Below are 144,179 nucleotides of genomic sequence, written 5' to 3' on the forward strand. Positions count from 1 at the left end.
TTTAGGAGAGGCACTGTGCCAGGTTCTGACAATACAAGGAAACCCAGGTCTGCTCTTAAAGAGCTTATAACCCTGTTGGGGGTCAGGAATATAAATTCTCTTCCATTAGCTACAAATGCCTCATTAGGGTTTTTCATTTCCAGTTGTAGGATATCCTCAGATATCCCCTCCCAGTGTTAATATCTTACAGAACGATAGTATAATATCAAAACCAAGAAATTGACACTGAAATAATCTATACAACTTATTCAGATTTTACCAGGACAGAGTTACTTGTGTGTGTGTGTGTACCTCTATGTAATTTTATCACGTGTAAATCCTTGTGAAACCACCACCATAATCAAGATACTCAATTATACCATCACCACAAGACTTGCTCTTACTCATCCCTGTAGAGCCACATCCCTCCTTTCCCCATCTTTAACTCTGGCAACCACTAATATATTTTCCATCTCTGTATTATTTCATGAATGTTATATAAATGGAATCATGCAGTGGAATGGAATCAAAACATCCTTTTGAGATTGGCCTTCTTTCACTCAGCTTAATTTTCTTGAGGTTATTCCAAATTGTTGCTTGCATCAATAGTTTGTTCCTTTTCATTGCTGAGTAGTATACCATGCACGGTATGAATGTACTATAGATTAACTATTTAGTCATTGAGGGACATTTGGGTAGTTGCCAGTTTGGTGCTTTTAAAAATAAAGCTGCGGGCTTCCCTGGTGGCACAGTGGTTGAGAGTCCGCCTGCCGATGCAGGGGACACGGGTTCGTGCCCCGGTCCGGGAAGATCCCACATGCCGCGGAGCGGCTGGGCCCGTGAGCCATGGCCGCTGAGCCTGCGCGTCCGGAGCCTGTGCTCCGCAACGGGAGAGGCCACAACAGTGAGAAGCCCGCGAACCCCCCCCCAAAAAAAAAAACAAACAAAAAAACACCTGCTATGAACAATCATGCACAAGTTCCTGTGTGAAAATAAGTTTTCATTTCTCGGGGATAAGTGCTTAAGAGGGCAATTGCTGGTTATACAGTAAGTCCCTTTTAGTTTTGAAAGGAACTGCCAAACTGTGTTCTAGAGTGGCTGTACCATTTTACGTTCCCACCAGCAACATGAGTGATCCAGTTTCTCTGCATCCTTACTTGTATTTGGTGTTATCATTATATTTCATTTTAGCTGTTCTCATAGGTGTACAGTGAAATCTCACTGTAGTTTCAATTTGCAGTTCTCTAGTAATTAATGCTCTTGAACATCTTTTCATGTGTTTGCCTTTTGTATACCTTAGTGAAATGTGTGTTTTCCTAATTTCTAACTGGAGTATATGTTTTGTTTTTAATGCTGAGTTTATGAGTCCTTTATATATTCTAGATATGCCCAGCTACTATTTTTAATCAGCTGCTATAACATTTGAGGGAGAAATGATGTCATGAAGCGTCTCTATCTCACTGAAGCACATTAATACTCCTCCCTCTTTAGAAAACCCATCTATATCAATTCCAATCCAGCTGTTTTCAGAGAGGAACACTCTTTGTGGGGGCCAGTTTCCAACCTTCGGTGAACACTTTATTTGCCACTGATATGCTCCACGCTATTCTTGAAGAATTGGAGTGCCACTCTTCATCTTCCTTTCTCTAGGACTTTTGTTATCAGGGCCACAAAAGCAGCTGAGATAATGCTGACCTGAGAATTTTTGTTTGTTTTTAATTTTTTCCCTCACTTTTCCACTTTCACTAGATGTATTTCTTCTGCTCACTTGTTTCTCTGCTTTCCCACAACTTTAGCTTTCCCCTGCTGTTGTTATGACACTTGCCTCTACATCCCTGTGCAGCTCAGTTCCTCAGATTAAACAATTCTGCTTCTGTGTCCGAATTCCAAATATCAGGGAGAGAGATGGGATCACTGAATACTGGGGTCAGTCGTGCAATTCTGGTGCAGTGTGGCCTGCGGAAGTAACAGCAAGTGATATGTGACTATCCTGGGATGGTTCTCTGAGAAGGAGGTCTGAGCAAAAAATTGCTGTCATTTTTATTACAAGGACCATAGGAGTTAGAGAGATTAAGTGGTTCCCAGAGCCACATAGCTCCAGTGGTAGAGGCAGTATATAAACCCTAAGCCTACCCAGTTCCAAAGATTATACTGTATCGACTATGCCAATCACCCCACCAATACAGTTCCTGACCTTGAAAACCTGTGTCTCTTGGTGAGATCAACAAGCATCTACAATTATTGATATAATAGAGACACATACAATCCGACAGAAAAATATACCCGGAGAAAACAGCAGACAGAGGTCTATTAAATGAAATACAATTTACAACTAAAAGAAAATAGCATTCTTCTCTTTTTAAAAAAGTTTGGCAGTCGTTTAAATTTATGCTTATATTATTACCCTCATTATAAAAAAACATTAATGTATTTATGAGCCCTTGGGTGAAATGGTTCAGTAACATACAAAGTTAATTCCATACAGTGTCAGAAAAAACCAGAATGGCACAAATCCCTTTAAACAAGATACATACTTTATGCAAGACACTTTTTGTCCTTTAATCAACATTAACTGACTTTCTAATGTTAGACGAATGTTGTATTCTTGTGATTAAGTCAATGGGGTAACTAAATAGTATCTTTTTAAATACAATGTTGGATCTGGTCTACTAAAATTTTTACTTAGGAGTTTTCTTCCATGTTCATGAGTGAGACTGGTTTAAAATTTTCCTTCTTAAAACTAACCTTGTCAGGTTTCAACATCAAGGTTATGACAGCTGCTATACTAAATAATTTGTAGAAGATTGTAACTTTTACTTGACTATGATAGAACTTGACTCTTCACACCCAGAATTTTAAGTATAGACTAATTTTTAAAATTGGTTATAGACTACTCTGATTTTCTATTTCTCTGAGTCAGTTTTTTTCTTCCAGCTTTATTGAGACATAACTTATGTACAGTAGTGTATACGTTTAAGGTGTAAAACATAATGATTTGGGACTTCCCTGGTGGCGCAGTGGGTAAGAATCCGCCTGCCAATGCGGGGGACATGGATTCGAGCCCTGGTCCAGGAAGATCCCACATGCCGTGGACCAACTAAGCCCGAGAGCCACAACTACTGAGCCTGCACTCTAGAGCCTGCAAGCCACAACGCTGAGCCTGTGTGCCACAACTACTGCAGCCCGTGCACCTAGAGCCTGTGCTCTGCAACAAGAGAAGCAATCACAATGAGAAGCCTGCGCACTGCAATGAAGAGTAGCCCCCACTCACTGTAACTAGAGAAAGCTTGCGCGCAGCAACTAAGACCCAACCAGCCAAAAATAAAAATATAAATTAAAACAAAAAAAACATAATGATTTGACTTACAACACAAAGTAATTATCACAGTAAGTTCAATGGATATCCATCATCTCATACAGATAAAAAATTAAAGAAATTAAATATTTTTCTTGTGATGAGAACTCAGGATTTACTCTCTTAACTTCCATATATTGATATAACATATAGCAGTGTTAATTATATATATCATGTTGTACTTTACATCCCTAGTACTTATTTGTATCTTACAGCTAGAAGTTTGTACCTTTTGACTGTCTTCATCCAATTCCCCTCCCTTCCACCCCTGCCTCTGGTAACCACAAATCTGATCTCTTTGTCTATAAGTTTGTTTGTTTTGAAGTATGATTGACCTACAATACTTTGTTGGTTCCCATTAACACAATGTAGTGATTTGATATTTTTATACATTTCAAAATGATCACATAAATCTAGTTATGATCTATCATCAAAGATATTACATAATTATTGACAATATTCTTCACACTGTACATTTCATACCCATGACTCATTTATTTTGCAACTGGAAGTTTGTACCTTGATTCAGTTTTTTTTATAACAACCTTATAGAGACATAATTCACATACCATGTTCACCCGCTTAAAGTGTACAATTCAGTGGTTTTTAGTAAATTTAGAGTTGTGCAATCACTGCCACTATCCAATTCCGGAATATTTTTGTCACTCCAAAAAGAAACCCTGTACCGATCAGCAGTCAGCCACCCACCCTTTCCTCTTAACCTCCAGCCCAAGGCAACTACCAATCTACTTTCTGTCTCTATAGATTTGCCTAGTCTGGACATTTCATAGAAATGAAGTCATATAAAATATCATCTTTTTTGTGACTGGCTTCTTTCACTTAGCATGTTTTCATGGTTTATCCATGTTGTAACATGCATCAGTACTTCATTTCTTTTTATTAACAAATAATATTCCATTGTATGGACATACCACTTTTGTTTATCCGTTTGTCACTTGATGGACATTTGGGTTGTTTTAACTTTTTGGCTATTATAGATTAACGGTGCTCTGAACAATCATGTACAAGTTTTTGTGTGGACATGTTTTTATTACTCTTGGGTTTATACCTAGTTGTGGAAATGCTGGGTCATTTGATAACTCTGTTTAACCTTTTGAAGAACTGCCAAACCACCATTTTACATCCTACCAGTAAAGTCTGAGGGTTCCAATTTCTCCACATCCTCACTAACACTTGTTATTGTCCATCTTTTTCATTATAGCCATCCTAGTGGATGTGAAGTTGTATCTCTTTGTGATCTGACTTGCATTTTCCTGGTGGCTAAGGATACTGAGTATCTTTTCACATGCTGATTGGCCGTTTGTATATTGTCTTTTGGAGAAATGTTGATATATTTTAAGAGTTGTTGATACATTTTAGCTACAAGTTCCTTATCAGATATATGATTTCCAAAAAACTTTTCCCTTTCTGTGGCTTGTTTTTTGCACGTTCTTGATGGTGTTCTTTGAAGCACAAACATTTTTAATTTTGATGATGTTGACTTCATCTATTTTGCTTGTGCTTCTGGTGCTATACCTAAGAAACCATTACTTAGTCCAAGGTCACAAAGATTTACACCTATGTTTTCTTCTAAGACTTGTAGTTTTAGTTTACATTTATGTCTTGATACATCTGGGATTAATTTTTTTATATGGTGTGAGAGAGGGGTCCAACTTCATTCTTTTGCATGTTTCCAGTTGTCCCAGCACCGTTTGTGGAAAAAGACTATCCTTTCCCCATTTACTTGCCCTGGCACCTTGTCGAAAATCAACTGACTCTAAGTGTGAGAGTTTATTCCTGGACTCTCCATTCCATTGATCTGTAGGTCTATTCTCATGCCAGAACCACACTGTTTTGATTAATATAGCTTTGTAGTTTTTAAATTGGGAAGTATGAATCCTCTAACTTGTTCTTTTTCAATATTATTTTGGCTATTCCAAGTCCCTTGATTTTCTATATGAACATTTGGATTAGCTTGTCATTTTCTACAAAGAAGCCAGCTGGGGTTTTGATAGGATAGCATTGAATCTGTAGATCAATTTGGGGGGTATTGCCATCTTAACACTAGTAAGTCTTCTGCTCTCTAAAAACAGGATCTTTCCATTTATTTGGGTCTTCTTGTATGTCTTTCAACAATGTTTTGTAGTTCAAAGAATAAGTTTTGCACTTGTTAAATTTATTCCTAAGTATTTTAGTCTTTTTTGTAGAAACTTGTTGATTTCATTGGAATTTTCCAACTTACTGTCAGAAAGCTGTTTAAAAGTCTTGAATCAGTGTTCAACTGAAGAAACAGAACCGGTAGGAATATATATACTGACTTATTGCAAGAAATTGACTCACCTGATTATGGAGGCTGGAAGGCAGGTCTGAAATCCCAAACCATAGGGGAGACCTTCAGGAAAGGCAGGCTGAAAAATCTCAAGGCATGAGTGGAAGCTGCGATCTACAGGTGTGGTACCTTCTTCTCTTTCAGGGAAGTTATCAGTTCTGCTCTTAAGGCCTTTCAACTGATTGAGCTGGGACCACGCAGACTATCTAGGATAATCTCTTACTTAAAGACAACTGATTATGAACTTTAAAACAATCTATAAAATACCTTCACAGCAACACATAGGTTAGTGTTTGACTGAATAACATCGGTAGCCTAGCCAGTTGACACATAAAACTGACCATCATAAGCCTCTTACCTTTAAAAAATCTGTACTGTTTTTGTAGTTAATAATTTCCTTTTCATTCCTAACACTACTTATTCATGCTTTTCTCTTTGTATCATGATTAATCTTGTCAGATATTTTTCTAATTTATCAGTCTTTCAAAGAACCAACTTTTGGCTTTCTGATTCCATTATGTTTACTTTCTACTCCATACGTTTTTGCCCTTGGTGACACAGCTGCAGAGTAGGGAGAAATTGGTGTCAATTATAGGAACACTACAAGCAAAAGGCCACACTTTAAACTGCAGGCTTGAGCTGTTTTGTTTTTTCCTTTACGCCTCTACTCAGCATGAATTTGGACTGCACACCTATGTAAAAAAACAAACAAAAACCACATATACAGAAAAAAGCCTAATGACATACACTAAAATGTTAACAGTGGTTATCTCTGGATATTAGGATTAGGGATGATGTTCTTCCTCACTCTTTCCTTTATTAAAAAGTATATACTTCTAATAATTAAATACAATTCAATATTCTTTTTTAAAAAATATTTTATTTGTTTATTTATTTTTGGCTGCATTGGGTCTTCATCGTTGGGTCTTTGTTGCTGCATGCAGGCTTTCTCTAGCTGTGGTGAGCGGGGGCTACTCTTTGATGCAGTGCACGGGCTTCTCACTGCAGTGGCTTCTCTTGCTGCGGAGCACTGGCTCTAGGTGCATGGGCTTCAGTAGCTGTAGCACACGGGCTCAGTAGTTGTGGCTCACTGGCTCTAGAGTGCAGGCTCAGTAGTTGTGGTGCAAGGGCTTAGTTACTCCACGGCATGTGGATCTTCCCAGACCAGGGCTCGAACATGTGCCCTCTTCATTGGCAGGCGGATTCTTAACCACTGAACCACCAGGGAAGTCCCAATTCAACATTCTTGATTGATCCTAGATTTGGGCGGCAGGGGGAGGGCTAAAAAGGGTACTTTGGGGGAAATTTTTTTTTTAATATCTATTTATTTGGCTGCGCCAGATTTTAGTTGCAGCATGTGAACTCTTAGTTGCAGCATGTAGGATCCAGTTCCCCAACCAGGGATTGAACTCAGGCCCCCTGCATTGGGACTGTGCAGTCTTGCCCACTGGACCACCAGGGAAGTCCCAAAGATTTTTTTTTTTCTTAAAAGAAGTTTAATATTATATACAAAAGGAATAAGTATGATATTTCTTGGTTTCAAAGTTCTGATTTGTAAATTAAACCAGGTCAATACAAAAACCTTCCTTCAACCAAACAAAAGTAGGAGATTAAAAAAACCTTTTGCAGGGACTTCCCTGGTGGTCCAGTGGTTAAGACTCCACACTTCCACTCCAGGGGGTATGGGTTCGATCCCTGGTCGGGGAACTAAGATCCTGCATGCCGCACAGCGTGGTCAAAGGAACAAAAGAAAGAAAAAACCTTTTGAAAATCCTTGGTGTTATCAGGTTCCTATGGATCTGAAATATAACATCAAGGATTATATCCTTAAGTATTATACACTGTGGTAATAAGCAAGTTGAGGAAGTACAAACAAAATACATGTCTATAAACATGCTTTCCAAAGTAATATAAATAAACTTTTACTTCAGGATCTTGCAATCAAAATTAATTCATACATAATTAATTCAGAATCAAACCTAATGACAAAGCAAGATGAACCAGCCAACAGCATAGTAACAATAGCTGATATGTATATAAAACATTACTATGTGCCAGGTAAGTGCTTTTACCTCATTTAATTCTCATAACAACCCTCTAAAGTAGTTACTATTAATATACCCATTTTACAGATGAGTGGACAAAGGCTAGAACTTACCCAAGGTCATTTAGCTGGTAGTATTGCAGTGGTCCTTTGAGCCCAGGTAGTCTGGCTTTGAAACCTGTGCTCCTAACCTCTATGCTACAATGTTTCTCAATACCAGCTGCTAACTAAAAAATCAGAAATGTATTCCTTCGCAACCTTAATCATTATGAGACGAAGAATATCCTTTGGCTCCTATACATCTAAATTTTCAACATATTTTATTCCTTCCAACCTATAAAACTACCCTAGATTTTGAGTCACCTGATTTTATTTTACTACTATCCCCCTACCCAACCCCACCCCTTGTACTTTGCCCTCATTAAGTGGCTGCATTTGTATTAAGTTCTGCTTAGAATAGTAACCAAAAAATGTATGAACTACTTAATTAAATCTTGTTTGTTCAAAATAAAAGAGGAGTTAAACACTTCCCATTACTCTTCAACCACTCTCTTATCAAGGCTTCAAAGACTTGCTCAGAAAAGCACTGCTGATGCTGATAACCAGAGTAGCTTACGAGGAGCACATCATGTGCTGGGCTGCAATGCTATCAAAACAGTATCTTCAATTCTCTTCTGTGTGTATACTGTGTAATAGGATGGGGGGGGTAGAAATTACGGTAATAAATATAAAATATATTTTCTAGAAACACTTCCATTTCATGGAAATACAATGTGAAGACCGTATCAAGCTAAATATGGAAATGTGCAAGTTTTATTTTTAAAAAAAAAGGCTACACAAATAATTAAAGGTAATATATGAAGAAACTGCCAAAACAAACAAAAGGTCTCATCTACAAAATTATTTACATGTTTAGGGCCCATACTAAAAAAAAAAACCATGGTCCCCTGGGGCCAGTATAGACATAGAGAGCAGTCTATGGGAAGAGGGCTTCTGTAGTGCTTCCCAGTACATGACATGAACCAAACAAGGAAAACCCTGCAAGGTACTTCAATGTTCAGAGGTTTTAAGACCTTGGCTTTGATGATTTTTAAGGTAAGAAACAAAACCAAATCAGCTTCCAATGGGACATGACAGTGGCCTCCAGTCAGTGACCATGACCACAATGCTTCTGAATGGCCCTCCATTTGGGGGCAGAGCAATCTGAAGAGATGATAGTTTTTACAGGTGCCCTGCTACCTACACTAATATAATTACTACAGTATCTTATAAAGACAAACAGCAGTTTTTAAACTCTTTTAAAAATATATAAAGAGTTTCCTAAAGATTTTTTTTAAAAGGTCTAGATTCATCAAAGATGAGTAAAAAATCCATTACTTTCCTAAGTACACTTCCTTACTCTATTCCTGATTAAATGCAAAAGCTGACAGTTTCTGATTCGTAGAAAGATCTAAAGGTTTTTGCTTTTTAGGCAAATTCAGATTCTCCTTCGTTTTTTCTTTCTGGTTTTCAGTTTCGTGACTATCATCGACCACACGTTTTCGTTTCTTTTCTTCAGCTCCATCACTTGCAGTTCCTCCTTTGGCCTTGGCAGCCCATGCCTTTATAAAAATATTGCAGGAGAAAAGTTTTTAGGCACTAACAAAGAAATAGGAAGGACATGATTTCGTTACTTTTGCATGCAACATTCCTTTATGTAAAGCAGCATAATTAGCATTTGAATTGTTAAACTAATCATTAAGGGTTCTTTTTTTTTTTAAACAAATCTTTTATTACTTAATTGCAGGGCACGTTAAAAAATTTACATTCTACCTCTATAATATTTCAATCTAAACTCTGCTTGTATTTAAGCATATTAAGTACAAAACACTATAACTGCAGGTACTTTTTTAGAAAGAAAACCTTTTAAGATTATTATAGATTTCCATGCAGTTGTAGGAAATAATACAGAAAGCCACCGTGTTCCCTTTACTCAGTTTCCCTCAATGGTTGCATCTTGCAAAACTGTAGTGCGCTGTTACAACTAGGATATTGACATTGATAAAATCCCCTTTTTTATTTCTACTTGTTTGTGTGTGTGTGTATAATTCTATTGTAGGCTGTGTATTTACCACCACATTCAGGATACAGAACAGTAGTTCCATAAGCACGAGGATCCCACATGTTGCCCCACCCAACTCCTCTCCCAGGCCCTAACCCCTGGCAATCAGTTCTCTGTTCTTCATCCCCATCACCTTGTCATATCAGGAACGTTATATACAGTATACACTCTTTTGGGATTGGTTTCTACTCACTAAGCAAGAACCCAACAAGCTTCACTCATTTCATTTACCTCTTAAACCTCTTTTAATCTATAACAATTCCTCCTCCTCCTACTTTATTTTCCTTCCTAGTCATTCTTGTTGAAATGGGACCATTTGACCTGTAGTATTTTTCACATTAACAGACTGGATTTAAGAAATGTTTAAGGTTTACACACTAAAAATATTGATTACATTTTTAAGTATTCAAGAACATAATCACAACTTTTGCCAAATCTCTTCCTCTTTTCCTAATAAGGTCTTATTCATTCAGATGTCATTTTATCTAATTCTTTACAATTTTTATCCTTTTATAAATACTTATAAAAAATGAGAAATACAAAGATGCTAATGAGGTTCTAAAGGAGGCTAGGTGGTAAGACCAGTTTCTAGCTTCCTAATTTTGCATTAGTTTTATTCGTAAAAACCAGCTTATCAAGGTAACTATGTCACAAGGTGCCCATGCTGCATGCAGTCATTCCTAGGGAAGGGAAGTCTGAGATTTATTGATACAACACACACAATCCTTCCCCTTGCAAAAGAAAGCTGCTCTTAGCCTTCTTTCACATGGCAGAAACTGACACGAGGAGCAATAGGTACAAGCCACCTGTCCTAATTTCCACATGAAAGGCTAGAACAGAACATCAGATTTCCCCCCCAAAGCAGTATTATCATTTAGTATTCAACGTGTAAGTAAACAGCATTTTAAGAAATTCTGCTTACAAGGACTTTAGAGTAGTACTCCAAAAATGTGAATTAATTTCGTTTTTACTTATTAATCTTTTTTTGCTTTTGATAAGTAATGCACTTTTTCTTGGGGTATTCCCCTAACTTACAATATGCAGAAACTTATACAGATGTAAGCAGTACATCTGCCAAAAAATTAACCATCAGCACTAAATAATAATTATTACATATCCATAGGGTCAAAGCTGACATTTTGCTTGTTGTATTTCCTCTCCACCAAGAGTTTATCAGAATGTATTCAATTTCTAAAAACAGAAAAAGGCACTTTCTATAAGAATTTTTAAAACCTGGGAATTCACTGAAGTCCCCATCTCAGTACAATTATCCTTACAAATGGGACCTAATGAAACTTAAAAGCTTTTGTATAGCAAAGGAAACTATAAACAAGACAAAAAGACAATCCTCAGAGTGGGAGAAAATATTTGCAAATGAATCAACGGACAATCAAAGGATTAATCTCCAAAATATATAAACAGCTCATGCAACTCAATATCAAAAAAACAAACAACCCAATCAAAAAATGGGCAGAAGACCTAAATAGACATTTCTCCAAAGAAGACATACAGATTGCCAAGAAGCACATGAAAAGCTGCTCATCATCACTAATTATTAGAGAAATGCAAATCAAAACTACAATGATGTATCACCTCACACAGGTTAGAATGGGCATCATCAGAAAATCTATAAACAATAAATGCCGGAGAAGGTGTGGAGAAAAGGGAACCCTCTTGCACTGTTGGTGGGAATGTAAACTGACACAGCCACTATGGAGAACAGTATGGAGGTTCCTTAAAAAATTAAAAATAGAATTACCATATGACCCAGCAATCCCACTACTGGGCATATACCCAGAGAAAACTCTAATTCAAAAAGACACATGCACCCCAATGTTCACTACAGCACTATTTACAATAGCCAGGTCATGGAAGCAACCTAAATGTCCATCAACAGAGGAATGGATAAAGAAGATGTGGTACTTATATACAATGGAATATTACTCAACCATAAAAACGAATGAAATTGGGTTATTTATAGAGACGTGGATGGACCTAGAGATTGTCATACAGAGTGAAGTAAGTCAGAAAGAGAAGAACAAATATCGTATATTAACGCATATATGTGGAACCTGGAAAAATGGTACAGATGAACTGGTGTGCAAGGCAGAAATAGAGACACAGATGTAGAGAACAAACGTATGGACAGCAAGTGGGGAAAGTGAGGGCAGGGGGATGAACTGGGAGATTGGGATTGATATATATACACTAATATGTATAAAATAGATAACTAATAAGAATCTGCTGTATAGCACAGGGAATTCCACTTCGCTGTACAGTAGAAACTAACACAACATTGTAAAACAACTATACCCCAATTAAAAAAGAAACAAAAAAAACCCCTAGGAATTCACTAAAGTCTCATTCTCAATACAATTATCCTTACTTACCTTCCTTTCTTCAGTTGACAATACTCTAAATCGAACCATTCCTTCTTTTATTATGTCTGCTTCATCTGAAAAGTCAGGATTGTCAGACAAAATATTACATCTGTTTTCTTCCAGCCACATCTGGAACCCGGTCTTTGGCCTAAAATAGCAGTTATATAAAAAAATTTTATAATTAAGACAGTCTTAAAAGTGCTTCATGATTTTTCAGGTTAGTGATTAACCATTAGCATACCTATATATAAAGTAAGAGAGACACAGTTAATTACACTCGTTAATATTCATAATTACATATTACTTAAAACTGCCTAGAGACTGCAGGAATAATGAGCTGAAAAAATCCTTTATAAGATCAATTCAAAGGGATTACTCACATTTGTATTTTCCAAGTGCAGCAAAACTCTGAACTTTCAACTCTTTTATGAATGTTGACAGGCTCAAGGTCTCCAATCCTACTTCGCCCCTCTAGCCCAATATAACCCTTCCATGCATCTTTGGTAGCCTTTCTCCATTTCCCAAACCAGCTATTGGAAATCGTCATGACTTCTCTCAAGCTCCTCACCCCTGCCCTCACAGCTGACCTGAGAGTGTGGGTCCTTTCTTGTACCATTATTATGTAAAGCATGGACACAGCATACTTGTCAGTTTCATTAGATTTCAGTTCTGACACAAACTGTCTTTAGGTCACAAGTGAAGATTTAATGCAAACATTTAATATTTACTGAGCACTTTTTTTCTGTATAGCCTGATAGTATAAAAAATGGAATCTTCTTAAATAAAAATTTCACTGTTTAATACCTAAATCAAATTCAGAACAAAATAGGAAAAAATAAAAACCACAGCTATCCCTTCAAATTAAATTGGTTAACGTCAGATATTGGTTAAATGAGATACATAACACTAAAAATGAAACGGTGACTTTTTCAATTTAGCTGATGTATTTTAAATAAATCTAGCATACAAGAGATCAAGAAATTTGGTAACACTGAGTTGGTGGACAAACAGGATATGGACAAATAGGAACTCTCATATTGCTGGGGGTGTATAAAATAATACAACATCCATGCAGAACAATTTTGCAATATCTATCGAAATTACAATTGTACATTAGCTTGAACCATACAGGAATCCATCTTACAGCTATAGGTATATAATATTCATATAAAGTTATTCACTGTACTACTATTTGTACTAGCAAAAGACCAGCAACTACCTTTTGTCCACCAGTAGAGAACTAAATAAATTATGGTATAGCCATTCAATGGAAGTAAAAAGATTAAAGAAACTCTTCATGTAGTAATAAGAAATCATCTGCAAAAGCTATTAAATGAAAAAAATAAGGCACAGAACAATGAGTATACTACCAGTTCTGTAAAACTAACAAAAAAACAGATAAATCTAAGTGTACATGCATAGGATAATTCCAGAAGGCTATAAAGAAACTTGTGCAGTGACTATTTGTGGAGGGAAAACTGGGTGGGTAGGGAAAAGATTTACTCTTCATCACAAATCTTTTTCTATCTTTTGACTGTGTTTCTCCCATGTAACTACACTAACTATTTAAAAACAAACAAATGAAAAAGTGAACTAATTATAAAATATAGTGTCCCAGCAAAACGTATCCACAATTTAAAACATGTATGCAGTTTATCAAAGCATACTTTAATAAGTAATATAAATAGACATTAATCAATATTTGTGGCTTCCCTAAAGTTACAAGTGTTCAGAATGCCTACTACCTGTGCCAACATATTATTTACATGAATGAATAACAGGGCCACATAATTTTGTATTGCTACTTCTGTATGCCTTTTACTGGAATACTACATCTTGAGAACACTAAATTTCTCTATGTACTGACCTTTGGTTTTCAGTGTTTTGAGGACACATAGCTGGGGTTTCAGATGATGGATTTTTAGGATTTTCTTCTTTTACTTCCTCAGTCTTATCAGCTTGGGAAGTTCTTTTCCAGAAAAAGGATGCTGCAGATGCCTGTAAAAACAAACATAATGAATACCGCAACAAAATCTAGTATGATTTTATATGTTACAAGCAAATTTTGAAAAATGTGGAGAAATATAATTATTTAGAATTCTTACACCAACGTGTGAAGTCCCGAGAGGTTCTCTGTTGAAAATAAACATGTATAAACACACACACACAACCCCAAAAAACTGTACCTCAAATTTCATGTATTCTAGATGAATAAAATTATATGAAATGGAAAATACAAATGATAGGTCTATTTTACTGATGACAAATCTGTGATAAAATACCAAAACTGGGACACAATCTGGGAGGCAAAATCAGAATACAGAACAAGGGAAGATTAGGGCTAGGTACTAAACCAGCTGTCATTAAATAGGGACATGCATCAGAACCATGTGGAAAATGAAAAAAAATACAGATAGATGCATGAGTCCCTGTCCTGGGTCTACATATTTTAAAAAAGTGATTCTGATGCAAAACCAGAATTGAGAACCATTGCCCTCACTAGACAATCACTTATAAACAACTGGAGCCTCCTGTCTCATACCTGAAAGAGTGAACAAAACTAAAGTAAGACAAACAGACTATGAGTTGTGTACTGCAGATGAGGGCAGGTGAAATCATACCTGCTTAGACTTTGGTTTTGGAACCAGAGGCTTTATAACTGGAGACTTTTCATAATTTGTAGCTCGATTAAGTGCAGTAGATTTCTTGGATGATTTGTTCATATTGTCTAAAATATTAGTTGAACGTACTGAATTCACTGAAATGGATGGCTCTTTGGAATTGCCTGATACCTACAAAGCAAACTAATATTAACATTTAATGTTTAAAGAAGAAAAAAAAATGCCAAGAGATTTATTTTTCCTTTAAATTTCTGTTAAGTTTGTATTGTAGTCTCACCTTCGGAAATGAATATATTTGGTATAATCCAAATTAAGACTGATGCGCATATTCCCAAATACCACATCCCCAAGTTTTGAAAACCTTCAAAACTGTAGGTTCTCAGAAGATAAGTAGAAAATGTAACTCCTGGTCCAAGCAGGAACTAGTGCTGCTTTCATCTTTGTTTATTTTAAAATATTTACTTATTTAAATATTTTAAAATTTAATCTGTTGCAGTCTTGAATGCCTCTTAAGTCTGGGGAGGGTTGTCTGGTAGTTTGGAAATATTTCTCTGTATGGAAATGTATTTAAATAATAGAAAACATCACTGGAAAGAGTTTACCTTGAAGGGGTTTATTCGTCCTTGGTTGCTAGAGGTAACTGCACCTTTCATAAGAAAGAAACCCTCACTTAATAGTGGTAAAACTCAGAAGACTTATGACTTCTATAAGAATTATGGAATATTTTAATCTGTATTATATGAAAATAACATACTTTGCAACTTTAAAACTATTAATAACTATATATGACCTCCTTCCTATTTCTAAGACAAAATAAAAGCTATTAGATGATGGGAACTATCCCAATTTGCCACTATGAAATAGACAGATACAATATGTAGAGATCTCTTCTTTTCTCCTGTTACCAGGGAAGAATGGTGCCTTATTTTAGCTAGTTAATAATTCCTCTACAAATGCTCTAGATCCCACCCACTCCTGCTTTTCAAGAAACTTGTGTTATCAATGGCTACACGTGTCATCTTTGACTTTTCCTTCTTTATTGGCTCAAGTTCCCCAACTTAAAGAAACAAACAAAAACCAAACACGCTCTCTGCCACATCCCCTTCTCGCCCCCCATATCATTTTCCCTCACCTCCCCTAAGCAGCCAAATTTCTCAAGAGTTGTCTACACAGCTATTCCCATTTCCTCACTATTCACATGTTCCTCCATCCAATACATGGTTTCCAGCCTTACTACCCTGCAGAATCTGCTCTTGCTAAGCACTCAGTAAACCCTATGCAGCCAAAACTGGTGGATCTTTTCCAGCCATCACCTTGTTTGACCTCTCAACAGTATTCCACATAGCGGAGTGTTCCTTTCTTCTTGATACTATCTCCCCTTTGACTTCTGAGATACTGCATTCCCTGGCTTACCTCCTTCCTCACTTTCTTTTGATGGTTCGTCCTCCTCCTCTCTAGGCCTAACCTCATTTTTCTCCTCACTTTGATCCTCCCCCAGTGCTCACTCACCCATACCCATGGTTTAAACTGCTATACTTATGTCAACAATTTTCACTTTACATCTCCATCCCAGAGATACTACTTTCCTGAACAGCCAATAGTAATTCATCATCCACCTATCTAAACCTACGTTTTCCTAGTGTTTCCTGACTCAGTAAATGGCACCATCATTCATTCAAGTACTCAAGCCAGAAACTGACAGTTATTCTTCACACCCTGAACTTCCATCCTCTCTATATCATCTTCAGAAACACCTCTTCAATTCCTCCATGCTTTCTGCCAGCAATCACCACCACCCCAGTCTATTCAATCTCACTTGGGACTACCTCAGAAGTCTCCTTATATACAGTCCTCCTCTTCACAGTGTGCCATACTCTGCCCCTCATTAAAACCTACAACAGCCTCCCAGCAACCTCAGAATAAAGGTCCAAATCCTACCATGGCCTACATGGATCTGCAAGGTCTGGCTCCTGCTCATTGCTCCAAAACCATTCAGCACCACTTTCTCTTTGCTCTCTGTGCTCTTCAAGCCTCTCTTATAGTCTTCACACATGCTGTTCCTTAAGCCCACATGCATTTCTTCTGCTTCTGCTCCCACCCACCTTTGCATGGCTGACTCATTCATCCTTTAGATCTCTGCTTTAAACATTCCACATGGCAGCTTCCCTGGTGGCGCAGTGGTTAAGAATCTGCCTGCCAATGCAGGGGACACGGGTTACAGCCCTGGTCTGGGAAGATCCCCCATGCTGCAGAGCAACTAAGCCCCTGCGCCACAACTACTAAGCCCGTGTGCCACATCGACTGAAGCCCGTGGGCCTAGAGCCCGTACTCCACCGCGATAAGAAGCCCGCGCGCCACAATGAAGAGCAGCCCCCGCTCGCCGCAACTAGAGAAAGCCCACGCACAGCAATGAAGACCCAGTGCAGCCAAAAATAAATTTAAAAAATAAAATAGGGCTTCCCTGGTGGCGCAGTGGTTGAGAGTCCACCTGCCGATGCAGGGGACATGGGTTCGTGCCCCAGTCCGGGAAGATCCCACATGCCGCGGAGCGGCTGGGCCCGTGAGCCATGGCTGCTGAGCCTGCGCGTCCGGAGCCTGTGCTCCACAACGGGAGAGGCCACAACAGTGAGAGGCCCGCGTACCACAAATAAATAAATAAAATAAAATAAAATAAATAAACATTCCATGAGGCCTTCCTTGGGGTCCCAAACCATCCCCCACCACTGACTAGATTACAGCCACCTGTCATATGCTCTTTTAATAATCTGTACACATGTAAAAGTATACTAAAATCAAACATATATATGTACACTTTTAAAAGCCAGCTGGTACTATAATGTTTATGCAGGGATCAAACATACATGTCTACTTGACCACTGTAGCCCCCCACCCCAGGCAAATACTAGACACAAAATAGGCATTTAATAAGTATTTGTTAAATGACCACTGTTTCACAAACATTTCTGATTAAAAACAACAACAACAAAGCAGGCCCTGAAGAGTAAGGTGTATTTGAGTAGATGTATCACTGTAAAGACTACTTCAAAATTTTCTCGATATTACAAAATCCAAATTTTCTTACCTGACTTAATAGCTGGCATATCAGAGGAATTTACACTTTTGAAAAATGGGTTTTCTCCTACAGAATAATTAAGATAAAACAATACAATGTAAATGGGAAGATAAAGTCATCTTCTGTAATCAACAATCAGACAGGAAAGACGTCTTGAAAAAGTATGGGTATTCAATATCCCTCAGCCAAGTAAAAGGGGAGAAGTCACACACATGACACATCTCATCTTTAAACTGCCTTAAAAATGTTATCTTACCATGTTTATGTATTTCTGGTTTTTCTTCTATATCATCAGCTTCTCCAGTATCCTCTGAATCCTCTTCAACTTGATTTCTGAGCCTTGGCTGACTCCACTCTGTAGGAGTATTACTGTAACTAAAAGACAATGATATTATTCAATAAAGGGCTATAAAAAGACCAAGTCAATATTCAGGATGGTAAAACTCAAACATTTCTTACCCAGCATTCAACTTTTTTTTGAAATTCTCTTCTTCTTCTTCCTCTTCTTCAGCTTGGGTGGCTGCCGATTCTGCTGCTTTCTCTACAGCCAGTTCACTAAGTCTCTGGGCCAATATTAATCTCCGAGAACGAGAAGCATATTTAATGGCTAAATTCACAGCATTTTGAGTCATTAGATCAGCAAGTTCCACACAACGAAATTCCCGCTCCAGTTTACAAGAAAGCTAAAGGAAAAAAAGGGGGGAAAAAGTCAAATTATGTTGAGTAAAACTTTTTAAAAATAAAAGAATGATACTACTAGTAGAACTGAGAAAAGTTTTCTAGATATTGTATCCCTGATTCTAAGAGGCACATTTTTACACATTTTAACATCTCTCTCTGAAGTTGAGAACCATCTTACAATTGACGGTGAGTCAGTTTAAATGGCAGCATTTCTTTCTGTCTTAGTGACTTAAATAAGTAAAATACTGGTGCATTTTACAATCAACAATGAAATATGACATATCATTTCAAGTTATTGATTGCAAGGAGTAAGAGATTTATTTAAAAATTCAAAAATGGTTCTCCTAAATTTGTTTTCCTGCCCATTCCACCACCTGCACTCACAAAACAGGGTAGCAAATTGAAAGAAAGAATAAATTGTAAATGATTTGTTATTACTTTGCGTAGAATTGGCACACAAATGCTACTAAGTTAATGTGGGTGGGCAAACAGATTTACCCATTAGCTTTTTTTTTTTTTTTTTTTTTCCTTTTGCGGTATGCGGGCCTCTCACTGTTGTGGCCTCTCCCGTTGCAGAGCACAGGCTCAGAGGCCACGGCTCACAGGCCCAGCCGCTCCGCGGCATGTGGGATCCTCCCGGACCGGGGCACGAACCCGTGTCCCCTGCACTGGCAGGTGGACTCTCAACCACTGCACCCCCAGGGAAGCCCCCCCATTAGCTTTTTAAGTATGATTGTCTATGATCTCTAACCACCAGAAACAGTTATACAACTTCCAAATTAGCAAACAACCTACTTTTTCTTGCTCTATTTTTTATGCTTACAATATAAAACGAAAAACATTCATTTATCATGACTTTTTCTTTTGGTATGAATTTTGACGACTCAAAGTGAGGCAACTGAAGTACAATGTGAGGAAAACTAATATTTCGAAGACTACTAAAGGTCTCATAATTCACAGAAGTATTACTTTGTTACTTAGACATGTCAAGTCTGATACATCAGCATAGACGCTTTAGATATTTACCTGCATGTCCTTCTCAAGTTTTCCAGAATCACTTATCTGTAAGCAGTACTTCTCAATCAGGGTGGTACTCTGCCTCAGAGGGCATTTGGAAATCAAAGTAGTATGGTTGGGGCTTCCCTGGTGGCGCAGTGGTTGAGAGTCCGCCTGTCGATGCAGGGGACACGGGTTCGTGCCCTGGCCTGGGAGGATCCCGCGTGCCGCGGAGCGGCTGGGCCCGTGAGCCATGGCTGCTGGGCCTGCGCGTCCGGAGCCTGTGCTCCGCAACGGGAGAGGCCGCAGCAGTGAGAGGCCCGCGTACCACACAAAAAAAAAAAAAAAAAAAAAAAAAAAAGTAGTATGGTTTTCCCAGTAATTAGGTGGAACTATGGGCATTTGCCTGGGGGCAGGAATGCTAAAGAACTAACAGGATGCTACTAGCACCCTGCTGAGGAACGCTGCACTCCAGCGGAAAAGCTCCTCTACGGCTAAATGGTAAATAAATCAAACATGTTTCCTTACATACGCTGTAGAAAATAAAAAGGTTACTAGTTCATGTTGGTGTACAAATGGGACTTTGTGAATGGAACAAAACTTACTCTATAGTAAACTAATTAAATTTCTTTAATACTAAATGCAAGGCAGTGTTGCATAGAGGTGACAGCAGTGAATATCACCTTTTGGAGACAAGTTACAATAAGCTCTGTGGTCTCAGATATCACTTTGCCCTCAGAAGTTTTTTCCCTCAACTTTAAAATGGCAAGTCTGGGCCGTTTACTCTCTTAGGAAATACTGAGGTGCACTATGTATCAGACACTACATCAGTGCCTGGCATACATTAGTGAACAGGACATGGTCACTGCCCTCAAGGTGTTTACAGTCTAGTCCAAGAAGAGCACAGAAGAAATTACATTATACTTCACCTCATAAGCCAACCTGGAATGAGGACACACACTTATGAATCTTATGTTTCAAAAAGTTTTTTATCTCTAAAGATAAATGTATTTAAATATCCAGGGGACCAAACCTGGTCACTGGCTACAGACAAACTTTTACCTAAGAGGATAACAAAAGGCAGGCATGTCTAAAAGCCTGATCAAAGTTCTTAAGACTGCTCAGCCTGCAGACCTAAAAGTCTACACTCAAACTTTATTTGCTGCACATGATAAGAGCAGGAGCTAGAGCCAGTCCTCAAACTTTATTAATAAGCATCTGAATCACCTACAGCGCCTATTAAAACACAGACCAGTCGGCAAAAACAAAACAGGGAGGTAGCACCAGAAGAGTTTATTTCTTCCTATGATCTTAGATACAAGGCAATGTCGTAAATATTTTATATGCAACGTGAACTGGGAAACAGAACTTTTAAGGGAGAAAAACACCACCAGATACAACTTAGGAATTCTAGGTTGTGGAACCTGGTGCTAATTCACATACCATTAAGAAATTCAACCTAGAGAAAAAAAATTAACTTTTCTTCCCCACTATACTTATTTTACTCACCGCAAGCATTTTCATTAAAAGTTCCTGTTGTTCTTTTATTGCTTGATTTTTAGTGCTCTCTTCATATTCATAACCATTTTTAGCTAAATAATCAAGGTGGTTGTGAAACATAACTGAACGCCAGTACTGTTCCTGCAAAAGTGGAAAAACTGCTTAGAGCCAACTATCAGTCGAATACCACGCAAGTGTTAAACATTTATCATATGATACCAGTTTCTGAATAAAATATTTTCTGAAATATTCCTTTCTACAGCTTATTTTACAATTCTAATGTGATATTATGGCTTGACTTTATCTTCTATCCTTAAAAAAAAAAAACAGGGAAATACAGTGACCCTTGAACAATGTAGCAGGTAGAGGTGCCTACCCTCTGTGTAGTTGAAAATCTGCATATAACTTATAGTCAGCCCTCCATATATATGCGGTTCCTCCATATCTGAGGTTCGGCATCCTCAGATTCAACCAATCTTGCATGGTGCTGTACTGTAGTATTTACTACTGAAAAAAACCCACGTATAAATGGACCCACACAGTTCAAACCCATGTTCTTCAAGGGTCAACTGTATATAGCATTTTAAAGTTTCCTAGCTATCATAGTTGATGCTCAGAGAACTTAGTAAACTCGATTTTTATAAGCTGATTTGCTTCTTGTTTAGAATAACTAACTGCAAGATATCGAATGACTTTTGATGACACAGTGCTAGGAGTAAGGTGCCTAAGGGTACAAAATTCATGAAGGCATTGTCCTCTTAGGCACTTGTCCAAGCCCGAGAGTGAGCGCCTTACCCTAGTGAGGCCCTGACAGTCACACCCATTTACCTCTTAGACAAAGTCCCTGGAAGCAGCCCTCCTCCCTCACAGCTACTGCTATTTCTTTAATTATAAAGTAATGAATACTCAACACTGGTCATCAGAATAATTCTAAATGCCTGTGTCACAGGCAGGGTATTATCAAACTCAGAGTGTCAAGGTAAGATTTGTGCATACCTCCATTTGTCCTTTCTCTGTGGCAGTCTGACAGTAAGGAAGCTTAAAGGGTAATACAGCTACAGCAGGGCGTGGAAGGGTGGGAGGAAATCGAGAACCTTTGCAAGGAATACACCTGTCAGGAAAGAAACAGTCTCACCATAAAAACTTTCCAAAATATCATAAAAACTGCTACATTATAAATTTTCCAAAAGTTAGTAACTTGGAATAATAATATTCCAATAGCTGGCTTAATAATATACAAAAGATTCCTCTTTTAAAAAAGTACTTTAGGCCTGATTAAGTATCAAAATTATCCCTCCACGTACTTCAAAAATCCCTCCTCACATCAGCTTTATTAAATTAACAATCACTAAAAGTGAAATCAGCTCTTTTCAGATTTTCCTTAGCAAAATGCCCACTTCCAAAATACAGAAATTGTGCCATAAACACTTGTAATGGGATCCATGTTATAAAACAGATTGCCCTAAGATAAAATGCTGATAAAGCATATTCACTTTCATTCTTCAGTTTGGAAATATTGGTACTGTTGGTAGAAAGTGTCATATAAGAGAAAAAGAGGGTGAAATGTCCATTAAGTGTTTATTATTAGATATTGGTGAGAGTGAAGCAGAAAATCTATTATCATTATAAAAAGGTTATACTGTATATCTGCTCTGCTAAATGAAGGGTTGCCATATGTGGTAATAGTTCAGTTGGCAAGGACTTTTCTGACTAGAATATGTAAGGCACTCATATATGCCCATCAGGATGAGTACTAATGCAATTTATGAATTAAAAAGTATCCATTCATCAGAGTGATTTATATATGCAGAATACTCTTTTTTTTTTTTTTTTTTTTTTTTTTTTTTTGCTGTGCGTGGGCCTCTCACTGTTGTGGAGCACAGGCTCCGGACGCACAGGGCCCAGCCGCTCCGCGGCATGTGGGATCCTCCCGGACCGGGGCACGAACCTGTGTCCCCTGCATCGGCAGGCGGACTCTCAACCACTGCGCCACCAGGGAAGCCCCAGAATACTCTTTTAATGTATTTACTCCAAATTATTTATAAGAAAAACATAACTGCACACTCTAAGTACTACAGACAAATTTTCTAATTTTCATGAAGTCATTTAGAAAACATAGACCCTTGTTCAATGCTTACGAACAGCCATCCGGTAATACAGCCTTTTAATCAGGGCTTTAAGTTATGACTTTCTTGAAGGAAAATACCAGGTAGAAATTAGGCCCTTAGGTTTAAAATTTTTTTCATAAATATCTTCTAATATTATCAAATGTCCACTAGAATAGTTAAAAAATAAATAAGTGGCATTACCCAGGAATATTACATAGGCTCCCTTTCTTGTAAGATTTAAATACTCCCTTTCCTTCTTTTTGTGAAAATATAATAAAAACAAACATGTTTTTAGAGTTCCAATATTTTTTAACATAAATCCTCATTTCTTTCTACCTCCTCCCCTTTTATGATTTCACATAAATCAGTGGTTTTCACCACATAGTATGAGGTGGCAATGTGAATACTGAGCGTTTGAAAAACGCCTTGTAGTAATTCTGTTATGCACCTATTCACAAAACCATTTTAGTCATGCAAAACGGAAGACAGAACACGTGCATTCAGAAAGGACGAGTGCAATTACGTATGCATATATGTACATTAACAAAACTAGGAGGAACACTGGGAGTAATCTTAATTGCCTTAACATTCTTTTTTCTATAAAGTGACTTAGACTCTGTTTAAAAACATTTTACAACTCTAATACTTTATTTAGCCATAGTAAGCAAATATCATAAAGAAAAATTGATAAGGATTTTTCTAATAGCTTTTTTAAAGCCACATTTACATCAAAGCAGAGCACCAATTCACACTTCTTATCCTTTTCTTAGCTTTAAAGACCTGAAGTAAAATGACCTTTTCTCTGTTAGATAGCTCTTTCATGGAAGAAGAGGAAAAAAACAAACTCATTTGACTGCTAATTTGATGGGTTTTGCCTACAATGAATGAGTTTCCTGGAAACTGTGGCTAAACCATTTGGAGGATAAAATGTGAAAAAATAAACCACAGTTTACTAAGGAGACAAAATTACTTCAATTCCTTTCCAAACAAACCAAAAAATTTGTTCTCTTATATTACAGAGTTGAAAAATATCAAACTGGAGAAAACGGGGGCCAATGTCCAGAATAAGTTTCTAAGAGTTAGTGAGTTTTGCTTGTCGTCTGTGTTGCATGGGACTCTTTTCAGTGTTCGAGGGGATTCAACTCTTTTAGAGCACTGACTCAGGAGTAGATAATGATTTTACCACCCAACTCTTCCAGGCTGCTGGCCCAATTTATCTTCATGTAGCACAGGACATGTAGTCAGTACTTTTAGCAAATGCTTATTAAATGAACATAACTTGCAAAAAAAAGTCTGTTTTCAAGTGCATTAAATAACTCTTAAGAGTTTTTAAAAACCAAAGAGAATGCCTGACATGAAGTGCCTGCATAAAATATCGTTAAGTAAATATGTTCTAATATCAAAAAATAAAGCAGAATAAGGTAAAAAAACTAAACTAAACTAAAGAGAAAAGGAATACTGATGTTTGTAGAAAGCAAATTAGATTGTGGCACGAAAATTAGTAAACTCTCAGTTATGTATTAACCAGTGGTGACAATTAAAAAAATCTTCAGAGGAAACCATAAAGACAATTTCTGCTAAACTGAAGTTCATTTCAAACAGAGGTAGGAAATCAGATACGCTACACATCAGTAATTAAAGGCAGGTGTTTTGTACTGATTCAAATGAATTAAAAAAAATTATTTTTAACAAAATGTATCTCCTCACCAAAAAGAAAGCATAAATACTGCTGAATCTGGGTTAGAAAATGTATTTTAAATGTAAAGATTATAGAAACATAATCATTAACCATGAAATACAAGGCTAAATGCCTTAAAGTAGTGACGGTAAGAAAACTACTGTTGTTATTAACAACTGACATTCAATGAACACTCACTAAGGGCCAGGCACTGTTCTAAGTACTCCTACATCACTTCATCTTCACAGTAGTTCTGTGAGATGGGTACTAGCTTCATCCTGGTTTTAGAAATGAGGAAACAGAGGCACAGAGAGTCTAAATGTCATGGCCAGGGCTATACAGTGAGCATTTCAGCCAGGATACTGCAGCAGGCTGCAGCGCTGGACCATTATGAAATGCTGCCTTTCCAGAGAAGCAAGTGGTTTGCTATCTTTACCACAAACACTGAGAGCAAACGGAAGCGTGAGATTTAAATAAATATAAGAATGAATTTCTTTTTTTTTTTTTTTTTTCGGTACACGGGCCTCTCACTGTTGTGGCCTCTCCCGGTGCGGAGCACAGGCTCTGGACGCGCAGGCTCAGCGGCCATGGCTCACGGGCCTAGCCGCTCCGCGACATGTGGGATCTTCCCAGACCGGGGCATGAACCCGTGTCCCCTGCATCAGCAGGTGGACTCTCAACCACTGTGCCACCAGGGAAGCCCAAGAATGAATTTCTTGATAGCAAGGATAATTAAGTCTCATTAAACACAGCAGCAGGCTACTAAAGATGGTTGTATGGTTTTCTTCCTGGGCTTTCACGGACCTCTCTATCAATAGAAAGGAAATTAATCATCCTCTACATGTGACTAAATGTAAGGAAAGCTGGTATGAGAAGCACAGTAGGCCATACTGAGAAATGTAACTTCCAATCTTTGAAAAACATTCTTATTCAAGTTGATTCTTCCAGAATAAAGCCAGGAAAAAATGAAAAACATTCTGATCAATTTATCACGGTATATACAAGTACATATATTTTTCAGCATTATCTTCTCAGTGTTTCAAATGTCAGCTGTATGAGATTCCCCTCAGTAATTCAATTATTCCCCTAGAATAAGCCAGTCCTTAAGGGATAAGTTTATTCTTTCAATCTATTTATCAACTCAACTTCCACTGTTCCTGTATTTCAACAGAGAAAATATAGGAACTTTTTTGCTACTAACTGGCTGTGTGATCCCAAGTTACTTAATCTTTTTGGGCCTCAGTTTTCTCACCTGTAAAAATTGGGGAAAAGGACCAGGAGTAAAGGCAGAGCACAGGAACTAGACCAAAAGAAACTGGTGGTTCTCATTTTTTTATCCCTGTAGGGCTGCTGAGCTATTGCAAAATGACCATGCATTCACAAGGGCACCATGAACTGTCTGCAGAATGAATAAAAGAGTTTCCACTTTATGTACTAGAATTTTCACATGCATGTACATGATGTAACTTATAATACAAATTTAGGTTCAAATATAATCTTTAGGTCTATAGAAACTTCCTGCTATTATGGATTTTCTCTATCAATTGATACTCACTGTACAAGCTGCTATCATTTGTAGTTCATGAAATGCTTTGACATATAAAAGGACTCTTATGCTTAAAAATGTCAGGAGCCACTGGCCTAGACAATTTCTAAAATCCTTCCAAGTCTAAAAACTGTAATTTAGAGTCCATTATTTTTTTTATCCCATGTTGAAAATTTTTTAAATTAATTAATTTATTTATTTTTGGCTGCGTTGGGTCTTCGTTACTGCACGCAGGCTTTCTCCAGTTGTGGTGAGCAGGGGCTACTCTTTGTTGTGGTGCACGGGCTTCCCATTGCGGTGGCTTCTCCTGCTGCAGAGCACGGGCTCTAGGCATGCAGCCTTCAGTAGTTGTGGCTCACGGGCTTCAGAGCACAGGCTCAGTAGCTGTGGCACATGGGCTTAGGTGCTCCGTGGCATGTGGGATCTTCCCGGGCCATGGCTTGAACCCATGTCCCCTGCACTGGCAGGCGGATTCTTAACCACTGAGCCACCAGGGAAGCCCTCCCATGTTGAATTTAAGTTAAATGTTACCAGCTGTAATTATCATGTCTTTTAATGAGAGTTAAAACTCTTCACAGATCTTAACTATAAAGCAAGTAAGAAAAAAAAGCCAGCTGTACAAATTATTAGGGGGTATAAAAATTGAACTTGATAAAATAGTTTTAATATTAAATGAAAAACCAAAATTATTCATTGCAAATGAATAACTTCATGTACTTCCTTAAGATAATATTAACAAACAAAATGAATCATGTTACTTGAATAAACATTAGATGGAACAGTAAAAATCCTTCTAAGTTAAAAACTAAACCTCTGATTAAGATAAAATATGAATTCTTTCATTCAAGTTACTAAAAACTTGATTCCTGGAAACAGACATGTAAAAATATCCCTGAGAACAACCTACACTCTAAGAACTGTTAGAAACAGTTAACTAGGGACTTCCCCAGTGGTGCAGTGGTTAAGAATCTGCCTGCCAATACAGGGAACACGGGTTTGAGCCCTGGTCCTGGAAGATCCCACATGCAGCAGAGCAACTAAGCCCGTGCACCACAACTGCTGAGCCTGTGCTCTAGAGCCCGTGAGCCACAACTACTGAAGCCCAAGTGCCTAGAGCCTGTGTTCTGCAACAAGAGAAGCCACCACAGTGAGAAGCCTGTGAAGTGCAATGAAGAGTAGCCCCCGCTTGCCCCAACTAGAGAAAAGCCCGTGTGCAGCAACAGAGACCCAATGCAGCCAAAACTTAATTAATTAGAATTTTTAAAAAGTTTAATAAATTTCTTCTGATACTAAATATGTCAATAATGGACTATCTGGAGACTTTGAAAACACACGACATACAGAAATAATAACGAGCAATTCCTCTATGATTTTCTACTAAGCTCAATTTCACATTCTTTAAGAAGACTATGTCTTCTCAAACATCCACACTGCCAACCAATGCCTTCAAAAATACCCTCTATCTTGCTTCAAAATCTGCCACCAAAACAGAAGGCATCAGACAAGAATTCCTGTCACCTTTCATCCACTAAATCTATCTGCATTTGCACCTATCTTCTTCCCTCTCATTACACCTGATAAAATATCTTTAAAAAAATCATATAGGGCTTCCCTGGTGGTGCAATGGTTGAGAGTCCACCTGCCAATGCAGGGGACACGGGTTCGTGCCCTGGTCCGGCAAGGTCCCACATGCCGCGGAGTGGCTGGGCCCGTGAGCCATGGCCGCTGAGCCTGCACGTCCGGAGCCTGGGCTCCGCAACGGGAAAAGCCACAACAGTGAGAGGCCCGCGTACCGCAAAAAAAAAAAATCATGTATATATACCACATCTTCTTTATCCATCCAGCAGTTGATGGACACTTAGGTTGCTTCCGTAACTTGACAACTGTGTAAATAACGCTGCTACGAACACAGGGATGCATGAATCTTGTCCACTTAAGTGTTTTTGGTTTTCTTCAGATATATACCCAGCAGTGGAATTTCTGGGTCATTTCTGGGTTTATTTTTAGCTTTTTAAGAAACTTCCATACTGTTCTCCACAGTGGCTGTACCAATTTACATTCCCACCAACAGTATATGTGGGTTCCCTTTTCTCCACACCCTTGCCAACATTTATTATATGTGTTCTTTTCCATGGATTATACTTCAAATAGCAAGTACTAGTTTTTCAGAAGGATAGATCCTAAAGACAGATTCACTGGGTCAAAGGGCATATGCATTTCTAATTCTGATAGTTCTTGACAAATTGCCTTCCACAGGGATTGTGACCAACTTACACTCTTGTCAGCAATACATAAACGTGGTTATTTCCCCACAGCCTCACCAGCTAAGAGTGTTATCAAATTTTCAGATTTTTCTAATTTAACAGGTAAAAAGAGAAATCTCTTTTTAGTTCTGATTTGTGTTTAATCTTACTTCAAGTGACATCAATCATCTTTTCATATATTTGAAAGCCATTTTAATTTCACTTTCTGATTATTGCTTCTTGAAATAGTCTCCACTTATAGTTTCTATGACATGACCCTCTTCAGGCGATTTTTCTCTTAATTGCTTAGCTAATCTTCCTTTTTCTCATTCAAAAGCTTCTACTCCAATAACTGACCTCTAAATGCTGGAATTTCTTTGGGGTTGGACTGATACCTTTTGTCTCTTTCTTCTCATTTATTACTATAACTTTATATACCTTCTATAATCTGATGATTCCCAAATGTATATAACCAGCCAAAATTTCTGAGTTTGAATCATATATTCCAATACCTTCCTTTTTTTTCTTTTTAAACTTAAGCATTTTCTCTTTCTTTTTTTTTTTTTAATTAATTTATTTTTGGTCATTTTGGGTCTTTGTTGCTGCGAGCGGGCTTTTCTCTGGTTGCGGTGAGCGGGGGCTACTCTTTGTTGTGGTGCGCGGGCTTCTCATTGCGGAGGCTTCTCTTGTTGCGGAGCACGGGCTCTAGGTGCGTGGGCTTCAGTAGTTGTGGCATGCAGGCTCAATAGTTGTAGCTGGCGGGCTCTAGAGCGCAGGCTCAGTAGTTGTGGCGCACGCCTTAGTTGCTCTGTGGCACATGGGATCTTCCCAGACCAGGGCCCAAACCCATGTCTCCTGCATTGGCAGGCAGATTCTTAACCACTGCTTCACCAGGGAAGCCCCCAATACCTTCTTGATATCTTCCTTTGGATATTGTGCAGGCTTAACACACCCAAGAGAGTATTCATTTTTATCTTCCTTATTTCTATAAATGGTACAACTCTTTATCTAGTAGCTTTAACTAGAAATGTAGGTGTCATTGATTCTTCTCTCATTCCCAACCCCCGAACTACCAGCAAATCCTGTTTCTATCTTGAATCTGCTTCTCTTCATTTCCACTTGCCCACACTAGTTCCAGCCTATTCCGAATGACAGAGTAAGTCCTAATCCTTGTGACAACTAAAAACAATACCCCACATTTCTAAACATCCCCAGAAGAGTGGAAAAACCCCTGGTTGAAAAATTGGTCTCCCTGCTTCCAGTCCTACCCTTGCCAATCCATTTACCACATACATTTTTCTTTTTATAGTATAAATCAGATTATATCATTCCCCTGGATAAAACACTTGAATGACTTCTTGTTATACTTCAAAGAAAATCCAAACTTCTCTATCATGGCCTATAATGCAGCCTATGTCTAACTTACTGATACCAACTTGGATTTATATTCCCTGCTACCTCTTGCTTCTTTGTACTCCAGCCATGTTTACATCCTTTTAATTCCTCAAACACACCAAGTTCTTTCTGAACTCACAGCCTTTGTACATGCTGTTTACTCTTCATGGATTGCTTTTCGATCCATTCTTCCATAACAGACCCCCTTAGCCACCAGGTCTCATTCTAAATACTACCTCCATCAAGAGTCTTCTATGACTGGGACTTCCCTGGTGGCGCAGTGGTTAAGAATCCACCTGCCAATTCAGGGAACACGGGTTCGAGCCCTGGTCCAGGAAGATCTCACATGCTGTGGAGCAACTAAGCCTGTGCACTATAACTACTGAGCCTGCACTCTAGAGCCCGCAAGCCACAACTACTGAGCCATGTGCCACAGCTACTGAGCCCACAAGCCTAGAGCCTGTGCACCACAACGAAGTGTAGCCCCCACTTACTACAACTGGAGAAAGCTCGTTCGCAGCAACGAAGACCCAATGCAGCCAAAAATAAATAAATAAATACATAAATTTATTTTTAAAAAAACGAGTCTTCTATGACCATACTATCTAGAAAATGCTCTTCTGTTATTCTTTATCATGGGTCTGCTCAGATTAATGGGTAGTATTTATTCTAAGTAGTAATTAATATTTAGTTGTTTCTGTTATCTGTCTCCCCAATCAGACTATAAGCTCCATGAAAGCACAGACTTCTTTGTTCACCAAGTATCTGTCCAATGTCACTGACAGTCTTTTAGACCAAGAAGATATCTGGTGTCAAAAAAGAGGTAAATACTCAACACAATACTGAATAGAGACTATATGTACTGAGAATTCTACACTTGCAGTCAACTACTAAATTTCTACTAGCCCACTCCCCTATAACAATAATTAAGCTAAAAATCTCAAAAAGCAACTAAATTATATATTCAATTCTAAATCAAAGTTTAAAATATAAAGCTATAATAAAAGATGAAATGTGATGTTTACCCAAAACTCCCCTCCCTATCTGGCTGAAATAATGCTAGTCACACTAATAAACTTGTTTTCTTTTCCTTTTTTTAGGCCATGCAGCTCGGCTTGCGGGATCTTAGTTCTCTGAACAGGGATTAAAACCATGCCCCCTGCAGTGGAAGCGCAGAGTCCTAACCACTGGACCTCCAGGGAATTCCCTTAGTTTCTATTTTGCTCAATAGGTTCCAAGTCAAGCAACTGGTTGAAAACTTCAAAGTGAATGTAAACAAATTCCTAATTTAATGAATATGGAAAGCAAGTAAATGAGCTAAGGTTAAAGATTTTTAAAATACCTTTAAAGATAAGCATAATAAAGAATTTCAAAGTACTTTTTAAAAAGAGTCAACTAAGCATTTTCTAATAGCCCACCTCAGTTGCTGGGGATTTTCATGGATACCAACCACCCAGTAGTGATCAGATTTTCCTTTGCAGTGTTCTCTTGTGTTACATACAGGAGTCCATGTATGACCAAGTCCTCTGTTAAACATTCGAACAATGCCTTCTGAATCCACATAAAATGGGGTACCTATATACCAACAGAAAAACAAATCACCTGGAAACATAGCTACGTACTTGTTAAATAAATCCTTTTTCAAATACACACACCAATCAATCAACTTTCAATTCAAAAGCAAAACAAAAAACAAACAAAAAAAACCCAACCAAACAAAAAAAAACCTCCCCAAAACCCAAAGGCAAATAATCCAAGATTATTTCCCATAAAATTTCACTAACCACATAAAGACCTAACTGAATCAAAGGAAAAAAAAATTGCATGTGATGTGACTAAAATTTATGCAAAAAAAAGAGGAAAAAAAACCCTGATCAATTCAGAGAAAACTATGCCACCTGCTGGAATACAGCAGTTTTTCAAAGCCAATTTCAGTAAAGAAGTTAAAATTGAATCTGAAGTTTCCTTGGTCAGGAGAGACTTGGAAAAATGAGGAGAACCTAATGCAAGGTGGTGATGTAGAGAAATCTGTCTTTAGTACTCTTCTTCCTCCCCCCTCTCTTGGCCTTGTCACTGTTCTGTTCCCCATTCCCCACTGTTCTGCTCCTAGACTTACCTAGGAAACAAGTAAGCATCCCTGTTTCCCACCTACTCTGCTCCCATTTCAGGAAGTACATGGCAAATTCCCTAATTATCCTTTTTTTCTCTGTGACTTCACACCCCTCTTACTCTGCAAACAGCAGTTTCCTCAGGGTCTAGATCTGATTGGTAACTGGGAGTAAAAAATAAAGCTATATGAATGGAAGTTATTAATGGTCACATTATTAAAGCATAAGCGACTAATTAATATCCCAGTAGAAAACATATACAGAAATGGTTGGGTTTTTTTAAAGACAAACTGGAGTTTCCAATGATGTAATTAAAGGGCATGAATCTCCAATAATAGAAATATTTAAGCCAGAAGACAGGGTTAACAAGTGCCTTAAAATAAGGTACTCCTCAGTGTCCTTCAAATCATCTGTCATAACCCACTGTTAAGTGAGTCTACAACAGCACACTGTTCAACAGAAATATCACGTGGGCCACAAATGTAATTTTTAATTTCCTCCTGCCACATGACAAAAGGGGGAAAAAAAGTGAAGTTAATATTTTATTAAATCCAATATATCCAAAATATTATCATTTTAACATGTAATCAATATAAAAGAATTATTGAAATTTTTTACATTTTTAAAATTTCATACTAAGCCTTCAAAATTTGGAGAGTATTTTATAGTTATAGCACATCTCAACTCAAATTAGCCACTTTTCAAGTGCTCTATATATAGCCACATGTGGTTAGTGGTTACTGTAGTGGAAATCAGTAGAAAATTCTGATTTTCACGTAGAATCTGCTAAAAAAGCCAAAACTTGAACACTGATTTGTATCTCCTTTTTGCTAGCTAATAAACTTTCAGAAAAATTTATTTCCCTCTTTGTAAGTTTTCTAATCAGAATTCTGATGAAGAAGAGATCTTGTACATAAAACAGTGGCTACCTCGCCTGGAAATTCCAGTTTCCAGTTCTGCCAATATATTAAAATAAATAAATTTAAACATAAAATATAGACAATTTATCTTTAAGCAAATTAATTAGGAATAAATAATGAAGCAATTTTCTTCTTGAGAAATGACTTTAATATAAATGAATTTATCTTGCCTTCAGCTGAAAAGCCAAGCCATACAAGGTAGGATTTCCTCGTAAGAGGAAGAGGATCACCATGTAAAATTTGTTTTTTCTTTTTCCCCAGCTCCAGCAGTTGAACTCCAAGGCACTGATCCCCATCAAATCCTGTACCTAGTGAGAAAATGTAAATATAAATCAGGTATCAAAGGTTATTTAGCTATGATGTAGTTTAAATTATTTTCTCTGAATTGAATTTTATTTTGTGATAAATTCCTAAATTAGCAGTACTTTTTATAGATAATCCACTTACCTGAGGCACCATTCAGGCATTAGAAGCAGAATAGTATGCTACATGGACTATTTATATAAAGTGTTTATAAGTGGTAATTCATTCACTCAAGAAGTATTTAAAGAGAGCTTACTTTGTACCAGGTACTGAGGCTACAATGGTAAACAAGACAAAGTCAGCATTCTCATGAAACTCATATTCAGGTAGGAGAGGAAAAACTAATTTAAAAAGAAAGAAAATACTAAGTGTCATGATCAAAGATTAAAATACTAATGTGATACCGAGTGTCAGACTGAGTGGCTACTTTAGATTGGACAGACAAAAGTGGCCTTTTGAGAAAGTGAAATTTAAACTGAGATATGATTTGCAAGTTGGAGTCAGCCATCCAAACGACAGGGGGAGGGGCACTACAGTAGACAGGGAAAAGCTAATGAAAAGGGCCTAAGTTGGGAACAAGCTTGGTGAGTTTGAAGAACACAAAGAAGCCAGTAGGGCCAGAACCAGTAACAAGAAAAAAAGTGGTAAGAGATGAGGTTGAAGAGGCAGGCAAAGGTCAGATCATGTAGGACCTTGCCACCTGGGAGAACAAGTTTGATTTTTTTTTTTTTTTGTGGTACGCTGGCCTCTCACTGTTGTGGCCTCTCCCGTTGTGGAGCACAGGCTCCGGATGCGCAGGCTCAGCGGCCATGGCTCACGGGCCCAGCCACTCCACAGCATGTGGGATCTTCCCGGACCAGGGCACGAACCCGTGTCCCCTGCATCGGCAGGCGGACTCTCAACCACTGCGCCACCAGGGAAGCCCAACAAGTTTGATTTTTATTCTAAAGCAATAGGAAGACATCAGAGGATTCTGAGCAGAATGTTTTTAAAAAATCACCTAGGCTGCTATGTGGAGAATGGATTTTGGCAACAAGAATTGAAGCTGAAAAGCTAGTTAGGAGGTTATTCCAACAGTCCAAGAGATGATGTCTGGGTTGCACTGGGGGTTTAGTGGAGATAAAAAGAGACAGATGTGCAATGCGGTGTGTGAACTGACATGATAATGACTTTGCTGACAAAGTCAGCAATGTGGGGATGTGAGGGAAAGAAAGGATAACTCTTAACATTTCTGGCTTGAGTAGCTAGATTGATAGTATGCCGTTTACTGAAATGGAAAAACTAAGAAGCAAGTTTGGAGGGAAAAAGAAAGCCCAGAGGCTTTATTGTGACCAAGTTAATATGAGATAAATATCAAAACTCTACATAGAGATTTCAAGTCAGCAATTCGATATTAAGTCTGGAGACACAAGGAGGGGGTAGCGCTGGTGATATTAATTTAGAAGTCATGAACATATAGATGTATTAAAGCCATGGGTGTTAATGAGATATCCCAAAGTAGTTTCTCAAACTGCATTTTTTGACCTGTGAGTCATGAAATCAATCCAGAGTTACAACCAGAATTTAAAGAAAAATGAAATCAAAGAGTAAATATTGTCCATGAGACTTTCATTCTAGTTATATCTGCATTACAGTTAGTTAGTTATCTCTGATATATTCTATATCTATTGCTGTATAGAATAGCAACATAGAATATATTTCTCACTAGGGCTAAGCAGTCGAAAGACTAATAGCTCCTGACCTAGTGAAAGGAAGAGAAGGGGGCTGTGACTGTGCCCTGGAGTACTCCAGCTAAGAGGGGGGCATAGGAATAGGAGCCAGCAAAGGAGCTGAAAGAGTTATCAGCTCCTAAGGAAAAAAAATGGGAGAGTGACATCACGGAAGCCAAGAGAAGAAAAGTATTTCTGGTGGAATTATTTAAATAAATAAGCATAAAAAGATCATCGGTAACCTTAATAAAACCAGCCTTAGCACAGCGATGGGGACTGAGGACAGAATACGAAGTGAGGAAAAGGAGGCAACAACTTTTTAAGTCACATTCAAAGTTGCTTTGGTCCTTCACACAAGGAATTAGTTTATTTTTTGAGGCATTTAAACTCTGATAATTCTTATAAGATATAGACATGGAAGCAATTAACCAAACTACCTTAGAATTCTTTCTATAGTACAGTTTTTCTATAAATAAAATGTTTTCATTTTCATTGCTATTAGTGAATACAACAAAATTCTGTACAAAGATTATACTGATTCAAATACTAAAATAAATGCAAAAGGAGATACAATCCAAAACAGAGAGAAAAAAAGCTTAAGTAATTTCCATTTTACTTCAGGTCATGGTAAAACTATAAAATAGTAGAAAAAATCTACCTCTGTGATAAACAATGACGAGCTGTTCTCCATGTCCTGCCACTGACACAACAGGCCCAGGGAGACTGAAGACCTCTTTCTGAACACCTCCAATGGTAAACAAGCGAAGGAGCAAGGCGCTAGTGGCAGCAGCAGCCCATCCCTGACCAAGACATATGGCTTCAATATTTTCATCCTGAGGCATGTCTACTATCCACTCTTTGCTTGAATCCCATGAACTAAAGTGCAGGCAGTGAAGCTTGCTAAAAGTTAAAACAAGACAGAAATAATCAAACTTTCACATTTGATATTTTATACATATATATGACTAATCATTACACCCAGTAACAATCAAAGAGTTTATTTTTCTATTACACACAAATAATACAAAAATGGCTTTAAGAAAGTAATTATGAAATATCCTTAAAATGAACTATGTTAAAACCATTAATAGTCATGTTACTGAAGAATATTTAAAGATACAGGAAAATGCTCACAATATAATGTTAAATGAAAAAAAGCAGGATAAAATCAGCAGAGTGTGATCCTAGGCTGCAGATACACACAAAAATCACAACCAAATTTTTAAAAAGGAAGGAAGCATCAAAATGTTAGGCAAGAGTCCTCCCTTTGCAAAAAAGAAAATTCAATATGGGAAAGCAAAGAGAAAAAGAAAAAAAAATCATAATCCCACCAGCAAGATTACCAACCACTGCTAACAATCTGATTTGTGTTTCCAGTCTTTTTTCTTTGCATATTTACATACATGCAAGTTATTATGAAACTTAAGCTTCAAAACGTAGATACCATAGTATTTAGAATCAGAGGCAGTACTGACTTCCTAAACAGTAATTTAAAATTCAAATTTAAAATAAAGAGAGATGAGGGACTTCCTTGGTGGTCTAGTGGGTAAGACTCCGCGCTCCCAATGCAGGGGGCTTGGGTTCCATCCCTGGTTGGGTAACTAGATCCAGCATGCATGCCACAACTAAGAAGTCCGAGTGCTGCAACTAAAAGATCCTGCATGCCGCAACAAAGACCCAGTGCAGCCAAAATAAATAAATAAATAAAAATAAAATAAAGGGGGATGGGAATTCCCTAGCGGTCCAGTGGTTAAGATTCCGCGTTTTCACTACTGAGGATGCGGGTCAATTCCTGGTCAGGGAACTAAGATCCCCCAAGCCACGCAAGCTCAGCCGGAAAAGAAAAAGGGTGTGTGTGTGGGGGTGGACCTAGACATTATCATGTTAATTGAAGTAAATCTGAAAGAGAAAGACAAATATCATATGGTATCACTTATATGTGGAATCTAAAATACAACACAAATGAACATATCCAAGAAACAGAAACAGACTCACAGACATAGAGAACGGACTTGTGGTTGCCAAGCGGGAGGGTGGGTGGGGGAGGGAAGGACTGAGAGTTTGGGATTAACAGATGCAAACTAGAATATATAGCATGGATAAACAACAAGGTCCTACTGTATAGCAGAGGAACCTATATTCAATATCCAGTGATAAACCATAATGGAAAAGAACATGAAAAAGAATATATATAACTGAATCACTTAGCTGTACAGCAGTAATTAACACAATATTGTAAATCAACTACACTTCAATAAAATACTTAAAAAATAAAATAAAATAAATAAAAGGATAACATTGTATATGACTCTGAAACAATGTATCTAGGAAAATAAAGAGAAGAACAATGATCAGTCAGGAAACCATAACAATCTTAACAATCTGAAATCAAAATTGCACATGGAGCCAAGGGGGAAGGGGGATGTGAGGGGATGGATTGGGAGTCTGGGGTTAGTAGATGCAAACTATTATACACAGAATTGGATAAACACTGAGGTCCAACTGTATAGCACAGGAAACTATATATCCTGTGATAAACCATAATGGAAAAGAATATAAAAAAGAATGTATACATATGTATAGCTAAATCACTTTGCTATACAGCAGAAACTAACATAACATTGTAAAACAACTATGCTTCCATTTAAAAAAATTGCCATGGAAATAAATGTTCTAATTATGTAAGATATTCTGAGTTAGAGACACTGAGTCAACAGTGATTATTTTAGTAAACTGATTTAATTCAATAGTAAAGTATTGAGTTGATTTTACAATGTGTAAATTAGGAAACCAATTAAAATATTAAAATGACCCAATTTGGTGTTTCTCAGGCTTTAATGCATACTCTATCACCTGAGGATCTTGTTAAAATGCAGATTCTGACTCAGAAGGTCTGGGTTTGGGCCTGTGAATCTGTGTTTTCAACATGCTCCCACGTGACCCACGCCCCTAGTTTGTGGACCATAATTTGAGCAGCGAGGAACTAATATATCCAGTCAGAAGGATTTTAATTTCAAATCACCTGGGAGTTAGTAAAATCTATGATCAAGTGTATAAGCACTATGATCAGCTGAAAAAATTAACAGGGCAAACTGGCTGAAATAACAAAGCTGAATAAAATATTTTTTCTTCTTTAAAAAAAAATACAGATTCTGCATCCACTGCTTTTCCATCATAATTTTCTTATCTCTATATCTACCTACCTACCTAGCAACCAACCAATATATCTAAGTTAAAGTTTTTTAAGTTAAAAAGTCAAAATGATAAATAGTACTAATAACATTTTTAGTGTGTTTTTCCTTTTTTTTTTTTAAAGAGAAGTTTCAAATCTAATCTATAGTGACAAAACCCACATCAGTAGTTGTCCAAGGCTGGGATTAGATTAACTGTTAATTGTTAACAGTACTTATTATATCTGAGAGTAGAATTCTGGGGGGAATTTTCATTTTCTAAAAATTCTGTACTACTTAAGCTTGCTTGTTTACAATTAATCCGTGTATTACTCTTATGTAAGAAGGGGACAAATAAGCAAAAACAGACATATGTTCTGAGGTATTACGGGTGTGCTGCTATTTGTACTAAACTCTTCCTTCTGAAATTCCATATTATAAAAGACATAATTTTGTTTTTTGTCTTACAAACTTTTTGTACTGAATTTCAACATTTTAGTACAACAGTTCAACAGTAACAAATTCTTCCTAATAATCTTGAATTTACCTTGCTAGTTCATCAGTGCTTTCACATGCCAACAAAACAGCTTCATGGGAAAGATCCGCTACTGTATAATTCAAAGTGTTTGCTAAGTGTGTTGCATGGTGTATGGAGGTATCATGGAACTCCACATCTATGGCATTGTCTTGCTCATCATTATAGCAGCGAATAATTCCAAGAGAGTTCCACACCTACAAACATGTAAGGTGAAATACAAGTCTGAGAAAGAGTAAAGTTCTTAGAATCAATAGACTAAAATAGTACAAATTAACAAATAATGTAGTCTCTATCAGGGATTAAGTTATGGGAGCAACCACAGCTTACTTACCTCTAAATAGTTTCAGGTAACAGTAGTAAGATCGGAGCAACAACTACTAATTATTCTCTTCCTCATGAGAAGAAGGTACATATATACTTATTTATTAGCAAATGGAATATTTTACCTAATATTTTAAAAAATTATATTACTGTCATAAAAAAATACAATTCACCTTTGGACAACTGAACCATTAAATTCATCAAACAAAACATTTCAAAAATGTATTTACTTACAAATATGACTGCATATTTCCTTTGGTCCAACTAACTGGTTTACAGTTGTGGCATAAATATATACATTTTAAGGCAGCATAGGACTTCCCTCGTGGCTCAGTGGTTAAGAATCCGCCTGCCAATGCAGGGGACACGGGTTTGAGCCCTGGTCTGGGAAGATCCCACGTGCCATGGAGCAACTAAGCCCGTGTGCCACAACTACTGAGCCTGCATTCTAGAGCCCGCAAGCCACAACTACTGAGCCCACATGCCACAACTACTGAAGCCCATGAGCCCTAAAGCCTGTGCACTGCAACTACTGAGCCCACACGTGGCAACTACTGAAGCCCACATGCTCTAGGGCTCATGTGCTGCAACTACTGAGCCCGCATGCCTAGAGCTTGTGCTCTGCAACAAGAGAAGCCACCGCAGTGAGAAGCCCGTGCACTGCAACAAAAGAGTAGCCCCCGCTCGCTGCATCTAGAGAAAGCCTGCTTGCAGCAGCGAAGACCCAACACAGCCAAAACCAAATAAAAATAAAATAATAAATAAATAATAAAAAATATTATAAATTATATTATAATAAATAAAATAATAAAAAATTATAAAAATAATTAAACACACACACACACAAAAACAGGAATTAAAAAAAAAAAGGCAGCATAAATTGATACCATTTGGAAAACCTGTCTTCCACTCATGTACACTACAGGCTCACACTACGCAGGGTAGGCCCTAGTGTTTCCTTTCTCCTACCACAAATACAACTAAAAGTATTTGACAATATTAGAAAAATTAAGATCTATTACTTGATGATGATTACTGATGGCAATAAAAAGGCTGTTGTTGCTTTTTTTAATAAAACATCACCTTTAGTATTTATCTACAAATTTATGCCAGGACCATACAATTTAAGAAGGACAACTGTCAAAGTCCTCAGTGGAAAACCTCAAATAATCAACAAATAAAAATATTAAACTTTTTTAGCTCTCAAACTTAAGACAAAAAGTTAATATAGTCATTCATCCATAAATATATATTGAATGCCTATTGTGCCATACCTTGTTCTAAGTGCTATCAGTAAACAAAACAGAAAAATCTCTGTGCTTCTGGAGAATATATTCCATTGGCATGGGGAAAAGGGGCAGATAGCTTTTTCTTTCATAGCACTTATCACCTTCTAATAGTATACCATACCAGTGGCTGCTTTCTAAAAAACACCTTCTAACTAGTGTGCTGGAATCAGTACAATCTCCTATATAAAAACTAATATGAGAAGTAAAGTTTGGAAGTATAGCCAAGAGGTACTACAAGATATACAGTCACATTTATTATGTTCATTATATGTCATTTTGCAAAGCAGAATTTTATTTAACACAACATTCAATAATAAGGTTGAAATAAGATTAAAACTGTGAGTTAACCATAAAATAAATCAAGCACAAAATTATAATCAACCAAAGTGTTCCAGGCCAGTTAACCAAGGTTTTTAACAAATATTTTTACCACACAAAATTAACTACAGTGAGATAAAATGCTTAAAAGTGAGATAAAACTATTTTAAAGTTACATGTAGATGAAAGGCTTACCATGAATCTGTGAGTGAGATGCAAGGGTGTAGAACCTGACTGGAATGGCTTTTGCCGGGGCGTTGGCATAGGACCATCATAAAATGGCCTTTGGGATGTTACAACTGGTAGATTGTGAATGCTGCCTGCCTGATCATCCTCCTCCTCTTCTTTGAGAAAACTAAAACCAGTTTTTATCATTGTAACATCTAGAAAACAAAGGATTATAATTAGAGAATCGTAAATACCTATTACCTTGAAAAAGAAAAGCATTACAAAATCTAATAACCTTGTCCATTCATATTTAGTAATACTAACATTTTAATACTATTTGCCTCTTTCACTGTGTTAACATCTGCAGTGATCATTCAAAAGCAATGGAGGGTAAAACTGCTGGTACCTTAGCATGAATCAAAGCAGTGGCACCAATCTGTATTAGTAGTCAGTGTATTGTTAACCAATTGCAGTAAAAATAGTAAAAATAGTAATTTTATTAAATCTTGATCTTTGCATAGATTTTTAAAAAATGTTCTCTGTGTTAAAATGGGAAGTGTGCATAAAGAATTGTGATGGGGGATTTCCCTGGTGGTCCAGTGGTTAAGACTCTGTGCTTCCAATGCAGGGGCTGTAGGTTCGATCCCTGGTCAGGGAACTAGATCCCACATGCTGTGCAACATGGTCAAAAAATTTAAAAAAAAAACATGCTGTGTAGTGCGGCCAAAAAATTAAAAAAAAAAAAGAACTGTGATGGTTGTCTCAAAAAAAAAGCAATTCTGCAATTGAGTTGTAAGCTGAACTAGCTAATTTTTTCATGTAACACCATTTTTATTGGAAATACCAGATAAACTATGGTTTATCAACTATGTGGCAAACATTTTCTTAAAAATGAAGTGAGCTGGTCATTTAAGAAAAATAACTAACAGAATTTGTGGTCAATGATAAAACTGGAGCTTTCAAGCGAAAATCAGAATAGTGAAAAATGTGTATCTGCCACCATGAGCTTGACTGCTTTGTAATATTTAAAAACTTCTGATGAGATTGGCGATGATACTAACAAATATTATTCTGGATAACGTGTCAATATTAGGAAGGTCTGCAAAGCTCAGGAAACAGTATTTTCCAAATTAACAATGCATACGTGAAAAAATCAAACATGGTAAAAGATCCATTCAAGTTAGACCAATGGATTTTAATGTAATAATAGAGTTGAAAAGTTCACCGAAAAGTTTTCAGATTCCACATTGCAAGTAATCTTTAAGAAATTATCATTTGTTGCATTTTGGTGCAACATCGAAGAAGAATATCCGCAATTCTTTCAATAGGCTATTAAAATACTTCTCCTTTTTCAAACTACATATTGTGTGAGGCTAAATTTTTTTCACATACTTCAAACAAAAACAAATATATGGCAGTAGACTGAATCCTGAAGCACATGAAAGAATCCAGCTGTCTTCTACGCTAAGATCTGCAAAATAATATCATTTTTCTAGAGTTGTTTTATTTTCATAAAAAATGTTATTTTCATTTACATATAATGAGTTTATTAATGTTACTTTAAAATGAATATTTTAAAAATTTCTCAGTTTTAATTTCTAACATAGTAAATAACAATAAATATAACTCCACAAACAATTTTCTTTGGGGTCCTCAAAAAATTTTAGGAATGTAATGAGCTCCTGAAACCAAACATTTGAGGAGTGCTATCCTATAAACCCTATATGCTTTAAATGCAGCACAACTTACCACTGTACACTGGCATTTCACTTGGTAATATTCAAATGTGTTAATTTTAGCATATAAGTTGTAACAGTCACTTTATTTAAAGGTTTTTCATTACAATCCCAGTATCTTTAACATGTATCAAACTATTCAGGTTACCTATTTCTTTTTGTTTAAAAATTTTTAATATGTATTTAATTGGCTGCACCGGGTCTTAGTTGCCACGTGTGGGATCATTAGTTGCAGCACGCAGGATCTTTTAGTTGCGGCCAGGTTACCTATTTCTTGAGTTAGCTTGGTAGTTTGTGTCTTTCAAAGAATTTATCGATTTTATCTAAGTTGTTGAATTTATGGACACAAAGTTGTTCATAATATTCACCTATTAAACTTTTGTTATTAATAGCAGTGCTATCTTACAGAAATATAATGTGAGTTACATATGTAACTTAAAATTTTCTAGTAGCCATAAATAGTAAAAAGAAACAGGTGTAATTAATTGTAATAATATACTGCACTTAAAATATAATTTCAACATGTACTCAATGTAAAAAATGACCAAGATATTTTACATTCTCTTTTTTGTACTGTCTTCAAAATCTGGTTGCATTTTACACTTAAAACACACCTCAATTTGAACTAGCCACATTTTAAGTGCTCAAAAGCCATAAGTGGCTAGTGGCTATCATATTGGATAGTGAAGGTCTATGGGATACACGGTGATGATACCCCTTTCATTTCTTATATTAGTCATTTGTGTCTTTCTTTCTTGATCAATCAGGATAGAGATTTATCAGTTTTATTGATCTTTTCAAAGAATAAGCTTTCGGTTTTACTGACTTTTCTATAGCTTTTGGTTGTCAATTTCATTGAATTCTGTTCTTTATCATTTCCTTCCGTTTGCTCGCTTGGGGTTTAATTTCCTCTTCTTCTAGTTTGCTAAAGCAGAAGCTTAGATCATTGTTTTGAAACCTTTTTCAACATACGTATTTAATGCTATAGCTACATTCTACCAATCCAGTACTGACTTTAAATAATAGTTTTAATAAAAAATTGAAAATATTGATCAGTAAGATGGATCATCCCATTCACAAAGTCAATTCATACCAACTGAGTTTTCATCATCTTCTAGGATATGACTTCGCTGTCTAGGACGACCTGAAGCCAGCATGAGGTCATCATCATCTTCCTCATCATTTATAATCCGTTTTGAAAAAGAGCGGGTTTCGACTGCATTGTCCTTTAGAAAATCACCAGCACTACTTGTATCTTCTCCATCAAAAAGATCATTATAATCCTTTTCTACTCTGCTGGATACCTTGAACAAATTAATACAAATTAGAAAGTATTAGTGAACTACTTAGATAAACACAGTTACTCAAAAGGCAACCTTTTAATATGTACCTATAAACTCTACCAAGTAAGCAAGTGCCTTGGTAAAAATAATTAACAAATATGTTTATGAGGATTGTATTATATTTATATAAGACCTAGTCCTTACTTTAAATGCCTATAGTCTACGGATAAGGTGGAAGTATAAGACAGACATGTAAAAAAATACATGTGTATACCCAAATATAAAGCAAAATTTTATTCCTTACAATCATTCTCCAGAAAAGAAGTCACCTATGAGTCCTTACAAAGTCTGTCATTATAAGATATTCTCTCATTTACTTTTATTTTGAACAAGATACTGCTTAGGTAAGATGTTTACTTTAAATGATCTCAGTTAAAGCTTGTCTTTGGGGTATTTTTTGATGCTTACAGAAGTAAACAAATAGAACCAAAAGAAAAACAAAAGTGGTAAATAAATCCAACATTAATCATTGATTCCTAGGAACATGAACATATCATTGCAAGTACTGAATGTCACTGTAAACAATTTTTGAGATCACTTTAAAAAGTGAATAGTAAGCAGATACATTGTAAGGATCACAATTATTCCTACAGAATGAATAAAAACTGTACAATGTTAAGTCAATGGAAACTTATAGTTGGGTATAAAAGTCTAATGAGAACACCATTAATGGATTCAAAAGGGACTATATCACAAATCTTTTAGATGGAAGTGCATATAACTGTGTTCTGGAAAGTTGACATTTAAAGAAATGAGAGAACAGAAAAAATACTTCTAAATTCATATGTTTAAACAAATGATTTGAATAATTAAATTAATAACTATTGATAAATGCTATAAGAAGATATTTAACTATTTTATCCATAGTCCTAAAAGCTTATGTACTCAAGTTGGTCAAAAACTTTTTTCGGGAGGGGGCTTCCCTGGTGGCCCAGTGGTTGAAAGTCTGCCTGCCGATGCAGGGGACCCAGATTTGTGCCCCGGTCTGGGAAGATCCCACATACCTCCCACATGCCGCGGAGCGGCTGGGCCCGTGAGCCATGGCCGCTGAGCCTGCGCAAATTTTTTTCAGACTTCTTTATCAAAAATGAGGGTTTTAACTTACGGTGAGAGGTGTTGTAACAGAAACATGTACTATGAGGAGTAAAAGCAAAAAGGAGAGAGTGGGCAATTCTGGATAGAAGGGTTAAGGTTTTATAAGAGGTGACCTTTAAACTAAAATTTTTTAAATTTTTTTTTTTTGGCGGTATGCAGGCCTCTCACTGCTGTGGCCTCTCCTGTTGTGGAGCACAGGCTCCGGACGCGCAGTTGATTTACAGTGTGTATTAATTTCTGTTGATTCAGTTATATGTATATGTATTCTTTTTCATATCCTTTCCCATTATGGTTTATCACAGGTTACTGAATATAGTTCCCTGTGCTATACAACAGGACATTGTTGTTGAACTAAAAATTGTTTCTCAATTTAATTTTCTTTTTTATCAACGTTAGACATGCATATAAATTAGTCAGTGTTATCAGATTTAATATAAAAATGAAAACAATCCTCTGCACAGCCTCCGACTTACTTCTCTGCTCTCAATTGTTTCTTTTGATACTTTCCTCCACACTTGTAAATCATATTCCAGTGAAATTTTTTGATTTTTCAGTTTTAATTACCTATTTAATAGATGTTACTAACTTCTTTCTGTTAAGAAAGATGAGGATTTGGTGCCATTTTTCAACCACCACTGCTTCCCTTGTATGCATATACACCATTCTCCTACTCCTGCCCACCCAATATAGATATATTCTCATTTTGCTTGGATCAATTTACAGTATTTAGATTTATTATGACCATGTAAATACTATTCATAGCTGAACCCTAAAGCAAAGGAAATAAAAGCAAAAATAAATAAATGAAACCTAATTAAACCAAAAAGCTTTTGCATAGCAAAGAAAACCTTTGACAAAACAAAAGGACAACTTACTGAATAGGAGAAAATATTTGCAAATGATATGACCGATAAGGGGTTAATATCTGAAATACATAAACAGCTCAACATCAAAAAAACAAACAACTCAATTAAAAAATGGGGAGAGGGCTTCCCTGGTGGCGCAGTGGTTGAGAGTCCGCCTGCCGATGCAGGGGACATGGGTTCGTGCCCCGGTCAGGGAAGATCCCACATGCCGCGGAGAAGCTGGGCCTGTGCACCATGGCCACTGAGCCTGCGCATCCGGAGCCTGTGCTCCGCAACGGGAGAGGCCACAACAGTGAGAGGCCCGCGTACCGCAAAAAAAAAAAAAAGGGCAGAAAAGCTGAATAGACATTTTTGCAAAGAGGAAATGCAGATGGCCAACAGGCACACAAAAAGATGCTCAACATTGCTAATCATCAGGGAAATGCAAATCAAAACCACAATGAGATATCACCTCACACCTGTCAGAATGGCTATTATCAAAAGGAACACAAGTAACAAATATTGGCAAGGATGTAGAGAAAAGGGAACCCTCCTACACTGTTGGTGGGAATATAAATTGGTGTAGCCACTGTGGAAAACAGTATGGAGGGTTCTCAAAAAACTAAAAATGGAACTACCATATGACCCATCAATTCCACTCCTGGGTGTACATACGAAAAAAACCAAATACACTAGTTGGAAAAGATACATGCACCCCAATGTTCATAGCAGCATTATTTACAGTTGTCAAGTTATAGAATCAACCTAAGTGTCCATCAACAGCTGAATGGATAAAGAAGATGTGATATAGATAGACAGATAGATAGATATTGGAATACTACTCAGCCATAAAAAAAGAATGAAATTTTGCCATTTGCAACAACATGGATGGACTTGGAGCTTAAGGTATTATGCTAAGAGAAATAACTCAAACAGAGAAAGACAAATACTATATGATATCACTTACATGTGGAATATAAAAAATATAACAAACTAGTGAGTATAACAAAAAGAAACAGACTCACAGATACAGAGAACAAACTAGTGGGGAGAGGGGCAATATATGGGTAGGGGATTAAAAGGCACAAGCTATACTGTATAAAATAAGCTACAAAGATATGTACAACAGGGAATACAGCCAATATTTTATAATAACTATAAATGGAGCACATCCTTTAAAAATTATGAATCACTATACTTCAATAAAAATAAAATAAAATAAAGAATTTCTCTGTTTTGGTTTTTTCTTACATGGATTCCCCAAAGATCTTCCAATCTCCTGCCTGAAAAACATAAGACTGGCTGACAACACTCTGGGAGCCAAGTATGAAAAGTGAGCTGGGAATTTCAACGTTCAAGTATATACATTTTCATTTAATCCTTTCCAGTACAGTATTCCTCCTTCACCCAACACCACTCAATTGTACCCAGTGTCCCTGGATCTGAATCTTTGGGGACTCAGGCAAGCTAAGTGGCACCTCAGGGGAAATAATGAACAAAAACAAGGCAGCCTGTTTAAAGCAGTTCAGTCAGGCTGTGCAGCTAAGCATAAGAAGTATATAGTTAGCTCTAAGAGTTAAGGGAATTCATGACAAAAAAACTTAGGCTAAACTAAGTTACAGTTATTAACTAATTTTCATCTATAAAACATTTATTTAACTAAAAATACCTAGAACACCAGGATACTAAAAAATTACAGTTTTTCACAAAGGTATTCCTTGGAAATCCATGAAATATTAATGGATATTATATGGAGGGAAAGAAGTTCCTTAGTAAAACGTATTTGGGAAACATTAGGTTAAACAAGTTTAAACGTTCTTTGTGATAGAGCATTACTGAACATCTAATAACATAAATTATAATTTTCAAAGAAAGTAATGTAGTTTGTGGTGTTTCCCAAATTCATATGACCACAGAAAGACTTTGAAGAAACTGTTCTACCCTATTACTTATTACCTTACTGCTTGACATCTTTCCACTGGGGTCACAAACATTCTCCAGGACTCCCAGATTTCCTTCTGCATCAGTATAAGCTATTTGACCACAAGTAGGATGCCATGACAGGCCACAAATTGCATAACCTTTCTCATGTTTCACCCTAAAAATTAAAAAGTGAATTCTTAAAACACTGTCAAGAAAAATATAAGCTATACATTTCTTTAGGTAAATTTTAGTTAGAAAAAGTTTTGATAAACATAGCTAGCTATATGTCTGCATTTTAACAATCTAATGATTGCAGATGTGAAATGTTTAATAATTAAAAAAACAAACATCTAATAGAAATAAGCAAAAAAGAGACAAAAGATTTACTGAATCATACCTTTCCATGCAATCTTTGGTTTCCACATTCCAAACTATAATTAAACCATTAATACTCCCTGCAGCTAAATATTGTCCACAAGGAGACCAGGTTACTATATTTAGGGTCTAGTAAAGAAAAACAATAAATAAATAATAATTTCATACAATTTAAAACTAAAAACTCATTTTATTACCAAATTCAAATTTTATAAGGGTTATAACCTTATTGTATGCAATTTCTAATTAAATCTGATACATAAACAGCAAGACAAAGTTTGCTTACTTTTTAACTTTCTTTTTCAATAATATTCAACAAAGTAATAGCAGCTTTTACTTTATCACAAGAAAATTACACTAGCACAATTTTAAAAGCAAAAGCTAAAAAATGTTTTTATCCTAGAAAGAAAGACAACACAAGTTATCCTCTTAGCAGTCACCATCAAGATGAAGAGAACTAGGAAGTGAAGTGAATCATACTAAGCCATTGCTGACCTACTGGGCCTCTGTTTCCTAACTGCAAAATGGGTATATATGAGAGAAGGGGGCGGGGGCAGGGAGAGAGAGAGAGAAAGAAACACAGACTAACAACCTTTCCTGCTCTAAAACTCCAGTGTCCATAGTCACAAGTCTCAATGAAACTCACTTAACAATAAATATTACTAATAATGTGAGAATTACCTATTCTAATACTATGCTAGGGTTAAATTTGACTTCTTATAAATTAAAAGATTTTTCTTACCAAATTTCACAAAGGAGAAAGGTCAGATAGGACCTAGCAAAGACTTATCTACTAGTTATTCACTAAGTGAAGAAAGGCTGAGGGGTAAAAGGTGGACACATGCACAGCAGTCCGGAGTTGTTCTCCATTTCCAACAATATTTAGCTGTAATTGTATTAAAGCAAAGTATGCATTAACTATTCCCATTAGCCTACTGAAAGTATCACTTACAAAACCTACCTGAGAGATGAAATTATCTGAAAGATCAAATTGATTACTCCAAGTTTCTCTTCTATATAGCTTAACAGATTTTTCCACAGGAACTGCTAGTAACTATTAGGAAAGATAAATGATTTAAACAAAAGTTTACATTAAATTAAGTTTAAAGAGAAAAAAAAGCAGAAAATTCATCTAAATAAGACTAAAAAACATAAAAGCAAATTTGTATTTTAATTGGCAACTAACAAAACTCAGAAAGCTACTTAAAATTTTGATAAAGAATGGGTGATGGGGCTTCCCTGGTGGCGCAGTGGTTGAGAGTCCGCCTGCCGATGCAGGGGACACGGATTCGTGCCCCGGTCTGGGAAGATCCCACATGCCATGGAGCGGCTGGGCCTGTGAGCCTTGGCCGCTGAGCCTGTGCTCCGCAATGGGAAAGGCTACAACAGTGAGAGGCCCGCGTACCACAAAAAAAAAAAAAAAAAAAAAAAAAAAAGAATGGGAGATGATCATTATTGCTTGCACTGAAAGACAGAGAACATACAGTCACTAATATTTTTAACACTATTTCTTAAGGAATATAAGCCCTTTGGATCTAAAAATTCATCTTATTTGCTGGCAGGAGAGAAACAGAGCCAAAATACTTTGAATATCTTTGGAAAAGGAAACTTATCTTCTTACATATACTTCCAAAAACCAGATTAGTAGAAAAAATAAAACTGACATTCTTTCCATGCTTATCAAAAAACGAAGAAAAATGTATTATTTATGAATAGTAAAACTATGTTTAAATTTTTTAAAATTAATTAGATTAATTGTTTCATAAGCAAAGAAGAAATACATACTGGATTTCCCAACTATCACTTTAGTGCAGAATGTACCCTTAAAAGTTTACATGATACAAAAGGTCATACATTGAAAAGAAAGTCTCCCTCCAATCCCTAAATCCTATTTCTACTTCCCAAAGGCAAAAAACATAAGCACAGACCATATAAGAATGCATATGCACTTATACACAAGTAGACACACAATTAAACAGTAGCATTCTATCTACTATCTATACCTACTGCTCTACAGCTTGATGTTTTTAATATATCTAAAGACTGATTATTCCATGTGAAGACTCACAGATATACCTCATTCTAACAGTTGCAGAGTATTCCATTTCCAGGAATAAATTCCACAGTTTATTTAACCAGTTCTCTATTAATGAACATTCAGGATGTTTACAATCTTTTGCTACTATAAACAATGATACAACATTTTCATTATACATACTCGTAGTGCATATGAATAAATATGTTTATAGAATATATGCCTAGAACTAGTACTGCTGGTCATTCATTCTAATAAAAACTGCCACATCCTCTTCCACACAGTATATATCAAACTTTTGATCTTTGACCATCTGACAAATGAAAAATAGACAATCATACTTCAATTTGTATTTCTTTTAGTATGAAAGGTTGCATGTATTTTCATATGTTAAAAGCCATCTGTGTATCTTTTTCTGTATACTGTCTGCTCATGTCCTTGTTCATCTTTTTACTGGGATCTTATTGATTTATAAGAACTCTTTGAATATGAAGGAAATTAGCTCTGTCATACTGTTTCAAACTTTTTCTCAGTTTATCATTTGTCCCTTGACACTGAAATATTTATCTTTTTACTTTTCATATTGTTGAGTTTATAAATTTTTTCTGGAAATTTTCACATATGCAGAGAAGTTAAAAAGATGATACAGCAAATACCTATACAATGAGATTCACCATGTGATAGGAAGTCTCCAAGATGGTTCTCAGTAATTCTCACCTCCTGGTATTCATGCCCTTTGCCAGTACATTTATTAAATCTCCTTTTCTCCACCTTTATAATACACTAAATTCCCATATATACTGGATCTATCTCTCTGTTTAATAGATATCTGTCTATTCATGAATTAGTATCACACTTTTAATTCCCATAGCATTATGTTATATCTGATTGAGTTAGACTTTACCACTTTTGTTTTTCAAGACTTTTGCTTTTCCATATGGCTTTAGAATCAGTTCTATTTGGTCCCCGCAAACAGCTTACTGATATTTTATATTGAATGCTTCAAAACTATAGATAATTCAGGGAAGAACTGACATCTTTATAACAAAAATTCATTTCTAAGAATAGGATATATTTTTCTATGCGTTTTTCTAAATGTTGCCATTTGCAACAACTTGAATGAACCTAGAGGGTATTATGGTTAGTGAGATAAGTCAGAGAGAGAAAGACAAATACTGTATGTTATCACTTGCATGCGGAATCTAAAAAATAAAATAAAAATAAGTAAATAAAATGAATAAATATAACAAAACAGAAACAGACTCAGAAATATAAAGAACAAACTAGTGGGGGCTTCCCTGGTGGCGCAGTGGTTGAGCGTCTACCTGCCGATGCAGGGGGCGCGGGTTCGTGCCCCGGTCCGGGAAGATCCCATATGCCGCGGAGCGGCTGGGCCCGTGAGCCATGGCCGTTGAGCCTGCGCGTCCGGAGCCTGTGCTCCGCAACGGGAGAGGCCACAACAGTGAGAGGCCCGCGTACCACATAAATAAATAAATAAATAAATAAATAAAAAAAAAAAAAAAAAAAAAAAAAAAAAAAGAACAAACTAGTGGTTACCAGTGGGAAGAGGGGAGGGGGTAGGGCAAAACAGGGGTGGGGGATTAAGAGGTACAAACTACTATGTATAAAATAAATAAGCTTTTTAGCTTATCCTTTTGGATATATTATATAGCACAGGGAATATAGCCAATATTTTATAATAACTTTAAATGGAATATTATCTATAAAAATTTTGAATCACTATGCTGTACACCTGAAACTAATATAACATTGTAAATCAACTATACCTCAATAAATAAATAGATAAATAACGAAAAAGAATGGGATACATTTTTTCTATTTAAGTCTTCTTTTACTCTTCTTTGTAGCATGCTTAAATTTTCTTTACATAGCTCTTTCACATTCTTTGGTAAGTTTATTCTTAGTTATTTTATCTTTTTTTAAAATTTTAAAATCTTTTTTGATTTCACAGTTAGTGCATTATTTTTCTCTCACCATGTTTTCTAAATGGCTATTGTTTGTATATAGGACTATAGGTTTCATATATTAATTTTGCTTCCAACTACCTTACTGAATTTTCTTATTAGTAATATTTTTCCCCCAGTTGATTTTCTTGGGATTTCCTCGTATACAAGCATTTCATTTGCAAATAATGAGCATTTTCCTTCCCTTCTTTCAAACCTCTCATACCTTTCTATTGTCTAACTGTATCAGCTAGTACCTCCAAAATGTTAAACACTAGTAGTAAGAGTTGATATAACAAGACTGTTTCCAAAGTTGCCCCATTAAACATGAATGTAGGGCCTCCCTAGCGGCGCGGTGGTTGAGAGTCCACCTGCCGATGCAGGGGACACGGGTTCATGCCCCAGTCCGGGAAGATCCCACATGCCGCGGAGCGGCTGGGCCCGTGGGCCATGGCCACTGAGCCTGCGTGTCCGGAGCCTGTGCTCCGCAACGGAAGAGGCCACAACAGTGAGAGGCCCACATACCACAAAAAAACACACAAAAAAACATGAATGTAAAGAAAAAGGTAAAATCGATTCATTCCTGCCAAATGTACTCTTCAAAAAAGAACTTTTAAAAAGTTGAAATGTTTCTTACAGCATTTCAATAATTAATTTGCTTGGAGCTCTAAAATTTATAATCTAAATGAAATAGTTACAATTAAAAAAACTATTCTTACATTCAAAGATAACAAGGACTGGAACATATAATTAAAACAAAATAAGGGACTTCCCTGGTGGTACAGTGGTTAAGCCTCTGTGCTCCCAATGCAGGGGGCCCAGGTTCCTCCCTGGTCAGGGAACTAGATCCCACATGCATGCCACAACTGAAGAGTTCGCATGCCACAACTAAGGAGCCTGTGTGCTGCAACTAAGATCCAGCACAACCAAAGAAGTAAATAAATAAATATTTTAAAAACAAAAGAAAACAAAAAACAAAATAAGAGTCACTCACCTTCCCACTTTTTGGTTGCCAAGCAAGTCTGCAGATTGATTTTGCATTTATCACATCATTGCATTTTTGCAGCAGTGGCCAACTGATAGCACATGTCTGATTTAAAAAAAAAAAAAGAAAATGTAAGTCTTGTGACTGAAAAATAATCTTTTTAAATAAATAAAAATGAAAAATAAAATGCCAAAAGAAAAAAAAGAAAATTTATTTCCCCTTATGAAAATTCTCCCAAAAAAAGATACGCAGCACTGGGTACATTTAATAAGTGGTTTCTTCAAACTGATAGATAGCTGGGGAAAAAAGCAACTTAATTCACTTTAATCTAATTATAATATTTGATTTACCTAAGTTACTTTATGTTTTTCACAGTTAAAAAGAGCACAAGTCTTAAATGATTAACTCAAATAGGAGTATTTCCTATGTAGAATAAGCAAACAGTATACTCACTGAATAAACGTACACAAACAAAAAAAACCCCAATACATTAAAATCTTACAGTAACTATGAAAATAAACTTGAGAGATCTACTACGAAATGTTAAGGTGTCAAAGTCAATCCTTTTAAATAGTTCAAAAGTGAGGGAAGAAACTGTGGCTATGAGCTGAAGCGTATCTGTGAGGGATGTTTTTCTCATCAGCTACATCATTCCTAGAAATGCCAATCTTCTCTGATTGCCTCAGGAAGAATTCATTGTTCCCTCTGCCAATCCAGAAAGCACTTTCTTCATACCTCCTTTAAAGCTATTACCAGGCTGGGTCAGAGTAAGTTATGTGACTCTCCAAATCAAGTGTGGCCCATGCCTTACTTTCGTATCCCCAACACCTGGGGACCAACATATGGTAGTTAGCTTATAAATATATAATGATTGAATTTCCCTTTGTGATTAGACACAGAATCAATTAGTCTTCAACATATTTACTTTTACTTAGATTGTTGGGGAATTTGATCACAAAACCAGTATTTCATGCTACTCAAAAGAAACAAACTATGAAGAAGAATTATTAATTTGGTCCAATAATACATTATGTAACGTCCGATATATGATGGAAATAGGCAAAAAGCTTTAAATTCAAATTGATGAGCTTACCTGATCTGAAATTTGCCACACCTTGACAGATCCATCACAACTAGCTGATGCCTGCAGAATAAAAAAATAGATTTCTCTATAGTTACAGCCATAATACTATATGGAGACTGGTTCAACTGATAAATTAAAGAGGCTTTTAACAATTGTGTGAAACTTTCTGCTAATTCTCTCACAGTTTTAAACATATTCGCAAAAAATGCAAAAAGAGAGGGAAAAAAATGATTACCAGAAAGATGTCCTTAGGGTCAAAGGAAAGACTTAAAACAGGGGCATCATGTCCTCGAAATGTTTTCTGTTGGCTGCAATCCACCACATCCACAACTTTGACTAGAAAATCACTAAGAACAAGTGTAACGTACATCAATAAATGTCAATACAAAAGACTCTCAAAAGCTATGACCCAAATATTTCAAAGTAATGAGTAAATGCCATAATTTCTTTATAGCAACGTGTGAAATTTGGCACCCATATTACCTTTTAGTTTTGGTTTTGGTCTATAAAGATGCTAAAAACATAACTCAAGATTTCTCATATGTTAAAATATAAATACTTTTAGAAAGTGGCTTCCTTAGATCTTAAGCTTCTATTATTTGCTAATCTAATTACAGCCACAACCATTTTTAAAAGCATTATGCCTTTTACTCCAACTCAGCAATTCATCAATTACATTTTTTTCCTATGACAAATAAGCAACAAGAAAAACAACAAAAATCCTAGGTTGTACCAAAAATAATTTTTAAAATTTTGTATCCAACTTTCATCTTTCCCCAGTCTTTTCCAGCATTTACTGAGCAGGCTGTCGGCAAAGCAATATACCTCAATTCACAAAGAAGCACAAGTTTGTCATCAAAAACCTTTAACAGAAAGAAGACTTGAATATAATAATTAAATAACAACAACAAAGAAGGTACAGAGTCCTGAAAACGTTACCCTGAATCCAATGAATGAGGCCATTTTGTTCTAATATTGTTTCATTTTCTGATATCAAAGAGCCTTACCTAGATCCAGCAGCAACTTTTGCACCATCCCCATTAAAGACCACATGGTTTGCATTTGTGGTGAAGCGAGTCAATATACCATCTGGAACTCCTTCAGGAAACGTGTGCACTTGAACAGTATTGTTAGATACTGCAGTGACCAATTTCCCATTCTAAAAGAAAAATGAAAGAAACATTGGCAAAAATTAGTTAATTAATTGGGAGTCTCTCCATAGTTAAAAATCCGGTAAAAAACAAAAAAACCCTTATAAGTGTAGTTCATGTCAAGAGAAAAATAATCAATATATAATTTTTCTGAAATGGCTATTAGCAAGAAAAATTTACTTGCTGCCTTTAGAAAATTTAATTCCCTCTTCATCAGCCAAACTTTTAGCCTCTGATTTCTCTTGTACTTTTGGCAAGAAAAATATTTAAATAGTGTTTTTGTGGATTCCCAAATGTCATAAGAAGGAGACTCAGAACAAGAAAACATAGCTAATCTCAATGAGGGAAGAGCACAATGGACACAATTAGTATTGCCCTGTGTTTCCAGAAAACAGTCATTAGATTTGTTTTCAGAGTAGGGTAAAGTCTAAATGCGAATCCATGAATCCATGGCTCCTGTTTTTCTTTTTTTTTTTGGCCGCACTGCAGGGCACGCGGAATCTTAGTTCCCCAACCAGGGGTCGAACCGGTGCCCCCTGCTGTGGAAGCGCAGTGTTTAGTGTTTTAAAAACACTAAATAGAAAGTTTTAGGATCCGAAAATGATCTGCAAACACCGTTGTTTTGCACAACGGTGCAAAAGAATCACAAAAGGTCAGGGATCTGCCCTCCCACCTTAATTTTATTACTTACCCAGGAGGAATTAAGTCCTGATGGACTAAATCATAGTCTACCAACCTCATACACAATTCGATATATCATATGGTCAATTTATTAATTTATATTAAATGATAACTACCAAAAGAAACAAACTACTCAAGTTTGTTAATTAACATACTTTACCCTATAGCAATAGGTCTCAGCCGTATTTGCGCACTTAGGACCCTTAGCTTATCTACAGCATCTGCTCCCATTCTAATGGGAAAAGAACCTGGTAATACAATGACATGTTACTATATAGCAACATTTGGGGAAATGTATACATCTGTTCAAATAACAGTATAGATGATTCAAATTTGAACTGTGATAAACACCTTCAAGTTCAATTACTGGAAAACTGGTGAAAAATACTGTTTATGCCTACATTGCAACTACTGTATATAATTAAATCCATAATAAACTAAATTCATAATGTTGAAGTTAAGCTAACAATAATTTAAATGTGGGCTTCCCTGGTGGCACAGTGGTTGAGAATCTGCCTGCCAATGCAGGGGGCACGGGTTCGGGCCCTGGCCCGGGAGGATCCCACATGCCGCGGAGCAACTAAGCCTGTGCATCACAACTACTGAGCCTGCGCTCTGGAGCCCGTGTGCCACAACTACTGAAGCCCGCACGCCTGGAGCCCGTGCTCGGCAACAAGAGAAGCCACCGCAATGACAAGCCTGCACACCACAGCGAAGACTAGCCCCTGCTCGCTGCAACTAGAGAAAGCCCGCGTGCAGCAATGAAGACCCAATGCATCCAGAAATAAATAAATAAAATGAATAAATTAAAAAAATAATAATAATAATAATAATTTAAATGTGAAAACCAGAAGAAAATCAACAAAATGCTATAACCAACTCAACACAACCCTGATACTGCTAAGTGTTCTTTGGCAAAACTGCAGAAACACCAACTATTTATTTGTGTGCATGTACAGAAATTTTGCAACCTTGGCTGTGCTTTACTTCGCAGACAGATTTCTTAGTAGAATACTGACTAAGCATCCTCAGTTAGCTCTAGTAAAGAATCTTGGGGCTTCCCTGGTGGCGCAGTGGTTAAGAGTCTGCCTGCCGATGCAGGGGACACGGGTTCATGCCCCGGTCCGGGAAGATCCCACATGCCGCAGAGCGGCTGGGTCCGTGAGCCATGGCCGCTGGACCTGTGCGTCCGGAGCCTGTGCTCCGCAACGGGAGAGGCCACAACAGTGAGAGGCCCGCATACCACAAAAAAAAAAAAAAAAAAAAAAAAAAAAGAATCTTGGTAATTCTTTAACAAAACTTTAGCCCTCTATTCATGTGAAAATGTTAAAGTATATAACAGCACTAACTCACCTGGGAGACCTGAATAAAGGCCTTGCTTTGAAGTCATTTTCAAACAAATCTACTGGGAAACCAAATCACTACCAGTATACGGTGTCAACTAGTAAAAATTAAAAAAAAAGAAACCATGCAAAGGATCAGAGCTGTGGTCCAGATCTGGTCAGACTATTCTTCTCCCTGGTGGATAGGGAGGAATGGAACCCAGCACAGGATGACTTGGGCCCACTGTGTTCCTTACTATGTCATTTGACTTTCCTCTGAGCTTTGATTTTCCCAAGAATAAAATGGAGATAATTCCACGTACCTCTCCTTACCTTTGTTAAAGACAATGTAAAATACTATGCACCTATTACTACCTACAAATATGTTGATATATCCCAGTTTCACTATTTTGGAGGGTGATTCTTTTTCTGCTTTGTTCTCAAATAAAGCACCTAATTGTACTTCCCTATAGCACTGAATCCATAAAGTATGTATTTACATATTTATAAGCAATTATGCTTTAAATGAAATTGTCAACTTTGCATGGCTATTTGGTAACATCATTTCATTGACGAATTATAAACTCCATTCCTAAAGCCAAATATTTTAGCACTGAATATGAGCCTTGTAGTCAGTTGAATAGTGGCCCCTAAAAGACATGTCTAAATCCTAAGCCCAGGTACCTGTTACCGTAGCCCTAGGAAACTACCATAAGCCCACTTTCACTTTTTTCTTCTTTAAAGTCTTTTTCATATACAAAAGCAGTACATACTTATTGTAGGAAAAAAAACACAAAACTGTCCTGAGCAGTGAGTTTCCCTACTCTTGTGAAGTAATTTCCATTAACATGTTGGGGTTAAGTCTTTTTAACTTTATTCTATAGATATGCAAATTACAAATATTTGTGTACTTAAATCCTTTATTTTAACAAACATAAGACTATTCTATAACAGACTGTTATGAAACTCTATTTTTCATTTTTTCAATTAATTGTAAACATCTTTCCAAATGAAGGTATACAGCACTCCCACATTTTTTTAGGGGCTGCATAGTATTACATTATATGACTACCAAAATTTATAAAATGTATTCTCTATTCAGGGCCACTTCAATTGTTTCTTTTGCTATTATAAACAATGGTTTTACTAATATTCTTGTCCACAGAAATGAATGTGTATACTTCCTTAGGGTAAATAGCCAGAAATGACTGTGTGCATTCTAACTGTGATACATCATTATCAATTTATTCCAAAAAAAGTTCATCAGTTATACTTCCAGCAACTGTTGTGTGAAAATACTGTGAAACAGAAAATATATATTGGTCTCTACCCTCAGTTCCTGGCACAGAGCTCCTAAAACCCTTGAACTGTCCTAAGTGATAAGAGCACCAGGAGCATCTTTTGTTCCAAACTTTGGTCTTTGACTGATTCCTGACACAAAGCTCCCAAATCCCTTGGAACTTTCTGGGTGATAGGAATGTCTTTTGTTCTAATGAGGTGCGTCTTGGTGGGCTCCTGGATAGCTTCAGGATGGTGGCTGGTCACCAGAAAGATCAAGTCATGATCAGAAGCTTGGAACTTTCAGTCCCACACCCCTATCATCCAGGAAAGGGAGAGGGGCTGGAAATGAAGTTAATAATCAGTCATGCCCATGTGATGAGCCTCCATAAAAATCCCAATAACATGGGGTTCAAGGAGCTTCCAGGTTGGTGGTGCACCCCAACTCCACACCTCCATTCTCCAGACCTCACCCCATGTTCTCTTCATCTGGCTGTTCATCTGTATCCTTTATTATGTAATAAACTGGTAAACTTATTTCCCTGATTTCTGTGAGCTGTTGTAGCAATAATCTTATCCAAGGAGGGGGTGATGGAAATCCCCATTTGCAGCCAAGCTGAACAGAAGTTGTAGGTAATCTGGGGACCCAATACTCGCAACTGGTGTCTGAAGTGGGGGATAGTCTTGTGGGACTGAGACCTTAACCTGTGAGGTCTGAGCTAACGCCAGTTACTGTCAAAATTGAACTGAATTGTAGGACACCCAGTATTGCAAAGAACTTATTGATATGGGGAAAAACCCATATATCTGGTGTCAGAAGTGTTGTGAGCATGGTAGTGTGAGAGTAAAGGAGAAATGCAGGAAAACAGTTGTTTTTCCTTTATAAATACTTCTCCAAGCCCTCACTATTACTGTGATCAGGAATATTTTTCATCCTTGTCAATCTTACAGGAAAAAAATCCAATTGTTTAATTTGCATTTCTTTGCTTACTAGTGAGATTTAGCTCATAGTTAATGTACATTAGTCATTTATATTTTTTCTCCTAGGAATACATTTTCCATTATATATGACCATTTTTAAAAAAGTATCTAAAGTATCTAAAGACCATCTCATCTACCTTAATGAGCCTGGGTTTGAAAAAAATATGAATTCTGTAGAAAGATTTTTTTTTCCTATCCAAATACAATACACTCAACTTAAAATTCATCACAAATAAAAAGGTTAGATACTTAGTTTGCAAAGTCCTTCTGAAAACATATCTCCATTCTCCAAGTAAACTACATCTCATTCCTATATTTACTCTACATAAAACATTAGAAATGTGAAATAAGTATATATCTTGAAAAAGTTAATGAAACAGTCCTTTTTTCCAGTACAATTCCTCATTATCTGAATTAGTGAGCTAAAAATTTGAAACTGCACTGAGTTTTCCTTCGAAGAAAAAAAAAGATACATTTAAATCTCTTAAAAGATAAAGTATAATTTCCTGCATATATTTTAATTGGCTCATCATTACTATCCATTAATCACCTTTAATAAACCATTCAGATTTTACCTGTAAAAGTTTTGGGCAAATTATGGCATTATTACACATTTATAAATATTATTATTTCATAAGAGAAATGAAAAAGTTTATCTGTATTCAAAACTTCTATAAAAGTATTTTTCATCCATGTATAAAACACCACATGGCAGTAACATTTCATATCAGTTGCTGTAATTGTTTTAATACCTTCAAAGCACAAGAATATGCTTTTTCTCCAACATTAATGGACTTAGGATCATCATCGTCCAAGTCTTCCCAAATCCTCACATCACCATCACTTCCACAAGTTACAATACAACTGTGAAGGAAACACACTCGGTTTTAGGCTTAACCCTTAACAAGTCACCCAGTTTTAGGCTTATTACTTTTTTTGGAATGCTACTTTAGCTCTTTTCTAATAAAATCAAGGTATTAGCCAATATGTTTCCTCATTTTACATACATAAACTTCAATAACAAGGACTGTTAACCTCCTATTCTGTAAAATGAAAGGTAAATTTATGCTTTCTACAGTTTCTCCTTGGCATAAAATTCCTTATATATTTGTAACAATTTAAGAAAGATGAATGTAATCTCTGTAACAACAGGGACCGGGTCTACTTTGCTTACCATTGTGTCTCTAGCACAAAGTAGTCTCTAACAAATAGAAGCTTTGATAAATGTTGAATGAATAAAAGGATGAATGGAAGAGCTCAATTATCCAAAGCTGATTATTCAAATGGCTATCCGTCAACTCCCAAACTGTTTTCTGAGTGCTTTTCTTCATTCGGTATGTGTCCTCTCTGGGCACATACAAAAGCAAATAAAATACAAAAATAAAATGGTAAATGGTGGAGTCTCGATGTGCAACTGATCCCAGGTTAAGATGGAGCAGGGAGCCAAGGGCCTAAGCCAGTGGCATGTGGCTCTGCACCAGTTCAGAGACCTGCCCACAGCATTCCCACTCAGGATACTGAGAAGTCAATGTCCATCTTGGACGTGTCTTCATCTTCCAGAAGCAGTGGAGTGCACACCTCTTGGAATCATGGCCCGTCAGGCATTCAACATGTTCCTCAGTGCACAGAGCTGGAGAGGATCCCCTTGGTCTCTGCTGAGGCACCCAGGCAGAATGCCAGTGAAATGGGGCCACACTTCAGTATGTCGCTGCCTGACTACGGTGTGAGCTACTGCCCTCAAGCGACTTTCACTCCTTCCCAGGGAATGTCTCCTACCCAGCCAGGAATGAAGATTTTCAAGGGGCCCCAGGTGATGCCTTTAGGAGAGCCCAGTATTCCAGGGGTGGCCCCGACCTTTGGTGGGAATCTAAGGATGCCCCCCAATGGGCCACCAGTTCTCACCTGCCAGTGGAATCCCAATGATGTCCCACATCAGAATGTGAACAATGCCTTATTCTGGCCTCCCAACAGTAACTTCTTAACAGAGGCCCTTTAACACCTAAAACATTATTGGGTCCAACCATGCCTTCCACTGAGGCCCCGGCAATGCTCCCCTCTTTGGATCAGATGTTGCCTCCTAGAAACCGCACAACTTTGCGATGCCCCCAGCTGGATCCCCATTATTGCTGGCTTTGGAATCCCAGGGCTCTCTTGTGAGCCAGCCAGTCTCCCAGGAAGACCCCTTCCTACCTAAGCAGCCCTTACCTGCTCCACGGAGAGAAGAGCAGTACTTCGGGGCCCAAGAAAGGGCTCCCAGGAGGAGACCTCCAGTTTCAAGGCCTTACCGCTGCGACTATGAGAACTGTGAAGAAGCTTATACTAAGCACTCCCACCTCGTGAGTCACCAAGGCAAACACACAGGTGAAAGGCCCTATAAATGCATGTGAGAAGTCTGCACTTGGTCCTTCTTCCGTTCCAATGAACTTAGAAGACATACTCGGACACACACCAAATACCAACGACGTAAATGTGACCAGTGCGGCCGACAATGCATGAGATCTGACCATCTCAGGCAACACCAAAGGACTCGTATGCGGGTGCCAACATCCCCAGACCCACAGGCTGACAGTGGACGTATGGCTGGTCCTCCTGCTTCTGGTCTTTAGGTCAATCTGCTCTTCCCCTCATTTTGGCTTCTCTGCTCAGATCCTGCCTGCCTCTGACCAGCTAGTCTCTTTGGTAGGTGTAGGCTTTGATGAAGACAGAAAGATTATGAGACAGTGTGGAAGCCCATATGAGCTCTGGACCTAGTCGGGGCTCCTCAAAAACTGTCTTGGGTGTCCTCACATCTCTGGGGCCACCTACTTTTGTGCCAAGTTCAGCCACATGGGAAGATGGAGCAAAGTAGAGATTGGGAGCTTTATAAAAAGCTCTTTATCTTATGTTACTCCCAGCTTGAAACCCTTTAGCCACTCTCCTTTGCCTGCTACATAAAATCCAAGTTCCTTATCTTGGTCTTTGACAGTTTCCAGAGACAGACTATGTTCAAATCCTGAATTTACCACTTACTAGCCATGTGACTTTGGGAAAGGTCTTTGATCATTATGTCAGGTTCCCTCTTCTGGTAAAAGAAAAACAGTATTGGACTGTTGTGAACACATCTTATGTACAAAATCAGATTCTCTCCGGCACTCACCAGCCTCATGCCCAGAGTTTGCCTCCTCCCATCATTTCCAGACTTGGATGGAATGCCCCCACAGGACATGGGACCTGGCACCTCAAGTACCCACTAGCAACCCAGGAATGTGGAAGAGTTAGTGCTCCTGGGGTAATATTTAACTAATGGGAGATGGGAGAAATCCAGGACGATAAATTCCCTCTTCTTCCCTCCCTTCCCTGAACTGGTGCAAGACACCATTTCTCCCAGTGGGGAGACCTCCCAAGTAGCCAGTGGACACACCTTCTGTGCCTCTGCCAGGCTTGTCATGAAGCAGACTCAATCTATCACCTGGCATTGCCTCCCATTCTTCCTTGAGTCGAGTCCCTTTTCTCACTCTCAATGCTCTGTATTTGCATCACCCAAATAAAACACTGGTACTTAAAAAAAAAAAAAAAGGTGGGAGGGAGGGAGACACAAGAGGGAAGAGATATGGGAACATATGTATAACTGATTCACTTTGTTATAAAGCAGAAACTAACACACCATTGTAAAGCAATTATACTCCAATAAAGATGTAAAAAAAAAAGAAAAGCAGCTAATGTCATAAGAAAGCACACACACACACACACACACACAAAACGAGATTTTCACATTTAAAAAAAAAAGGAGGGGGCTTCCCTGGTGTCGCAGTGGTTGAGAGTCCGCCTGCCGATGCAGGGGACATGGGTTTGTGCCCCGGTCCAGAAGGATCCCACATGCCGCGGAGCGGCTGGGACTGTGAGCCATGGCCGCTGAGCCTGTGCGTCCAGAGCCTGTGCTCCGCAACGGGAGAGGCCCGCGTACCACAAAAAAAAAAAAAAAAGGTAAATGGTGGGACTCCCCTGATGGTCCACTGGGTAAGACTCCATGCTCCCAATGCAGGGGCTCCAGGTTCAATCCCTGGTCAGGGAACTAGATCCCGCATGCATGCCGCAACTAAAGAGTTCGCATGCTGCAACTAAGAAACCCACAGGCCACAACTAAGAAACCTGCAGGCTGCAACTAAGAGCCCACATGCTGCAACAAAGGTCCTGCGTGAAGACCTGGTGCAGCCTAAATAAATAAATAATAATTTTAAAAAGGTAAATGGCAAAGAGAAGCCATATAAAAAACTATGGATGTTCAGAAGACAAAAATTAATTCCCACTTGGAAAATCAGAAGGGTTCTAAGAAAAGTATTTACATTGGGAAATTAAAGGACAGGTAGGACTGGATATGCTGAGATTGGTAAAAAGGACAGTTCCAAACAGACAAAACTACATGAACCAAAATATGAAGTTAGTAAAGCACAGGGGAGTTTACATGGAGCAGGCAGGCCAGGAAATTGAGGGAAAAAAAAGTAGATTGGGGTCATCCTATTTAAGATGACCTTAAGGCCAGAGTAAGGAGCTTGGTCTCGGTTCTATAAGAAATAAATAAGAGGACTATAAGTCTCAGCTTGCCCAGGACATTCCTGATTTATACATCCAGCTGGTTTGGCATTCGTCCTGATTTTTCACTTAAAAACACATTAGTATTAGTTGCATCAAAATTGGTGAGTTTGACAGACTTCTTTGCACTTCCAGCTTCTGCCATGATCTTGTTTGGTAGTATAACATGTGCAATGAATAGTGTTCTCACCTCAACATGTAGGTAAATCTGAAAGACAACCAGTGATAACCCATCTCTCCCTTTCCAACCCTTTCTCGATGTAACATAACACCTCCTTTCAAGGACAATAGGTGTTAACTGATAAACAACTGGAGTCAGACATGAGCCGCTAGAAAGAGCAATTTCTTTCCGTCTCCAGTGGTGATGGGAGGAACATTTCATATCCCCGTCCCTACTGGCTATTTGGTGTATCAGCTAGGTGCACCGAGGGAGATGTTACAGGTGCCAGCTGGAGACGCCAGTGGGAAATTACAATGAAATAATAGCGGAATTAATGAGAAACATATGGAAGAATTAGAGTTAAGAAGTCCTTTGAAGGGCTTTTGGAGTAGTCTGAACATTCTTCCTACAATGTTTTGTCATTTACTGTAGGAATAAAAGTAACCACAGGGCTTCCCTGGTGGCGCAGTGGTTGAGAGTCCACCTGCCGATGCAGGGGACACGGCTCTGTGCCCCAGTCCGGGAAGATCCCACATGCTGCGGAGCGGCTAGGCCCGTGAGCCATGGCCGCTGAGCCTGTGCGTCCGGAGCTCCGCAACGGGAGAGGCCACAACAGTGAGAGGCCCACGTACCGCAAAAAAAGAAAAAAAAAAAAATCAAAAAGGAGTAACTACATTTCAGGCATTCAATAATGGAGCTGGGTGGCCATTGTGGATACGGTTTTAGACACGTTCCTACATTACTGAGAACTTGAATTTTCTGAACTGTATCATACTCAAGGATACCACCAGCTGTTCTCAAAACAATATCTGAGAGCAGCTGCCAACTGCAACCTTATGGTCTCAAGGTCTCCCCTTATAACTAGGCAACCATACTGGACCCTAATCCTTACTTAACAAGCACCCTTACTTCTTGCAACTCCAATTATAATTCTCACAAACAACATGTAATTTTGCAGTCTGTGCCGTTATAAGCCTCCCCCATTTTGTAGTCCGACAGAATGCAATTCAAGTGCTTCTTTAATCTGTGTCTCCTGGGCTATAGTCCTCAGTTTGGCTCAAATAAAACTCTTTTATATTCCTCGCACAGATTGTTTATTGATTATACCCCTCCAACAGGGACTAGAATAACCCTGAGAAAATATCACCATTTAGGAATCAAGCAGAGGAAATAAATTAGAAAAAAAATCTGTCAGAAAGTTAAAAACAATTTTAAAAAGAAAAGAGCATCACAAAAGGCAAGGGAGGATAAAATACCATAAAGTTAGAATGGGCCACTAAATTTGACAAGCAGGCAGCTACCGTTCTGACAAAATAACTGATAATGTGAGATGCAGAAACGAAGTGAACAAAGGGGAAATGTGGGGGAAAGCTCATATCATTCCAACTCCTCTGGAAGTAAGATTTCACACTCGTTGGCTTCCTTGATATACTAAAACTGCCATGCTGGTCCGAATTAAACAGTAAATCTAAGAACATTTATGTGCCGTTTTAGATATCAACCTTATTTCTATCTGGATGAGTAATTTGAGGCAGAACTTCTTACATGACATACAAGAATAACTGTTCTAACATTCACACCTGAAACGTTCTTTTTGTTTCTTAAAGTACCTTACCTCCCAGAATCATCAAAACAGACATCTGTGTGTCCCTCTGTGTGCCCATATCTCATCGGCTTCTGTGTAGCAGGCATTTTTTCCTTTACCTATCTGAAAATGTTTTATAAAAGTCAGTATTATTTTAAAGGACAGGAAAGCCGGGGGCTGAACAGGAAGAAGGGAGGTTAGTCTCCGGCGGGACACGCCCTCGGCAGCCCCTTTTCCCCCACCCGAGGGGCACAAACAGGGAATAGGGATGGGTCTGTCCGACACTAAGCCGGGAAGAGGACACGCTTCTCTTCGTTGGGCCGCACGCACGCGGGCAGCGGGAGGGAGCACTCACCAAAGCTCCGCAACTGAGGAAAAGCGACAAGAAGCAGCACCGGTGGAGGAGCAGCACGGGTGCAGGGAGCTTCCCGCGCTCGGCGTGCTCCCACACTGCGCCTGCGCCGGCCCGCCCACGCCCGGCGCGGTCCCGACCCAGGTCGCTGGGCGGTGGCGTCAGCTGCGCGCCCGCCGGCAGGGAAAAAGCCGGTTGCTGGGGGAGTGAGGAAGAAAGGGAGGGACCCGAGTACGGAAGTGGTGGCAGCGCCGGCGAAGCAGGTGGAGGCGGTGACTGCGACGTCTGAGATGAGAATCCCGCACCGAAGGGTGGGGGCTTGCAGGCAGGCATCAGTCTTAGAGGACCTACATGAGGTACCGGAGTGGTTGGGTCTCCCTTCTCCAGCTTAGCGAGCACCCAGAGTGATGGCGGTGGTGATGGCGGCAGTTACTCGGACAGCCCCAGTTAAACTGTGCTCCGAGAGGTGAGTGGGGGAAGGGTGGTTGCTGCTTGGCCTTGCCCAGCGGGGTCTGCTTCTACTTTCCGGGCGCTCCTCACAGGCAGCCATGTCCGGGTCCCCGTACGGGTCCAGCCCCTCCTTGGGACCCGGCTAGAGAACGAGATGTTTGGGCATGTTCTTTCGAGAAAAGGAATCTGAGACCCTTCTCAAGCCTTTAATCTTGGCATCCTTGGCGCCTTCATCTTGTCATTTCTATACCGGTAAAGGAAGTAAGACTTAATCTCAGTTCATGGTTCCTGGAGGTCTGGCGTGTACATTAATGCTTATTCTATAGGACATTTTACATATATCCCTTAAGAAGAAAGTAATTCGGGTTTCCCTATTCAAACCCCACCTAAAGTTCACTGAAGTGCATATTTAGATGTAAAAGAAGAGCTAGACCTAAAGTATATTGTTGAATACATCATTCGATCCTTACAATCTTTGCTAAGGTCTTGGCCATTAAGTTTATGCTTTGCTTGGGTCTTCACGTTCTCCATGTTGGGAGACCTGTCTCTGATGAAAACCTTCACAATGATATTTTTCGTGCTACCCACCTTCTAGTCTCAATCGGAACTTGTTTATGACATAAGAGAAACGTTTTTCTGTTGTAGAATTTTCCCCATTGTTTTTCAGTCTAGTTCCATTGGGAAAACTTGCAAACAGATTTAGACAAACCGTGGTATAGTTCTTACCGTGGTGGCATTGTGAAACGTGTTGCTTTGAGTACTAGGGCTCCAAATAGGCTTGCTAGACACTGAGGTTTGGTACGTGAATGAAGAGGAAGAGTGGTTGGCTGAAAAAGAACTTGGGATTTGTGGAAAAATAACCAACCTATCCTTGATTTTCCACAAGAGCAAAAGATAACTGAGATGATTCTTTCCGAGTGACTTAATTTTATTTGGATAGCATTCGTTGTTTAGATAGACTGATTTTTAATTTTTTTTAAATCCAATATCACTGGATAGACTGGGGTTCAAGAAGAAGTCCGATAGTACATCAAATAAATCATCGTGAGATTTCAGTGTAGTGCTTTTCAGAGCTCAGCATAAGAAGAATCTGCCAATTTGGAACAAGATTTATAGCTATAAAATGCCGTAACTATAAAATATGTTAACACCATGTGACTTCAAAACTATGAATGGTGTTTGCGCTTCTCTCCTTTCACTCTGCTGTAGCAATGAACACATTTGATTCATAGGGTTTTTTGTTTTGTTTTTGTTTTTTGTTCTTTTTACAAATTTCACATGTATGGAAAGAGCTTGGGCCTTAGAGTTGAACAATCCTAGATTTTAATTTTGACTCTGACAGTTACTCGTGTGACCTTGAATATACTTCTTTACTTTTACTGAATGTCAGATTCCTCATCTCTAAAATGAAGATGACACCTTCTTCCATATATAGAAGATACTCATGGATGTATAAAACTAATTGTCTTGTGTTATTAATGGGGTACTTTGGGTGGGCATTTAATGGTTTCATTTAAAATGGAGTTGTTTGAATCATTATCCACTAAATTTTTTCAACTGTTAAAAGATGTATTCTTGCTTTTGCCAGTATGTTTTCACATGTCCATTTCTATTTCAGTCAGATTTTAAAAAGACAAATTTTAAAGTCCTCAGTGAATTCACAATCTTGGTGAGGGAAACAGACATTCAAATAATATGTACAAGACAATAGTATGGTAATGAAATGTGTAACTTAAATCTTAAATTGCGTGGTTATTTAAGATAATATAGCTTTTAAAAAGAAACCAGTGTAGCTGTCCGTCACCAATGTGGGTGTCAGGTGCATGTCTCATAGGAGTGGATAGCTGAATGAACTCACTGAAAATCATGCCAAGGTCGCAGCTTCGATTGCAGTGAAGGTTAGTTACCGTTTCTCTGTTGTGACCATTCATAGTACCCTTAGGCTCACAAATATTGTTGTTCTCAAGGACAGTAGGGTGAGAAAGCATGAATATATTACCATTCTACTTGTGGCAGTATTATCTATATAAATAATAATGTCATATAATCTTAGTTTATCCAGGAGGCATATCAGTATTGCCTTATGAGAGTTTTAAAAATTCCTTTTTAATAAAATATGTATTGATATTTGATGTAAAAATTATTAATCCTATGAAAGATAAGGCTAGAAGAAGAGAGTAATAACAAAACTGAGAACATAGTATTGAAAAAAAAACATTGAAGGCAGTTTAGAAATCTGAAGATTTTTATATCTCTGAAAGTGTCCTGAATCTTACCAGCCTATTTAATTTATTTTTGGGGTAAATAATACTTGTGCATGTATAAACTTTCTAAGGTATAAAAGGGAATACAGGAAAGTCCTACTCTCAACCTACCCAGTTTTGCTGGCCAAAGACAGCTAATATTTGACTCTTGTGTTGTTACAGTGGCAGTGGATCCTTACTACGGCGAGACAGATATAATCATTGTCTTATGAATGAAAAAAACCAAGGCTCAGAAAGGTTGTGAGTTGTCCAAGGTCACACAACTAACCAACCGTCTGAACTAGAAATAGAACCCAGGTCTATTAACTTCTGATCCAAGTAGTCTACCATACTGCCTCTCCAAGTCATAACTGTTGCCATAAAACTTAGAATTTAGTTTTATCAGAACATGAAAACAATTTTATTTAATTCTAGAATAACATTATACTAGTTTGTAGGTAAAACTTGTTACCCAAGCTTAAATGTAAGCATACGTAGTTATCATAAAGCAATGAAAAGAGTAATCTATGATCGTTTTTTTTTAAAAAAAAAAAAAAAACTTTGCCTACTATTACTGTTGAAACCTGTTTATTTACTAAGTTAGCTTGTAAGAAATTACAAACTTTTTATAATTAAGTTTGGTTATTTACACCCATACTACTTTTCAAGAATTTAAAGCTTAAAAACACTTTTTAAAAGAGCATGTTTAGTATCAGGAGTAATAGAAAGTGCTTTATGATATCTCAGAAATGCCAAAGCATCCTCAGCCTCAGGTTTTTGAGATATGTTTTTGTCTGGATTTTCTAGCCTTATATGTAGCCTTTGTTTCCTTTCATTCTTTTTCCTTAATTTTGCCACTTTCCCATCTCTCATTTTTAGAAATTAGCTTATTCTACATGGAAGGTTCTGAGAAGACAATGTATTACAGAACGTAGTATGTATTCTCATTAAGCTCAATGTATGCTGTTTTCATAGATTTTAATCCTGGCAGTAAAAACATGGGGCAGCTGACAGTATCCAGATTTAACAATATGAACACTGAAGCTAAATGAGATTCTAAAAGTCAGGAGAGATAGCTAGTAAGTGACAAAGTCTAAATTTTAGATCATGTTTGATGATTTAGCAACTCATGCTGTTGTTTCATCTGCACCATGCTTCATTTTTAAATATGGTATAGTGAAAAACTAGGTTGTTAATTTTTTATAGATCTTTATAACTTAAAATTTTCCTCTTTAGACTAAATTGTACTCATAGGAAGAAAGACTACAAGGAAATTGGCCAAAATGTCTAAATTGATTGCCTCTAGGTAATTGAATTACAATTTTTTTTCCTCCTTTTTGAACTTTTCTGAATGTTCCATATATTTTATAATGAGCATATATTATTTTTATAATGAAAAAATTACAAATTGAAAGGAAGAAGTACATCTGTACGATCCAATTTATTCTCTAAGAGTCACAATCGAATATCTTAAATATTCTGGTTTCTAAGATTCTGTTAAGGTTTTTGCGCTTTTAATTAAAAAAAAATTTTTTTTTAATAAATTTATTTTTATTTTTGGCTGCGTTGTGTCTTCATTGCTGTGCACAGGCTTTCTCTAGTTGCGGCGAGCGGGGGCTACTCTTCATTGTGGTGCATGGGCTTCTCGTTGCGGTGGTTTCTCTTGTTGCAGAGCACAGGCTCTAGGCGGGCGGGCTTCAGTAGTTGTGGCTCGTGGGCTCTAGAGTGCAGGTTCAGTAGTTGTGGTACATGGGCTTAGTTGCTCCGCGGCAGGTGGGATCTTCCCGGACCAGGGTTTGAACCCGTGTCCCCTGCGTTGGCAGGTGGATTCTTAACCACTGTGCTACCAGGGAAGTCCTGGTTCTTGTGCTTTTAGAAGTTTATAGTGCCAGCTCTTAGTTTTCTGTTCCCTCTTCACACTAAATTAACCCTCTTCAGTGACAGGTCCTGGACGTTTCTCTTTATCTTTAGCTAGCATGCTCAGGGAATGTACACTTATTTTAATGTTAGCCCAAGTTAATGTTTCTCCCACAGTTTCTTCCACAAAACGTCTCTATGATGAGTTAAATAAAGGAAACTGTGGCTTAAGCAGGTTTCTTAACTGAAGGACCTCTTGGAACCTTTTGCTGAAGGTGCCTTGTAATCTTTCAGAGGGGAAGTGATTCCCAAACTTGTTTAATAAGGAAACCTCCGTTTCTCTAGAACATGTATATATTAACATCTTTTAGCACTAGTGTACACAGGAGTTCAGATTGGGGGACACTGACTTAAGCAAAATATAATTAGGAAAGTAAGTGGAGAAAGTTTGGAGAAGGGAAGGGAAGGAAGGGTGTAGTGGTGCTAATCAGTGTGTGTGTGTGTGTGTTTTCCCAAATAAATCTAGTTAAGTCCCATGAGCCATGGCTTGGTAGCATGAAAAAGGAGATATTTTAAAATATTTACTGGAAAATGAACCTGTATTGCTTTCGTAATGAGAAAAAAACACTTTATACTTCAGAGATGTTTCTCATTTGAACAAACCCATTTTTTATGTTTTTTTATTAACATTCCGAGGAATTTACCTCTCTTGTACTATCCAGTATATTCCATTCATGGACTCTTAAGTGTTCCCATAGAATCCAACTCAAATATTAGGCTATGATCAAACATCAAGGACTCTAACCCACAGAATCCAATTCAAATGACATGGACTGTGATCAGAATGCATTCAAGGAGTTTTGGGGACACATAATGGCAGGTAAACTTTGGAATCATAGATTTGATAAGGTAGTTCCCAGGGTTAATTAACTACCAGAATAATAAGTTATTTGTGAATTCTTTGTAGTATAGTAAATTATTCTTTATAACATCAAATTTAATATTTACATGAATTCTGGCCTTAGGTAGACATCAGCATTGTAGACACAGTAGTTCAATGAATGATTAATATGTACAATAATGCTCTGTTATCCAACATCATAGAGATACAATGACGTTTCTAGATGAAGTTTAACCCTTTAATTACTGGCTTTTAAAAAAGTTTTCAAGGAATTTGAATTAAAATCACCTTCCCAACCTTATTCAAGAGTACTAACTAAATGTTATTTAAATCTGTTAGCATAGAAGGGTCACATTGGGTATTAATTCGTTTATCACTGTTCAGTGCAATTGATTATAGAACCTGGGATCAAATGGCTAGTGAATCTGAGAACTTGATTTTTTGAAAAAGGTTTAAATAAACTTGCTTTAGATGTTTGCCTCTTGCTCATTAAGAAATAACAATAAAAAAAAGTCACTGTGTATTCCCCAGGGCATTGTAACTTAGATGCCTTCATAAAAAATTAATTATTGAATCAAGAGTCAAAGCACTTTCTCCCAAGTGATTCTTTCACCTTCTTTAAAAAAAAAAAAAAGCTTCTTTGCAGTTACTAACAAACGTTGATTTGTGAACACTTTTCAAAGTATCATCGTTGATTTCTATACTACATAAAGTTGGTACTAAAGTCACTTTTTTTCCATTTTGTATCTCATCTTCTACTTCATTTCTATGAAGTTTGTATAAAATTCCAACAATTAATGATAGCGTATTTGAAAGGACTCATTCAGATTCAGAACCTTACACTTTTTTTTTAACATTCAGATTTTACATGTATAGGCAAGACACCAAAAGCACTTTTTTAAAACTCATTTTTAGTCTTTAAAAATAAAAAAATTTTTTCACTAAAAGTAATGTTAACACAACATTGTAAAGCAATTATACGCCAACAAAGATGTTTAAAAAATTAATAATGTTATTTTTATTGAGAGCAATGTGATTGAATTTTTTTAATTTTATGAATTTTGATTTAATGCAACTTTTGGAAGAGATTAGAAGATCTTTTGCCATCTGTGTAAAGTGTAAAGATGCTAGAGTTATATGCATGATGCATTTTTATCATTATTGTAATAAAATCATGTGATAGTGAAGGAGATTCTGAATATCTTTTTTTCTAAAAAGATCTCACCATAGCATAAGTTTTTTTTTTAAGTTACCTGAACCATGAAGAGACCAGTTAAGTGTTTTGTTTTGCCTTTTTTCTTAATGTATCTGCTAAGTAGCTTCTCAGAGCCACTTATTATCCCAATAAAGGTCATCAAACTTAGAACACATGTCATTTTGTAAAAGAAAAATACATAACTTGTCTTAAAATTTCAACAACTTAAGTACTTTGCCCTGAAATAACTAGCAAACCTCGTGTGTTATAAAATTTCCGTGATTGTGTCTATTTACAAAGTGTTGTAAAGATTCTTTTACCTAAGATAATATAATCCACAAATGTATTCCAGCAACATGGAATCAGTTGTGGTGCACTAAAAGTGCACAAAGAAATGGAGAGGGTTGCCATCAAGTCCTTAGCTTTTTGGAGCTCCCACTCTTCCCTCAGGAATAGCACCTCATCAGACAAATAACCATCTCACAATGAGTGATGGGAACGTTGTCAATCATATATTCAATATTCATAAATTTTAAGTTTTCTAATTTTTAGGCAAGTATAAATAGAAGTTAAATTTTCTTCCTACTTTGAAGATTACAACATTAAGTGACATTCTGGCCCATATAGTGATACGGTATGTTTTACCATATATATATATTTTTTTTTTTTTTTTTTTTTTTTTTTTTGCAGTACGCGGGCCTCTCACCGCCGCGGCCTCTCCCGCTGCAGAGCACAGGCTCCGGACGCACAGGCTCAGCGGCCATGGCTCACGGGCCCAGCCACTCCGCGGCGTGCGGGACCCTCCCGGACCAGGGCACAAACCCGCGTCCCCCGCATCAGCAGGCGGACTCCCAACCACCGCGCCATTAGGGGAGCCCCACCAAATATATTTTTTACCATAACAATTTATAAAAGTGGGACTTCTGAAGCATGAACTCAGTTTTCTATCACAAGAATGCTATGTAAAATTTATATAAGGCTGTAGTTCTTAGATACAAAAAGATAACCAGTCAAAAGAAGATTTTCTATGCATTAACTCTTTAAGTATAGGTAAATGTGTGGAAAATTCATCTAGGGCAATGGCATTTTTTGCTTTATTTTATGGATCCCTGCAGCATTAGCGTATGTAAGAACAATTTACCTAAAATCCAGAGATACTTGATGGATTGCTACCTATTATGTATAAGTTGGTAAGCCTTGCTAAAGTAAATCTGTTATGTTAGCATGTAAACTTGTATAGAGTAAGGCTGGAGATCAGTTCTCTGAGGGAAAATGTCGAATTGTTCTATAGCTTCATGGTCTGTTGAGCTTCAGCTGTATTTAGTGTATTGATCCTTTTTCATTTTGAAACATTAGTTATCATCCTGAAAATTATATTTGCTCATAAACTTTATAGTTAGCATGGGCTAGAGACAGAGGTATTTCTGTAATTTTTTTTCCTTTATGAACTATTTCTATAAAACTGGCTTGGGCACTATAATAAAACATGTAATATCTGTTTCTTTTTTTAAAAAAGAAAAAATATGTTAAACTTTATTTTATACTTGGTACATTTAGAATCTGAGCTAGGTATATACTTCACATACATTATTTCATTTAATTCCCACCAGCCTAATGAAATAGATAGCATCAGTATCTCCATTTTACAGATGAAGAAACTGAGCTTTCAAGGTCATATGGCTAGTACAAAATAAACTGGGCTCAAACCATATTTCTAATGTCTGCCATCATTGTGCTATGGAACTGCATCCTTGTCATGTACATGTATAGAGATACTGAAAATGTTATAATGGTTACTGCTGGGTGGTAGGATTATGGATAGTTTTTACTTTTTTCTTCTTTACTTTTAAGTTTGAATTTTTCACAGTGAGTGTAAAGTACTGTTATTTTTATTTATGGTCATCAAAATGATATGTGTACATAGGTTCAAGTTAAATTAAGCTGAAAAGCTTAGGTAAGCTAAGTAATGCCGCATTCCTCTCCTACCCATCTCAAAGGCTTCTACTTTCATAATTTGTCTTTCTGATATTTATCTTCACATTTCTAAATCATATGCTTATACTTCTCTCTTGATGCATCAATTATTAGACATTATTGTTTGAGTTCCTCTTCTGATAGATGAGGATTTACCTCTCTTTTAGTCTCCTTACTCTCTTTCTATTCTCTTATTACACAAAGAGCCTTACGTCCTTATGTGGTTATATGAACTAGTTGCTCTCCAGCAGCGCCAAACACCCTGTTGTCTGGAAACTTCCCTTCTTAAGCATCCCAGGAATTCACATTTCCTTTCTCATATGTTAAATACCTTGTTTCCTATGTTATGCCATTTGTTTTAGGTTTACACTCTTTATTTTAGAAGAGCACATCCTCCAATATGAGGTAAAATTGTTGTTACTTTGCATGTCTGAAAATTTCTTTATTTTATCCTATTTGATTGATTGTTAGGCTGGTTATCTTCAAGGTTGGAAACTATCCTCTAGCTTCCACTGTTACTTACTGTTGAGAAAACAGATGCTATTTTATTTACAGTCCTTTGTGACTTTTTTCCCTCAGGAAGCCTTTTTTTTTTTTTTGTCTGAGTTACATACATAAATCGATTGATTGAACACTTAACATGAGGTCTACTCTCTTTAACAGATTTATAAGCATACAATACTTAAGAGTATTGTTGTCTATAAGGTAGGAAGACTTAGGTATCACCTCTTTATCTCTAGGGTTCTAACATTTTAGAATAATGTAACTTGGTGTGTATTTTCCCTTGTGCGGGGCACTCATTGTGCTCCTTCTGTATGGAGACTCATGTCCTTCAGTTCTGGGAAATTTTCTAATATATTTTCTTTTATAATTTCCCTCTCCATTTTGTTATTTTCTGTGAAGTTTGTATTGATCCTCTAATTTTCTTATCTTCTCTGTCTAGTTAACCTTTTTTTTCCTCTTTCCTATTATTTCCTCAGCTTACCTCCAACTTTCCTATTGAATATTTTTTTTCCTGCAATCATGGTTTTAATTTCCAAAATTTTCTTATTCTCTGATTGTCCCTACCTCATTTTATTCATTGGTATAATATATTCTTTTAACTTGGAAGAGATCTATTTTATTACCTGCTGCTTTCATGGTTACTTTTTTCTCCAAGTTCTTTGTTTTATTTGCTTGTTTATTTTAGAGGCTTTCCTCAAAAGTCTGGTGACATGCCATATTCTAGAGTAAATGAAGCACAGCAGTGCTGCCTGAAAGTACTATGTAAGTAGGCTGGGCTTATGGATGGATGAGCTTCACAGCATGCTTGGGTGGCCCTCCAGCTTTTCATTGGAGGATTTCCAGTTATCAGCATCTATAGGTCTTTTCTCTTTGGCCATTCTGTTTCTCCAGTGTAGTATCTTCCAGTCTCCGATTAGAAGGTGTAAGTTTGGCTGCTGGAGTTCTAGAAGCTGGATGGAAGAAGGGAGCATGGAATTTTCTTTCTGATTTTAGTCCCAAGCCTCCCATCTATCCTCACCATGTCTAGTATCCAAAGTCCTGAGCCTCTCTGGTTCAGCTTCTCCAAATAATATTGATAAATTTCCCATCTCCTCTAAGTATGAGAGTAACAACCAGAGACATCTAACTGCACGTATGCAAATTTTCAACCTACCTCCCCATTTTCTGCCCTGTTCTCCATCCATACTTTCCGTAGCACCTCGTACCTCTGGGTGTCCTGGACTTTGCCTGCTCTGTTGGCTTGCTTCTCATCAACATTGCCTTTGTGCCTGGTGTCACCTTCCTCTCCACTGCTGAGTCAGTCATTGCTCCTCTGTTCATTTTCTGTCCTTGTATTTTGTCACTCAGGTTATAGATATCTGCTAGTTTCATTGAAGATGAGGTTTGTTTTTATTTCTCATTTTCCCTTGTTTTGGGCTGACTTCTGAGAGAAAGAGGGAGCAAAAAGATTTTCACATAGCTATTTTAAACTGGATCATTATTTCTTTTATATAATTAGAGAAAAACAAAACTATTTTCTTTTTGAGAGGAAATCAAGTTATACTACTCATTAAGAAATTTAATATGGAAAGCAGCAATTATTACTAAAGGAAGCATTGGAATCACTAAAACAGTTTATAGGAGACTTGGTTGTTTTTGAAGGCAGAGAGAAGTTAAGAGCTAGCAATGGAAGCAGGCCCTGGTAAAGGTGGGAATGTCATCAAGAGCAGAGGTACGGGGTGGGATAGGGAGGGTGGAGGGCGACGCAAGAGGGAGGATACATGGGGATATATGTATATGTATAGCTGATTCACTTTGTTATACAGCAGAAACTAACACACCACTGTAAAGCAATTACATTCCAATAAAGATGTTTTTTAAAAAGAGAGAGAGAGCAGAGGTACAGACTTAGCTTTGATATAGAAATAAAGGAAGATGAAGATGCTCACACCCAGGGGAGTAAAGTTGATCATAGAGTTAATAATCTGCTACTTTAATATTTTTAAAGTAAATAAAAACACCAGGTATTTTAAACCTTACATGATAACTTTTCACATTATTATGCTGAATAAAAAAGTTGAAAGGGGCTTCCCTGGTGGCGCAGTGGTTGAGAGTCCGCCTGCCGATGCAGGGGACGCGGGTTCGTGCCCCAGTCCGGGAAGATCCCACATGCCGCGGAGTGGCTGGCCCGTGAGCCATGGCTGCTGGGCCTGCGCGTCCGGAGCCTGTGCTCCGCAACGGGAGAGGCCACAGCAGTGAGAGGCCCGCATAGCGCAAAAAAAAAAAAAAAAAAAAAAAAAAAAAGTTGAAAGTATGTAGTGTTAACAAAAAGATATCTGCTTGGGGCTCCTTTTTAATTGAAAAATACAAGTGTAAGCTGTTAGTAACTAGTGTCTCTTCTGATCACTGACTCTTCATATACTTCAGCCTACTTTGTAGCTTCTGCCTGTTTATTTTTGTTCAGTGGAATTTAGTCAATGAACAGCCAAAGCATGCTGTTGAATATAATTTTGGTATACTAAGTGATGATGTTTCTTTCAAATTTAGATTTTCAAATATTTTTTCCCTGTGGATTTTAAATTATTACGTACCAGTGAGCTCACTAAATCAAAATAATAAGTATAATCACCCGATGCTATTCATTGTTTAGTAATGGGGTACTTTATATGGCATGCCAGTGTCATTAGTTCACACTTTTAAGCACTTCCCAATTATATTTGCCTCTGCAGATGCTTGTTTCAAACCCTACTGCTATGAAAATAGATTCACATAGCTCTAAACATTTACTTGACTGTTGGGATTGTTAATGTTCCTCTGATATAATCAGAAGCTTAATCATGATCAGAATGTTGAGTACAACTGATTTTCTCAGTCTCAAAATTCAACTTTCATTTGTAAAATATTTGAGATTATAGAATCCCTCCCCCCAATTCTGGGCTTAAATCTTTTTCCATCTAAGAATAGTTAAGTAGTTTCTACCTATGACCAATCATTACTATTAGTCTTAATAAAACTTTATTTACATTATAAATTCTAGTATAGCTAGCCAATTTCATAGGAAAGGCATTGCCCTATAGAACTTTATCTGCTTGTTTTTTGAAATTATCAAGAAGAATAGGGCTTTCCTTGTGGCGCAGTGGTTGAGAGTCCGCCTGCCGATGCAGGGGACGCGGGTTCGTGCCCTGGTCCGGGAGGATCCCACATGCCGCGGAACGTCTAGGCCCGTGAGCCATGGCCGGTGAGCCTGCGCGTCCGGAGCCTGCGCTCCGCAGCGGGAGAGGCCACAGCGGTGAGAGAGGCCCGCATACCACACACACACAAAAAAAGAATATAAGGAAGTGTATGTGTGTATAAAATAACAAATTTTTGTCCAATTCCAAATTTTCTACAAACTGCCTAGACTGATAGTGAAGTTGACCAAATATTTAAATGAGTTGACAAAAATTGCGTTGGGAATTCTTGCATGACATTCCTACTATTCAGTGGTGATTATTTATTTAATAAATTCTTAACAGCTTTTATAACTTAAAACTGTTCATATTTTCAATCAATAGGAAAGAAAACAGAGAGAAGGAGGGTAGTGGTCATCAAACACCAGCTCATAGGTTTCTCATCTCTTAACAAAGAATTTCCTGGTCTGCTGTGAAATTAAAAAATAAGGGGAGGAGAGATTGACATAAGATGTACCTCAAAACCGGAAATTGTTCACATTTCAGACATACATTTTGGCTGAGAGGATGCTTAGCTTTTTTGATTCACATTGAAACTAGCTGTGGGAAAGGAACTCAGATTCTTGACTCCATGGCACTATGGAATTATTAGCATAAGGTAAAGTAGTTATTTAAGTGGGAACAAAATATCTTGGAACTGCCTTCCAACATTTCTAATAGTTTGTTTTTAATGTATTAATTATCCTTTTTCATCTTTTCATCTTATGTATAATTGGCGCTTGATATATAATCTATACAATGTTAATGACAAACGATTAATGATCTTTTTCTTCCTTAGATATATCCAGAAAGTGCCCAGAAGAAACATTCTACCGGAAAAACTGAAAGAGCAGTATTTATAACACTGGAATTTGTGGACAGTTGGTTAAAATGGCAGAAAATAGTGAAAGTAATAGTAAAAATGTAGATGTAAGGCCCAAAACTAGTCGGAGTCGAAGTGCTGACAGAAAGGATGGTTATGTATGGAGTGGAAAGAAGTTATCTTGGTCAAAAAAGAGTGAAAGTTGTTCAGATGCTGAAACAGTGAGTGCTATAGAGAAAACTGAAGTTCCTTTAAGGAGCCAAGAAAGGAAGCACAGCTGTTCATCTATCGAGTTGGATTTAGATCATTCCTGTGGGCATAGATTTTTAGGCCGATCTCTTAAACAGAAACTGCAAGATGCTGTGGGGCAGTGTTTTCCAATAAAGAATTGTAGTAGTCGGCACTCTTCAGGGCTTCCGTCTAAAAGAAAAATTCATATCAGTGAACTCATGTTAGATAAGTGTCCTTTCCCACCTCGATCAGATTTAGCCTTTAGGTGGCATTTTATTAAACGACACACTGCTCCTATAAGTCCCAAATCAGATGAATGGGTAAGCACAGACTTGTCTCAGACTGAATTGAGGGATGGTCAACTAAAACAACGAAGAAACGTGGAAGAGGTCAACTGCTTCTCACATACCAGTGTTCAGCCCTGTGTCATAACCAATAACGATTCTTCGGGTAGAGGTGGTCCTGGGACTGGCTCTATAATGAACCTGGCTTCAAATAACAGTATAGAAGATAGTGATATGGATTCAGATGATGAAATTATAACACTTTGCACAAGTTCCAGGAAAAGAAACAAACCCAAATGGGAAATTGATGAAGAAACCCTGCAACTGGAAACACCTCCTAAGTACCATACCCAGATTGATTATGTCCACTGTCTTGTACCAGACCTCCTTCAGATCAATAATAATCCATGTTACTGGGGCGTTATGGATAAATATGCAGCTGAAGCTCTACTAGAAGGAAAACCAGAGGGTACCTTTTTACTGCGAGATTCAGCACAGGAAGACTATTTATTCTCCGTTAGTTTTAGACGCTATAGTCGTTCTCTTCATGCTAGAATTGAACAGTGGAATCACAACTTTAGCTTTGATGCACATGATCCTTGTGTCTTCCATTCTCCTGACATAACTGGGCTCCTAGAGCATTATAAGGACCCGAGTGCCTGTATGTTCTTTGAACCACTTTTATCCACTCCTTTAATTCGGACTTTCCCCTTTCCCCTGCAGCATATATGCAGAACAGTTATTTGTAACTGTACAACTTATGATGGCATTGATGCCCTTCCAATTCCTTCTTCCATGAAATTATATCTGAAAGAATATCACTATAAATCAAAAGTTAGAGTACTCAGGATTGATGCACCAGAACAGCAATGCTAGGAAAAGGGTAGGAACACGGGAGTGATTATATACATATTTTCATTTAATATTTTATTTTTCTTATTATGCCACTTTGAATTTTTCTACAGGGGCAGTTAAAGTCCAAAATAAACTTATGCCCTAAATTTTACTTCCAGATCAGTTTATTTTTCTTAGGATACAATAATTGTTTAACAATAATAATTGTTTAATAATTGTTACACACTAGGAGTTAATGGATATTTTTGACTAGGTGTTTGGTTTTTGTTTTTACCATGTAGATTGTATACTTAATTTTTTTCTTTTCTTAACTGTAATTTGCATATGATCCAGGGATATTTGAAGTTTGGTAGGCATTGCAAACACAGTTAAATAATCTGTATTTCATACTTTTCTTTAAAAGTAATCCTGTCCTTTCTTACATATAAAATGCTTTGTTAACCTATGCCATTGGCATTCCTATACATAAGATACAGTTTCCCCATCATCCTTTTCATTTGGTTTAAAAGTCTTCAGTAAAGCTGAGTGTGTTGTAATTTACAATCCATACTAATGTAATTGACTTCTATAATTTACTAACAGGGATGTTAAAGGTTAGCAAAATGGCTTAAACTTCATGTGTTTTAATTTTAAATATTAACTGTAAAGCAGAATTACTAAATTTGATTAATCAGGTCGGTAAGAATCAAATGAGGACATGATATTTTGGGGGTGAATTTATTCTTCTATAATGTGGCATGGTCATTTATTATTCCTTGAGTAGATCTTTCTCTCAAACTAGGAAGAGTTACCATCTTCAGAACATAAGTATTGTTCCTTTCTCACTGGAAGCTTTAAAAATAATGATAACACTATTAGTAACTAGTAGTTACTAAAGTAATAAAGCAACTAAGGTTTTTCTGTATTTACTTATGAACTGTTGCTTCTGCTTAGCTCTGTTTTAGAAACTCTGAGCCTGTTAGTTTGGAGAGATGCCACAGTTTATATAAACAGCCACAAATTTCCATTGGTAACCAAAGAGAACTAGGTAGTTTTTCATTATTTTGAATTGAGCTTGAATAAAGATTCAAGAAGTAAACGTGGAGCTCAGTATTCAGGGAGCTTAATATTGGTTTTGATCTTCAGGTTCCAGATAATTATTCCTGTTTTCAGAACTAACATGTCTTTAGTATGGCTTCAAAAAGGAAACATTTTGAGAGCTACGTGGCTTATGCCATACTGAACAATACTGGGCACCAGGCGTAATATTTTGAATTTAACATCCCCAGAACAGGGAAGTATTTTTAGAAATGTTATATAATAAGATAGATGGAGTGATAGCCTACTCTTCTTTTTTAAAGAATCAGTGAATAATAAATATCCTAGACAGTTATTCCTTCTGGTGAGTTGTCTACCCCTTTGTACAAGTTGGCATTTTTAATATCATAGTAACTGATTTCTTGATGCTAGTTTAGCTCTAGTAGGAAGCTGCTTCTACCTGTATTGAAAGAAATTTGACTCAGATTTCCACGTTAGAATAGATGTTTCTTAAGTATCATTGCTTTTATGTTGAAGTAGCATTTCCCTTTCCTGCAGTTCTGCTGATAACATAAAGATGGCATTTAAAATAATTGCTTTAAAATAACTTTTTAGCAATTATCACAAAACTAAAATCTGTTACCATTGTCTTCTAGCATATTTTTTTCTCAGTGATCTCAAGATTGTCTTGGTTCCAGTGAGGGTTAGCTACTAAAATGGCACCTCTCTTAGCAGTGATGAGGCTCGGGATATCAACACCAGTGTCAGGATAAGTATCTCTTCTAAAGATGATATTTCCCTTTTACAAAAGTGGGACAGTCTCATACTACCTCATCTTTATTGTGGCGCTTTTGTAGATCACTGAGAAGGTTATCTTATTTACCAATATAGCACTTCCTAAATGTCCATCTTTGGTGAAAGAAAATTAATAGTATGGTAAGACTCTACCCATAATTATAGTTTTTTATCAGAATTTGATATTGAGACTTTCTGTTTCTATGAAACAATATTGTTTTAAATATTTTTCTTTTAAAAATAACTTTTTATCAATACAGAAAAACCTAAGGAATGACTAGCTAGTGAATATTCTGTTAAAAGGTAATTTTATAAAGAAAAATATTACATTGTCTTTTATAATGGTAAAAATTAGTATTTATATGAAAATCAAGATCTAAGTAGCCTTTCGTATATTCAGACTGGTTGCTTGTGATATATTTTCTCTGGCTTTCTTATTTTTTCACCTTCAAGGTATTGATAGCTGTTAACATTTTCAAAATACTGCCATTTATATAGCCTTGAAGTAGGTGATCTAATAAATGAGAGCAGGAAGGAGACTTATTTACGCTGAAACGGTTTGTATTTTTTCCTTTGGTATTTGCTACAGAAAAGAAATCGGGAAAGTAGAAATGTAAGATTTGAGAAAGGAATTGTTTACCATGAAGGAAAAAGAAGAGTAATAATAAATTTTTTAAAGCGTGAAGGGATTGGAATTTAGAAAGGTTTAACCCTTTCTCAGTGACTTGTGGACACATTTGGAAAAGCATTCAGTATTCAGAAACTTAACTCATTAAAAATGTAATTACTGAAATTATGTATAAGTAAATGAGTATAAGTTTTGAAAGGAACAATGTGGGGAGATACAAATATATCAGGTTGGCCAAAAAGTTCGTTCGGGTTTTTCCGTATATGAAAAGCCAGAACGAACTTTTTGGCCAACCCAATAAATTTTGTAACTAAGTTGGACATGGTGAGCGTTTGAAAAGTGTAAATTGCAGGGTTGAGAAAGCATTCAGCATGGTGGGAATGTGTGGCACTTATTGGTGAGAGAGGATGGGGCTAAAAGAAACAAAATATTAAAATTAAGACCTTAGGCATTACCTCAGGGGAAAGCCTTGATAGTGAAAGGGGACTACTTGATCACTAATAGCTAGTCTGGACCAGACACTTAAATGTGCTTTGGGAATCATCCTGCCCTAACCAGGAAATAAACTTGACTTTTCTATTTCTCTCTGAAGCTTTCTTGGAGCATACCCCCAAGCCCCCCTCTCCTTTTTTAAGCTACAGCATCTTGATTCATACTATAATTCCTGAAACATGCTGAATGGATTTTTTAGGTTCCTTGAGCATTTTTTGTATGAAGAATCATATCTGATCTTTCTATAACCATGCCATTCACTTAAATAATTCACAGAGGGAAGGGTTTAATTTAAAGGAAGACCTAATAGGAAGAAGATTAAAGGAAGCTTTTAGTCAGTCTGTGGCTAGATTTATTGATTTGGTGATCAGACCTGTGTTCCTTCCTGAATGTCAGCTAATGGCAAACTGTGGTCAAAAAAATGGCTTTCAGCTAAAAGTTTTGACTTCTTATTGTAAATAATATAAAGAATGTCTAAGTCATTAGAAATCCTTTTTAGAAAAGTAGAGCAAATGTGGCAAATAGGACTCATATCATTATACAAATTACATTTCTTTTTATAAGAAAAACACAAACCATTATCATTTATTCATGAGCCAAAGCCATTAGGAAGATAAATCAAGTTATCAGCTTCCTGTCTGTCTGAAGTTTGGATCATTTTATAGATCCATGTAATAGAGAGCTTCCTTCCTATGAAACAAAAGCCTTGAGACCTAACTCTTACAAATATACTCTTAGTTTGCATTAAAAGTCTTTTTTGTCACTTTTAGCTATACTCAGAGTCAAATAGGTTATATATTGATTTTGGTAGAGCAAATTTCACAGGAAGTGGACTTAATTATATAACATTCCTGGAGATAACACAAGGGAAATGGTGTTTAAATGTAAAATAGATTGTGTGTTAGGTAATTTAATGCCCAAATGAATAAAAGATTTTAAGTCAAGCAGATTATTGTTTCTACTTTGGAAAAAAATCTTTACAATCTTAGTTTTACATAATCAGTTTTACATCCATTTTTATTTCTAAAGAATGAACAGAAAGCACAAGAGGTTTTTCTTTTTTAATGGTCTACTAGAAATGAGCAACACTATAAGAGTCTGTCTATACTATTCTTAACACATTAAATATTGGAGACAAAATGGAGGTAACTTTTGGAAATGGTTTGGCTTCTAAATAGAAATGTAGACTAAATAGAATAGTAGACTAATGGATATAACCCAATGGAAAGGAATTTAAGGCACATGACTCCTGTTTCAAATAAAGCCGGTCTTTTTTATTTACTTTTTAATTTTGAATAGATTACTCAATCCTAAATCTTTCTTTACTTTCATTTCCTAGCACATAAAATATAGATAATAATATTTGTCTCTTGACTTCCTGAAGGTTAATTCTTCAGTTAAGAGGTGACCCTTGGAGCATACTTGAAAATAATTTCTGTACAGCTGTTAAGTACTAATGTGATGATAGGTTTTCAATGTATTCCCTTAGTGGACCCTGCAGATTCACATTCACTTCTTTTAGCCTGTAATAGGCTTTCTTGACTTGATTTGACAATAAAGATAATGGTACAATTTGAATTTATGGTTTAGACTCTGCAATTAGATGAACAGTTGCAATTTCCTCCTACCCTTAATAAGGTTTGTGTGAAATTGATGTTTGCCTAAGTTATTTTAAAAGTTGATTACATTTGCAGGAAGTAAAGATAATCACTTTTGCCATGGTTATAATCAAATCTAAGCTTTCAGACTTGAGAGTGTAAAACTCAAGGAGATTTACTTAAAGTATGCTGACTTTGCTAGAATTGGATAAATTCTGTATAAACCAAGTACGCACTCGATATATACTTGAATATACAGAGTTTAAGTAGTAACTTCACAAAGCTATTAGTACTCTTATCAGGCTTGTATCCACCCCTTACCCAAAAAGAAGTAGAGTGTTCCCATTTTTATTTCTAATCCTGAAGTTGAATGTTTCTTCTTGGATGTGAGTTCAAATAAATTGATCTGAATAAATTTTCGTTTCTTATTAATTAAAACTTCATATATAAAATCCAAAAGCTTTGTAGTTTTAAAAACATTGTACTGTATGTTACCTGGCACATTCAACTTTATATATGAGAAATTTTAAAATCTGTATTACACATTTTCCTTTCAGTTTTTTGTGTCATTTTGGGTCTTCCAGAAACATGTCAAGATGTGCAAGAGATTTATTGGAGGGGGATGGACACCTATGAAGAATAAATGAGAATGGGACTTCCCTGGCAGTCCAGTGGTTAAGACTCTGGGCTTACACACACATAAACACACACACAAAAAGAATAAAGGGGAAGAGAGCAGGAGAAGGTGGGGAAATCATACCAAACTGCATGTCTGACATCTGTGAAAGAAACTGAAGGAAGCATTGGGTAGGGTGGGCAATGTAGTTCTAAAAATGCTAGGCGAGGATGTAGTTCCCAACCGGTTACCTGTAGGAGCCCACATGGGACAGGAATGGCCTACCTCTAGAACTCCCACCATGCTTGGTTATTGACTGGGAACATGGGAAAAGCTGGAGGTTGTTGGTCACTCTAATGCACGTGACCAGGAGTAGAATGAGACAACGTGGGCACAAATTTTTTTTGACCATAAACTCAGTAATGAAAATTTTGTGTGCAACATTAAAAATCAGAATTAATGCAAAACAAAAGGCCCTATGATGAGCAAGATATCAAAAACTTAAATATAGCACTATTTTGCTGACTTAATGTTGCTTCAGGCTTCCTATGGCACTGCTTCCCGTGCCACAAGGCACTGCTGATTCACTGCCTCCCATTAGGGCAGGGTAGGTAGTTCACACTAGTGGTATTATTTTCCATAGACCACTGCCCCTAACCAAAAACATGTCTTCCCCAGGCTTAGGTATTTGAAGTTTCTCTGTTGCTCATTTTTCAGAACGAGAATTATGTGTGCTGTGGAGTAAACCCAAACAAGTCGTTTAAGAAGTTTATATAAAATGCCCACCCACCGATCCACTAACAGCAAATGTAAACAAAGAAGTAAAATGTTGTAAGAATATTGCATACTTTAAATTTTTACGTTAAAATATATGTATGTTATGTGTGTATATTTTGTACACCACATAATTATGACATCTTCATTAGTAGCTAGCACGTTCCCTGACGACTGGGGCCACGTGTCAATCCATCATCTTTTGGGCCTGACATAGAGTAGGCAGGTAAAGGTTTATTCAAAACTGAACTGTGGGAGAAGAAATACTGATCAGAAAAAAATCTGCAAAGACATCCGTTCCTTTAGTTAATATCGATTTGTCAAGCCATTTGCAAACGTCTTCCCCTTCCTGTATTGCTTTTAGCTCTCTCCAATTTTGGCCAACGGATCCGTGTCCCGGGGTTAGGCTGCATTCACACCTAGCCAGCTTCGAGGCCTGGCCCTAAAGACCGCAAGCGTAGGGAATCCAGAACCTGCCTTCAACCTTCCCTTCAGGAGACAAGTTAACAATTTCCGCCAGGCTGCCCAGAACGCCACCGGCCACTGGCGTTTCCTCCAGACAGCTCAGAACTCCGGAACATCGGGACTCTTTCGTCCCGCCCACCAAGAGAAAACAGCCGCCCGGGAGCGAGCGCAAGGAACAGCCGCGCCGCCGGGGCCGGGCGGGCCGCAGTGCCACCCGGGCCCTGTAGGGGGCGCGCGCGGCTGGGCCCGGCCGACCAGAGGAGAGGCGGAGCGCGGGCGGGGGCAGCGCGCTCGAACCTCTGCGCTTCCTGTTCCGGCGCCAGGAGGAGCCGCGCGCTGCTGGTGCTGCTGCCGCCCCCATCTCCGTCGCCGCTGCCGTCGGTCGGGCTGCGCTCAGTTCTTCAGCGATCAGTTCCCTCGGACCCATCGCCGCTTCTAGACCTTGCTGCGGGTTCGGATCTTGCCGGGTGAGGCTGCCTCGGCGCTGGCGGGGTCGTGGAGGGGAGCAAAGGAGTACGCCCAAGCGGGACGCGGGCGCAGTAACGGAGATTCCTGAGTCGCCTCTTTGGTGGCCGGGGGCTAAGGGTTTCTCCCTGTCGTCTTCCTCCCGGCTGCGGGATGTCGGCCCTCTCGCCCCACAAGGAGAAGGCGTCGGAGGCGGGTGACGTAGCGCCCGATGGGTTTCTCCGCGCGTGACGTCAGGCCTGGCTGGGGGCGGGGCGGGGAGCGGCCTGGCCCCTCCCCCACCCCTTCCCGGGCAGGCGCGACCCGCTCGGAGGCCGGTTCGCTCCGGTTGATCCTGGACTCCTTTTGTTCGTTTGGCCTTTTAGGGCTGCCGGCCTCCCGCCCCTTGGCCCTGACCCCCTCCCCCACTCAGTAATTTCCAGTGAAAGGGAGAGGGAGGCCTAAACAGATTCTTGGGGGAGTCTGTGATGCTAGTTTAAGATTTTTCGCATTGTGACGTTTTGGTCATTATTTTCTAGAGGAGTTGCTAGCAGATACCTTAGATGAATACCCGTGACAGAAACGATGAGAAGTGTTGAGTTCTGTAATACTCCCTTTTTGTAGGATGTAGGAGCACTTGGTGGCTTTGGACCGTTTTCTTCTGAAAACCAAGCGTAGTGCTTTTAATAAATGAGGATTCTAATGTTGAAGCATCGAACCGTACTCACCTGACTGAAAAAAAATTTTTTTATAGCATTGCTACTAAAGAAATACTCGTACACGTGGTGGTTGTATGGGCCTCATTACAGGGGAAGGTAGCCTTCAGAAATCTTGCAGAAGTTCTTTGTTTAGGAGTGTTCTTTGGGCAGGGAGAACAGACATTTTTCTTGCTACTGGTGTCTTGAACCTCCTATTCAAAATTAGTTTGTCTCAGAAACTTGAGGTGTGTGTACTAGAATGTCCTTTTCCTATCTCCAGGAGGAACGGAGACCCAGAGACAACCCCTTAACCGAAATCCTTGGGACCAGTGTGTTTTGGAATTCAGAAATCTTTGGATTTTATCTTTAGATTTTAGAAAGACAATAAGGGGCAAAGATGAGAGATCACACCAGCAGAGTCGGGGCAGCATCCCCTAATCCAACAGTAATATTTGTGCAGCGAATAGGGGAGAATTAATGGAAACTGTAAAATAGCCTCAGGTCAGGTTTTGCCACCAAGTAAGTTTTATGCCAAACCTGGGAGCATTTCTTTCATTTTTAGAGGTTTCTGAACTGAGAACTGTAGATAACGGTTTGTGGACCTATCGTAGCAATTTGTAAAAGCTAACATTTGTTGAGTTTTTGCTATGTGCCAGACAGTGACCAAGAGAGTTGTTTATTATGTAAGTCTCACAGCAAATCTATGAAGTGGATGCTACTGCTGTCTTTCACCTCTGGGGTTTGCACAGCTCAGCTTGTTCAGAGCCAGCCAGTGAAGTGCAGTGTTACGTAGTCTGTCATACTATTGGCGTTCACTCTTTTTAACCATAAGCAATATGCCCATACACAGAGGAAGACAAGATAATGTGTCTGTTTTCCGGGCGCTTTTATTTTAGGCACTTGATTTACCAGTCCCATTTAGTCTCTCCTGTTACTGGCCCGTTCTTTATAGTTGAAGTAACAGGTTCATTCAGGTGAGCTGACTCAGAGACATTCAAACCTTGGTCTAGAGACTCTCTGCTAAGGCTTTCATATTCCTCCATTTTCTACATTCTAACCAATTTGAACTGCTTACACCAGGGGTCCCCAACCGCGAGGCCACGGACCCGCGCGTCCGTGGCCAGTTAGGAACCAGGCCGCACGGCAGGAGGTGAGCTGAGGTGAGCGAGCAAAGCTTCACCTGCCGCTCCCCATCGCTCGCATTACCGCCTGAGCCATCCCCTCCCCCCACCCCCGCTTCCGTGGAAAATTTGTTTTCCGTGAAACCGGCCCCTGGTGCTGAAAAGGTTGGGGGCTGCTGGCTTACACTTCCCACAGATCTCTTGTCCCCCTCTCAGCTTTTGCACAGACTTCTCCTTTCCCTAGGGCCTATCTTAGCTCTTCACCTCATTGTTCTCCCAGACTGCAAAGGCACTACTCCTCGGGACTCCTTGTCTGATACTCCTTTCCTTGATTCCTTTAGGAGCTTTTTGAGGTGCTCCCATAGAGCCCTGCGCTTACCCCAGGTAACCTACTGTTTAAATGGTAGTTCTCCGCCATACTGTGAACGCCTTTAAGCGTTTATTCCACGCAATACTATTCATTTCCCCAAGGCCCCACGCAGTACCTGGCACTTATGTTCCAGTAAGTATCTGAGTGTAGAAAATACGGCTGACATGAGGTTGTGGGAAAAAAAAATTTTTTAATTACATGTTTTTAAGTAATTTAAAATGTTCAAAAACTTGCAGATCCCCAATTTCTTGAGTTGCCCAAATGTAAATTAGAGTGTATCTGATAAACGCCAATACTAAAATTTATCCTATATGTTCATTCAAAATTTATATTTTCAGTACCAATATATTACCACTACTGTATCCTCTCTCCATACTAAACAAAACCATGCAAAAATCCTGGTTTCCCTTAGTGACTCTTAATAAATGTGTTACTCGTTTATAACTGTAGATTATTAAATATTTTACTTATCTGTGAAGTAGTCGGGAATTATAACTGTTTTGCTGATGGGAAGATGGTCTCTGGTTAAAAAGTTTGCCTTTGTCAAAAGATTCAGATAAAAGGATTGGTGTCCATGTTTCATAACTGTGTAGTCCCATACTGTTTATGACTCCACTACAATTTGATGGCCTATTGAAATATTCCTTTTCCAATAGTCACTAGTAATTTATGGAGTTCAACTTTTTTTAAACCTCCCCATGATGGAATTACCATTTTTACTCTAAAGGCCATACGCTTACAGAAATGTTTTACTTTTCTAGTGCATGTTGAAAGAAATTTTGTACTCTTGTTTTAAAATTGCTCCTCAGAAAATACAATGATTGGGCTTCCCTGGTGGCGCAGTGGTTTAGAATCCACCTGCCAATGCAGGGGACATGGGTTCAAGCCCTGGTCCGGGAAGATCCCACATGCCGCGGAGCAACTAAACCCGTGCGCCACAACAACTGAGCCTGCACTCTAGAGCTCGCGAGCCACAACTACTGAGCCCTCATGCCACAACTACTAAAGCCCACGCGCCTAGAGCCCATGGTCCGTAGCAAGAGAAGCCACCGCAGTGAGAAGCCCGTGCACCGCAATGAAGAGTAGCCATTGCTTGCCACAACTAGAGAAAGCCCACACACAGCAACAAAGACCCAACACAGCCAAAAATTTAAGAAAATAAAAATACAGTGATTATTCTTCACACGTGTACTGCCATAAAGTATTAACAGAAAGTTTTGGAAGTGATAGCTTTAGATTATTCTGAAAAGAAAATTAAAATCTTCCTTGATTTTACACTTTTTTTTCCTAGTTCAAGGTTGCATTGGCCTCATCTTAATTAGCATAATCCATATGTTTGAGAATCGTTTTTTAGAAAATCTAGGGTTTGGAGAATCCCCTGGCTGTCCATTGGTTAGGACTTGGCACTTTCATTGCTGGGGTCCCAGGTTCAATCCCTGGTGGGGAAGCTAAGATTCCACAAGCCACGCGGCACGGCCAAAAAAAAGAAATAAAAAAAGAAAACCTAGGGGGTTTTGTGGTGTTTTTTTTTTACATTCTGCAACTCTTCTCATATTGGAATAGTGATGTCCAACTCTATTTTTAATTTTTTTTATTTTTTATTTTTTTGCGGTACGCGGGCCTCTCACTGTTGTGGCCTCTCCCGCTGCGGAGCACAGGCTCCGGACGCGCAGGCCCAGCGGCCACAGCTCACGGGCCCAGGCGCTCCGCGGCATGTGTGATCCTCCCGGACCGGGGCACGAACCCGCGTCCCCTGCATTGGCAGGTGGACTCCCAACCACTGCGCCAACAGGGAAGCCCCCAACTCTATTTTTTAACCTTTTTATGATGAAAGTATTCTCCAAGTAATAAATTGGAATGTTTCCAATTAATATGAACACTGTTTATTCTAGGCATGGAGAGCACGTCACTTTACTATGCAGTTCTGTAGAACAGGAAGTGACTTATTTCTAATCCCTTTGTTCAGGGCTTTATTATTTCCTCTATCTTCCAGGATTTGATTTTGAATTTAAACTTTTGAAAGCCAGAGTTGTGAATCAGTTTGATATTATTAACTAATGGAATATATTTTAATGTAGTGCTGTGATTAATTAACGATAGTTTTTCAAAAACTAAGAGGGAGATGAGTAATTCTGAAAACCCAAACTGTAAGACCACGTGAAATTCATTGAGTTGCTTAGTTGGTTAGGTTTTCTGCTCCAGAATTAGTGTGAACTTTGATACAGAACTATTTTCTGTTTCGAAAACGCTCACCCTGTTTGAAAAGAATGTTAGTCTTAGGTAGACTTTAAACTTGTGCATGGATAAACTTTAGTCCTAAGAATTTACTATTGTGTGATGTGACATTTTAGTATAAAACAAACCTTAACATGGGAATGACTAGGTAATTGTATTTGCTATACATTCATGATGTGTTTTTTAATATTATGAATTAAGAGCAGGGTTATAGCAGTTGCAGCAGTAGGCTTCCTGTTCGTTTTCTTTATCACTCCTCATGATAACCAAATCATAAATAATAAAATTGTAAATGCAAGGATGGCTCAATATTAAGCAATATATATGTAACTATATTGTGATTGATGGGACAAAGGAGAAGAACTGCAAGATCAACTCATTAGATGCCAAAAAAAATCATCTGAAGAAATTCAGTGTTGGATTTTTTTTTTTTTTTTTTTTTTTTTTTTTTTTTTTTGTGGTATGCGGGCCTCTCACTGTTGTGGCCTCTCCTGTTGCAGAGCACAGGCTCCGGACGCGCAGGCTCAGCGGCCATGGCTCACGGGCCCAGCCGCTCCGCGGCATGTGGGATCTTCCCGGACCGGGGCACGAATCCATGTCCCCTGCATCGGCAGGCAGACTCTCAACCACTGCGCCACCAGGGAAGCCCAGTGTTGGATTTTTTAACTAGCAAAATAGGAATAAATAAGTCTAGCAAAATAGGCATAGATAGAAACTTCCTTACTGTAATTTTTTTTAAACCTCAAAACTAAAAATGAGTCATATATAAACATTAGAAGCATTGCCAGGAGAGTTGAGAAGAAGACTACTGTGCTCACACTGTCTTATTTAATATTTCATTGTTGTTTAAGTCCTAGCTTAGGCCAAAGAGAAAAGAGGTGTAAATACTGCAAAGAGAAGGTAAAATTATTTTTTGCTAATGGCATAATCCTTTATCTGCAGATTCCAGAGAGTCAACTGAGAGACTTTCAGGATAAAATAATTCAATAATGTCACTGCTTACAAAAGTAACACACTAAAATTTGAAAGGCTTTCCCGTATATGAACAACCAATTAGAAAATATAATGGAAGAACCAATTTACAACCACAAGAAAACGTTTACCATTTAGAAATCTAACTCAAAAAATGTGTAGGAGTCTTGATTTTTAAAAACTACTGAGTGGGGAGTTCCCTGGTGGCGCAGGTTGGGAATCCGCCTGCCAATGCAGGGGACATGGGTTCGAGCCCCGGTCCGGGAAAATCCCACATGCCGCGGAGCAACAAAGCCCGTGTGCCACAACTACTGAGCCTGCACTCTAGAACCCATGAGCCACAACTACTGAGCCCATGAGCCACAACTACTGAGCCCATGTGCCACAACTACTGAAGCCCACGTGCCTAGAGCCCGTGCTCCGCAACAAGAGAAGCCACCGCAATAAGAAGCCCATGCACCGCAACGAAGAGTGGCCCCCGCTACCAGCAACTAGAGAAAGCCCGCACGCAGCAATGAAGACCCAACGCAGACAAAAATAAAATAAATAAATTTATTTTAAAAAAAAAAACTACTGAGTGATAATAAATGACAGTGATGGGAACTATAAAGACATACCTTGTTCTTGAATGAGAATATTTTATACTTTAAATGTATGAAATGTCCCCTAAATTAATCTGTAAATTTAATGTGTTTTTTGTTGTGTTGTTGGGTTTTGTTTGTTTTGTTTTTTTACAAAATGATCTAGAAAAAAATAAGCATGAAAATATTCAGGAAAATCTGAAATAAACAGTAATAGTAGGTCATAAAATTTGTTTAAAATTTAAAGCTGCCCTGATAAGATGAGATGTTATAGTGTGGATCAGTAGGAAAGAATAGAGTTCACAATACCTTTGGGAAATGATGGAGGCTCTGTGACTTGGTGGTTAAGAGCCTTGGCTCTGGGGGCTTCCCTGGTGGTGCAGTGGTTAAGAATCCGCCTGCCAATGCAGGGGACAGGGGTTTGAGCCCTGGTCCAGGAAGATCCCACATGCCACAGAGCAACTAAGCCCAAGCGCCACAACTACTGAAGCCCACGCACATAGAGCCCGTGCTCCACAACAAGAGAAGCCACTACAATGAGAAGCCAGTGCACCGCAACGAACAGTAGCCCCCGCTTGCCGCAACTAGAGAAAAGCCCGCGCACAGCAATGAAGACCCAATGCAGCCAAAAATACATAAATAAATAAATAAATTTATTTAAAAAAAAAAAAAGAATCTGCCTGCCAATGCAGGGGACACAGGTTCGAGCCCTGGTCCGGGAAGATCCCACATGCTGCGGAGCAACCAAGCCCATGCACCACAACTACTGAGCCTGCGTGCCTAGAGCCTGTGCTCCACACGAGAGAAGCCCACACACCGCCAAGAAGAGTAGCCCCTGCTCACCACAGCTAGAGAAAGCCCATGCACAGCAATGAAGACCCAACACAGCCAAAAATAAATAAAATAAATAAATAAATTTATTTAAAATATATATTTAAAAAGCAAAAAAAAGAGCCTTGGCTCTGCAGTCAGACGATATCTGGATTTGAATCTCTTCTCTGCTTGTCACTAGCTCTGACCTTAAACAGGGTAACTTGCTAAGCTTCCTTTTCTCCAGCTGTACACTGGGAGTGGTAATAGAATCTGCATCTATTAAACAAGATTATACACCTAAAGCACTTAGCATGGTGCCTGTTCCATGATATATTTACATATATGTGCGTATGTATGTATATACAGTGTTTGTTGTCAACAGCACCTGTATAATGTGTTAAAGGTAGCTTGTCAAGTGGGTTCAAGCCCTGGTCCGGGAAGATCCCACATGCTGTGGAGCAACTAAGCCTGTGCGCCACAACTACTGAGCCTGCGCTCTGGAGCCTGTGCTCCGCAACAAGAGAAGCTGCCCCTCACCGCAACTAGAGAAAAGCCCATGCGCAGCAACGAAGACCCAACGCAGCCAAAAATAAAAAAATAATAAATTAATTTTTAAAAAAAGTAGCTTGTCAAGTCTGTTGAAATAAGATAGATTATTCAGTAATTGTTGTTTGAAAGAACAGAAAGATTTTAAACAAGTTAAACCATAGAAGTACTATTAGAAAGCATAGGTGAATTTTTTTTGTCTCATATGACAGACACCTAATTTCCTTAATGTCTTACAAAGCATTAAAAAAAAAGATGTACTACTAAGTAGTAAAATGATCAAAGTCAAAATAGAGTTCATACTGTGTTATTCTATTTATGTGAAGTCAAGGAACAAGCGAAAACTAAGAAAGTGATTGCTGAGTGGTAAAAGGGAAGTGATTGGAATGTGGCATGAGTAAACCTATGGAGTGAAGGAAATGTTCTGTCTTGGATGGTTACAGGGGCATATGCAACTGTCAGAGCTTGTTTACCTGAACACTGATCCGTGCATTTTATTGAAAGTTAATTATACTTCAATTATAAAAATTGATAAAAGTGGTCCAAGGGCATGAGCATATTCACAGAAAAAGAAGTCTAAATGTGGTATTAAATTTAAATGATGCTCTACTTTCCACTTAAAGAAATGTAAGTTAAGATGCCAATTTTTAACCTATTATAATGGAAAATGATTTATAAATTTAATAACATCCAGTGGTGAAGAGGAGTTTTAAAAAGGTAGAGTGTAAATTGGCATGGGCTTTTTGAGATGGATCTTAGATTGACTTTACCTGTTGACTATGTATTTCACTTCTGTACTTTTTCCTGGTGATAGACTCGAAAAGATAGGTGTTTAAAGATGTTCACTGTGTCATTATTTAAAACAATTCAAACTGTGAACAACCTAAACTGCCACCAACTTGAGACTGTAAACTAAATTATGGATCACTTTTATATGATGTGCAGCCAGTAAAAATGGATGAAGTTTACACAGGTGTATGAACTATTATGGAAATTTTTCCTATATAAAGAAAATCATTATATAAATGATTAAGATTCCATTTAAGTAAAAATAGTGTATGCATAGTTCCTTAAAGAATATATAAGAAATTAAACACTGGTTTTGAAATATTCCTTCTTTCTTTTTTTTCTTTTTTTTTTTTTTTGTTTGTTTGGTCTTGTTTTTAGGAAAATGTCTGATGAATTTTCGGTAAGTTGATGCATTTACTCTTCATAAGTTTTTTGGCTCTTAGAAAAAAGACATGGTCCTAACTGTGGGCCCTAAGTCTTCCAATGTAAAAGAGATGCATTTTGTGATTCTTGGTTTTTGTTTTTGTTTTTTTAGCATGTGATTTTGATAGATGATTTGCCCTAATTTACTTAGCTATGTTTGAAAATGCATTCTGTCGTATTTATTTCTTTATGAATCCTTAAGTAAAAATTTTTTTAAAGGGTTACTTCTGTTTTAACCTGATAGTGTTAATAATAGCCAACATTTATTGAAAATTACATACCAGGCACTGTGTTAAGTGCATTAAATGAGTTATCTCATTTAGGCCTCAGGTTAACCCTAAACTGTTGTTTTGAAAATGAAGAAACTGAAGCTCAGAGAGGGTATATAACTTGTTTGAGGTAAAGCCAGGATCGAAATCACACTATGTTAATCAGTTGTATTTAGAAAACTTGAGCTTCTCTGAGGAATTTGCATTGTAAAGCTGCTATTTTGAGGTAACTCCTAAATTTTGTATTAAATGAGTTGTTTTTTAAAAAACTGAACCGCTTGGCTTTTGAAGAATCCCTGACCCTATAGCTTACTATCCTTTATGGGTTTGTAATTATGTTTGGCATTGCTTGTCCCTGAATAAGGTCAATAAGACACGCCTGTTTTGTATTCCAGTTGGCAGATGCGCTACCTGAACACTCCCCTGCCAAAACCTCTGCTGTGAGCAATACAAAACCCGGCCAACCTCCTCAAGGCTGGCCAGGTTCCAACCCTTGGAATAACCCAAGTGCTCCACCTTCTGTGCCATCTGGACTCCCACCAAGTGCAACACCCTCCACTGTGCCTTTTGGACCAGCACCAACAGGAATGTATCCCTCTGTGCCTCCCACCGGACCACCTCCAGGACCCCCTGCACCCTTTCCTCCTTCTGGACCATCATGCCCCCCACCTGGTGGTCCTTATCCAGCCCCAACTGTGCCAGGCCCTGGCCCCACAGGGCCATATCCGACACCAAATATGCCCTTTCCAGAGCTTCCAAGACCCTATGGTGCACCCACAGATCCAGCTGCAGCTGGTCCTTTAGGTCCATGGGGATCCATGTCTTCTGGACCTTGGGCACCAGGAATGGGAGGGCAGTATCCTACCCCTAATATGCCATATCCATCTCCAGGGCCGTATCCCGCCCCTCCTCCTCCCCAAGCACCAGGGGCTGCACCACCTGTTCCATGGGGCACTGTTCCACCAGGAGCCTGGGGACCACCAGCGCCATATCCTGCCCCTGCAGGATCATATCCCACACCAGGACTCTATCCCAGTCCCAACAATCCTTTTCAAGTGCCTTCAGGACCTTCTGGTGCTCCACCGATGCCCGGTGGCCCCCATGTGAGTGTTTAATTTGTTATTTAACATACAGTAATAGTCCCATAAGCACAACTGAAAGATTGTCTCCAGTTTCGGATGGAAGATTAGAAAGCTTTTAAACCTTTTTTAAAAAGGTGTGTGTATATTAAAAAAGAGTAACTTTCAAACTTCAGGTAAACTTAGGTAAAGCATTTATTTAAAAGGATGAAAACAATATTCCTGGTACTAAAAATAGAAAAATTCCCCAAATATCCCCAAAGACTTTGTAATGTAGTAAGCAGTGTCCTCAACAGCATCCTTGAGGTAAACTCAAAGATGTGTTTCATTGGATTTTTTTTTTTTTTTTTTTAACATTTCTCAGTACTGTTTTATAGCATCACACCAAAGCACAAGTTCACTAAAAGTAATCTCTGCCAGTCTGGCTAGATATAGACGTAGATTTTTAGAGAATCCAGGGCAGTGAATGTGTAACGTTGCCCATCTTTCATGCAACTGTCCATAGTGTTTCTCAGCCAAGGTTTTGTTAGATCCTTAACAGTACTGATCTCAAGATTATATCAATCTCTGCATTGCCAATTATATGTAATGCTGTGTGCTTTACTGTCAGCCAAGCTGGAGTAGGGTTGACATCTTAGTTGAGGACCCTTTCTTGGGCGTATGACCAAATAGAAAAGCACCCTGTTTCCCTATGAACTGAGCCAAGTCAGATGCTCCATAGGGGCGGAAAAATCTATTTATTCTTAACAAAGTACTAATCAGATCTCCAACCAGATTAATCAAACATCCACCTCAATTGTAAAGGAGAAATACCTTAATAAAGTGCCCCTAAAACTTCTTTTCATTAGTGTAACTTTTTGCTCTCTATATATTGTCTTAAAAAATTATTTTTGTAAATTGTATGCCAGAATAAGTGAGATGATTAGCTGTTTGGCTTTATTAAGTAATAAGTTTATTTTAAGCCACAGCAAGGAGCTAATCAACTCCATTTACAAAATCTAGAAGTTTACGTTTTCTTTTTTCTATTGCAGTCTTACCATTAAGTTAACAATGGATGAAGAGATGACGCTTTGCTTTTTGAAGTACATATATATATATGCACTTGAATGCATATATAAAAATTGCTGTTTCACTATTCTTAGAGGGCATTCATGAAAGAACAACTCTTGCACCTCTCAGAAGATATCTGCCTCTTGTGCTTGGATGTATAGTACATCTGATGGAAACAATCAGATAAAAATGTAAAAGTAAATCATTCAAATGTGATTTTTATTCGGTTTTTATGGAAAGTTAAAGTAATTAAGTATATTGAATAGCTCTTTGATACAATTTGTTTAAAACAAATTTTCGATTTGTTTAAATTATGAAACTAAATACTTATCACTTTTTCCCCTAAATAAACACACTTTGAAAACAATCACATTGTCATAATTTAAACAAATGATGCCTCTCAACATCTTGAGCTGCTCTATCTATAGGATAAATAAACCTGGTCCTTCTGAGGTTATCTTTTGGATATACATTTTAAAACTTGGTAATTATTGTCAGATGTTGAGTTCATTTTTATCCTTGAGCTTTTAGTAAAAACTTCATTTTGAGTTCCACCTGATTTATTTTTAGCCATATGGGTCATACAGCTCTAAAATCTGCCCTTTATGGAAACTGTTTTCTTTTTAATGCAGGCTAACATGTATATGTAAGTTATATTCTTAGAGAATTGGTGATCTCTTTGTACTTGTAGAATAGATTATGATGTGTCCATATTACTTTGGAAAGAGCTCAAGGACGGAAATATTTCTCTCCTTTGTCTTGAACCTCAAACTAGAAGAGACCCTAGGAACTGCTTCATAGTAACAAGTAATTTGCATTCCCACAAAACTCTTCTACAGGACTCTTCCTGTAGCCCCCTCTCCCTCGGTTCTTTAGAAGGAGCACTTCCCTTCATTCCATCCTGATGCAGATAACTGGCACACTCTAGGGGTCTATCACAAACACAGAAGTTACGTTTAGAGAACCTTAAGTCATACAGACATGACTGTTCTCTTTGTACAAGTGTGATTGAAACACGTTACGTCTTTCAGAGTCTGGTTAAGCTATGTCATCATCTCTTGCATAGTTTTCCTGGATCTGTTTGTAACGTGCTTATGGCTAACAGTTCAGTTCTGTATTTGTTGACAGGTAAGACAGGTAAATAGGTAGAAGAATGAGTGCCATCCTCAAAATTATTCTCTAGCTGTAACACTGAGAATAATCATAAAGTGTAGATCTCTGCAATTGTGTTTAAAGCAGTGTGACTGTGTTACTTAAAAATAAGTGGTGTTTGTAACCTCCAGAATAGCTTTTTGGCACCTTATCTTTAAATCCGATTTTTAGATTTGGGATAGAACTGACCATGTTATTTGTCAAATTTTGAATGTATTCATTAGGTTCCTAAAATGTATTGTGACTTTTTTGACCAGTATATGAGAGATTTATGCTGGAGCTCTTACCTTTGCTTAGAAATAAAATATTTAGTAGTTTATTTCTCTTACAGTTAAAATGTCAAGAATGCCAAATGCTGCCAATTTAATGGTTTGATAGCTACCTCCTTTTAAGAAAGCAAGATTGTCACCTTTGAGAGGAACATTCAGTCTTTAGGCCTCCCTTAAGTAGATGATAATTTCAGGCTTTCGGAATTGAAACTAATTTGTTTAGATATTTTCAGACTGGGGAATGTTAGACAGCCCTTTCATAGTGGCACAGTCTTTCTTTCACTTCTTTGCAGGGACAAGTGGCAGCTATCTGCAACACTCTTGGGATCTGTTGTAGCCTTCAGTTTATAAGGCAGTAGCCTTAGAAGGTGTCATAGCTTAACTTATCAATCAATATCATAATGTCATCTAACTCTGGAGGGATGAAAGGCAAAGTGAGATGGCAGCAAAGATATCTCTCCTTTTGGTTATTTTGGTTGTCCTACCTTGGAATAAGTTGACAACTCTGGCTTTAGATAAAATATTTAACACTAGAGAGGATAACGTTTGACTACAAGAAGAATAGGTAGCAAGTTTGGGAATCTCTTATTGTGGAGACCATTTACTATCAGAGAAAATCTTATGCTAAAGGATTTAAAGGGCCATGAATACAAGATCTGGAATTATTACCCCTTATAAGTATATCAACTGCTGGTGACCCATACTGCCCAGTGTGTCCTAGATGATACTGCCGTTTTAAACTTGGCTTTTTGAGGATTTTCCAACTGAGTTTTGGGAAATTTTTTTTAATATAAGAATTGAAATCAAAGGGAATAGAATTTACTTTTACATTCTTTTTAATTTTCAAGCATCATTTCTCAACTTGAGGGAGGGGCATCTCAATTCTTGTGGGTACTTGGGGGCAAAAGGTATTTTTAGGTTCAGGGTGGAGTTAAGAAAAGCAGAAGTTGTTTCAAGGGAGGAATGGAAGAAAGCATCTAAGAAGGTTTTTGTCTTTACAAGGGAATAATGTTGCTTTTAAAACAAGTTATGCTAGGCTGAGATTGGTTTGTGGAAGAGACTGCTTGTTAGAAAGTATGTTTGGTCTTAAAGGAATATGAAGTACGGAATATGCTGCCATTTGGACTTTCAGAGCAGGAATTTTAAGATAAATTTGATGGAGATAGTTGAGATGTGTTGAGAAATAGTATCTCTGAAGTTAGAATCTTAGATTTTGAAATTTTGAGCCTAAAAATGACAATGAAAAATTAAAGTATAGACCTTAGGTCCTCATTCACACACTCAGTCCTCAAGAATGAAGGCTCCTTAAAGGAGTGCTTACAATGCCTTGGGTTGTCTGAACTGGACCCGGCCTGACACTTTTTCATGCTTTTGAAGATGGCTGTTTACAGCTGTGACTCCATAGCCCTGTTTTCTGTAAAGTAATATATTGATTATTTGGGAATAGACAATACATTTTTTTAATTACCCAAGGGCCTCCTTCATTCTTTGTCAGTTTTACTGTTTATTGTTTTCAGTAGAGAATAATAAAAGGGCAGAGAAGAAAGGGGGTGAATTTTGGGCCTTGGTCTGTCATACCACTACAATGGGATATTAGAATATTTTCTAGGAAAGAAGTCAGTTTTCCCCCTGCTTTTTTTACCTCGCAGTTATTAGTGCTACCTGTTGTAGTCAGATGTACAGCTTTTGAAACTATTTGTGTGTATCAGCATAGCTCTACTCAGAGTTTCAGTTTAAATACTGTGCCTAGTTTGCATATCAATCAGTTGCCTACACTTCCAAAAGATTCGTGCCACTGTCTTCCTTCCTCACCCTGAATAATCTAGTGCTAGATTTATAAAATGCCTGGTTTATAAACCTTGGAAATTCAACCTAAGCACAGACCTTCAAGTGTTCAAGTTCTTGAAAAGCGTAAGGCTTGCTTCAGATGAATCACACTGATGCACTGTACTGTGCATAGAAAGTGGTGGGTGGCTTTCAGGGAAGACTATAATTTTATCTTAATAAAGCAATATTTAGTATTGAAGACAGACACTTTTATTTTCAGAATTCTGCCAAGTAAAACAAAAATTGCCAATAAAATAATCAGTATTAAAGAAATGGCCATGCAAGCTTCTGGCAATAGACAGCAGCTGAAAACTGCATTCATTCAGGAGACACTCAGATGTCAGTGATCCAGGTGCTTTGCCAGATGCCAGAGATACAGAGACGAAGAGAATGCCTGTCTTTCAGAGGCTTACAGCCTAGGGGGAGGCATTACCGAATTGATGAGTACATCCAGTATTAGTTTACCTGGACAAACATATTTTAGTATTGCCGCTGGTGGAACTTATAGACTAGCCTTTGAGCATTTAAAGAACAAAGTAGGGCATACCTTTTTTTAAAGTAAGAAAATGCTTTCCAGACTGTAGTGTTTGTCAGTGCAACTGTCAAGAGTGCAAAGTAATGGGATGTTTTTCCTGTGATTTTCCCCTGGATAAAGGCACTTTCACTGCCTGTCACTGATCAGTAGATCTTGATTTATTGCCATTAAGCAAACTTGACTTCTTATGCGTGTTCTATAAAGCATTTTTTTTCCTTGATATTTTTGTATTTTTTCTTGATATTGTGAGTTTTTTCATTGACTTAATAATGACAAATTTAATGTATGTAATTGTCTATGCATTTTAAGTTAAGCTGCCTAAAATGTGATTTGACACATACACATTTGTTTGTATTATGAACTGTAAGCAATCTGTTTGAGATGTTAGGTTTTATCACCTGCTGCTGTATTTGTAAACAAAGACAAATGTTGCTTTAAGACGTAATTATAATTAGGAATAGTCTATGGATGTGATACTTGATATTTTCTAAGATAAACTTGTTTGCTTTTGTGTATTACACCTGAAAAGTTTTTTTTTTAATGTATTTTTATGGTTTCACAGTTTTTCCATTTATTTTAATCTTTAGGCCCAATTCTGGGCTTCCCAGAGCAAGTCCAAAGCTTGATTAACTGCAAATTTGTTGTCATAAAGAGAGAAAGAAAAACAGCCCGAGACATCCCTCTGTATGTGATCTGCCATTCACTAAGGCATTTAAATAGGCTGCCTGGGAACAACCCCTCCTCCACAAACCATCTTTCAGCAACACACTGTGAGGATTTCTTCTTCTCCCTTCAAGGCTAGCCTTGCTTTGTAACCAAGTTATCTACACATGAAGTCAGGGAACTTTCCCTATCTGCCCCTGGTGCCACCACCCAGCTTTCTTTTATGAAAGATACTGCTATGCCTGTAGTAAGGGTTACATTATTAAACTTGGTGTATAGTTGCTGTTTTCTTTCCACAGGGGGTTTGCTAGCCTTTCTTGAAACCCATTGTGAGTGGGGCTATAAACAAGTGAATAATTTGTGGTATATTCTGTTTTTGGAAAGGATTTCTGCTGTTTGCCTTTGGACAAAAAAAACATAAATTTTTAAAGTTGCATTTGATGTCTTAACATATCTCCTAAAAGTACCCACCTAAAGTGGAGCTGTGAAATAGGTAGTGAAATATAAGATCACTCTGGAGCAGGGTGGTTTCCCATCGTGAAAAGACATCCCTTTGACCAACACATTCTTGCCTGGGTACCTGACACAAGCAAGTTCTTTTTTTACCACCATTTTAAAACTTAGCACTAGTCCTTTTGCAACAGTCCTTTTGCAAAATAGAATCCTAACTATAAGCTCATTTATTTTAGATAAGACAAGGCAATAGAATTCTAATACCAGAAGAGAATTTGGGCCTTCTCATAGAGTTTGTTCCTATCGCATTTGAACAGTATTCTCAATGAGGGCAGGTTTTTATGTCGATGCATTAAACAATTTCTTTTCATACTATATCTTGCAGTTCTCTGGGATTCCCAGAACGAGGAGGAGACAAAGCAGGTTCAGCTTAGTTCCTCTCTGCTTTCTCTAGAGCAGTTCCACTGTATGGCAGTTTGGGCTGCCATAACAAAATACCATAGGCTGGGTGGCTTAAACAGCATAAATTCTTATGGTTCTGGAAGCTAGGAAGTCCACGATCAAGGTGCTAGCTAGTTCAGTTCTCAGTTTCGATGAGAGCTCTTCCTGGCTTGCAGACGGCTCCTCACTGTTTCCTCCCATGTGGAGAGAGAAGCAAGCTCTCAGTTGTCCCTTTTGATACAGACACTAATCCCATCATAAAGGCCCCATCTCCAAATACCATCATGTTGCAGGTTAGGACTTAAACATGGATTAGGGTGGCAGGGGCACAATTTGGTTCATAGCACTTACAGATAAGGTGTTTGAGGGGACACAAAGTTTTGCCGCTTTTAAATTCTTAAAAACTATTGTAGATGACCACATCTCCTAGTTGAGGTTAGCTAAAATCAATCGAATCTCCATCCATCTAGAATTCTAAGCTATGCTTAAAGTGTTAGTGTCACACAAGAAAAGAGGATTATTTAACATGAGTTTTTGCTCCGCCTTGTTTTATATTAGGCCTTATTTTTTAAGATGGTCATTTGGATGAGCATTCCTTAAAGATAGGTAGGTAGATTTAAAAGACAGCCTTTTTTTTTTAGGGATAAGGAAATCTTTAAAAGAGGTTAAGTAGGGCTTCCCTGGTGGCGCAGTGGTTGAGAGTCCGCCTGCCGACGCAGGGGACACGGGTTCATGACCCGGTCCGGGAAGATCCCACATGCCGGCGGAGTGGCTGGGCCCGTGAGCCATGGCCACTGAGCCTGCGCGTCCGGAGCCTGTGCTCCGCAGCGGGAGAGGCCACAACAGTGAGAGGCCCGCGTACAGCAAAAAAAAAAAAAAAAAAAAAAAGAGGTTAAGTAAATCCCAAGGTCTCCTTACACGACAATGGCCTCAAAACAGGGTTTGTCTACTAGATTATATTTTGCTCAGATATCCAGTACCCTTTATATGCAGTTCCTTGATTACCAATCCAGACCCTTGCCTTTTCTCTTCCACAAGACATCCTGACTTGTTCTTGTCCCCTTAACCACTGAGTAGATTCCAAAGCTATGGGAAAACTAGGAAAACACTCAACTGGTTAACTTTTTAGATAAAGAGGCCAAGTTAAACTGAGCTTCATGTATTGTCCTACTTCTTACCCAGCTTCATTTCCTGGGAGCTAGTAACTATAGCTCTTCTGTACACTTTACATACTTTAGCTCATGGAACTCTTCACACCCTGCATTTGAGATATACACAATCTAGGAGAAGACAAGTCTAGTTGACTGTTGAAATGCACTGTCCCAATTAAGTCACAACAAACCTCTAAGACAAGGACAGTTCTTAATCCTCATTTTATAGATGATGAAACTACAGCTAAGAGGTAGAGATCACATAGCTGGTATGTTATGGAACTGAGAATCCTAGGTGTGACCGATAACAAAGCTTTGTTCTGTTCCACTTTGCTGCAGAATGCTGCTTTCCTAAGAACAGGTTCTCCATCTTACACGTGCCTGCCATGGTTGCCTTAGTGCTGTAGTTCTGCTTCCAAAATTATATACCTGGAAAGTCACATCCATCTAACATGTATTGAATGTTATGTAGCAGACCTTTCACACAGTTTATGTCACTGAATACGTTTCATTAGATATTCACTTTAAAAATCTAGTGTTTGTTTGAAATGTATATCCTTAGTGTCTGGTGAATAAGCACAGTTCTTAAACTGCTAACTTGGAGAGTTGTATTTTCACAAACAAAGACAAATAATATTCAGAGGTGTAGCATTAAGAGTAGGTTAAAATATGGATGTGAGAATTGTTACAAAAGGTACTGGATGATCAAATCACTGGTTTCAGCCCTACCGATTATTGAAGACACTGCTTATCCAGTTGCCCCAAAGTGGGAAAGGCTTGGACAAGGCTGTCAGAGCGGCTGAGACAAAAGAGGTTTCTGTTAGTAGTAGATGAGCAGCCAAGATGTACAGGAACTATACAGGGGGTGGGAGAGTCCAAGGGAGGTTCTACCGAGTATGGCTTGACAGTTCTTTTTTTAAACTTGCCGATGCAGGACATGCTAAGTTAAAACATCTAAACTGTTGCTTAGTTACTGCAACACAGAAAAATCCCAAGTACTAAACTTAATGAATACCTGGATCCCTTCTTGACTGCGCAAAGAAATCTTTACTAAAAAAGCCCAAACTACATGACTTAACGATCAGGACTCAGTACTTGGGCTCTTTATAGAAGGGGGATGAAGAAGATTAATGTAAACTAGGAGAAGCCTGTTGACAAACTTCACAAGACTTCTTATCTGAAAGGTGGTAACAAGTCTCCACCTCTGGCAAGTCCGTAATAGAAATCTGATCAAATTCTAGAATGCAGTTTTTCATGGTTCAGTGAGCAGCACAATTGCTAGGGATTCAAGGGCAGAGTTTTTAGTTTTGAGCTCAGCCTGGCAGTGTGATTTGGTACAGTTGACTAGCTTCCTGTGCTGATTTACCTTATCTATAAAACAGATAATAATGCTCAAAATACTCAAAGCACCAGGAGGGAAAAATGGAACATTCTTTCTTGGAGGGATTCTATTTAGTGTATTAGCATTAACTAAAAGATTACATATCTAATATATAGTATCACTGTTAATGCTTTTTAAAAAAATCAGATTGTCAAGCTTGAAGGCTGAAATTTACACAATGTGATGATATATTTATTAAACACAAAGATTGCCTTATAAGTGGCCATACATGCAAGTTTGCCTGGGACAACTCTGGTTTATATTGTCCAGGCGTAATTATTAACAGTACCCTCCTTGCATTCTCAAAAGTGTCCCGGATTTAAGGATAAATTATATGGTTATCTTAACTATAACAAAATAGAATGCAAGTGAAGATTTTCCATGTTTGTTTCCTGAGATAAAAAACATCCTAAACATGTTTTAGCATAGAATTAACCTTTCCTTCACATATATTATCTAGGGTGCAACTTATACTGCATCTTATAAAGGTGAAGAAAAATATCCCTGTCACTTAATTGCAGCCACAATTGTCTTCAGAAAATCCCCAAAGAAGAGAGCACATTCTAGTCCTAGAACAGGAAGCCATGCCTTTTTTAAACAGAGAAGCTAGATAGAAAAGGGGAGATGGGAATAAGGCTTCCTACTTTTCTGGGCATCTGTCTAAAGATTCTTGCCTCATAGCCTCAAATGTGTTTTTTCCCGCCCCCCCCCCCCCATTCTGAAAGCAATTTCCCATAAAGCTCCAAGTTCTTTCCTAACTTAATCTTCTCACAAACTCAGTAGCACTGAAAATCATGTCCAATTTTGGGGGTCTTTAGCTGCTACATACAAACATCACTAAATCTCTGGGAGAACTGCATTACATTTCCTCCAGTCCTGGGCTGACATGAGTGTTTCTAATTCACAATAATGGTGGAGGGGAGGGGACAGTGAAATTATTATTTCATAGGGTCCATTAGTGGCAGGAAATAAATGATGAAAACTTAAACCATTTCAGAAATATCTGTTGGGTGTAGTAATAGTTTTCCATTTTTTACTATTTAAGCACATTTTTTAATACTAGAACTTGGGATCTCCTGTAAGGATTCAGTGCTTCAGGGGTTGCCACGCTAGTCTTCATCAAGCTGTTGGTAGAATGTCTGCTGCCACGACCAAGTTCTCAGAACGATCAAGTTCTCTCACATGGCTGCATGGCGAAGTACTTGGAGTTGCTGGAAACCATGTTTCCTCGGTGCTGGTGTGCTAGCACTCTCCCTCGTCCCTCCTGCAGTTTGAGTCCTGCCCTTTACCACAGGCAGCGGCTTCTTAGCTTAGCATTCCGACAGCGTTGCCCTAAAAGTACATGTCCCCCACGATGGTAAAAATCAGTTTTGCATGTTGACCACAATTTCGTGACACATCTGTTCTCAGCACACTATTATGCTGCAGTGGTTGTGAAGGTAGAATCGGGAACAGCTCACTGAAAACATCCGTTCGAATAGAAAGTGAAACCCCAAAATAAGTTTGAATACCCATTTGCTGCTAGTACCTTTCATAACAAAGTACTTGGGAATCACGTCTGACTTACTCATCAGAAAATTATTGCTCTCAAACAGCCCATACTCTCTATAATGAAAAGCATATTAGCATTACCAGGGGGAGGGTTGGAAGGAGATGCAATTGGGATGGGTACATGGATGACTTGTTAGAGTCTGATAATGTTCTATTGAGTGGGGTGAGGGCTATACATGAGTATTCGTTCTATTTATTTAACTCCAAAGATATGTAATACTCTTTTGCATGTACAATTTACTTGTTAAAGCATATGGGGCCTGAGCACCTAATAGTGAAAGGAAACCCCAGTTTCACCCAGACTCCCTTTGAGAAAGGTAGAAAGGCCAGGCTTCAGTGTGACTGATTCCTGAGACATGTAACAGTAGCATAGGGCTGTGCCTAGCGTCAGTTTTTCCTTTGTCGTCATAACTGAAGATCTCAATTGCTTTAGGAGACAGATGGTTGTCATTAAGAACACAAAACATAAAGGGTCTGCATAGTGGTCCATTCAGTCTAGCACCCAGGCTGACAATGACAACAAGAAATGTTCTGTGAAAGAGCATAACTGGTACCTAAACCCAGCACGAGACAAGTGGAGAGGCGATTAAAAGCATTCGATTTTATAAGGCATTGTGTTAGGCTAGTACAAAGAGAATCACAGAATAAATATAGCCCCTCCCACACAGGAGGAGATGATAGGGATGGCATGCTCCATGGTGATATTAGGATAAGTGGAGAAAAACGAGGAAAACACAGACTGAGGATGAAGTGGTGCAGGAGCGTGTAAAGAGCACAGGTTCTGGAACCTGACCAGCCATATATACCGCTTACTAGATATGTCACATTGGGTGAGTTACTTAACCTCTTGGTGCCTCCATTTCCTCAGCTATAAAAGGCGGATAACAATAATTCCTAACTCCATAGGGTTTTGAGAATTAAATGAAGTAATCCAGGTAAAGCACACAGTGCTTGATGTCATAACCACTCAACAAATGTGAATGTACCACGGGACCTGGACGGCACTTTTCTAGGTGTTAACAGTCTAGCAGAAGAAAGAGAAAAGTGAACAGGTCGTTTTCATTCGGTGTGATGTTCCCAATGCAGGAGGTGCAGATGACTCAGAAGACCCAAGCAGCACCTGAGAGTTAAGCGGCTACCATATTTTGAGCACTACAGCCTCCTAAGGGCTTGAATCACGTTATCCCGTTGAGTCAGGGGGTAAAATTCAGCTGTGTGAATGCAGAGCCGCATTCTTTCCCCTTTGCGATGCAGATCTCCATTAGTGATTCAAGGCATCTGGCACTTCAGAAAAAGTCCTGTCTCAGAGAAAATGAATACAAGAGGGAGACTGTCCTCACCTCCAGCCTGTTTGCCCCTGGCCACATTTTCCTAATCACATCCATACTCTGTTTGAAAGCAGCTGACTTTGGGGTAGGCTAAGGAATGGTTATGTGAGTAAGTTTCCGGAGGGATGCGAGGCAAGCAGCTACTCTGGGGAGGAGCTGATTGAAGCTGCTTGAGTGTAACTATTCTACCGCTGAGGAGCGGGTAGAATAGAGCCCCTGTTCCCGACATTCCAGAGAACAGCTAGCCCCACCCTGGAACGGCTTTCCCAGCATTATTTCCCAGTGACGTCAGCAGCATACCTGCGAACACAGCTTGTTTCATGGCTGCCCACAGCTACACCATTCCTTCTTGCTGGCCTTTGGGAGTACACAAGACCTATTCATTACAGGGTCTCAGGCCACTAGGAACTCTGAACACCTCATTTTAAAACAGAGAGCCCTGCTTTTCCAAGGCTCCTTTGCTCCAGATTACATGAGAGACTTTAGCCCATATACAGGGATGCCAACTACTACTTTGATCAGGGAATAGATAAGAGAGGCATTTCTTGGAATGAACACGGGAGGATCTGAGCCTTGGATAAAGGGAATTGAGAAGACTTTGACCTAAGACAGAGGAAGACAGAACAGTCCTAACTTAAATGAGCAAAAATGTATCAGCACATAGAGTTTTTCATTCAACTGGTATTTTTAAAAATTTATTTATTTTATTTATTTATTTTTGGCTGTGTTGGGTCTTCATTGCTGTGTGCTGGCTTTCTCTAGTTGCGGTGAGCAAGGGCTACTCTTCGTTGCAGTGCGTGGGCTTCTCATTGCGGTGGTTTCTCTTGTTGTGGAGCACGGGCTCTAGGCTTGCGGACTCCGTAGTTGTGGTACACGGGCTTAGTTACTCCGGCGGCAGGTGGGATCTTCCCGGACCAGGGCTCGAACCCGTGTCCCCTGCACTGGCAGGTGGATTCTTAACCACTGCACCACCAGGGAAGTCCTCAACTGGTATTTTTATTAACCACTTGCACTGTGCCACGTGCTAGTAATTCAACAGTGAACTAGTCAGTTTCTGCTCTCAGGCAGCTCACAAGCTAGTGGCAGAGACAATCATTAGATAACATTAACTGCACTTGTGATAAGTGATGGGGAGAGAAGCATAACCTAGTTTGTAGGAGTCAAGTAAAGCTCGCCAGAGGAAACAACATTTGAACTGCCATCTGAGGGGTGAGCAGGATTTAGGCAGGAGACAAATTAGGAGAAGGGTGCCAGGAAGACAATATAAGAGGGGCAAGAAGACAGTCCTTGAGCGCAGGGAGGGAGGGAGGGCCGGGAGTGGGGGTACCTGCCTCCATGTTGACGGTGCTGGGGCAGAGGATGTGAAATGGAGCACACACAATAGGGTGGAAGCCTTGTGATCGGCTCTACTTCTTTCTCCCCGTTTTGTCTACTAGATTAAGTCAGCTATCTTCCTATTGACAAATGCAGAGACTCCAATAAACTCAGTTTCAAGTCTTTAGAATCCCTTGACAGTCCAGGGTAACCATACCAGGGAGATCCTTTTCATAGAGATCTGGGTTCCCTGAGGTCTCATTAAACTAGTATTTTCCCAGCCTGGTGGAAGAGGAGGTCTTCAGTTTTATTTGTTTGTTTGTTTCTTAATTTCTTCAACTTTATCTTTTTATTTATTTATTTATTGGCTGCTTTCGGTCTTTGGTTGCTGTGCCCGGGCTTTCTCTATTTGCGGTGAGCGGGGGCTGCTCTTTGTTGAGATGCACAGGCTTCTCGTTGCGGTGGTTTCTCTTTGTTACGGAGCACAGGCTCTAGGCACACAGGCTGCAGTACTTGTGACATGTGGGTTCAGTAGTTGTGGCGTGCAGGCTCTAGAGTGCAGGCTCAGTAGTTGTGGCGCATGGGCTTAGTTGCTCCACGGCACGTGGGATCTTCCTGGACCAGGGATCGAACCCGTGTCCCCTGCATTGGCAGGTGGATTCTTAACCACTGTGCCACTAGGGAAGTCCCCACAGATTTATTTCTAACCCGGAAAAGCTGAAGTCTATATAAGGTACACAAGGGAATTTCAAATCAACTGCTTAGTCTATGGCTGCCTTAGGAAACATCTACATTTCCCAGCCCTCTTTAAGGCCTTGCGCAGAGCAGTCCCCTAGGGGGCATTTCCCAGGATGTGTTCTATAGAACACTAATTGCTAGATATATATACCTCGAGTAGAGTTCCATGGGTCAGTAAGTTTGGGAACACTACGAAAGGTACCCCTACATGAGTGTGTTAAGGCACTAACAAGTCCTGCAGTAAAGAAACCCAATAGTTCCCACGTGTATTTAACTACAGGAACTTTTTGTTTGAATAATTATATTTCTATGGCAAGACTACAAGAGGGTATTGCTTATTTTTTTAAGATTTATTCAGTGTACACCATGTCCAAAGTAGGTGAGTGTGTCACAGAGAGATGAAGGAATAACAGATGGGGAGAGTTTAGTACATTTGATGTATAGTTTTAATATATTTAATTCTGTAGACGATAAGAAATGTATGGATAAACTCATAAGATACATCAAGTAAAGGTCAGAATTAGTAAATAGAACATGTGTGGGTTAAACATTGATGAAAAAGGGCTAGAAGAACCAAGAGTACATGAGGTAATAAACATACATGAGGGGCGCCTGGGCACTAAATATTCAACGATACATTCAATATCAATATTCATGAGTCCTTAATTCGGCCACCCATTAGTGATACCTAGTCTGGCTCCATGTGCCCTCCATGGCTGTTCAACAGGCGATTTGACAAGCTACAACTGTGGCTATAACTTCATGTCTCCAACAGAGCAAGTATGTATCACTGACATAGGACCCCCTAGCTCGAACCTCAACTCTAGTCTTTATATCTGCATTGCCAGCAAGCACGGAAAGCTGATACAGCACAGAAAGAGAAAGATAGAAGTCCTATGAACATAGCACACCCCAGGATTTCAGTAGCACAGTCCTATCAATTCCACTGGTCCCTATCCTAAGTGTTTGTTTAACTTAGCCATTTCCACTCCCTTGTTTCTCACAGTGTGTTTTACACTGACTTAATAAACTTTGCGATCCAAGCATTTCGATTTGGTGTGTGATCTTTTATATTCCATGAACCCCGGGAGAGCTTGCCTAGTAGTGTATTTAGAGGCTACTATTGGATGAAGGTAATTTTCCACATAACAGAGTGACACACATAGATTTTTTTTAAATTAGCTAATCTAGTCAATAGCATTGGTAAACCTAGGCTAGATTGATCAGGGAAAAAAAAAAAGGAAGAAAACACAAATTACCAATATTAGGAATGAGAGAGAGGACATTTCTACACATTCTGCAGATACTAAAAGAATAAGGAAATATCAACAACTTCATGCCAATAAATTCAACAACTTACATGAAAGTGACAAATTCTGTGGAAGACATAAACTATCAGTGCTCACCCAAGATGAAATAAATAATCTAAATAGCCCTATCTTTTAAAGAAATTGAAGTTGTAGTTTAAAACCTTCCCATAATTGTACAGCCGCTTGGAAAACAGCCTGGCAATTTCTTCAGAGGTTAAACCCAGAGTCACCATATGACCCAGTAATTCCACTCCTAGGTATATACTCAAGAAAAATGAAAACATATGTCTACACACACAACTGTACACAAATGTTCATAGCAACATTATTCGTAATAGCCAAAAAGTAGAAAAACCCAAATGTCCATCAACTGATAAATAGATGAACAAAATATGGTATATCCATACTATAGAATATTATTCAGCCATAAAAAGGAATGAAATACTGATATACGCTATAACATAAACCTTGAAAACATGCTAAGTCAAAAGAAGCCTAGTCACAAAGGACCACACTGAGTATGATTCCATTCATATGAAATGTCCAGAATTAGCAAATCTGTAGAAGTAGATTGGTGGTTGCCAGGGCCTGGGGACAGGGGGGAAGTAGGGAATGACTCCTAATAGGTACAGAGTTTCTCTTTGGGGTAAAGAAAATGTTATGGCATTTTGATTGCAGTAATGGGTGCACAGCTCTATAAATATAGTAAAATCCACAGAATTGTACCCTCTAAAAGGGTAAACTTTATGCTCTATGAATTATGTCTTAGTAAAGCTATTATTAAATCAATCTATGTAATTCACCATATTAAAGACTAAAAAGGAAAAAAAATCATAATCGTATCAGTAGACACAGAAAAATACTTGGCAAAATCCAACATCAATTCTTGATTAAAAGAAAAAAACCTCTTAGCAAACTAAGAATAGAAAGGAACTTCCTCAACCTGTTATAGGGAATCTATAGCTAACATCATACTAAATGGTAAGAGACTGAATGCCTTCCCTCTAAAATTAGGAACAAGGGAAGGATGTCTGCTTTCATCACTTCTATTTAATATTGTACTGGTTCAAGCCAGTATAATAAGGCAAGGAAAAGAAATAAAAGACAATCAAATTGAAAAGAAAGTATTAAAACTATTCATAGAGGACATAATCGTCGATGCAGAAAATCCTATGGAGTCTACAAAAATAGCTTATAAAAATAATAAGTGAGGTTAGCATGACTCTTGGATATAAGTTCAACATATAAAAATCAACTGTATATCAATATATTAGTAAACAACTGAAACCTGAAATTAAAAATTGTACCATTTACCCTAGTACCAAAAATGTCAAATGCAGAACAATAAAATTGACAGAAGTGCATGTCCTGTACACTGAAAACTACAAAATATAGCTGAGAGAAATTAAAGGAGACCTCAATAAATAAAGAGCTACTCTATATTTGTGGACCAGAATACTCAGTATTGTTAAGATGTCAATTCTCCCTGAATTTACATATAGATTCAATGCTATTCTAATCAAAACCCCAGCAGGTTTTTTGTATAAAACTTGACAAGCTAATTCTAAATTTTATTTGAAAATGAAAAAAATCTAATAGCTAAACAACTTTGGAAAAGACATGGTAATCAAGACAGTATAGTATTGGCATGAAGACAGATCACTGGGGGAAAAATAGAGTGTGGAAACAGACCTACACATATATGGTAAATTGATTTTTCAACAAACATGTAAAAGTGATTTAGTAGAGAAAGGATTGTCTTAACAGTGTTGAAATATTGCCTATCCAAGGGGGAAAAAAAACTACTTTGATTCATATCTCACACCATACACAAAAATTAACCTAACATTTATAGACCTACATGTAAAACTTAAAACTATAAAACTTCTAGAGGAAAACATAGGAGAAATGTTTGTGACCTTGGATCATAATACCAAAGGCATGACCCATAAAAGAAAAAATTGATAAATTGTATTTCTTTACAATTAAGAATTTCTGTTCTTTGAAAGACAGTGCTAGGAGAATAATAAGACAAGTTACAGACTTCAAGAAAATATTTGTAAGTCACATAAAGGATTTATATACACAATATATTTTTAAAGTCTCAAAACTCAAAAATAAGAAAACAAAACCCCATCAATATTGGGTAAACAATTTGAACAGATAATTCATCAAAAAGATATATGGGGCTTCCCTGGTGGCACAGTGGTTGAGAGTCCGCCTGCTGATGCAGGGAACACGGGTTCGTGCCCCGGTCCGGGAGGATCCCACATGCCGCAGAGCTGCTGGGCCCGTGAGCTGTGGCCGCTGAGCCTGCGCGCCCGGAGCCTGTGCTCCGCAATGGGAGAGGCCACAACAGTGAGAGTCCCACGTACCACACACACACACACACACACAAAAAAAAAAAAAATATATATATATATATATATATATATTTATATATACACACATATATATGGCGAAAAAGAGCACATTTTAAAATGCTCAACATCATTACTCATTAGGGAAATTAAAATTAAAATCATAAAGAGATACTACTACATACCTATTAGAATATCCAAAATTAAAAAGACTGATCATACCAACTATTGTCATCAATGTGGAGCAGCTGGAACTCTCATATGCTACTAAGGGGAATGGAAAATGGTACAACCACTTGGAAACTAATTTGGCAGTTTCTTGAAAAATTTAACATTTACCTACCTTATGACCCACCCATTCTACTCCCAGGAGAAACATAAGTTTGTGCCCATATAAAGACTTGTACACAAATGTTCATAGTAGTTTTATTTCTAACATTTCAAAACTGAAACAACCCAAATATCCAGCAGTAGGTGAGTGGATAAACAAATTGGGGTATATCTACCTAGCATTTGATATACTCAACAGTGGAAAATTACTAAGCAACTGATAGATACACTCAACAATATAGATGAATTTCAAAATAATGCTGAGTGAAAGAAGCCAGAAAAATAGTGCATACTATATGATTCCATTTATATACAATTCTAGCAAATGCAAGCTAATCTGTAGAGACAGAGAGTAGATAGTGGTTACCTGAGGACAAGTAAATGGATTACAAAAGATATAAGGAAACTTTGGGGGGTTATGGATATGTTCATTAACTTGATTATGGTTTCACAGATGTGTACCTGTTAAAACTTATGACATTATATACTTTAAACATGTACAGTGTATATTACATCTCAATTACTTCAATAAAACTGCTTAGGGAATTCCCTGGTGGTCCACTGGTTAGGACTCCGAGTTACCACTGCAGGTGGCGCAGGCTCAATCCCTGGTGGGGGAACTAAGGTCCCACATGCCTCGCAGCAAAGACAAAAAAAAAAAAAAAAAAGAGTAGAAAGATCAGAGAATAGAGTTTTCCAAAATAAATGGAGTACTTACTTTAAAAATAATAGCCAATATTTATTGAACATTTTTAAATGCCAAACACTATGCTAGTTAAGAGTTACTACCTCCTTTCATTCCCGGTAACTTTATGAGGGAGGTACTATTGTTTCCATTAAGTAGTTCACTCAGATTACACAAGCCAGTGAGATGCTAAGCCAGTATGTGAACCCTGGACCATTTGACTTCACTACCCACAATCATAACCACTTGATAACATGATTCCAGGAGGCCTTCAAGGAATTTAAAGTCCAGGGGAGACAGAGACACCACCCCTCCCCAACTACAAGAGAATAACTGAAGGGGAAAGAAAGAGAAATTTTAGTAAAGCTGAAACTAATCTCTTGCAAGGTTCTAAACCAGACCATTGGCACTGCATGGGTAAGGCTCTAGATACAGAGTCATGGTGCTTCTATAGGGCCACTGGAGAAGAAAGGGGCTGGCAAAAGATGGGAAGCCTCTATGTAGACCAAAGGAGATTAGACTGTGCACACTTGGTGCAGGCAGTCCCACCAGGCAGGGCTCCCCCAGTTTCTGCCCAAGTTAAAGACAGAAGCAACTGAGCAGACATTGCCTTATCCCACTTCAGGAGTACCAAGAGAGGTGTTTTTTTTTTGTTTTTCTGTTTTGTTTGTTTTTTATTAATTTTTACTGGAGTATAGTTGCTTCACAATGTTGTGTTAGTTTCTACTGTACAGCAAAGTGAATCAGCTATACATATACATATATACCCTCTTTTTTGGATTTCCTTCCCATTTAGTTCACCACAGTGCATTAGAGTTCCCTGTGCTACACACAGTATGTTCTCATTAGTTGTCTATTTTTTTTTTTTTTTTTTTTTTTTTTGCGGTACGCGGGCCTCTCACTGTTGTGGCCTCTCCCTTTGCGGAGCACAGGCTCCGGACTCGCAGGCTCAGCGGCCGTGGCTCACGGGCCCAGCCGCTCCATGGCATGTGGGATCCTCCCGGACCGGGGCACGAACCGGTGTCCCCGGCATCGGCAGGCGGACTCTCAACCACTGCGCCACCAGGGAAGCCCAGTTGTCTATTTTATACATAGTATCAATAGTGTATATGTGTCAATCCCAATCTCCCAATTCCTCCCACCACCACCCCCACCAAGAGAGGTTTTTAATTGAAAGACCTCAGATTTAGAACTTCGGGTGAGTCCTTTCACTGCTCAGTATTCCTACTTCCTCATCTCTAAGATGGGAAAGTTGAAGTAGGTGTTGCTGTGGTTCCTTCTAGGTCTCACATGCTCTGTCCCAGCCTGTTATTATGGTTTTCCCAAAGAGTATGAAGGCTCTGATGGCCATCCATGAAGTGTTTAGCAAGGTGACTTGACTTCTCTCAGCAGCTCTGCTGATTACAGGAAAATGTACTGCGATTACAAAGCAGCATCATTAAATGACTAAAAAGGAAAATCATTAACTACAGATGCCTTTATATTATTAGTTACTTTTCTGATTACCAAAGTAACAGAGGTGAATTATAGACATTTAAGAAAATTCAGACTGTGAGGAAAGAGTTAACACAGCAGGTCTGGTTGCCTGCTCCCTACCTGTCTTCAAGGACCCATGATTAACCCTTGGCCAACCACTGGGAATGTGGGCTTAGAGTGTTCTTTTTGTTAGTGATTGATGGGTTTCTTATACACACCTGGAGCAATGGACTGTGTCATACCTGCTTGTCAGGTTGCTTTGCACAAACATCAAAATCTACGATCTGCACCTGGTTTCATTATTAAGGTCCTGAGTTTCGGTTGTCATGGTTGGTTGCATAACAGGATATACCTATGTGACCAGCTCCCCATAAAAGCTTTAGACTCTGAGACTCAAACAGCTTCTATGGGCAAAGACATTTCACACGTGTTCATAGTCAACAGTAAGAGAAAGAGTACTCCTGTGTGACCTCCCAGAAGGAAGGTCATCGGAAGCCTGTTTTGAACCTCTCTGGATGCCATTAATGCATGTCTTTCTCCTGCTGCTTTTACTCTATATCTTTATCATAAATCCCAGTGAGTATATAACCTGCTATTGGGTCTTGTGGATCCTTCTGATGAATCACTGGAGGAAACACAAATATGTCTATGTATATATTTATGTATATATTTAAAAATAACTATGTATATAGATATATTTAAAACCCAAATCCCTCCACCTAGATATAACCATCTGGGTAACTTTAAAAACGGGTTTTGACTGCACAAAGGTGGCACGTAAGGCGAAGAAGGAAGCTCCTGTCCCTCCCAAAGCTGAAGCCAGAGCAAAAGCTTTGAAGGCCAAGAAAGCAGTGTTGAAAGCATCCACAGCCACGAAAAAAAGATCCGGACGTCACCTACCTTCCGATGGCCCAAAATACCGAGGCTCAGGAGGCAGCCCAAATATCCTCGGAAGGGCGCCCCTAGGAGCAACAAGCTTGACCACTACGCCATCGTCAAGTTCCCCCTGACCACTGAGTCAGCCATGAAGAAAATAGAAGACAGCGACACACTGGTGTTCATTGTGGATGTCGAGGCCAACAAGCACCAGATTAAACAGACTGTGAAGGAGCTCTATGACATTGACGTGGCTAAGGTCAACACCCTGATCAGGCCTGATGGAGAGAAGAAGGCATATGTTGAACTGGGTCCTGACTATGATGCTTTGGATATCGCCAACAAAATTGGGATCATCTAAACTGAGGTCAGCTGGCTAATTCTAAATACCAAAGTTTTCCCCATAAAAAAACACACACAAAAAAACCCAGGTTTCGACCTACTAAATCATCGTGTGAAAGTCCTTCTAAATTGTCAGAAGGCAAACAAAACTGCTAACTGATGATAAGTTGTATTGTGGCGTGAAGATTAAATTTTATGGAAGCCCCATATTAAGACTTAAAAGAATAATTTTGCTGTTTTAAATAATTACCAAGATTTATTGTACTTTGCTTTTATGACATAATAATGGCTTAGTCCATTAAATTGGAATCCAACTTTTAAGCTTGATTGGGTTCTGATGGGAAGAAACAGGGCACTCTATAAGAAATTGCTTTATAATATCCCCCAGGAACAGGTAGTGAAAAGCAGAGACTGCCTGTACATGAGAGTTTGGGAAGACAAGGGGGGAGATGGGACCCCGCCATGTACCCCTCACTCAGTAAATCCCCTTCTTTGACAACTCCCCTCAATAATCTTAATAATAATAACTAACATTTACTGAGTACTTACTCTGAGCCAGACACTATTCTACGCACATTTTGTCTTATTTAATCTTCATAATAGCCTATTCAGTAAGTATTACTATTCTCTCTTTTATACAAATGAAGAAACCAAGGCTAAATATAATTGAGTAGCTAGTTCATGAAGCTAGTACGTGAAATGGGACTGGAACTTAAACCTGAACTCAGAAAGTCACCTGCTATATACTTCGTGTCTCTTTACATTCAATATATTCAAATGAGATGTCACTGATATAAAATGGAATTCGGACTAGGTTTTGCATCAGTCAGGGTTCTCCATGGAAACAGAACCAACAGGAGATATATATATATACACACACACACACACACACACATATATATAATATACACACACACACATACATACAGTTGAAACGCTTGAACAATGCAGGTTTGAACTGCGTGGGTCACTTTTACCTGATATTTTTCAATAGTAAATACTACAGTACTACACGGTCTGTGGTTGGTTGAATCCGTGGATGTGGAGGAACTGTGGATACGAGGGCTGACTATATACTGGATTAAACTGCCCACTGTGGAAGGGTCAACTGTACACACACACACACACACACACACAGTTTTATCTTAAGGAATTGGCTCACATGATTGTGAGGACTGACAAGTCTGGAATTCGTAGAGCAGGCTGGCAGCCTGGAAATTCAGGGAAGAGTTGATGTTGTAGTATTGAATTCAAAATCTGCAGGCTGGAAACACAGAGTTCCTATGTTGAGGCCTTGAAGGAGAAATTATTTGGGAAACTTCAGTTTTTGCTCTTAAGGATAAGCCACATTCGGAGAGTAAAAAAAGGACTGATTTAAATGTTAACCACACATAAAACTAACCATCATAGTTGTGATCTTTCGTCTTTGAAGAGGAAAGGAAGGGTAGATCCCCAAATGTGATTTATCCAGGACTAACCCCAAGATGAGCCTGCTCCCAAATGAACAACCAGCCCTGTGTCACAAGCCCCTCACCCTAGCCACAGCCATGCAAGTGTGGCCTTGGCCAGAAGAGGGCACTGCCATCTACTTGTGTGACTATCTGCTTGGGAACCAATAGGGTGGAAGAGGTTTTGACACGACTTTCACTTAATTATTAATTTTTACAGCCCCTGAGTTAGCATAGTACAACCTTTGGGAGAATAAATGGCTGTGAACTTTTAGCGTCACTGTGAGACCAAAGCACCTCCCTGACATTACTCAAACCTGACATTCAACAATGCAAGAGGGTGTGGAATGCTCGTGTCCTTTGGCTTTCCTGGTGCCTTAAAACTGGTCCAGCTGGGCAGAGTCAAACCAAACAAACAGATTTTCCAGATCAGGACAACTCAGGGTGATGCAGAGGAAACAAAGAAGTTGGGCATTTGGGGACTGAGAGGAAAAACTGGGAGGACCCCTGGGGCTCCAGGCAGGTGAGGAATCTTCTGGTAACATACAGAGGAGGACAGGCTTGGGAGGTTACTCTGTGTCTGGGTTTGAGAGAATAATGTTACAGGCCCCTCTGGCAATACCACTCTGTCTAGCAGAGCAGTTAATCTAATCTCTGGATTCTTCATTGGAAACGGAAATTCACATCAGTATAGTTGTTCTTTAGTTCTCATTAATGATTAAAAGTCTCCCTCCCCTGCTTCCATGTTAATGACAGCTTCCATTCATGCAGCTTGAGACTTTGCAGAGGGCTTTCCTACCCACAGCAAGGAATAGAGCAGGTACTGATTATTTCCAGTTTACAGTTGAGGAAACACAGAGGGTGAGTGGTTTACTCTGGCTCCCCCGTAATCCAAGCCTGGGAGGTGACCAGAGGTCTGGGGCCTGATCTTAGCCCTGTGCTCTGTCCCCTATCAATACTACATTCCTGGGCTTCCCTGGTGGCGCAGTGGTTAAGAATCCACCTGCCAATGCAGGGGACACAGGTTCAAGCCCTGGTCCGGGAAGATCCCACATGCCGTGGAGAAACTAAGCCCGTGTGCCACAACTACTGAAGCTCATGTGCCACAACTACTGAAACCCACACACCTAGAGCCCCTGCTCCGCAACAAGAGAAGCCACCGCAAAGAGAAGCTCGCGTACCGCAGCAAAGAGTAGCCCCCGCTCGCCACAACTAGAGAAAGCCCACATGCAGCAACGAAGACCCAATGCAGCCAAAAATAAATAAATTTATTTTAAAAAAAAAACCCACTACATTCCTAACTCTCGCCACTGCTGTTTCCAAAGTCTGTTAAAAGCTGAATGTAGGGCTTCCCTGGTGGCGCAGCGGTTGAGAGTCCACCCGCCGATGCAGGGGACACAGGTTCGTGCCCCAGTCTGGGAAGATCCCACATGCCGCGGAGCGGCTGGGCCCGTGAGCCATGGCCGCTGAGCCTGCGCGTCCGGAGCCTGTGCTCCGCTCGTGTACCGCAAAAAAAAAAAAGCTGAATGTATGCAAACCCTGTGACTCAGCAATTCCACCTGTAGGAATGTATACAGCAGAAGTGGGTGCCCACAGGCACCAAAAGGTATGTGCAAAACTATTCATAGCAACATAACGTGCAATAGCCCCAAATGAAAACCAACCCCAAATCCCGCCAACATAGAATGGATAAGTTGACTGTGGTATACTTCTATCATGAATTCCATGTGGTAATGAGAATAATGAACAGAATCTATGCAAAATGTGAATAAATTTCACAAATATATATAAAGTTCAAAACAGTCAAAATTAATATAAAGTGTTGAAAGGTTAGTGGTTATACTTCAAAGGACTAGTAAATGGGGGGGGGATACAGGGGTCTACTGGGCTGCCAATAATGTTCTACTCCTTGACCTAGGTAGCAGTTATGTGGGTGACATAGATGTGTTCACTTTGCACAGATTCACTAAGCTGTATGTTTATAATTCATGCACTTTTCTGCATGTAAGTTACACTTCAATGAAAAGCTTTAAAACCCTGATTTGTCTAAACAAATTACTTTTGCATGAGCAACTTTAGTACTGCTCAAAGGTAGCTCAGCCCTGATTAAAGCAGACTTGTTTGTTGCTCTGCTCTGACAGTGACCACACCACCGTTCCCCAGAGAGTTCCCAAAGGGTTGAGAGAGCAGGTCAACATCTGCCTTTGCAGTTGTGCGTGCAAGAATACATTTCAGGAGGCTGCCACATGGGAAGTTCAGCCCCTGCCTCCACTGCTACAAACATATGCTCATTCTGTGTGTCCAGAAAGTAAAAAAGAAGGAAACACGCAAGCAGGATAAGCCCAACACAGCAAACATCTCCCCCAAATGGCAAAGCTCCCCGGCCTGTCCCATTTTTAACAGCCAATGACACTAGCACTATCTTGCAGGAAAAACAAGAACTCTAACCCCAGCACCCTAAAGACGCAGATGGCACCTCTAGACAGGAGACCCAAAGCACAGGGCAGCAAACTGAAGCTGTTCAAAATTCCATGGTAGGGCCCGATGAAGTCATAAATGGAACCAGATTTCCTGTTTCCCAGAGTACAGCCTGCTTCTCATTAGCCCTTACTGCTTCTTACAGGACCAGGGGCCTTGAACATCTTAAAGGACAAAAGTACAACAACATGTTAGATCAAGGACTGGCTCTCTCCATCCATGGGCCAAGAACGTTTAGTCTAGGGCCACACACACACCATACTCCCTGGCTCCCTCTGCTGCTTTGGAGAGCTTCTAACACCACTTCAGCTCCTTGTATCTCCTATGTCAGTTCCCAGGGGCAAAAGAGTGAGGATCTTGAAAACCACTTTGATAGGCAGCCACTTTCAGACTTTCTCCAACTGGATTGCATTTGGAAAAGCTGGCCTTCTCTTCTTCCCTCCCAATGGTCAGAGGGACACTAGCCATACTTTTTGCACCTTTGCATGATGTGGTGGTGTTGTCAGAACTCTGGAAGCTGGGCCATAAGGTATTCTCGACCACAACAGCAGAAAAATAGGACGAGAGCAGAGGTCAGGACTGAGCCTGCTCGAGCTCCTCCAAAGCCTAAATGAGTACTGGCCGTAGCGGAGACACCCTAGGGTATGCATAGTTGAAGCCCAATGCCAGGAGTTTTCTGGCAGTGGCAACACTCAAAGTCAGGTAGATGGCACAACAACACGCACACAAATGAGTTCACTGCAGCACTGTCGTCAAAGAGAAAAATGTGAAGCACCCAACAACAAAATGTGTTACATTATATGATATCATTATATACAATGGATTATCATGCAGCCATGAAAAAGAATCAGGCAGCTCTATACTAACTAACACAGAAAGTGGTCTACACTTTAAAGTTAAATGGTAAAGGCAAGTTGGCGATAACTGCATATAGCATGATTCCATTTATATATTTTAAAAATCCTGTATGCATACACATACAATCTCACGCACGCTAGCACTGTTAAATGATCTAGAAGGATACACACTTATCAGGTTACCTCTGGGGAAGGGAATGGAAGTAGGAGGTGAGGGGGAATCTTTCCAAATTTGCCATTTTTTGTTTCTGTAGTATTTGTTTATGCTGTACCAGTAGCTCTATAGTAATTTTAAAAGCAATCTAAAAAACCAAGGCCATGGGAATGGGGTATGGAGGAGGCACATCTGATGGGGGTGGTCAGCACAGCCAGAGGCTTCTGTGGGTCAGGACCAAGGGCTGGGAAGCAGATTCACCCAGAATTTTGGGAGATGCTCCAAGCTCCTGGTTATGCATAACAGATTTTTCTCCTGTTTTCCCTCTTTGGGATCATGTGCTCTTGGTTCTCTTTGGGTCACTTCCAACCCAAGGCAGCTGGAGGAGAAGAGCCCCTCCCTAGAAAGGCTCAGGGAGGATGGCTGGGGCCCATTTGGCCTGAGGCCTTCAGAGGAAACCTCCTTTTCTCCTTGGTGCACATTTCCTTGGGGTTCTTTTCCTGGGCCTTTGCCACCACCGGACAAGATCTCCAGGGGCTGAGGAAAAGGGCCCCCAGCACTTGGCCAACCTTTAGTCAAGCCTACTGTTGTTCTCTTGGGGAGGTTTTTTAAAAAATATAAGCCTCAAATATAGACATACACAGTGAAATATAGAATAAATGCTTTGTTATGTTAGCAAATGACCGATGCTGGGTAAAATGGAAATTTTCACCCATTCTGGAATGAGTGTAAATTGGTTTAAAGCCTTTCGAAAAGCAACTGGACAATATCAAGAGTCTAAAATATTTTCAGGGACTTTCCTGGTAGCGCAGTGATTAAGAATCCACCTGCCAATGCAGGGGACACGGGTTCGAGCCCTGGTCCGGGAAGATCAGACATGCCGCGGAGTGCAACTAAGCCCGTGCTCCACAACTACTGAAGCCTGTGTGCCATAGAGCCCTCAGGCTGCAACTACTGAACCTGTGTGCCGCAACTACTGAAGCCTGCGCACCTAGAGCCCGTGCTCCACAACAAGAGAAGCCACTGCAGTGAGAAAGAGTAGCCCCCGGTCCCCGCAACTAGAGAAAGCCCGTGCACAACAACAAAGACCCAGTGCAGCCAAAAAATAAATAAATAAAATAAAATATTTGCATACTATTTTATCCAGTAATAAAACTTCTGGAAATTTCTCCTAATGAAATACATAATGCCTCAAATAGGAAAACTTATGTGAAGATTGCTCTCATTGTTTCCTTTTATTATAGCTAAAAATTGGAAACAAACTAAATGTTCAACAAACAGCAGGTGACTGGTTAAATATGTGTGCTTGGGACTTTCCTGGCGGTCCAGTGGTAAAGAATTTGGCTTCCAACGCAGAGGATATGGGTTCGATCCGTGGTCGGGGAACTAAGATCCCACATGCCGCGGGGTAACTAAGCGTGCGCGCCACAACTACTGAGCTTGCGCGCCTCAACTAGAGCCCGTGTGCTGCAAACTACAGAGCCCGCGCGCTCTGGAACCTGCGTGCCACAACTAGAGAAGAGAAAGCCCGCACGCCAAAACTAGAGAGAAGCTCGTGCGCTGAAATGAAAGATCCTGAATGCCACAACTAAGATCCCGCGTGCTGCAACAAAGACACGACATAAATAAATAAATAAATACACCGGATTATTTTTTTAAAAAAAAAAAGTGTGCTCCATGCAACATTGTACAAAAATTAAAATTATAAAGAAAATTTGTAATAATAAGTTCAAACGTACTAGTGATGGCCTTGTAGCGCTTCTTTTATACAAAAGTACTTTTGTACTTATATAAAAGCTCATTTCATAAGAAAGAATAAACATGTTCAGGCCTCACCCCAGTCTAATTAAATCAGAAGCTCAGGAAGCGGGGCCTAGACATCAGAATTTTTTTATGTTTCCCCAGATGACTCTAATTGAAGCCAAGGGTGACAGAGAACCATTGGCTTTAGATCAAAGTGAGACCGCCCACTTCAGTTGTGGCCCAGTCCAGCTCAACTGGATGGAGTTCTACATGGGGTACTGAATGGCCTATGTTTCCCTGGCCTTGTCTCCAAATATAATGACTAGTGGGTTGGGTGGTGGCCCCCCCCAGTAGGAGGCTAATCATACATTTGAGATTAGGGCCAAATAGCTTTACACTTTATCACAGCCAGCGGGCTGGCAGACTCATTAGGAAGTAGATAGTTCAGATAATCTCAGTAAGATGCATGAGGTCAGAACGGGGTGCGAGGCGTGGCAGGGGCAGATCCTCCACAGCTAGGCACCTGAGCTAAAGAGTTGGAACCAAATCCCGTAATGTATGTCATCTGTCGAGGCGGGGATGCAGCCCTACAGAGCCCCTGGCTGCCTGCCTGCTGGTGTCAACCTCCACAGTCTTGCTAGCAGGGATAAAAGCAGAAAGCTTTAGAAGATTTGCCACTAGGAGATTCTGGTTTCTACAGGGCTCTTTAGAAGAAGCTGTGACATCAAATTTGCTGTTGGGCCAAAGGAAACAAATGAAAATTGAATAGGAGAGAGAAAACTCAGGAAAGGTAGACAGCAAAAGGGAACCATCAGCAGAATATAATGACCCCTTTATGGCATCCAGGCTCCCTGTTGCCTGTAATTCCACTATGAGATTAATTCCACTTGGGTTATTAAGAATTGCCCCTTCATAGCTGTCCTCTTTGAAAATGAGGACTCCTAAAAGGAATGACACTTTGATTCAGCAACACTTTAATGGAATTAGCTCATGATTTACTCAGCCAATTTGAATGCCTACTCTGGGCTTGGTACTGCACTGGGAACTGGGATACAGTGGAAGGAAGACCTCGTTAAAGTGACTAAGAAAACTCCATTTATTTTATTTATTTATTATGTATTTATTTTTATTTCTGGCTGCATTTGGTCTTCATTGCTGCTATGCACAGGCTTTCTCTAGTTGTGGTGAGCGGGGGCTACTCTTCGTTGCAGTGCGCGGGCTTCGCATCGCCGTGGCTTCTCTCGTTGCAGAGCACGGGCTCTAGGCGTGTGGGCTTCGGTAGTTGTGGCACGTGGGCTCAATAGTTGTGGCTCATGGGCTCTAGAGCGCAGGCTCAGTAGTCGTGGCTCACAGGCTTAGTTGCTCCGTGGTGTGTGGGATCTTCCTGGACCAGGGCTCGAACCTGTGTCCCCTGCCTTGGCAGGCGGATTCTTAACAACTGCGCCACCAGGGAAGTCCCAGAAGACTCCATTTAATTCAGAAGTATCTACTGAACATGTCTTGTCACCAGACAGGGAGCTGGTGCTGAGACAGGAGGAAAACAACACTGTTACCTCCCTCAAGGAGCTTCTAACCTTGCTTGGGGAAATCCAAGCACACAAGAGACAAAACAAGCAACTGCTTGTTAAACTGCTAAGATAATCAAGGGCCAACATGAAGAGCGGAGCTAAGTGCCTTCATGTCAAATAGCCTTTTCAGAAACCCTCATGATTAAATCACACTAAGTCTTTTCATTAGGGAGCCTGGAAAATAAGCTATTATAACACCACTCTTTTCTAAATATTAACACGAGTGTGACTTTCTGGTTCTGAGGCCTCACCTTAGTTTCTACCCTACACCCTATAGCTCTGGCTAGGCTGAGTGCGACTTAAAGGGAGTTATTCATTAAGCATTTACAGGGTGCACAGTGTCCACCCACTTTCTCTGCCTGTGCCCCCAGCTCTGGCCACTTGCCATGTCTTGGTGGTGGGCTGAGTGGTTTCACATTGACTAACCACGCACAAGATACATGGTTTCTGTCTATCACAGTCATGCTCACAGGGCTCCAGCTGTCACTGGGAAGGGAGAACTTTGACTGTCGCCCAACTGGAGTAAGGAAGCAAGATTTAGGAATGGAGAAGTAGGTGTGGCTCAGAATCTAGCCATCAAGCAGGACCAGACAGGGAGACATGACCAAGTGTTGAGGTGCTGTGCCTTTTAATGTAACTATCATTAGTAAATTGTGTTATTCTGGAAGTATATTCCAGGCCAGGTATTCTTTGGAGCTGCGTCAAAAGTCCATTAGGAATGAGGAGTGTAGACTAGTGCAGGAACCGAATCAGCAACTAGCCTGTAGGAGGAGCAGACTCATTGGCACCAGAGATTGCAAAAGACTGGAAGAGGAACTGGAAATCAAATCTGGGATTGCCAAGGAAGAGCAGCACAACAAAATCTAAGTCCAGGCACTGAGGTGGCATGAGCCTTGGAGCGGGAGAGCCCAGAGTAGAGCACAAGATGAAGATGGGGGTTCAAAACCAGGGCAGCTAATTGATGTCTTCAGACTAAGCAAAATACTGGAACAGTGGTTGCCTCAGGTGGGTGGGGGGGACTGACTGGGAAGAAACACGATGGGACTTTCTGAGAAGATACAGAGATGAATGTCCCCTATCTTGAAAGAAGTGTGGGTTATGTGGGTACAGCTATTTGTCAAAAGCCGTTGAACTGTATACTTAGGATTTGTGCATTTCAATGTATGTAAATTTTACCTAAAAAAACAGTAAACAAACCGAACCTTGGTTAGGTTTACTTTTATTTATTTATTTATTTTTTTGGTATTCTTTTTTTTTTAACATCTTTATTGGGGTATAATTGCTTTACAATGGTGTGTTAGTTTCTGCTTTATAACAAAGTGAATCAGCTATACATATACATATGCTCCCATGTGTCTTCCCTCTTGCGTCTCCCTCCCTCCCACTCTCCCCATCCCACCCCTCCAGGCTGTCCCAAAGCCCCGAGCTAATATACACACTAACAAACGTAGTAAGGTAGATAGCTAGGGGGAAGCAGCCGCAAGGTTTACTTTTAGTAGTACTAGGAATTAGCAATTCTGAAACTACAAGCTGTATATTCTTGGGCACGAGGTAAGTGGGAGTCTGATTTCCAATTGTTGGGGAGAGAAATTACAGATACAGAAAAGGTGTTTTTTGCATTGGAATTGGACTTATCCATATAACTGTATATGACTAATATATCTCTATATATGCCTCCAATATATTTCTAATACATTATTAGAAATAATAATCTATTTATAGATAGAAAATAATCTATTTCTGTGTGTTTATGTAGGTAATATAATCTAATTCTGTCTGCTAAAAGGGACTAGAAGCAATGACACAGTGGGAATGAGCATATTTAACCCCCAGACCTTGGTTTCTAAATCCCTGGTTCCCCACTGAAGGAACCAGGGATCCTTGAGAAATGGCTTGTTCCAGGGTTGGGGGCAGGAAAAGTACAGGATGAGCCTGGAACATCTTGTTGAGCCAAAAAGTAAAGAAATACTCAGAGTCATGTTGAAAGGACTCAGAAGCTAGCTTGATGGGCCCCCCCCCGGCCCAATCTGGGACAATCTCGCATCAAAATAAATAATATCTGTAATGGATTATACCCCACTAAATAAAAGAAGAATCCATATTGATATAAATAAATAAATGGAGGTAAAGAGAAACCTCTTCACTACTTCACTATTTGGTAGAACACCAAAATAACAGGTAGAAAACTGATAGGGAAAAGTTTGACAGAAAATTAGATAATTACTGGACTTCCCTCGTGGCACAGTGGTTAAGAATCCACCTGTCCATGCAGGGAACACAGGTTCAATCCCTGGTCTGGGAAGATCCCACATGCCGTGGAGCAACTAAGCCCATGCGCCACAACTACTGAAGCCCACGCGCCTAGAGCCGGTGCTCCGCAACAAGAGAAGCCACCTCAATGAGAAGCCCGTGCACCGCAACGAAGAGTAGCCCCCGCTCACTGCAACTAGAGAAAGCCCGTGCGCAGCAATGAAGACCCAACACAGCCAAAAAAATTTTAAAAAAAAAGAATGAGTCTCAAAAAAAAAAAGTACAATTACAGAGTTGCAAAGTATGCCCCCCAATTACTTATTGACTACAAAGGAAAAAATAATAACTTCACAGTTATTATTAAGGCAGAAAGCACTTAATCAAGTAATCAAACCTAACAACGCTATATTGATATAAACCAATATCCAATACCATGTGCCTTGGATTGGGATACTTGGAGAAGGACACACCAACAATTCTGTGATATTCCTGCCAAAAATGCATAACCTGAATCTAATCATGGAAACATGAAACAAACTCACATTGAAAGACATTCTACAAAATAACTGGCCTGTACTCTTTTAAAATGTTAGGGTCAAGAAACATAAAGAAAAGCTGAAGGAATGTTCCAGAATAAAGGAAAATAAATAGATCTGACAACTAAATGTTGTGTGTGATCTTGGATTTGGTCCTGGACTTGGAGAGGAAAAAAAAAAAAGTAAGGACATTTTGGGAACAATTGATGAAATAGATAGTAGTATTGGATTAATGCTTAATTCCCTGATTGTGTTAACTGAACTGTGGTAAGAGAATGTCTTCCTGGAAAATGCACACTGCAGTATTTAGCAGTAAAGGGGCACCACATCTCCAACTCATTTTTGAAAGGGAGGGAGGGAAGGAAGGGGTGGGAGGAGAGAGAGAGAGAGAGAGAGTGTGTGCACCCAAGTGCAAATAAGGCAAGAATGCAAATAAATGGATCAAAGATTGTAGGAGCTCCTTGAACTGTTCTTGTAATTTTTCTGTAAAATTGAAATTGTATCAAAACAAAAATTCCTCTTTAGCAAGTGGTGCTGGGAAACTTGGACAGCCACATGTAAATCAATGAAGTTAGAACACACACAGCATACGCAAAAATAAACTCAAAGTGGCTTAAAGACTTAAATATAAGACAAGACGCCATAAAACACCTAGAAGAGAACACAGGCAAAACATTCCCTGACATAAATCATACCAATGTTTTCTTAGGTGAGTCTCCCAAGGCAATAGAAATAAAAGCAAAAAATAAACAAATGGGACCTCTTTAAGTTTATAATCTTTTACACAGCAAAGGAAAGCATAAACAAAATGAAAAGACAACCTATGGAATGAGAGAAAATATTTGCAAATGATGTGACAAATAAGGGCCTAATTTCCAAAATATACAAACAGCTCATAAATTCAATAACAAAACAAAAAAAACGACCCAATCAAAGAATGAGCAGAAGACCTAAATAGACATTTCTCTAAAGAAAACATACAGATGGTAAATAGGCACATGAAAAGATGCTCATCATCACTAATTACTAGAGAAATGCAAATCAAAACTACAATGAGGTAGTGACTACCTCACACAGGTCAAACTGGCCATCATTAAAAAGTCTACAAATAATCAGTGTTGGAGAGGGTGTAGAGAAAAGGGAACCTTCTTACACTGTTGGTGGGAATGTAAATTGGTGCAGCCACTATGGAGAACAGTATGGAGGTTCCTCAAAAAACTAAAAAATAGAGTTGCCATATGATCCAGCAATCCCACTCCTGGGCATATAGACAGACAAAATATAATTTGAAAAGATGCATGTGCCACTGTGTTCATAGCAGCACTATTTACAATAGCCAAGACATGGCAACAAACTAAATGTCCACTGACAGATGAATGGATAAAGAAGATGTGATATATATATATATATATACATACATACATACATACATACATACATACATACATACAGTGGAATATTACGCAGCCATTAAAAAGAATGAAATAATGTCATTTGCAGCAACATGGATGGACCTAGAGATTATCATACTAAGCAAAGTAAGTCAGACAGAGAAAGATAAATACCATATGATATCACGTATATGTGGAATCTAAAATACAACACAAATGAACATATCTATAAAACAGAAACAGACTCACAGACACAGAGAACAGACTTGTGGTTGCCAAGGGGTGGGGGAGGGGAAGGGAAGGGTTGGGAGTCTGGGATTAGCAGATGCAAACTGTTACATATAAGATGGATAAACAACAAGGTCCTACTGTATAGCACAGGGAACTAGATTCCATATCCTGTGATAAACCATAATGGAAAAGAATATGAAAAAGAATATATATATGTATAACTGAGTCACTCTGCTGTACAGAAGAAATTAACACAACATTGTAAATCAACACTATATTTCAATGAAATTTTAAAAATAAATTAAAAAAATAAAAAGATCCTCCCCAAAATGAAAGAAAGCAAACAAATCTACGGGTGTGGTCAGGAACCAGGCAACACTCTGGCACTAGCAGCCAAGAGGCCTGTGTTTCCTGCTGGGGCGGGAGCCAGTCCAAAGTATGGCCATTCCAGGGACTGCAGGAGGGGAGGGGTAGCCACCCTGTGGGGTAGGCTTAGTGGGCTGGAACTCGTGTTATGTAAATTTTGTCATCGACTAGACCACAAACTGGGGTGCAGTTCCTGGTAGAGCGTGGAACTTATACCATCATGTCCTTATAGCAGAGAGGCCTTACAGCTGTTTTGTGTCAGATGACTCATAGATACGATGCAGCAAACAGAAAATCATTGGGAAATGTGTGAACTGTGGTCAGATTTCATCTCTTTTTATAAAACTGACTATTGTTTAAGTCTTCTGCTTTTGTTACAGCCCATCTAGAGACAGAAATGTGTTTGCATTTTTGCAAGGAGGTCTGAATTTTTTAAATCTGGTAAAAGAGTTTAAGGTTAAAGGAATTTAAGGTAAAATCAGTCAAGGTTTTCCCATTTAGCAGTAGCAGAAATTAAGGCATAAGCTTTCCCTAAGCAATTCCTTTCCAAAGAGAAGCATATGTTTAAACGTAATTCATTAATATCTCTTCTGTGGCCATTATCCAGTGTTTGGCCTTCTGCACAGCTCTAGAGCACAGTGATTTCTTTTTCTCTGTCATCTCTCTTTTTTTTTTTTTGGCCAGAGATTCTGAGAATCTGTAAATCGCTAATTCTATGATTTCCTCTGGTTTGCCCCCAAAAGCTTAACAGTCTGATTTTGTTTTTTTCCCCAGGAAATTGATGCCCCACAAATCTAAGACCAATGAGCTGAAAATAAGACAGGCTTCTTCTCACACAACCCCTAGGTGGATATCACCACTGCCTTTTCTCAGAGTCAGAGATAGCCAAATGCATCTCACGGGCTTCCCTGGTGGCGCAGTGGTTGAGAGTCTGCCTGCCGATGCAGGGGACGCGGGTTAGTGCCCCGGTCTGGGAGGATCCCACATGCCGCGGAGCGGCTGGGCCCGTGAGCCATGGCCGCTGTGCCTGCGCATCCGGAGCCAGTGCTCCGCAACGGGAGAGGCCACAGCAGTGAGAGGCCCGCGTACCGCAAAAAAAAAAAAAAAAAAATGTATCTCACTACGGAAGTTCTTCCTAACCCTTAACTGGTGCCGGGGAAAGGCCAAGAGTGGCTGCAGTGTTGGGGAGTGGGACACACTGGAATTCACCTTCCCTTTCCCTCTGCCTGCCTGTGGGGAGTGTTTCTGACTCGCGTCTCGGCTCAGGCAGGGCTCTGGTGGCCTAGACAGCACCTGGCCGACCATAGAGGGGGCGCTGCCCCAGGAAGGCCTGCAACACACAGCTCATTAGAGCAAGGGTGAGTCGTGGGGTATGAAGGCTGTTGGGTCCCATTCTTGCAACATAACAAGCAAACAGAGTACTGGCAGAGAAAATCCAAACTGTGGAGTCTGTAAAACTTTTTCAAGGCCAGTTCACAAAGGCATTCACCAGGTCTGTGAGAGTGAAATAAAAGGTTAACAGAGCCGGTCAGGACTGCACAAGGTTAGGTTAGCCCGGGGCTGACCTGAAAGAAGAGGCCTCTGGCAAGGCAAATACCTTTTGGGGTCTGAAGTCTCCAGCAGAGGGAGGGCATGAAGTCTTACTTATAAAAAGGGCTAAAGGGACTTTCCTGGTGGCGCAGTGGTTAAGAATCCGCCTGCCAATGCAGGGGACACGGGTTCAAGTCCTGGTCCTGGAAGATCCCACATGCCATGGAGCAACTAAGCCCATGTGCCACAACTACTGAGCTTGTGCTCTAGAGCCTGCGAGCCACAACTACTGAAGCCCACGCACAACAAGAGAAGCCACCACAATGAGAAGCCTGCACACGGCAACGAAAAGTAGCCTCCGCTCGCCGCAACTAGAGAAAGCCCACACACAGCAATGAAGACCCAACTCACACAAAAATAAATAAATAAATTTATAAAAAGATTTAAAAAATAAATAAAAAGGGCTAAGGATTGAGAAGCAACCTCTCTCAGGGCGACTGTGTAAATCTCTTACAAGCCTCTGGGCTCCAGCTTTAACTACTCTTGGTCTTGAACTCTTACCAGGACAGAGTTTACCAAAGCAGGATGTAGCCCTTCGTACCCTGAATACCAGGCAGAGAGGAGTGCTTTGAAACTGAGATCTGTTTCCAGGGCATAATTGGTTCAGATCTCTGAAACTGGAAGATGAAAATACGGTACATCTGAGAAGCAGGTTTGCTGGAACCTGAAGGTTCATGTAGAATAATTGAGACAGACCTAATTTGTTTTCTTCGTAGCTTAAAACCATTTCTTTCAGGCAATGATCTGAAGGGGAACACCTGGCCCTGAGACCAAACTAAGCGTTCATCCTTACAAGGAAATGTTTCCGATCGATCAAATAGTAGAAGTCCATGCAAGCCGAGGATGCTGAGGCTAACACACTGGTGTGATGGCCACACCCATCTCCGGTATGGACACCACCTCCCCAACAGGACATCTTGAACCTGGCATTTAATATGCTATGAGAAACATGAAACATGTTTGTTTTCACTCTCATGATCAAAGGGCGAGAGATGCTTTCTGCCTTCTTTTTTTTGGCCATGGCATGCAACTTGCGGGATCTTAGTTTCCTGAGCAGGAATTGAACCCAGGCCCTTGGCAATGAAAGTGCCAAGTCCTAACCACGGGACCACCAGGGAATTCCCGCTTTCTGCCTTCTTGCCTTTGGTTAGTTTTCTCCCATTTCCCAAGCTTGACTGAGGAAAAGAAAAGGTAGGAGAAACCTCGAAAGAGAAGAAACTTCCTCCTGTCCTCTCACAAATTTCTGTTCTGCTCCTGTGGCTGTGGAGCCAGGGCCTGGAATGGGTAGTCTGCTCACTCACATTCTGGTCATTTTCTTTCTAAAGTAGGATGACTAGCACCTCCACTTGTGTTGAACGTTTCTGTCCAGGGCCTGTGTATAGTCCTGCAGATGTGTCGCTGGCAGCAAGGAGGTGCCAGGTTTGGCTGTGTATGGTGAGATGCAAGTCCCTCTTGCCTCTGGGAAAACAAGTCAAAGGCATGCCTTACTCAAGGTAGGCAGACCCCCTCTAAACCCAGTATATTTTACTGTATTATGGGATGCAGAAGAGATGAGAACTAACATTTGTTGGGGGCCAGCTAAGTGTGCTGGACACTTTAGTTATATTCTCAACCTTGCAACAACTCTGAGGCAGATGGCATTATACCCATCTTACAGATGAGGAAACTGTGGCTGTGTATTTGATAAGGTACTAGATGCAGGACCTTAGGTAACCAGCAGAGTTAGGACTTGAACCCAGGTGGTACATGCAGAGGCCTATGTGCTTTCCAAGGGGCTGTGCACACTGTGCTCGCCTTTTCCGCTGGCTTGGCCTCCAGCCATTTGGTCATCTCTGGTCACCCAGAGCATCTTCAATCTTCCATGAGTTTTTGCATATTGTCGGGAATGATGGAGAGGTCACTAGTGATTTGAATTTCACCTTCTAGCTGTATTTGATTTGAATTTTATATTTTAAATATACCTGGATTTCATTTTTTAACATACATTTAAAACTATAATTAAAAACACAAACATGCAGCTGTGTTAGCTATCAAATCATAACACAATGGAAAACACTGGCACATAAACTTTTTAAAAATATCTTTATTGGAGTATAATCGCTTTACAATGTTGTGTTAGTTTCTGTTGTACAACAAAGTGAATCTGCTATATGTATACATATATACTCGTATCTCCTCCCTCTTGCGTCTCTCTCCCACCCTCCCTATCCCACCCCTCTAGGTCTTCACAAAGCATCGAGCTGATCTCCCTGTGCTATGCAGCAGCTTCCCACTAGCTATCTATTTTACATTTGGTAGTGATTATATGTCAATGTTACTCTCTCACTTCGTCCCAGCTTCCCCTTCCCCCCCCGTGTCCTCAAGTCCATTCTCTATGTCTGTGTCTTTATTCCTGCCCTGCCACTAGGTTTATCAGTACCATTTTTTTAGATTCCATATATGTGGCACATAAACTTTTGCTGACAAGTTTATGAGCAAATCCTGGAATACAGCTTCTTGGGCCCTCCCTGCTTCTCTCTCTTCTCCCTCTTTCTTTCAGCCAATAGGACTTTGAAGTATAATTTACCTACAGTCAAATGCACAATTCTTAGGTATACAGCTCATGAATTTTCATACATATATACTCCATATAACCGCCACACATATCAAGATATAGACAATGTCCAGCACTGCAGAGAGTCCCCTTATGCCCTTTCAAGTCACTGGCACCCTTCCCCCATCACCATCTGACTCTACCACCATAGACTAGTCAGTCATGTACCACTGATTAGGAAGGTTATGGGTCTGCACTGACCTTTTATGTCTGTTCCTGTAACAAAGTTCTCCAAAATGCAGCACTCAGTCACACCAGACTCAGAAGCATCTATTTGGTCCCTGCTCTTGTCAGGCCTCAGTGATCTTTCACAAGTGAATGCGTAACCTGTCACCTGGCTCTACTGCTTATAAAAAGTGTTGGGTAGTTCATGTCTGACTTTTGTATCCTGGACAAGAAATTCAGTAGTCTTAATTATGATTATCTGGAAATTTTTAAATGTTCTAGTACTCCTTTTTTCAAATTTCTGGATCAGTTTAAATAATAGGTGATAAGGCAAGCTGTTTTTGTTTTGTTTTCTAATAAATATTTGTTTACTCTTTGCAAATAAAATAATGTATAGGGCTTCCCTGGTGGCGCAGTGGTTGAGAGTCTGCCTGCCGATGCAGGGGACACGGGTCCGTGCCCCGGTCCGGGAGGATCCCACATGCCGCGGAGTGGCTGGGCCTGTGGGCCTGCGCGTCCGGAGCCTGTGCTCCGCAACGGGAGAGGCCACAACAGTGAGAGGCCCGCGTACCGCAAAAAAAAAAAAAAAAAAAAAAAAAAAAAAAACAAGTATAGAAGTAAATTAAATGCTGAGCTTATGTAAGATTGCAATGGTCATACCTATATTAATTGTTCCAAATTTGGTATTCATCAAGACAATAATTTTTCCTCATAGATTAACTTTATAAGAAGTGAATGTTAAATAAGTTTTAACTTTAAATGTATACAAAAAAATTATTTAAACATTAAAAAAAATTAGGGTTCATATAAGATTTGTCTGAAAAAGTTATAATACTAAAAATGTGCAACCCACATCCTGGGACAAAATATTTCTGGGCATAGAAACTTGATGGCCCTTAAAGTAGCTGGATTTTCTCTTCTTGACATGCAGTTGATCTCAGGCTTACATTCTTCTGGACCGCCCTTGTTCTTTTCCTATCCAGCTTGAAGTGATTTCTCTATTTGTGGGAGCAGTGGAAACAAGGTAGTTAATATTCTACCACTTTCACCATGAGAACCCTACCAGTCCCCTTCCATGTAAGCCTGGTTTTTGAAAGCCCCTTTTGGAGAGTGTGTGTACGTCTGTGTGTGTGTGTGTGTGTGTGTGTGTGTGTGTTATTAACAGCATTAGGGATTGCTGTTCTTATTCCGTGTAAGTGAGAAGTATTTTTCTATTCTTTTTTTTTTTTTTTAAACATCTTTATTGGGGTATAATTGCTTTACAATGGTGTGTTAGTTTCTGCTTTATAACAAAGTGAATCAGCTATACATATACATATGTTCCCATATGTCTTCCCTCTTGCGTCTCCCTCCCTCCCACTCTCCCCATCCCACCCCTCCAGGCTGTCACAAAGCACCGAGCTAATATCCCTGTGCCTTGCGGCTGCTTCCCCCTAGCTATCTACCTTACTACGTTTGTTAGTGTGTATATGTCCATGACTCTCTCTCGCCCTGTCAAAACTCACCCTTCCCCCTCCCCATATCCTCAAGTCCGTTCTCCAGTAGATCTGCGTCTTTATTCCTGTCTTACCCCTAGGTTCTTCATGACATTTTTTTTTCCTTAAATTCCATATATATGTGTTAGCATACGGTATTTGTCTTTTTCTTTCTGACATACTTCACTCTGTATGACAGACTCCAGGTCCATCCACTTCACTACAAATAACTCAATTTTGTTTCTTTTTATGGCTGAGTAATATTCCATTGTGTATATGTGCCACATCTTCTTTATCCATTCATCTGATGATGGGTGCTTAGGTTGTTTCCATCTCCGGGCTATTGTAAATAGAGCTGCAATGAACATTTTGGTACATGACTCTTTTTGAGTTTTGGTTTTCTCAGGGTATATGCCCTGTAGTGGGATTGCTGGGTCATATGGTAATTCTATTTGTAGTTTTTTAAGGGAAAAAAAAGTGAGACCGTTCTCAAAAGTCATTTCCTGAAATAAAGTGGGGAGGCAAGGCATGGGCGTGAGGGCAGTGAGTCATCAGAAGGCAGCTTGGGGAGAGCACGGGGTTGCTGGCGTGAGCTGAGGGAGCCTTGCTTAATCCTGCACAAGCCTCTCCGATCAGTGAGCTGAGCAGGATATCAGGCCCTTCTGATGTGAGAAGAGGACCTCGTGAGAGGTCCAGAGGGGGCTGATGTACAGGATGGTGGGCAGCTGGGGGCAGCTGGAGGTACAGGGGGAAGGCAGACAGACAGGTCCTGGGATTTCAGCGGAGGCCACTCAGCTGCTGGAAAATGAGGCTCACAGAGTTGCTTGGACTGTGTGAATCTGGACTTAGGATAGACCGAGCCGTAACACTTGGTTAGGTAACACACACTTCAGGCACCCTGCACAGTGATGTGAACTGGATCATGGGAAAAGGCAAGACTTCGAAGTGCAAGAGGGCAGAGGGAGCATAAGGGGGCAACTCTACAATCAGTGCACCAGCCTGCCGCCCGAGAGGAATCACGGGGCTTCCAACTTGGACTTGATTCAAGCAATTGCAGAGAAGAAGGGCCAAAGGGCAACCAGCAGGCCCTAACCAGAGGAAAAACCGAGGAGGAAGTTCTGAAAGAGGTTGCAGAATCCATGGTCGGGCAACTAGGGAAACCCAGTTCTGCTCCCAGCTAAAACTGGAGATCATGACTCTAGCAGCTGACCCTGTAGGTGGTGGGTGAGTGGAAGGATGATATTCTAGATGAAACCGAACTGACAGGGGCTTCCCTGGTGGGGCAGTGGTTAAGAATCCACCTGCCAATGCAGGGAACATGGGTTCGAGCCCTGGGCCGGGAAGATCCCACATGCCGCGGAGCAACGAAACCCGTGCGCCACAACTACTGAAGCCCGCACGCCTAGAGACTGTGCTCTGCAACAAGAGAAGCCACCACAATGAGAAGCCCGTGCACTGCAATAAAGAGTAGTTCCCGCTCTCCGCAGCCAAAAAAAAACAAACAAACAAAAAAAACTGACAAGTCCCACTAGAGTTTTGAAGAAGGAATTAGGAAAGAGGGACCACGAGTTGCCTAGTCCCACTTGTATCAAATTTAGAGTAAGTCCCACATGACCAGTGACTTAGTCTAAGGTTTTTTTTTAAATTAATTTATTAATTTATTTTTATTTTTGGCTGTGTTGGGTCTTCTTTGCTGCGCACAGGCTTTCTCTAGTTGCGGCAAGCGGGGGCTACTCTTTGTTGCGGTGCCGCAGGCTTTTCACTGCAGTGGCTTCTCTTGTTGCAGAGCACAGGCTCTAGGCATGCAGGCTTCAGTAGCTGTAGCACACGGGCACAGTAGTTGTGGCTCACAGGCTCTAACGCGCAGGCTCAGTAGTTGTGGCGCACAGGCTCTAGAGCGCAGGCTCAGTAGTTGTGGCGCACAGGCTTAGTTGCTCGGCGGCATGTGGGACCTTCCCAGACCGGGGCTCGAACCCATGTCTCCTGCATTGGCAGACAGATTCTTAACCACTGTGCCACCAGGGAAGCTGCTCAACTGCTCTGTCATTTGCTACCTTTGCTATCTTCTATTTCTCAATAATTAGGAGTGCATTGCAGTGAATAACAGTGGTCAAGAAATCAGACTGCCTGGCTTCATACTCTAGCTCTGCCACTTATTAACTGTGTGGTCTTGGCCAAGTTTTTTTGTTTTTATTTTTGGTTTTGCTTTTAGCCAAGTTTTTTTTTAATGTCCCTGAGTTTCTACTTCTTTATCTGTGAAGCTGAAATATTGATAGAAACAACTCATGACATAAATGTGATTAAATCAAATGTAGAGCCTTTGGCACAGCGTAAGGGTTCAATAAACATTTACCTGTTGTGACGATGAGGCTAGAAATAATAGCACTAGGAGTAATGATAGCGACAAACCAAATGGCAGTCAGGGACTTGTTTCAAGGATGAGAGAGTGGAAGAGAAGTTGGGAGTGGTGCCCTATAGGTTTGGGCTTCCTTCTGTGGTTAATCTCTGGGCACCTCATCATCCCAGGTTGGTTCCCTTAAGCCTGCGCATAGCTCTGGAAATCCTCCTTTCCTTCAGTCTCTGCATTGGAACCATGACAGTGGATTCCTACTACTGCTGGGACCCTGACTGATCCAGTACCTGACGGTGGTTGTGTGTCTCTCCATCAGTCTTTTGTGCTAGGACTCAAACCAGCCCCTTCTTCCAACTTCCCCCCTTGGCTGTGGGTACCAGCATATGACTTTCAGTCATCCCTGACTGGTTCTTCCCTCTCCCTGAGCCCCCCACAATGCAACATCCTGAGACCCTACATTCCCACCTCACAGAATACCTCACGTCCTCCCCTCATCTCCCTTCCCATGGCTTCTCCTTCCCATTCAGGTCCTTCTTACTGCCCCCTTGGGCTATGACAAGAGCATCCTAACTAGACTCACAGCCTCCAGTTTCCTCCTCCGCACCCCTAATTCAGTCTCTGATTTGTCATCAGATTAGTCTTCCTAACTCTGGGGCTTTCAAAATTTTTTGGCCATGACTCACAATAAGAAATATATTTTAGGGACTTCCCGGGTGGCACAGTGGTAAAGAATCTGCCTGCCAATGCAGGGGACCCGGGTTCAAGCCCTGCTCCAGGAGGATCCCTCCACATGCCGTGGAGCAACTAAATCCGTGTACCACAACTACTGAGCCTGTGCTCTAGAGCCCGCGAGCCACAACTACTGAGCCCTCGTGCCGCAACTGCTGAAGCCCGCCCGCCTAGAACCCATGCTCCACAACAAGAGAAGCCACCGCAATGAGAAGCCCATACACCACAATGAAGAGTGGCCCCCACTCACTGCAACTAGGGAAAAGCCCGTGTGCAGCAAGAAAGACCCAATGCAGCCAAAAAAATTTTTTTAAATAATAAATAAATTAATTAAAAAATATATATATATTTTACCTCACAACCCAGTACACACATACAAAACACACAAAGCAATACTGCACTCTGGTATTTTTTTTATCGTGAGACCCACAAAATTGGATTTGTGAGCCACTAATGGATCATATCCCACAGTCTGGAAACACTGCCCCCCACAGAGCTCTAATCACGTCACTACCCCAGCGAAAGATGTCAGTAGTCCCCATTATTGACTGAATTTAGTACAAGTTGTTTAACCTGCCATCAAAGGCTTCTATAGGATGCCCTCAATTTGTCTGCCTAAACATTTCTCTCCCTACCTCCATTTATGTCATTTTAACCTCTCTGGGCTTTTGTGGTCTAATATATAGAATAAGAACAAAAATATTTCTCCAGCATGAAGGCCAGGGGTAGACCAGATGATACGTTAAGTTTCCTTTTTAAGGGTTATAATTCTGTGATTGTAAGTGCCCAATATCCAGTAACCAAACATATCTCCTCTCTGGTCTCCATACACTCCCAGATCTATGTCATCTATGTTCCTCTTGCCCGCTTTAGCCATCTTCCTCCATCTCCCTCTATCTTCCTATGTTGAAATCCCATCAAAGTCTAGCAAGGGCAAAGGACACGGGAAGGAAGGATCAGAACATACTCGAGCAATGCAGTTAGTCCCCTAAGAGTGGAGCCACTAAGGCTGGTATGTTACACACAGGTGGGAAGAAAGATGAAACTAAAGAGGTGGGCTAGGCTAGATTATGCCAAACCGAGACCCTCAGGCTGAGATTTCATCTTAATTTGGGGAGTCACTGAGAGTTTCTGAACAGGTGTGATATGACCAAAGGTGAGGTTTAAGAAAACTGATTTGCCTGGAGCTGGGGCATCAGAGGCTTTTCACTAGTAAAATTGACATAGCCTAGATGTAGTTGGTCTCATGACAGGCCGGGTCAGGGATGGATCCCAGAAATTCAGGCAGGCCGCATCAAGGAGGTTCAGCTTTGGCCACAGATAAGCATCCTGGAGAGCCCAAGGAACATGATGTCTAGTTATAAGGAGCAGACTTGAGCAGAGGGCCAACAAGGTGCCTGGCTTCCACCAGCTCTGGCAACACAGTGCAGGGGCCCAGCCAAGAATTGGGACTCAGGGGCAGGAGGCCGGTCTTTGACAGGGCTGGTGAGAGCAAAGCTTCTGGCAAAAAAAGAAAAGGAACCACACCCTTTCCAAAGATCCTGTATGTGACAGTTTCTCTGCCAAGCACTCTTGCACACTGGTCTATCGGACTCCAAAGCCTCAAGTATGAATGACACCAAACTTCTCCCAATGTCTCTGAGGACAAGAAGCGAATTCTCTCTCCTCCTGAGAGCTGGCAGTGCTTATACAGAGTAAGCCTAGATAAATATTTGTTGGATCGAACTGAAAAGAGATTATCATTCCTACCACCCCATGGATATTGCTGCTGGTTCGTCTATCTTGACTGGTGATTCTTGATGTCCTGGGCCTTACACTGTTTAACTGAAAGAGCCTGAATACCAAAGCTCTGTGGAGGATTATACTGATACTCTGAATTCATTAACCTAAATGTATTTCTGGATGAAAGGCTTCAGGTGTGGCTTTAACGACTGACTATGTGTGAACAGCCAAGGGAGAAATGAGCGTTAGTGTCGTCTTTCATCCCAAAGGCTTTGCGGGGCATTGAGAGCTCAGCTCTGCAGCAAAACATGAACTATAAATCATCACGAGATTTGTTTCCCCTCGTGCAGTGGGAGAAACCTGCACTATTATTATGTCTCTTTTCACGTGCCCTCTTCCAGATATATCTTGGTCTCCCCACCACCCAAGGTGCTCAGTAGATGGGTGGAGCCATTCGAGGAGCAACCGGGGTTGGGAGGAAGCTGAGTCTTGTGCTAGAGCTGTTGGGCTCTGTGTGGAGCTCACTGCAGCTCTGGCAGCCCTGGCAGGGGTGGTAGCAGCTGGCTGTGTTCCCTTGGGAGCAGTACATTCTCGGGGGGCGAACAGGAGATATATGACTGCCAGGAAAAGGGTGTAGAACTGTTTCTCTTGGTAAACTGGCCATAATCATGTATTATTCAGACTCCCTGCCTCCTAGTTATTCAGTCAACACTTACTTACTAACAGCCCCTGTTAGTAAGAGCAAGAAAGCAGAGTGAAGGCAGGTCAATTCCATCTTTGAGGCTCCTAGTATATTTAAAAAATGAACAATGGCTAAATAAGATTTTAAGTCATAGTAAGTTTTAATGTTTGTGTATTTAAAATTAAAATTATATGATGAATACTGTCTTCTTTCCCTCCTGTAACTACAGCTTTGTGTCTGAATTCATAACCTCATCTGCAGGTAGTGCAGAAGTCCAAATTTGAGGCTCTTATGAATATGGGAACTGGATCTCTTGCCCCTAATCCCCCAGGCCTCCTGCCTTGTTGCCTACCAGGCCCAGGTGCACAGAGGACTGAACCACAGTTCATATGGCTTTGACTAACATCAGACTGTCCACTGCTTCCATTCACCACAGAGGCTCCCTTTGACTTCAAGTCTGGTGCTTTGAACTGCCCTGAGGGGCTATACCCAGATGCAAGACTCTGTCCTTGTCTGAAGCATGTCTCCTGGGTCATGAGAGTCTCTACTGCCAACTCAATGCAAGCCAATAAACCATGCTACTTGGCTTGAGTTCTATCTATGTTTTCCTCACATGCACTTAAGCTGTGAGGACGCCCTTTTCTAAATGCTTGGACACACTCACCTGTAGCAACAGGAGACGAAGGGATTCCCCAGAGAGGCTCTTATGCTTAGGCACATGACACATACCTCTAAACCCACTGAGCCAGGAATAGGAGGTACCCTGATGTCCAAACACAGAAACACATGATTTGATGCCATTGTGATAATATGAGGAACCACCAAACATCCTCTTTTAAAACACCAAAGGGACCTAACCCAAAACATTAACACAGCTACTCCGTAAGATTTTGGCTTTAGGGAACGATGGTCAGAGGGACCCATTTCTTTGGGATGGCTGAATCTGCCTCTTATCCAGCTTTGCGAGGACCCACCCTGGGGGCTCCTACAAGGCCAACTGACCTCCAACTCAAAACCACGTTGGATTTTCCTCACTCAGACCTTTCCT

General features: G+C 39.2%; 3 protein-coding genes and 2 pseudogenes across 3 annotated transcripts; 4 read left to right on the top strand and 1 right to left on the bottom strand.

Moving 5' to 3' along the window:
- Positions 1–8,127: 8,127 nt before the first annotated feature.
- Positions 8,128–66,438, bottom strand: WDHD1 (WD repeat and HMG-box DNA binding protein 1). The gene is made up of 26 exons (XM_032624800.1): positions 66,342–66,438; positions 66,017–66,109; positions 60,425–60,536; positions 55,267–55,418; positions 54,495–54,606; positions 54,269–54,319; positions 53,185–53,280; positions 49,153–49,245; positions 48,214–48,320; positions 47,850–47,991; positions 43,704–43,914; positions 40,902–41,089; positions 38,788–38,972; positions 35,729–35,970; positions 33,229–33,366; positions 31,449–31,605; positions 22,057–22,171; positions 21,070–21,201; positions 18,343–18,566; positions 18,140–18,258; positions 17,893–17,949; positions 15,413–15,456; positions 14,811–14,981; positions 14,057–14,187; positions 12,199–12,337; positions 8,128–9,308 (listed from the first exon to the last, which is right to left on the bottom strand). The coding sequence occupies exons 2-26, from the start codon at positions 66,091–66,093 to the stop codon at positions 9,108–9,110; spliced, it is 3,396 nt and encodes a 1,131-aa protein (XP_032480691.1). The 5' UTR covers positions 66,094–66,109; positions 66,342–66,438; the 3' UTR covers positions 8,128–9,107.
- LOC116749940 lies at positions 61,103–62,278 on the top strand (annotated as a pseudogene).
- A 112-nt stretch (positions 66,439–66,550) lies between the features above and the next one.
- SOCS4 (suppressor of cytokine signaling 4) lies at positions 66,551–85,788 on the top strand. Its single transcript, XM_032623584.1, has 2 exons — positions 66,551–66,804; positions 79,450–85,788. The coding sequence occupies exon 2, from the start codon at positions 79,542–79,544 to the stop codon at positions 80,862–80,864; it is 1,323 nt and encodes a 440-aa protein (XP_032479475.1). The 5' UTR covers positions 66,551–66,804; positions 79,450–79,541; the 3' UTR covers positions 80,865–85,788.
- A 1,746-nt stretch (positions 85,789–87,534) lies between these two features.
- MAPK1IP1L (mitogen-activated protein kinase 1 interacting protein 1 like) lies at positions 87,535–103,500 on the top strand. The gene is made up of 4 exons (XM_032622729.1): positions 87,535–87,695; positions 96,176–96,197; positions 96,885–97,592; positions 98,600–103,500. Exons 2-4 carry the CDS (start codon positions 96,180–96,182, stop codon positions 98,609–98,611), a joined length of 738 nt encoding a protein of 245 aa, XP_032478620.1. The 5' UTR covers positions 87,535–87,695; positions 96,176–96,179; the 3' UTR covers positions 98,612–103,500.
- An 8,455-nt stretch (positions 103,501–111,955) lies between these two features.
- Positions 111,956–118,819, top strand: LOC116748632 (annotated as a pseudogene).
- Positions 118,820–144,179: the final 25,360 nt, after the last annotated feature.

The sequence above is a fragment of the Phocoena sinus genome, chromosome 2, assembly GCF_008692025.1.
Source record: "Phocoena sinus isolate mPhoSin1 chromosome 2, mPhoSin1.pri, whole genome shotgun sequence".
Taxonomy (NCBI): domain Eukaryota; kingdom Metazoa; phylum Chordata; class Mammalia; order Artiodactyla; family Phocoenidae; genus Phocoena; species Phocoena sinus.

What these genes read in the sequence shown, in the direction of transcription:
- WDHD1 (XM_032624800.1), bottom strand. Translation starts at nt 66,093, where the DNA reads ATGCCTGCTACACAGAAGCCGATGAGATATGGGCACACAGAGGGACAC. An exon ending in CATATTCTTGTGCTTTGAAG is followed by an intron (nt 55,419 to 60,424) that starts GTATTAAAACAA and finishes TTTTTCTTTTAG; the next exon opens with AATGGGAAATTGGTCACTGC. An exon ending in ACCAGAAATACATAAACATG is followed by an intron (nt 17,950 to 18,139) that starts GTAAGATAACAT and finishes ATTATTCTGTAG; the next exon opens with GAGAAAACCCATTTTTCAAA.
- SOCS4 (XM_032623584.1), top strand. Translation starts at nt 79,542, where the DNA reads ATGGCAGAAAATAGTGAAAGTAATAGTAAAAATGTAGATGTAAGGCCC.